The sequence below is a fragment of the Nerophis lumbriciformis genome, linkage group LG16, assembly GCF_033978685.3.
Source record: "Nerophis lumbriciformis linkage group LG16, RoL_Nlum_v2.1, whole genome shotgun sequence".
Classification (NCBI taxonomy): domain Eukaryota; kingdom Metazoa; phylum Chordata; class Actinopteri; order Syngnathiformes; family Syngnathidae; genus Nerophis; species Nerophis lumbriciformis.
This window is the reverse complement of record NC_084563.2, coordinates 35,631,894-35,776,072: the sequence shown is the minus strand read 5'-3', so window position 1 is coordinate 35,776,072 and position 144,179 is coordinate 35,631,894.

Below are 144,179 nucleotides of genomic sequence, written 5' to 3'. Positions count from 1 at the left end.
GGACCAATAGTCAACATGATCCACAACATCCTCTATCCATCCATCCATTTTCTACCGCTTATTCCCTTTGGGGTCGCAGGGGGAGCTGGAGCTATATATATATATATATATATATATATATATATATATATATAAATATATATATATATATATATATATATGTATATATATGAAAGACTTAATATGTATTTATATATATATATATAAGAAAAACCCAGACACCATCTTTGTAGTCATTATTCTCCTGCGTGGACTTCCATCTTCCTTTACAATGAGTGAAGCTGCACGAAACCTTGTGTCTGCAATTGTAAATAATTTAGTTTTTAAGTTTTGTGTTTCTTGTAGAATCCATATAAAGTAATATACATTAGCCTATTGCTAAAATAATGAAAAAAACCATCATTAAATATTTTTGTTTTATTGTATTGTTACATTAATAGCTGTTGTATTGTTATAGGATGGCTTGTTAAACATTTCATAGGATTTTCAGAGGGAAGAAAAACCAAGACATTTAATATAAAATGTAAAATGAATAAATACATAAAAAGAAAAAAAATGGTTAAAAGCCATGGTCCCGGAGACCATTTAATTTTGTCCCGTGCATTTTTTTTACCGTCCCCGGGACGACGGGACTACGTTAATCTCAAGCCCTGGAAGTTACATTTTGTTGTTTGCATTATTTGTTCCAGCATTGAAATTTGAAGATGGTCCCTCAGCTCTTTGACAGCTTTGGCTCTTTTTCAGATCAGCAGACGGACTCTAAGTCTTTCTTATTTACAGTATATATAAACGTTTGTCATTGCTATTCAGACTTCCATATATATTTAATTTCCTTAACGACTTGCCATAATATATATATATAAATATATTATATATAAGCCAAATCATCCCTATCCAGATAGTACTTTAATTCAAGTAATTAAGTAATATTTCCAGGGCTTGAATTTACAATCGTTTTAGTCACATATGTGCCCAAAATGTAATCTGTGCAACTTCAAAATATTTGGGAACAAACAATTATTGTATTGTGAGTGAAAGTCGTGGCATTAGCCTCTATGTTTTGAATGAATAACATAGAGGCTAATGCCATGACTTTCATTGTGTTTCAGTGTATCTTGAAGGATCATGCAAGTCATTGTTTCTTGTTGATGCTGTAAACCCATGTTTGTTGTTGTACCGAACACAGATTGAAAATAAACCGACTGAAATAATAATAATAACAATGAATAACTTCTAAAACTTTGTTAGCCGTTTGTGAGGTTTTACGTTCGCTCGCATCCTGTGCATCTCCTGGGGGCTAAGCCCCCCCTGTCTTTAAAAGCTAGTGACGCCCCTGTAACTGTCATACTAAATGTAAAAGTTATATAAACATAACTCCAAAAATGAACATGCATTATGTCTACAAAAGCCTAAAATATTGTATCAATGTGAGTTTTATCAGAATCAGGTACTTTGGTAAGGTTTACAAATACAAAATTAGGTTTTACTCATACTGACATTATAACTGCTACATTCAATTTGACTGTTATTTAAACATAACTTCCTAACCACACATGCAAAAAGGCTAATAAAGCCTAAAACAATGCATCCTTGTGAGTTTTACTCAAAACATATGCTTTTTTAAGGCTTGCAAACACAAAATGTAGTTTTTTACTCAATATGACAGTAATATTCTTAAAATCTTGAGGTAATGCGAAATAAGCAATAAAAATGTTTTTCAACATAATTCCTAAACCAAACATGCAACATGTCTATATGGAGACATGTATCTTTGTTAGTTTTACTCGAAAAAAATATAATTTGTAAGTTTTACAACGACGCAAGTTAGTTTTTTAAATTCAATATGACAGTATAACCGTCATACTAAATATGAAAGTTATATCTACATAACTCCAAAACTGGCCATGCATTAACTTTCATATTTAGTATGACAGTTATACAATCATATTGAGTAAAAAAAATAAATAATTTCTGTCTTTACAAACCTTACAAAATATTTGTTTCCAGTAAATCTCACAAAATATACACTTCCCCAGACATTATTAGCCATTTAGCATGTTTGGTTTAGGAGTTATGTTTAAATAACTGTTATTTTGAATATGGCAGTTATACTGTCATTAAGAGTAAAACCTAATTTTTGTATTTGTAAACCTTACCAAAATACTTGATTCTAGTAAAACTCACATAGATTCAATATTACAGGCATTTTTAGACATAATGCATGTTTGGTTTTGGAGTTATCTTTATAATTGTTTTACATTTAGTATGACAGTTATACCATCATATTGAGTAAAAAAAAAAAAAGTTGTGTCTTTACAAACCTTACAAAATATTTGTTTTCCAGTAAAACTTAAAAAGATACATTTCTCCAGGCATAATTAGCCATTTTGCATGTGTTGTTTAGGAGTTATGTTTAAATAACTGTTATATTGAGTGTGGCAGTTATACTGTCTTTATGAGTAAAACCTAATTTTTGTATTTGGTAAAACCCACATCGATACAATATTACAGGAATTTTTAGACAAAAAGCATGTTTGGTTTTGGAGTTATGTTTATATAACTTTAATATTTAGTATGAAAGTTATACCATCATATTGAGTAAAAAAAAAACTAATTTGTATCTTTACAAACCTTACAAAATATTGTTTTCCAGTAAAATTCACAAATATACCTTTCTCTAGGCATTATTAGTCATTTTGCATTTGTGTTTTAGGAGTTTTGTTTAATTAACTGTCATATTGAGTGTGGCAGTTATACTGTCACTATGAGTAAAACCTAATTTTTGTATTTGTAAACCTTACCAAAATACCGGATTGCAAGTTTGGTTTTGGAGTTATGTTTATTTAACTTTCATATTTAGTACGACAGTTATACAGTCATATTGAGTAAAAAAAAACTAACTTGTGTCTTTACAAACCTTACAAACAATTTTTTTCCCAGTAAAACTCACAAAGATACATTTCTCCAGGCATTATTAGCCATTTTGCATGTGTGGTTTAGGAGTTATGTTTAAATAACTGTCAGATTGAATGTGACAGTATACTGTCATAGTGAGTAAAACCAAAATTTAGTATTTGCAAACCTTACAAAAACAACTAATTCTAGTAAAACTCAAATGGATACAATATTACTGGCATTTTTAGACGGATTGCATGTTTGGTTTAGGAGTTATGTTTGTATAACTTTTACATTTAGTATGACAGATACTGTCATATTGAGTAAAAAAAACTAACTTGTGTCTTTACAAACCTTACAATATATATTTTTTTCCCAGTTAAACTCACAAAGATACCTTTCTCCAGGCAGTATTAGCCATTTAGCATGTTTAGTTTAGGAGTTATGTTTAAATAACTGTAATTTTGAATGTGACAGTTATACTGTCATTATGAGTAAAACCTACTTTTTGTATTTGTAATCCTTACCAAAACACCTGATTCTGGTCAAACTCACATAGATTTAATATTACAGGCATTTTTAGAAATAATGCATGTTTGGTTTTGGAGTTAAGTTTAAATAACTGTAATTTTGAATGTGACAGTTATACTGTCATTATGAGTAAAACCTACTTTTTGTATTTGTAAACCTTACCAAAACACCTGATTCTGGTAAAACCCACATAGATACAATATTACAGGAATTTTTAGGCACAAAGTATGTTTGGTTTTGGAGTTATGTTTGTATAACTTTCGTATTTAGTATGACAGTTATACCATCATTTTGAGAAAAAAAAACACTTATTTGTATCCTTACAAACCATACAAAATATTGTTTTCCAGTAAAATTCACAAATATACATTTCTCTAGGCATTATTAGTCATTTTGCATTTGTGTTTTAGGAGTTAAGTTTAAATAACTGTCATATTGAGTGTGGCAGTTATACTGTCACTATGAGTAAAACCTACTTTTTTGATTTTTAACCTTACCAAAATACCTGATTCTGATAAAACTTACATATAATAAATATTACAGACATTTTTAGACGGATTGCATGTTTGGTTTTAGAGTTATGTTTATAAAACTTTCATATATAGTATGACAGCTATACTGTTCAATTGAGTACAAAAAACTAACTTGTGTCTTTCAAACCTTTCAAAATATTTTTTCCAGTAAAATTCACAAAGATACATTCCTCCAGGCATTATTAGCCATTTTGTCGGTTTGATTGTGTGTATTTGTAAACCTTACAAAAACAACTGATTCTAGTAAAACTCACGTGGATACAAAATTATAGGCATTTATGGACATAATGCATGTTTGGTTTTGGAGTTATGTTTAAATAATTGTCATATTGAATGTGGCAGTATACTGTCATTATGAGTAAAACCTAATGTTTGTATTTGTCAACCTTACCAAAATACCTGATTCTGGTAAAACTCACATAGATACAATATTACAGGCATTTTTAGACAAAATGCATTTTGGTTTTGGATTTATGTTTGTATAACTTTCATATTAAATAAAACAAAAAAACGTGTGTCTTTATAAACCTTACCAATTATTTGTTTCTAGTAAAATTCACAAAGATACATTTCTCCAGGCATTATTAGTCATTTATCATGTTTGGTTTAGGAGTCATGTTTAAAAAACTGTCATATCAAACGTTGCAGTTATACTGTCATAATGAGTAAAACCCAAGTTTTGTATTTGTAAACCTTACCAAAATACCTGAATCTGGTAAAACTCACATAGATTCAATATTACAGGCAGTTTAAGACAGACTGCAAGTTTGGTTTAGGGGTTTGGTTTTGGAATTATGTTTATATAACTTTCATATTTAGTATGACAGTTATACCATCATATTGAGTAAAAAAAACAACTAACTTTTGTCTTTAAAAAACCTTACAAAATATATTTTTTAGAGTAAAATTCACAAAGATTCAATTCTCCAGGCATTATTAGCCATTTAGCATATTTGGTTTAGGATAATAAATGATAAATGGGTTGTACTTGTATAGCGCTTTTCTACCTTCAAGGTACTCAAAGCGCTTTGACACTACTTCCACATTTACCCATTCACACACACATTCACACACTAATGGAGGGAGCTGCCATGCAAGGCGCTAACCAGCACCCATCAGGAGCAAGGGTGAAGTGTCTTGCTCAGGACACAACGGACATGACGAGGTTGGTACTAGGAGGGGATTGAACCAGGGACCCTCGGGTCGCGCACGGCCATTCTTCCACTGCGCCACGCCGTTAGGAGGAGTTATGTTTAAATAACTGTTATTTTGAATATGGCAGTTATACTGTAATTATGAGTAAAACCAAATTTATGTATTTGTAAACCTTTCCAAAATAACTGATTCTGGTAAAACTCACATATATTCAATATTACAGGCATTTTTAGACGGATTGCAAGTTTGGTTTTGGTTTTATATTTATTCAACTTTCATATTTAGTATGTCAGTTATACTGTCATATTGAGTTAAAAAAAAGCTAACTTGTTTCTTTACAAACCTTACAAACTATTTTTTTCCAGTAAAACTTACAAAGATATATTTCTCCAGACATTATTTGACATTTTGCTTGCATGGTTTAGGAGTTATGTTTAAATAACAGTCAGATTGAATGTGACGTATGATGTCATAGTAGTTTTTTACTCAATATGCCAGTAATGTTCTTAAAATCCTGAGATAATGCGAAAAAAGCAATACAAATGTTTTTCAACATAATTCCTACACCAAACATGCAACATGTCTAATAATGCCTGAAGACATGTATCTTTGTTAGTTTTACTAGAAAATGTATCTTTTGTAAGTTTTGCAACGACGCAAGTTAGTTTTTTTTATTCAATATGACAGTATAACTGTCAAACTAAATGTAAAAGTTATATAAACATAACTCCAAAAATGAACATGCATTATATCTAAAAATGCCTAAAATATTGTATCTATGTGAGTTTTACCAGAATCGGGTAATTTGGTAAGGTTTACAAATACAAAAATTGGGTTTTTCTCATAATGACAGTATAACTGCTATATTCAATTTGACAGTTATTTAAACATAACTTCCTAACCACACATGCAAATAGGCTAATAAAGCCTAAAACAATGCATCCTTGTGAGTTTTACTCGAAACATATGCTATTTTAAGGCTTGCAAACTCAAAAAGTAGATTTTTACTCATTATGACAGTAATGTTTTTAAAATCCTGAGATAATGCGAAATAAGCAATAAAAATGTTTTTCATCATAATTCCTACATCAAACATGCAACATGTCTAATAATGCCTGGATACATGTATCGTTGTTAGTTATACTAGAAAAAATATATTTTGTAAGTTTTACAAAGACAAAAGTTAGTTTTTTTTTTTTCAATATGACAGTATAACTGGCATACCAAATATGAAAGTTATATAAACATAACTCCAAAACTGAACATGCATTATGTCTAAAAATGCCTGTAATATTGTATCTGTGTGCGTTTTACCAGAATCAGGTAATTTGGTAAGGTTTACAAATACAAAAATTGTTTTTTTTTCATAATGACAGTATATCTGCTACATTCAATTTGACTGTTATTTAAACATAACTTCCTAACCTCACATGCAAATAGGTAATAAAGCCTAAAACAATGCATCCTTGTGAGTTTTACTCGAAACATTTGCTATTTTAAGGCTTGCAAACACAAAAAGTAGTTTTTTACTCATTATGACAGTAATGTTCTTAAAATCCTGAGATAATGCGAAATAAGCAATACAAATGTTTTTCAACATAATTCCTACACCAAACATGCAACATGTCTAATAATGCCTGAAGACATGTATCTTTGTTGGTTTTACTAGAAACATTTTATTTTGTAAATTTTGCAACGATGCAAGTTAGTTTTTTTAATTCAATATGACAGTATAACTGTCATACCAAATATAAAAGTTATATAAACATAACTCCAAAACTGAACATGCATTATGTCTCAAAATGCCTGTAATATTGTATCAATGTGAGTTTTACCAGAATCAGGTAATTTGGTAAGGTTTACAAATACAAAAATTAGGTTTTTCTCATAATGACAGTATAACTGCTACATTCAATCAGACAGTTATTTAAACATAACTTCCAACCACTAATGCAAAAAGGCTAATAAAGCCTAAAACAATGCATCCTTGTGAGTTTTACTTTAAACATATGCTTTTTTATGGCTTGAAAACAATAAAAGTAGTTTTTTACTCAATATAACAGTAATGTTCTTAAAAACCCGAGATAATGCAAAAAAAGCAATACAAATGTTTTTCAACATAATTCCTACACCAAACATGCAACATGTCTAATAATGCCTGGAGACATGTATCTTTGTTAGTTGCACTAGAAAAATTATCTTTTGTAAGTTTTGCCATGACGCAATTTAGTTTTTTTTAATTCAATATGACAGTATAACTGTCATACTAAATGTAAAAGTTATATAAACATAACTCCAAAAGTAACGATCTATTATGTCTAAAAATGCCTGTACTATTGTATCTATGTGAGTTTTACCAGAATCAGGTAATTTGGTAAGGTTTACCATTACAAAAATTAGGTTTTTCTCATAAATACAGTTTAACCGCTACATTCAATTTGACAGTTATTTAAACATAACTTCCTAACCACACATGCAAAAAGGCTAAAAAAAGCCTAAAACAATGCATCCTTATGAGTTTTACTCGAAACATATGCTTTTTTTAAGGCTTGCAAACACTAAAAGTAGTTTTATCCTCAATATGACAGTTATGTTCTTAAAATCCTGAGATAATGCGAAAAAAGCAATAAAAATGTTTTTAAACATAATTCCTACACCAAACATGCAACATTTCTAAAAATGCCTGGAGACTTGTATATTTATTAGTTTTACTAGAATACTTATCTTTTGTAAGTTTTGCAAAGACGCGAGTTAGTTTTTTTAATTCAATATGACAGTATAACTGTCATACCAAATATGAAAGTTATATGAACAACACTCCAAAACTGAACATGCATTATATCTAAGAATGCCTGTAATATTGTATCCATGTGAGTTTTACCAGAATCAAGTATTTTGGTAAGGTTTACAAATACAGAAATGAGGTTTTATTCATAATGACAGTATCACTGCCACACTCAATATGACAGTTATTTAAACATAACTCCTAAACCAAACATGCTAAATGGCTAATAATGCCTGGGGAAATGTATCTTTGTGAGTTTTACAGGAAACAAATATTTTGTAAGGTTTGTAAAGACACAAATTATTTTTTTTACTCAATATGATTGTATAACTGTCATACTAAATATGAAAGTTATATGAACATAACACCAAAACCAAACATGCCTTATGTCTAAAAATGCCTGTAATATTGAATCTATGTGAGTTTTACCTGAATCAGGTATTTTGGTAAGGTTTACAAATCAAAAAAATTAGGTTTTACTCATAATGACAGTATAACTGCCACATTCAAAATGACAATTAATTAAACATAACTCCTAAACCAGACATGTTAAACAGCTAATAATGCCTGGAGAAATGCATCTTTGTGAGTTTTACTGGAAAACAATTTTTTGGTAAGGTTTGAAAAGACACAAATTAGTTGTTTTTTACTCCATATAACAGTATAACTGTCATACTAAATGTAAAATGTATATAAACATAACTCCAAAACCAAACATGCATTATGTCTAAAAAATACCTGTAACATTGTATCCATGTGAGTTTTACTGGAATGAGTTGTTTTTGTAAGGTTTGCATATACAAAATATTGGTTTTACTCACTATGACAGTATATCTGCCACATTCAATATGACAGTTATTTAAACATAACTCCTAAACCACAAATAAAAAATTACTAATAATGCCTGGAGAAATGTATCTTTGTGAGTTTTACTGGAAAAAAATATTTTGTAAGGTTTGTATAGACACAAATTAGGTTATTTTACTCAATATGACATACTGTCATACTAAATGTAAAAGTTATATAATAGTAACTCCAAAACCAAACATGCATTATGTTTAAAAATGCATGTATTATTGTTTCTATGTGAGTTTTACCAGAATCAGGTATTTTGGTAAGGTTTACAAATGCAAAAATGTGGTTTTACTCATGATGACAGTATATCTGCCACATTCAATATGACAGTTATTTAAACATAACTCTTAAACCACACATGTAAAATGACTAATAATGCCTGGAGAAATGTAACTAAATATTTTGTAAGGTTTGTAACTACACAAATTAGTTTTTTTTACTCAATATGACAGTATAACTTTTATACTAAATGTAAAAATGATATGCACATAACTCCAAAATCAAACTTGCAATCCGTCTAAAAATGCCTGTAATATTGAAATCTATGTGAGTTATACCAGAATCAGGTATTTTGGTAAGGTTGACAAATACAAACATTTGTTTTTACTCATATTGACAGTATAACTGTCATTATGAGTATGTCAATATGACAGTTATGTTAACATAACTCCTAAACCGCACATGCAAAATGGCTAATAGCCTGGAGAAATGTATCTTTGTGAGTTTTACTGGAAAAGAAAATTTAATGTTTGTAAAAACACAAGGTAGTTTTTTACTCAATTTAACAGTATAGCTTTCATACTATATATGAAAGTTATATAAACATAACTCCAAAACCAAACATGCAATCCGTCTAAAAATGCCTGTAATTTTGAATATATGTGAGTTTTATCAGAATCAGGTATATTGGTAAGGTTTATAAATACAAAAATTAGGTTTTACTCACTATGACAGTAAAACTGCCACACTCAATATGACAGTTTTTTAAACATACATTCTAAACCACAGATGCAAAATGGCTAATACTAACTGGAGAAATGTATTTTTGTGAGTTTTACTGGAAAAACAAATATTTTGTAAGGTTTGTATAGACACACGTTGGGTTTTTTTACTCAATATAATGGAAACATGCTTTATGTCTAAAAAATCCTGTAATATTTTATCTATGTCAGTTTTATCAGAATCAGTTATTTTGGTAATTTTACAAATACTGCCACACTCAATATGACAGTTATTTATACATAACTCTAAACCAAACATGATTAATGGCTAATAATGCCTGGAGAACTGTATCTTTGTGAGTTTTACTGGAAAACAATCATTTTTAAGGTTTATAAAGACACAAGTTAGTTTTTTTTACTCAATATGACAGTATAACTGTAATACTAAATGTAAAAAATATATAAACATAACTCCAAAACCAAACATGCATTATGTTTAAAAATACCTGTAATTTTGTATCCATGCGAGTTTTACTAAAATCAATTGTTGTAGTAAGGTTTGCAAATACAAAATATTGGTCTTACTCACTATGATAGTATACTGTCACATTCAATTTGACAGTTATTTAATCATAACTACCAAACCACGCATGCAAAATGGTGATAATGCCTGGATAAATGTATCTTTGTGAGATTACTGGAAAAAAATATTTTGTAAGGTTTGTAAAGAAACAATTTTTTTTTACTTAATATGATGAGGTGGTGACTTTTCCAGGGTGTACCCCGCCTTCCGCCCGATTGTAGCTGAGATAGGCTCCAGCGCCCCCCGCAACCCCGAAGGGAATAAGCGGTAGAAATTTTTACTGGTTGGATGGACAGTATAACTGTCATACTAAATGTAAAAGTAGTATAAACATAACTCCAAAACAAAACATGCATTATGTCTAAAAATGCCTGTAATATTGTATCCGTGTGAGTTTTACTAGAATCAGTAGTTTTTGTAAGTTTTGCAAATACAAAATATTGGTTTTACTCACTATGACAGTATACTGTCACATTCAATCTGACAGCTATTTAAACATAACTCCTAAACCACACATTCAAAATGACTAATAATGCCTGGAGAAATGTATCTCTGTGAATTTTTCTGGAAAAAATTATTTTGTAATGTTTGTTATAACACAAGTTAGGTTTTTTTTTACTCAATATGACAGCAGTATACTGTCATAGTGAGTAAAACCAATATTTTGTATTTGCAAACCTTACAAAAAACGACTGATTGTAGTAAAACTCACATGGATACAATATTACAGTTATTTTTAGATATAATGCATGTTTGGTTTTGGAGTTATGTTTATGTAACTTTTACATTTAGTATGACAGTTATAATGTCATATTGAGTTAAAAAAATAACTTGTCTTTACAAACCTTACAATTTTTTCCAAGCATTATTAGCCATTTTGCATGTGTGGTTTAGGAGTTATATTCAAATAACTGTCATATTGAGTGTGGCAGTTATACTGTCATTATAAGTGGCCTACCTACTCAGTGGCCTAGTGGTTAGAGTGTCCGCCCTGAGATCGGTAGGTTGTGGGTTCAAACCCCGGCCGAGTCATACCAAAGACTATAAAAATGGGACCCATTACCTCCCTGCTTGGCACTCAGTATCAAGGGTTGGAATTGGGGGTTAAATCACCAAAAATGATTCCCGGGCGCGGCCACCGCTGCTGCCCACTGCTCCCCTCACCTCCCAGGGGGTGATCAAGGGTGATGGGTCAAATGCAGAGAATAATTTCGCCACACCTAGTGTGTGTGTGACAATCATTGGTACTTTAACTTTAACTTTAACTTTAAAACCTTATTTTTGTATTTGTAAACCTTACCAAAATACCTGATTGTAGTAAAACTCACATAGATACAATATTACAGGCATTTTTAGACATAATGCATGTTTGGTTTTGGAGTAATAGTTATATAACTTTCATATTTAGTATGACAGTTATACTGTCATATTAAGTAAAAAAAAAACTAACTTGTGTCTTTACAAACCTTACAAAATATATATATTTTTTTTCAGTAAAACTCACAAAGATACATCCAGGCATTATTAGTCATTTTGTATGTGTGGTTTAGGAGTTATGTTTAAATGACTGTCAGATTGAATGTGACAGCATACTGTCAAAGTGAGTAAATTCAATATTTTCTATTTTCAAACCTTAAAAAAACAACTGATTCTAGTAAAACTCACATGGATACAATGTTACAGGCATTTTTAGACATAATGCATGTTTGGTTTTGGAGTTTTGTTTATATACATTTTACATTTAGTATGACAGTTATACTGTCATATGGAGTAAAAAACAACTAACTTGTGTCTTTACAAACCTTACAAAAATGTTTTTTTTTTCAGTAAAACTCACAAAGATGCATTTCTCCAGTCATAATTAGCCATTTAGCATGTTTGGTTTAGGAGTTATGTTTAAATAACTGTCATTTTGAACGTTGCAGTTATACTGTCATTATGAATAAAATTTAATTTTTGTATTTGTAAACCTTACCAAAATACCTGTTTCTGGTAAAACTCACATAGATTCAATATTACAGGCATTTTTAGATGGATTGCATGTTTGGTTTTGAAGTTATGTTTATATAACTTTCAAATTTAGTAAGACAGTTATACCATCATATTGAGTAAAAAATACTAACTTGTGTCCAAGCAAACCTTACAAAATATTTTTTTTCCAGTAAAACTCACAAAAATACATTTCTCCAGGCATTATTAGCCATTTTGCATCTGTGGTTTAGAATTTATGTTTAAATAACAGTCAGATTGAATGTGACAGTATACTGTCATAGTGAGTAAAACCAAAATGTTGTATTTGCAAACCTTCCAAAAACAAACTACTGTACTAAAACTCACTTGGATACAATATTATAGGCATTTTAAGACATAATACATGTTTGGTTTAGGAATTATGTTGAAAAACTATTTTATTGCTCTTTTCGCATTATATCAGGATTTTAAAAACATCACTGTCATATTGAGAAAAAAAACTACTTATTGTAATTGCAAGCCTTAAAAAAGCATATGTTTTGAGTAAAACTCACAAGAATGCATTGTTTTAGGCTTTATTAGCCTTTTTGCATGTGTGGTTAGGAAGTTATGTTTAAATAATTGTCAAATTAATTAGAGAAGTTATACTGTCATTATGAGTAAAACCTAATTTTTGTATTTGTAAACCTTACCAAATTACCTGATTCTGGTAAAACTCACATAGATACAATATTTTAGGCATTTTTAAACATGGTGCATGTTTAGTTTTGGAATGATGTGACTTTCATATTTAGTATGAAAGTTATACAGTCATGTTGAATTAAGAAAACTAATTTGCAACTTTGCAAACCTTACAAAATATATTATTATTATTATATATTGCCTAGTAAAACTAACAAAGACACATGTCTACAGGCTTTATTAGAAATTTTGCATGTTTGGTTTAGGAATTATGTTGAAAAACATTTTTATTGCTTTTTCCGCATTATTCAAGGATTTGAAGAACAATTCTGTCATATTAAGTAAAAAAATACTTTTTGTAATTGCAAGTCTTAAAAAAGCATATGTTCGAGTAAAACTCACAAGGATGCATTGTTTTAGGCATTATTAGCATTTTTGCATGTGTGGTTTACGAGTTATGTTTAAATAACTGTCATTTTGGGTGTGGCAGTTATACTGTCATTATGAGTAAAACTTAATTTTTGTATTTGTATTTCTGCATTATTAGTCATTTTGTATGTGTGGTTTAGGAGTTATGTTTAAATAATTTTCAGATTGAATGTGACAGTATACTGTCATAGTGAGTAAAACCAATATTTTGTATTTGCAAACCTTACAAAAACAACGTATTCTAGTAAAACTCACATGGATACAATATTACAGGCATTTTTAGACATAATGCATGTTTGGTTTTGGAGTTATGTTTATATAAATTTTACATTTAGTATGAGAGTTATACTGTCATATGGAGTAAAAAACAACTAACTAGGGGCTTTACAAACCTTACAAAAAAATGTTTTTTCCAGTAAAACTCACAAAAATGCATTTCGCCAGTCATAATTAGCCATTTAACATGTTTGGTTTAGGAGTTATGTTTAAATAACTGTCATTTTGAACATGGCAGTTGGAGTTATGTTTATATAACTTTCATATTTAGTATGACTGTTATACTGTCATATTGAGTAAAAAAAACTAACTTGTGTTTTTATAAACCTTACAAAATATTTTTTTTCCAGTAATATTTACTGAGATACATTTTTCCAGGCATTATTAGTCTTTTTGCATGTGTGGTTTAGGAGTTATGTTTAAATAACTGTCAGATTGAATGTAACAGTATACTGTCATAGTGAGTAAAACCAATATTTTGTATTTGAAAACCTTACAAAAACAACTGATTCTACTAAAACTCACATGGATACAATATTACAGGCATTTTTAGACATAATGCATGTTTGGTTTTGGAGTTGTAATTATATAACTTTTACATTTAGTATGACAGTTATACTGTCATATTGAGTAAAAAAAAAAAAAACTTATAAAATTTTTTTTTTTTTCCAGTAAAACTCACAAAGATACATTTTTCCAGGCATTATTAGCCATTTTGCATGTGAGGTTTAGGAGTTAAATTTAAATAACTGTCATAATGCGTGTGGCAGTTATACTGTCATTATGAGTAAAACCTAATTGTTGTATTTGTAAACCTTACCAAAATACCTGATTGTAGTAAAACTCACATAGATACAATATTACAGGCATTTTTAGACGGATTTAATGTTTGGTTTTAGAGTTATGTTTATATAACTTTCATATTTAGTATGACAGTTATACTGTCATATTGAGTAAAAGAAGCTAACTTGTGTCTATACAAACCTTACAAAATATTTTTTTCCAGTAACAGGTATTTTGGTAAGGTTTACAAATACAAAAATTAGGTTTTACTCATAATGACAGTATAACTGCCACATTCAAAATGACAAATATTTAAACATAACTCCTAAACCAAACATGCTATATGGCTAATAATGCATGGAGAAAGGTATATTTGTGAGTTTTTCTGGAAAAACAATATTTTGTATGGTTTGTAAAGACACAAGTTAGTTTTGTTTTACTCATTATGACAGTATAACTGTCATACTTAATGCAAAAGTTGTATAAACATAACTACAAAACCAAACATGCATTATATCTAAAATTGCCTGTAATGATGTATCCATGTGAGTTTTACTAGAATCAGTTGTTTTTGTAAGTTTTGCAAATACAAACTATTTTTACTCACTATGACAGTATACTGTCACATTCAATCTGACAGTTATTTAAACATAACTCCTAAACCACACATTCAAAGTGACTAATAATGCCTGGAGAAATGTATCTCTGTGGAAAAAAAATAATTTTTAAATTTTGTAAAAACACAAGTTAGTTTTTTTTACTCAATATGACAGTTTAACTGTCATACTAAATATGAAAGTTAAATAGACATAACTCCAAAACCAAACATGCCGTCCGTCTAAAAATGCATGAAATATTGAATCTATAAGAGTTTTACCAGAATCAGGTATTTTGGTAAGGTTTACAAATACAAAAATTATGTTTTACTCATAATGACAGTATAACTGCCACGTTCAAAATGACAGTTATTTAAACATAACTCCAAAACCAAACATGCTAAATGGCTAATAATGCCTAGAGAAAGGAATCTTTGTGACTTACTGAAAAAAAAGAATTTGTAAGGTTTATAAAGACACAAGTTAGTTTTTTTTACTCAATATGATGGTATAACTGTCATACTAAATATAAAAGTTATATAAACATAACTACAAAACCAAAGATGCATTTTGTCTGAAAATTATTGTTGTATTGTATCTATGTGAGTTTAACCAGAATCAGGTATTTTGGTAAGGTTTACATATACAACAATTAGGTTTTACTCATAATGACAGTATAACTGCCTCATTCAAAATGACAGTTATGTAAACATAACTCCTAAACCACTCATGCAAAATGGTTAATAATGCCTGAAAAAATAATTTTTTGTTACTCAAAATGACAGTAATACAGTCATACTAATTGTGAAAGTTATATAAATATAACTCCAAAACTAAACATGCATTATGTCTAAAATGCCTGTAATAATGTATCCATGTGAGTATTACTAGAATAAGTTGTTTTTGTAAGTTTTGCAAAAACAAAATACTGGTTTTACTCACTATGACAGTATACTGTCACATTCAATCTGACAGTTATTTAAACATAACTCCTAAACCACACATGCAAATTGGTTAATAATGCCTGGAGAAATGTATCTTTGTGAATTTTACTGGGGAAAAAAATATTTTGTAAGGTTTGTAAAAACAAAAGTTAGTTCTTTTTTACTTAATATGACAATATAAATGTCATACTAAAAATAAAGTTATATAAACATAACTCCAAAACCAAACATGCAATCCGTCTAAAAATGCTTGTCATATTGAATCTATGTGAGTTTTATTAGAATCAGGTATTTTGGTAAGGTTTACAAATACAAAAATTAGGTTTTACTCATAATGACGGATAACTGCCACATTCAAAATGACAGTTATTTAAACAAAACTTCCTAACCACACATGCAAAAATGCTAATAATGCCTAAAACAATGCATCCTTGTGAGTTTTACTCGAAACATAAGCTTTTTTAAGGCTTTCAATTACAAAAAGTTGTTGTTTACTCAATATGACAGCAATGTTCTTAAAATCCTCTAATAATGCGGACAAAGCAATACAAATGTTTTTCAACATAATTACTAAACCAAACATGCAAAATTTCTAATAAAGCCTGTAGACATGTGTCTTTGTTAGTTTTACTAGGAAAAATATATTTTGTAAGGTTTGCAAAGTTGCAAGTTAGTTTTTTTAATTCAATATGACTGTATAACTTTCATACTAAATATGAAATTATGTTATTATGTTTAAAAATGCCTAAAATATTGTATCTATGTGAGTTTTTCCAGAATCAGGTAATTTGGTAAGGTTTACAAATACAAAAATTTGGTTTTACTCATAATGACAGTATAACTTATCTAATCAATTTGACATTTATTTAAACATAACTTCCTAACCACAAATGCAAAAAGGCTAATAAAGCCTAAAACAATGCATCCTTGTGAGTTTTACTTGAAACATATGCTTTTTTAAGGCTTGCAATTACAAAAAGTAGTTTGTTTGCTCAATATGACAGTGATGTTTTTAAAATCCTGATATAATGCGAAAAAAGCAATAAAAGAGTTTTTCGACATAATTCCTAAACCAAAAATGCATTATGTCTTAAAATGCCTATAACATTGTATCCAAGTGAGTTTTAGTAGAATCATTTGTTATTGTAAGGTTTGCAAATACAACAATTTGGTTTTACTCACGATGACAGTATACTGTCACATTCAATCTGACAGTTATTTAAACATAGATTCTAAACCACAGATGCAAAATGGCTAATAATGCCTGGAGAAATGCATCTTTGTGAGTTTTACTGAAAAAAAAAAAAAAAAAATGTTGTAAGGTTTGTGAAGACACAAGTTAGTTTTTTTTTTACTCAATATGACAGTATAACTGTCATACTAAATATGAAAATTATTTAAACATAACTCCAAAACCAAACATGCATTATGTCTAAAAATACCTGTAATATTGTATCTATGTGAGTTTTACTACAATCAGGTATTTTGGTAAGGTTTACAAATACAAAAATAAGGTTTTACTCATAATGACAGTATAACTGCCACACTCAATATGGCAGTTATTTAAATATAACTCCTAAACCACACATGCAACATGGCTAATAATGCTTGGAGAAATGTATATTTGTGAGTTTTACTGGGAAAAAAAATCTAAGGTTTGTAAAGACAAAAGTAATTTTTTTTACTCAATATGACATTATAACTGTCATACTAAATGTAAAAGTTATATAAACATAACTCCAAAACCAAACATGCATTACATCTAAAAATGCCTGTAATTTTGTATCCATGTGAGTTTTACTAGAATCAGTTGTTTTTGTAAGGTTTGCAAATACAAAATATTGGTTTTACTCACTATGACAGTATACTGCTGTCATATTGAGTAAAAAAAAAAAAAACTTGTGTGATAACAAACCTTACAAAATATACAGATACATTTCTCCAGGCATTATTAGTCATTTTGAATGTGTGGTTTAGGAGTTATGTTTAAATAACTGTCAGATTGAATGTGACAGTATACTGTCATAGTGAGTAAAACCAATATTTTGTATTTGCAAAACTTACAAAAACAACTGATTCTAGTAAAACTCACATGGATACATCATTTCAGGCATTTTTAGATAAAATGCATGTTTGGTTTTGGAGTTATTTTATATAACTTTTCCATTTAGTATGACAGTTATACTGTCTTTTTGAGTTAAAAAAAAACTAACTTGTGTCTTTACAAACCTTACAATTTTTTTTCCCCAGTAAAACTCACAAAGATACATTTCTCCAGGCATTATTAGCCATTTAGCATGTTTTGTTTAGGAGTTATGTCATTTCGAATGTGGCAGTTATCCGTCATTATGAGTAAAACCTAATTTTTTTATTTGTAATCCTTACCAAAATACCTGATTCTGGTAAAAATCACATATATTCAATATTACAGACATTTTTAGACAGATTGCAAGTTTGGTTTTGGAGTTATGTTTATATAACTTTCAAATTTAGTAAGACAGTTATACTATCATATTGAGTAAAAAAAAACTTATGTCTATACAAACCTTACAAAATATTTTTTTCCGGTAAAATTCACAGAGATACTTTTTTCCAGGCATTATTAGTCATTTTGCATGTCTGGTTTAGGAGTTATGTTTAAATAGCTGTCAGATTGAATGTGACAGTATATTGTCATAGTGAGTAAAACCAATATTTTGTATTTGCAAAACTTACAAAAACAACTGATTCTAGTAAAACTCACATGGATACAATATTACAGGCATTTTTAGACATAATGCATGTTTGCTGTTAGAGTTATGTTTATAGTACTTTTACATTTAGTATGACAGTTATACTGTCCATCCATCCATCCATTTTCTACCGCTTATTCCCTTCAGGGTCACAGGGGGTGCTGGAACCTATCTCAGCTATAATCGGGCGGAAGGCAGTGTACACCCTGGAAAAGTCGCCACCTCATCATATTAAGTAAAAAAAAAACTAAATTGTTTCTTTACAAACCTTACAAAATATTTTTTTCCAGTAATCTCACAAAGATACATTTCTCCAGGCATTATAGTCATTTTGCATGTCTGGTTTAGGAGTTATGTTTAAATAACTGTCAAATTGAATGTGACAGTATACTATCATGGTGAGTAAAACCAATATTTTGTATTTGCAAACCTTACTACAACAATTGATTTTAGTAAAACTCGCATGGATACAAATTACAGGCATTTTTAAACATAGTGCATGTTTGGTTTTGGAGTTATTTAGTATTACAGTTATACTGTCACATTGAGTAAAAAAAAACTAACTTGTGTCTTTATAAACCTTAAAAATTATTTTTTTCCAGTAAAACTTACAAAGATACATTTCTCCAGGCATTATTAGCCATTAATCATGTTTGGTTTAGAGTTATGTTTAAATAACTGTCATATTGAGTGTGGCAGTATTTGTAAAATTACCAAAATAACTGATTCTGATAAAACTCACATAGATAAAATATTACAGGATTTTTTTTTAGACATAAAGCATGTTTCCATCATATTGAGTAAAAACTTGTGTCTACATACAAACCTTACAAAATATATTTTTTTACAGTAAAACTCACAAAAATACATTTCTCCAGTTAATATTAGCCATTTTGCATCTGTGGTTTAGAATGTATGTTTAAATAACAGTCAGACTGAATGTGACAGTATACTGTCATAGTGAGTAAAACCTAATTTTTTATTTGTAAACCTTAACAAAATACCTAATTCTAGTAAAACTCACATAGATTCAATATTACAGGCATTTTTAGACGGATTGCATGTTTGGTATTGGAGTTATGTTTATATAACTTTTACATTTATTATGACAGTTATAACTTGTGTCTTTACAAACTTTACAAAAAAATGTTTTCCTGTAAAACTCACAAAGATACATTTCTCCATGTGTGGTTTAGGAGTTATGTTTACATAACCGTCATATTGAGGGTGGCAGTTATACTGTCATTATGAGTAAAACCTAATTTTTGTATTTATAAACCTTACCAAAATACCTGATTCTGGTAAAACTCACATAGATACAATATTACAGGCATTTTTAGACATAATGCATGTTTGGTTTTGGAGTTATGTTTATATACATTTTTCCAGGCATTATTAGCGATTTATCATGTTTGATTTAGGAGTTATGTTTAAATAACTGTCGTATCAAATAATGCAGTTATGCTGTCATTATCAGTAAAACCCAAGTTTTGTATTTGTAAACCTTACCAAAATACCGGATTCTGGTAAAACTCATATAGATTCAATATTTAGGGGCGGCATGGCGAAGTGGGTAGAGCAACTGTGCCAGAAACCTGAGGGTTGCAGGTTCGCTCCCCGCCTCTTACCATCCAAAAATCGCTGCCGGTGTGTCCTTGGGCGGGACACTTCACCCTTTGCCCCGGGTGCCACTCACACCGGTTAATTGAATGATGAATGATAGGTGGTGGTCGGAGGGGCCGTTGGCGCAAATTGCAGCCACGCTTCCGTCAGTCTACCCGAGGGCAGCTGTGGCTATGAAAGTAGCTTACCACCATCAGGTGTGATTGATTGATGGGTTCTACATGTAAAGCGACTTTGGGTACTTAGAAAAGCGCTATATAAATCCCAGTTATTATTATTAATATTACAGGCAGTTTAAGACGGATTGCAAGTTTGGTTTAGGAGTTTGTTTTTGGAATTATGTTTATATTAATTGTATATTTAGTTTGACAGTTATACCATCATATTCAGTAAAAAAAAATAACTTTTGTCTTTACAAACCTTACAAAATATTTCTTTCTAGTAAAATTCACAAAAATACATTTCTCCAGTCATTATTAGCCATTTAGCATGTTTGGTTTAGGAGTTATGTTTAAATAACTGTTATTTTGAATATGGCAGTTATACTGTCTTTATTGAGTAAAACCCAATTTTTGTATTTGTAAACCTTACCTAAATACCTGATTCTGGTAAAACTCACATAGATTCAATATTACATGCATTTTTAGACGTTTTGCAAGTTTGGTTTTGGAGTTATGTTTATTTAACTTTCATATTAAGTATGACAGTTATACTGTCATATTAAGTAAAAAAAAATAACTTGTGTCTTTATAAACCTTATAAAATATTTTTTTTCAAGGAAAACTCATTTCTCCAGGCATTATTAGCCATTTTGTATTTGTGGTTTAGGAGTTACAGTATGTTTAAATAACTGTCAGATAGAATCCAACAGTATACTGTCATAGTGAGTAAAACCTAATTTTTGTATTTGTAAACCTTACCAAAAATACCTGATTCTGGTAAAAATCACATAGATACAATATTGCAGGCATTTGAAGACATAATGCATGTTCGGTTTTGGAGTTATGTTTAAATAACTTTCATATTTAGTATGACAGTTATACCATCATATTGAATAAAAAAAAAAAAAAACTTGTGTCTTTATAAACCTTACAATTTTTGTTCCCCCAGTGAAACTCACAAAGATACATTTCTCCAGGCATTATTAGCCATTTAGCATGTTTTGTTTAGGAGTTATGTTTAAAAAAACGTGGCGGTTATCCGTCAATATGAGTAAAACCTAATTTTTGTATTTGTAATCCTTACCAAAATACCTGATTCTGGTAAAAATCACATATATTCAATATTACAGCCGTTTTTTTACGAATTGCAAGTTTGGTTTTGGAGTTATGTTTATAAAACTTTCATATTTAGTATGACAGTTATACCATCATATTGAGTTAAAAAAAGAAAACAGTATCTTTACAAACCTTACAAAATAATTTTTTCCAGTAAAAATCACAAAGATACATTTTTCCACGTATTATTAGTCATTTTGCATGTGTGTTTTAACTGTCATATTGAGTGTGGCAGTTATACTGTCATTATGAGTAAAACCTAATTTTGGTATTGTAAAAAACCTTACCAAAATACCTGATTCTGATAAAACTCACATATATTTAATATTACAGGCATTTTTAAATGGATTGCATGTTTGGTTTTTGAGTTTAGTTTTGGAGTTATGTTTCTATAACTTTTGTATTTAGTTTGACAGTAATACCGTCATATTGAGTAAAAAAAACTTGTGTCTTTGTAAACCTTACAAAAGATCATTACTCTAGTAAAACTAACAAAAATACATTCCTCCAGGTTTAATAGCCATTTCTATGTGTCGTTTATGACTTATGTTTAAATAACTGTCATATTGAGTGTGGCACTTATGTCACTATCAGTAAAACCTATTTTTTTTATTTGTCAACCTTACCAAAATACCTCATTTTGGTAAAACTCACATAGATTCAATACTACAGACATTTTTAGACGGATTGCAAGTTTGGTTTTGGAGTCATATTTATATATTTTCTGCATGTAGTATGACAGTTATACTGTCATATTGAGTAAAAAAAACTAACGTGTGTCTTTACAAACCTTACAAATAATTGTTCCTAGTAAAACTCACAAAGATACATTTCTCCAGGCATTATTAGTCATTTTGCATGTGTGGTTTAGGAGTTATGTTTACATAACTGTCAGATTGAATGTGACAATATACTGTCATAGTGAGTAAAACCTAATTTTTGTATTTGTAAACCTTACCAAAATACCTGATTCTGGTAAAACTCACATAGATACAATATTACAGGTATTTTTAGACAAAATTCATGTTTGTTTTTGGAGTTATGTTTATATAACTTTCATATTTAGTATGACGGTTATACCATCATATTGAGTAAAAAAAAAACTACCTTGTTTCTTTATAAACCTTACAAATTATTGTTTTCCTGTAAAACTCACAAAGATACATTTCTCCAGGCATTATTAGCCATTTATTATGTTTGGTTTAGGAATTATGTTTAAATACCTGTCATGTTAAATGTGGCAGTTATATTGTCATTATGAGTAAAACCTATTTTTTGTATTTGTAAACCTTACCAAAATACCTGATTCTGGTAAAACTCACATAGATACAATATTACAGGAATTTTTAGACATAAAACATGTTTGGTTTTGGAGTTATGTTTATATAACTTTCATATTTAGTATGACAGGTATACCATCATATTGAGTAAAACAAACTAATTTATGTCTTTACAAACCTTACAAAACATTTTTTTTTCATTAAAATTCACAAAGATACATTTTTCCAGGCATTATTAGTCATTTTGCATTTGTTTTTTAGGAGTTATGTTTAAAAAACTGTCATATTGAGTGTCGCAGTTATACTGTCATTATGAGTAAAACTTAATTTTTGTATTTGTAAACCTTCCCAAAATACCTGATTTTGGTAAAACTCACATAGATTCAATATTACAGGCATTTTTAGACGGATTGCAAGTTTGTTTTAGAGTTATGTGTATATAACTTTCATATTTAGTATGACAGTTATACTGTGAAATTGAGTAAAAAATAACAAACTTGTAATTTTAAAAACCTTACAAAATATTTTTTTCACCATTAAAATTCACAGAGACACATTTTTCTCGGCATTATTAGTCATTTTGCATGTGTGGTTTAGGATTTATGTTTAAATAGCTGTCAGATTGAATGTGACAGTATACTGTCATAGTGAGTAAAACCAATATTTTGTATTTGCAAACCTTACAAAAACAACTTATTCGAGTAAAACTCACATGGATACAATATTACAGGCATTTTTAGACATAAAGCATGTTTGGTTTTGGAGTTATGTTTATATAAATTTTACATTTAGTATGAGAGTTACACTGTCATATGGAGTAAAAAACAACTAACTTGTGTCTTTACAAACCTTACAAAAAAAATTTTTTTCCAGTAAAACTCACAAAAATGCATTTCGCCAGTCATAATTAGCCATTTAGCGTGTTTGGTTTAGGAGTTATGTTTACTGTTATATTGTTATACTGTTATACTGTCATAGTGAGTAAAACCAATATTTTATATTTGCAAAACTTACAAAAACAACTGATTCTAGTAAAACTCACATTGATACAATATTACAGGCATTTTTAGACATAATGCATGTTTGGTTTTGGAGTTATGTTTATACTACTTTTACATTTAGTGTGACAGTTATACTGTCCATCCATCCATCCATTTTCTACCGCATATTCCCTTCGGGGTCGCGGGGGGCGCTGGAGCCTATCTCAGCTACAATCGGGCGGAAGGCGGTGTACACCCTGGAAAAGTCGCCACCTCATCATATTAAGTAAAAAAAACTAAATTGTTTCTTTACAAACCTTACAAAATATGTTTTTCCAGTAATCTCACAAAGATACATTTCTCCAGGCATTATAGCCATTTTGCATGTGTGGTTTGGTAGTTATGTTTAAATAACTGTCAAATTGAATGTGACAGTATACTATCATGGTGAGTAAAACAAATATTTTGTAATTGCAAACCTTACTACAACAATTGATTTTAGTAAAACTCGCATGGATACAAAATTACAGGCATTTTAAACATAATGCATGTTATGTTTTGGAGTTATGTTTATATATTTTTTACATTTAGTATTACAGTTATACTGTCATATTGAGTAAAAAAACTAACTTGTGTCTTTATAAACCTTAAAAAATATTTTTTTCCAGTAAAACTCACAAAGATACATTTCTCCAGGCATTAATAGCCATTAACCATGATTGGTTTAGAGTTATGTTTAAATAACTGTCATATTGAGTGTGGCAGATATACTGTCATTATGAGTAAAACCTATTTTTTGTATTTGTAAAATTACCAAAATAACTGATTCTGATAAAACTCACATGGATAAAATATTACAGGATTTTTTAGACTTAAGGCATGTTTCCATCATATTGAGTAAAAAAAACTAACTTGTGTCTATACAAACCTGACAAAATATTTTTTTTCCAGTAAAACTCACAAAAATACATTTCTCCAGTTATTATTAGCCATTTTGCATCTGTGGTTTAGAATTTGTGTTTAAATAACAGTCAGATTGAATGTGACAGTATACTGTCATAGTGAGTAAAACCTAATTTTTGTATTTGTAAACCTTAACAAAATACCTGATTCTAGTAAAACTCACATAGATTCAATATTACAGGCATTTTTAGACGGATTGCTTGTTTGGTATTGGTGTTATGTTTATATAACTTTTACATATATTACGATAGTTGTACAAACATATTGAATTAAAAAAACCATTTTGTGTCTTATCAAACCTTACAAAATATTTTTCTTACTGTAAAACTCACAAAGATACATTTCTCCAGGCATTATTAGCCATTTTGCATGTGTGGTTTAGGAGTTATGTTAACATAACCGTCATATTGAGGGTGGCAGTTATACTGTCATCATAAGTAAAACCTAATTTTTGTATTTATAAACCTTACCAAATACCTGATTATGGTAAAACTCACATAGATACAATATTACAGGCATTTTTAGACATAATGCATGTTTGGTTTTGGAGTTATGTTTATACACATTTGTCCAGGCATTATTAGCTATTTATCATGTTTGGTTTAGGAGTTATGTTTAAATAACTGTCATATCAAATAATGCAGTTATACTTTCATTATGAGTAAAACTCAAGTTTTGTATTTGTAAACCTTACCAAAATACCTGATTCTGGTAAAACTCATATAGATTCAATATTACAGGCAGTTTAAGACGGATTGCAAGTTTGGTTTAGGAGTTTGGTTTTGGAATGATGTTTATATTACTTTTATATTTAGTTTGACAGTTATACCATCAAATTGAGTAAAAAAAAAAAAAATAATTTGTCTTTACAAACCTTACAAAATATTTTGTTCTAGTAAAACTCACAAAGATACATTTCTCCAGGCATTATTAGCCATTTAGCATGTTTGATTTAGGAGTTATGTTTAAATAACTGTTATTTTGAATATGGCAGTTATACTGTCATTATGAGTAAAACCCAATTTTTGTATTTGTAAACCTTACCAAAATACTTGATTTTGGTAAAACTCACATAGATTCAATATTACAGGCATTTTTAGACGTATTGCAAGTTTGGTTTTGGAGTTATGTTTATTTAACTTTCATATTTAGTATGACAGTTTTACTGTCATATTAAGTAAAAAAACTAACTTGTGTCTTTACAAACCTTATAAATTTTTTTTTTTTTTCCAGGATAACTCACAAAGATACATTTCTCCAGGCATTATTAGCCATTTTTTATGTGTGGTCTAGGAGTTATGTTTACATAACTGTCAGATTGAATGTGACAGTATACTGTCATAGTGTGTAAAATCTAATTTTTGTATTTGTAAACCTTACCAAAATACCTGATTGTGGTAAAACTCACATAGATACAATATTACAGGTATTTTTAGACAAAATTCATGTTTGTTTTTGGAGTTATGTTTATATAACTTTCATATTTAGTATGACAGTTATACCGTCTTATTGAGTAAAAAAAAATAACGTGTGTCTTTATAAACCTTACAATTTTTTTTCCCCAGTAAAACTCACAAAGATACATTTCTCCAGGCATAATTAGTTATTTATCATGTTTGGTTTAGGAGTAATGTTTAAATAACTGTCATATTGAGTGTGGCAGTTATACTGTCATTATGAGTAAAACCTATTTTTTTGTATTTTTAAACCTTACCAAAATACCTTATTCTGGTAAAACCCACATCGATACAATATTACAGGAATTTTTAGACATAAAGCATGTTTGGTTTTGGAGTTATGTTTATATAACTTTCCTATTTAGTATGACAGTTATACCATCATATTGAGTAAAAAAAAAACTAATTTGTATCTTTACAAACCTTATAAAATATTGTTTTCCAGTAAAATTCACAAATATACATTTCTCTAGGCATTAGTAGTCATTTTGCATTTGTGTTTTAGGAGTTATGTTTAATTAAATGTCATATTGAGTGTGGCAGTTATAGTGTCACTGTGAGTAAAACCTAATTTTTGTATTCGTAAACCTTACCAAAATACCTGATTCTGATAAAACTCACATATATTCAATATTACAGGCATTTTTAGACGGATTGCATATTTGGTTTTGGAATTTTGTTTATATAACTTTCATATTTAGTATGACAGCTATACTGTTAAATTGTGTAAAAAAAAACAACTAACTTGTGTCTTTACAAACCTTACAAAATATGTTTTCCAGTAAAACTCACAAAGATACATTCCTCAAGGCATTATTAGCCATTTTGTCAGATTAAATGTGACAGTATACTGTCATTATGAGTAAAACTAATATTTTGTATTTGTAAACCTTACATACATACTTACTCACATAGATACAATACTAAAGGCATTTTTAGACATAATGCATTTTTGGTTTTGGAGTCATTTTGCATTTGTGTTTTAGGAGTTATGTTTAATTAACTGTCATATTGAGTGTGGCAGTTATACTGTCACTATGAGTAAAACCTAATTTTTGTTTTTGTAAACCTTACCAAAATACCTGATTCTGATCAAACTCACATGTATTCAATATTACAGGCATTTTTAAACGGATTGCATATTTGGTTTTGGAGTTGTGTTTATATAACTTTCATATATAGTATGTGAGCTATACTGTTAAAATGTGTGAACAAAACCAACTAAATCGTATCTTTAGTAACCTTACAAAATATTTTTTCCAGCAAAATTCACAAAGATACATTCCTCAAGGCATTATTAGCCATTTTGTCTGATTAAATGTGACAGTATACTGTCATTATGAGTAAAACTAATAGGTTGTATTTGTAAACCTTACAAAAACAACTGATTCTAGTAAAACTCACATGGATACAAAATTATAGGCATTTTTAGACATCATGCATGTTTTGTGGCAGTCAATGTGGCAGTTATACTGTCATTATGAGTAAAACCTAATTTTTGTATATTTCAACTTTACCAAAATACCTGATTCTGGTAAAACTCACATAGATACAATACTAAAGGCATTTTTAGACATAATGCATGTTTGGTTTTGGAGTTATGTTTGTATACATTTCTCCAGGCATTAATAGCCATTTAGCATGTTTGGTTCAGGAGTTATGTTTAAATAACTGTTATTTTGAATATGGCAGTTATACTGTCACTATGAGTAAAACCTAAATTTTGTATCTATAAACCTTACCAAAATACCTGATTCTGGTAAAACTCACATAGATACAATATTACAGGCATTTTTAGACATAATGCATGTTTGATTTTGGAGTTATGTTTATATACATTTTTCCAGGCATTATTAGCCATTTATCATGTTTGGTTTAGGAGTTATGTTTAAATAACTGTCATATCAAATAATGCAGTTATACTGTCATTATGAGTAAAACCCAAGTTTTGTATTTGTAAACCTTACCAAAATACCTGATTGTGGTAAAACTCATATAGATTCAATATTACAGGCAGTTTAAGACGGATTGCAAGTTTGGTTTAGGAGTTTGGTTTTGGTATGATGTTTATATTACTTTTATATTTAGTTTGACAGTTATACCATCATATTGAGTAAAAAAAAAAAAAAACTTTTGTCTTTACAAACCTTATAAAATATTTTGTTCTAGTAAAACTCACAAAGATACATTTCTCCAGGCATTATTAGCCATTTAGCATGTTTGATTTAGGAGTTATGTTTAAATAACTGTTATTTTGAATATGGCAGTTATACTGTCATTATGAGTAAAACCCAATTTTTGTATTTGTAAACCTTACCAAAATACTTGATTTTGGTAAAACTCACATAGATTCAATATTACAGGCATTTTTAGACGTATTGCAAGTTTGGTTTTGGAGTTATGTTTATTTAACTTTCATATTTAGTATGACAGTTTTACTGTCATATTAAGTAAAAAAACTAAATTGTGTCTTTACAAACCTTATAAAAAAAATTTTTTTTCCAGGATAACTCACAAAGATACATTTCTCCAGGCATTATTAGCCATTTTGTATGTGTGGTCTAGGAGTTATGTTTACATAACTGTCAGATTGAATGTGACAGTATACTGTCATAGTGTGTAAAACCTAATTTTTGTATTTGTAAACCTTACCAAAATACCTGATTGTGGTAAAACTCACATAGATACAATATTACAGGTATTTTTAGACAAAATTCATGTTTGTTTTTGGAGTTATGTTTATATAACTTTCATATTTAGTATGACAGTTATACCGTCTTATTGAGTAAAAAAAAATAACGTGTGTCTTTATAAACCTTACAATTTTTTTTCCCCAGTAAAACTCACAAAGATACATTTCTCCAGGCATAATTAGTTATTTATCATTTTTGGTTTAGGAGTAATGTTTAAATAACTGTCATATTGAGTGTGGCAGTTGTACTGTCATTATGAGTAAAACCTATTTTTTTGTATTTTTAAACCTTACCAAAATACCTTATTCTGGTAAAACCCACATCGATACAATATTACAGGAATTTTTAGACATAAATCATGTTTGGTTTTGGAGTTATGTTTATATAACTTTCATATTTAGTATGACAGTTATACCATCATATTGAGTAAAAAAAAAACTAATTTGTATCTTTACAAACCTTATAAAATATTGTTTTCCAGTAAAATACACAAATATACATTTCTCTAGGCAATAGTAGTCATTTTGCATTTGTGTTTTAGGAGTTATGTTTAATTAAATGTCATATTGAGTGTGGCAGTTATAGTGTCACTGTGAGTAAAACCTAATTTTTGTATTCGTAAACCTTACCAAAATACCTGATTCTGATAAAACCCACATATATTCAATATTACAGGCATTTTTAGACGGATTGCATATTTGGTTTTGGAATTTTGTTTATATAACTTTCATATTTAGTATGACAGCTATACTGTTAAATTGTGTAAAAAAAAAACAACTAACTTGTGTCTTTACAAACCTTACAAAATATGTTTTCCAGTAAAACTCACAAAGATACATTCCTCAAGGCATTATTAGCCATTTTGTCAGATTAAATGTGACAGTATACTGTCATTATGAGTAAAACTAATATTTTGTATTTGTAAACCTTACATACATACTTACTCACATAGATACAATACTAAAGGCATTTTTAGACATAATGCATGTTTGGTTTTGGAGTCATTTTGCATTTGTGTTTTAGGAGTTATGTTTAATTAACTGTCATATTGAGTGTGGCAGTTATACTGTCACTATGAGTAATACCTAATTTTTGTTTTTGTAAACCTTACCAAAATACCTGATTCTGATCAAACTCACATGTATTCAATATTACAGGCATTTTAGACGGATTGCATATTTGGTTTTGGAGTTGTGTTTATATAACTTTCATATATAGTATGACAGCTATACTGTTAAAATGTGTGAAAAAACCCAACTAAATCGTATCTTTAGTAACCTTACAAAATATTTTTTCCAGTAAAATTCACAAGGATACATTCCTCAAGGCATTATTAGCCATTTTGTCAGATTAAATGTGACAGTATACTGTCATTATGAGTAAAACTAATATTTTCTATTTGTAAACCTTACAAAAACAACTGATTCTAGTAAAACTCACATGGACACAAAATTATAGGCATTTTTAGACATCATGCATGTTTGGTGGCAGTCAATGTGGCAGTTATACTGTCATTATGAGTAAAACCTAATTTTTGTATATTTCAACTTTACCAAAATACCTGATTCTGGTAAAACTCACATAGATACAATACTAAAGGCATTTTTAGACATAATGCATGTTTGGTTTTGGAGTTATGTTTGTATACATTTCTCCAGGCATTAATAGCCATTTAGCATGTTTGGTTCAGGAGTTATGTTTAAATAACTGTTATTTTGAATATGGCAGTTATACTGTCACTATGAGTAAAACCTAAATTTTGTATCTATAAACCTTACCAAAATACCTGATTCTGGTAAAACTCACATAGATACAATATTACAGGCATTTTTAGACATAATGCATGTTTGGTTTTGGAGTTATGTTTATATACATTTTTCCAGGCATTATTAGCCATTTATCATGTTTGGTTTAGGAGTTATGTTTAAATAACTGTTATATCAAATAATGCAGTTATACTGTCATTATGAGTAAAACCCAAGTTTTGTATTCGTAAACCTTACCAAAATACCTGATTCTGGTAAAACTCATATAGATTCAATATTACAGGCAGTTTAAGACGGATTGCAAGTTTGGTTTAGGAGTTTGGTTTCGGAATTATGTTTATATTACTTTTATATTTAGTTTGACAGTTATACCATCATATTGAGTAAAAAAAAAAAACTTTTTTCTTCACAAACCTTACAAAATATTTTTTTTCTAGTAAAATTCACAAAGATACATTTTTCCAGGCATTGTTAGCCATTTTGTAATTGTGGTTTAGGAGTTACAGTATGTTTAAATAACTGTCAGATTGAATGTGACAGTATACTGTCATAGTGAGTAAAACCTAATTTTTGTATTTGTAAACCTTACCAAAAATACCTGATTCTGATAAAAATTACATAGATACAATATTGCAGGCATTTTTAGACATAATGCATGTTTGGTTTTGGAGTTATGTTTATACAACTTTTACATTTAGTATGACAGTTATACCATCATATTGAGTAAAAAAAAAAAAACTTGTGTCTTTATAAACCTTACAAAAAAAAAATGTCCCAGTAAAACTCACAAAGATACATTTCTCCAGGCATAATTAGCCATTTATCATGTTTGGTTTAGGAGTTATGTTTAAACAACTGTCATATTGAGTGTGGCAGTTACACTGTCATTATGAGTAAAACCTATTTTTTGTATTTGTAAACCTTACCAAAATACCTGTTCCTGGTAAAACTCACATAGATTCAATATTACAGGCATTTTTAGACGGATTGCATGTTTGGTTTTGAAGTTATGTTTATATAACTTTCAAATTTAGTAAGACAGTTATACCTTCATATTGAGTAAAAAAAAAACTAACTTGTGTCCAAACAAACCTTACAAAATATTTTTTTTCCAGTAAAACTCACCAAAATACATTTCTCCAGGCATTATTAGCCATTTTGTATCTGTGGTTTAGAATTTATGTTTAAATAACAGTCAGATTGAATGTGACAGTATACTGTCATAGTGAGTAAAACCAAAATGTTGTATTTGCAAACCTTACAAAAACAAATTATTCTACTAAAACTCACTTGGATACAATATTATAGGCATTTTAAGACATAATGCATGTTTGGTTTAGGAATTATTTTGAAAAACAATTGTATTGCTTTTTTTTGCATTATATCAGGATTTTAAAAACATCACTGTCATATTGAGAAAAAAACTACTTATTGTAATTGCAAGCCTTAAAAAAGCATATGTTCGAGTAAAACTCACAAGGATGCATTGTTTTAGGCATTATTAGCCATTTAGCATGTTTGGTTTAGGAGTTATGTTTAAATAACTGTCATTTTGAATGTGGCAGTTATACTGTCATTATGAGTAAAACCTAATTTTTGTATTTGTAAACCTTACCAAAATACCTGATTCTGGTAAAACTCACAGAGATTCAATATTACAAGCATTTTTAGACGGATTGCAAGTTTGGTTTTGGAGTTATGTTTATATGACTTTCATATTTAGTATGACATTTATATTGTCATATTGAGTAAAAAAAACTAACTTGTGTTTTTACAAACCTTACAAAATATTTTTTTTTTCCAGTAAAATTCACTGAGATACATTTTTCCAGGCATTATTAGTCATTTTGCATGTGTGGTTTAGGAGTTATGTTTAAATAACTGTCAGATTGAATGTAACAGTATACTGTCATAGTGAGTAAAACCAATATTTTGTATTTGCAAAACCTTACAAAAACAACTGATTCTACTAAAACTCACATGGATACAATATTACAGGCATTTTTAGACATAATGCATGTTTGGTTTTGGAGTTATAATTATATACATTTTATATTTAGTTAGTTTAGTTTAGTTAGTTTAGTTAGACTTCTACGACAATATCAATTACAACTGCATTTCAAATGAGTTTGGCAGTGACATAGATCCCGATTGTAATCTTTACAATAATATTACCAGAAACTGTGAGTACTACACAGACGAACAATTTAAATGTGTGAAGGTGGACAAATCATTTACTGTAATACATTTTAATAGCCGAAGTTTGTATAAAAATGTTGACAATATTAGAGAATATCTGAGCCAGTTCAATAAATTTAGTATTGTTGCAGTCTCAGAGACTTGGCTTGATGAGAACAAGTGTTGTGAAATAAGATTGGATGGTTATGAATTATTCACCACAAACAGAGTTGGAAAAAGGGGAGGAGGAGTAGCACTTTTTGTAAATCAAGATTTAAAATGTTGGAAGATTGACAGCAAATCAACTGATATAGCTGGAGTTTTTGAATGCATAACAGTAGAAATTGAAGTAAAAAAATCCAAAAAAATAAATGTCAGTTGTGTTTATAGAACACCTGGATCATGTCTAGATACATTCAATCAAAAATTGTATTATTTGTTTAGTAAATCAAACAAGATCCATATTGTGTGCGGTGATTTTAATATTAGCCTTCTGAACCCCATGGACAGTACCAAAACAACCGATTTTATAACAGGACTGTACAGCAATAATTTATTTCCCCTTATTACAAAACCAACCAGAATCACAGTAGACTTTGCCACACTGATAGATAACATTTTCACCAATCAACCGGAGAATCAAATAACAGCAGGACTACTACTCAATGACGTAAGTGATCATCTACCTGTATTCAGTATTTTCCACGATTTCTTTGATGAGAGAAGGGCCAAAAAAGCAGTTCAATATAGATTTGTTAGACACCAAACACCAGAAACTATGGCAGCATTTAAGTCTGAGTTATGTGCTCAAGACTGGGGGGAGGTTTATACCTCCACAGACCCGAATGAGGCATATGAAACCTTTCTCAACATTTTCATAACACTGTATGATAAGCACTGTCCAATGAAAAAACATGACATTAAGGACAGCACTGTCAAGGCCAAACCGTGGATCAAAAAAGGATTATTGAAGTCCTGCAAAAAGAAAAATTATCTTTACAGAAGACATTTAAAGCACAGAACCAAAGAAACTGAACACAAATATAAAACGTACAAAAATAAGTTAACACAAATAATAAAGCACAGCAAAAGAACACATTACTGTAACCTATTAGAACAACATAAAAATAGCATCCAGGGTACGTGGAAAGTTTTAAATGGTATCATTAAAAAAAACATGACAAATAAGGAACATCCAAGCTATTTCATAGAAAATAATCAAACTATAAATGACCCTAAGGAAATAACGGATGCTTTTAACACCTTCTTTGTGAACGGTGGACCTACTTTAGCAAATGAAATTGTACAACCTGAAAACAGTGTCAAATTTAATGAACAAACCATTAAAAGCAACTTAGAATCGTTTTTTATTTCCCCCGTTTATGAAAGTGAAATCACAGAAATGGTAAATTCTCAGAAAAACAAGAAGTCAACAGACTGCTGTGACTTGGACTTTTCTCTGATTAAAGAAATTGTTGATTGTATAGCTGTTCCCTTCACTTATATATGTAATATTTCTTTTATAAAAGGAGTTTTCCCAAAGAAAATGAAAACGGCAAAAGTTATTCCCATCTTCAAAAGTGGAGATAAGCATCAGTTCACCAACTATAGGCCTATTTCTCTACTCTCACAATTTTCAAAAGTCCTTGAAAAATTATTTGTGTCAAGATTAGACAGTTTTATTGATAAGCATCACTTGCTAAGTGAACACCAATACGGTTTTCGACCAAACAGGTCCACTTCCATGGAAGTGATGGAACTAGTTGAGGAGGTAACCACTGCTATTGAGAAGAGGGAGTTTGTTGTTGGCGTTTTTATTGACCTGAGCAAGGCCTTTGACACCATCGATCACACATTACTTTTAAACAAAATGCAGAGGTATGGTTTTAGAGGTCTTGCTCATGATTGGTTGAAAAGTTATCTTGGTGGTAGAGAACAGTATGTGCATATGAACAATGTAGATTCAGATAAAACGATTATAACACATGGAGTGCCCCAAGGTTCTGTACTGGGACCAAAATTGTTTTTATTGTATATTAATGATATCTGCAAAATCTGTAAAAAACTCAATTGTATTCTCTTTGCTGACGATACAAGTCTGTACTGTTCTGGGCAAGACCTTGGCCAACTCTTAGAGACTGTAGAGAGCGAACTCCACATACTAAAGCAATGGTTTGATGCCAATAAACTGTCAATCAACCTAAATAAAACAAAATATATAATTTTTGGAAATAGGAAAAATAACATACAGTGTCATATAAGAATTGATGATATGGAGATAGAAAGGGTGTATTCAACAAAATTTTGGGGAATCTATATACTGTAGATGATAAATTAAATTGGAAACTGTACATAAATATACTTAAGACAAAGATGGCAAAAAATATTGCTATGTTACATAAAATCAAAAACTCCGTAATTCAAAAGGCTCTTAATATGTTATATAATTCTTTCGTACTCCCTTATCTTAATTATTGTGTTGAAATCTGGGGTAACAATTACAAAACAAACATCAACTCTATATTCTTACTTCAAAAGAAAGCGATTAGAATAGTAAATTATGCAGATTATCATGACCATACCAATGCTCTGTATATTAAATTAAAAACATTAAAACTGCATGATCTTGTTGACCTCAACACTGCTATTGTGACGTACAAAGCTCATAACCACATGCTGCCTCAGTGTCTACAGGAGAGGTTCATACCCAGAGATAATCCCTATAACCTCAGAGGTTCAGCTGTCTTCCAGAAAGCTAAGATAAGAACAAGCTTAAAAAGTAGATGTGTTTCTGTCAGGGGGGTTCAACTGTGGAACAGCTTGGATGATTCCTTAAAATGTTCCAGTTCCATTCACACATTTAAAAAACACTTTAAGACCAATGTCTTGGAAAAATATATCACTCTTGAATCAACACAGTAGTTAAAACTATGATCAATGTTAATTAAAATACTAAATGTGGGATATAAATAATAACGGAAGTATAATTGTTTGTATATAGTATATAAAATGGTACAAAGGTTTAACACGTGTATAAGGATATTTCACATGCCTTTACTGTGTATATAATTGAACAGTGTTCATATTGTGTATAATGTGTATTTATAATATGTTGTACAAAAGACATTTCATAATTTTCGGAAGTTCATCTTGTACTTGACATTGTTTATAGGGTTAGGCGCTATAAGTGTTCAACTTCAGCCTAAACCCTTTCGGTCTGCAACATTTTCATTTTCAATCTATGAATGTACAACTGTTTGTTTATTTTGTTGACCAATGACCGAAGAATAAACTTTACTTACTTACTTACTTACAGTTATACCATCATATTGAGTAAAAAAAAAAAAACTTTTGTCTCTACAAACCTTACAAAATATTTTTTTCTAGTAAAACTCACAAAGATACATTTCTCCAGGCATTATAAGCCATTTAGCATGTTCGGTTTAGGAGTTATGTTTAAATAACTGTTATTTCGAATATGGCAGTTATACTGTCATTATGAGTAAAACCCAATTTTTGTATTTGTAAACCTTACCAAAATACCTGATTCTGGTAAAACTCACATAGATTCAATATAACAGGCATTTTTAGACGTATTGCAAGTTTGGTTTTGGAGTTATGTTTATTTAACTTTCATATTTAGTATGACAGTTATACTGTCATATTAAGTAAAAAAAACTAACTTGTTTCTTTACAAACCTTATAAAAAAAAAAAAATGTCCAGGAAAACTCACAAAGATACATTTTTCCAGGCATTATTAGCCATTTTGTAATTGTGGTTTAGGAGTTACAGTATGTTTAAATAACTGTCAGATTGAATGTGACAGTATACTTCATAGTGAGTAAAACCTAATTTTTGTATTTGTAAACCTTACCAAAAATACCTGATTCTGGTAAAAATCACATAGATACAATATTGCAGGCATTTTAGACATAATGCATGTTTGGTTTTGGAGTTATGTTTATACAACTTTCATATTTAGTATGACAGTTATACCATCATATTGAGTAAAAAAAAAAAAAAACTTGTGTTTTTATAAACCTTACAAATTTTTTTTCCCCAAAACTCACAAAGATACATTTCTCCAGGCATAATTAGCCATTTATCATGTTTGGTTTAGGATTTATGTTTAAATAACTGTCATATTGAGTGTGGCAGTTATTGTATTGTGTGTCATTATAAATAAAAACCTATTTTTTGTATTTGTAAACCTTACCAAAATACCTGATTCTGGTAAAACCCACACCGATACAATATTACAGGAATTTTTAGACATAAAGCATGTTTGGTTTTGGAGTTATGTTTATATAACTTTCATATTTAGTATGACAGTTATACCATCATATTGAGTTAAAAAAAAGTTGTATCTTTACAAATCTTACAAAATATTGTTTTCCAGTAAAATTCACAAATATACATTTCTCTAGGCATTATTAGTCATTTTGCATTTGTGTTTTAGGAGTTATGTTTAGTTAACTGTCATATTGAGTGTGGCAGTTATATTGTCACTATGAGTAAAACCTAATTTTTGTATTCGTAAACCTTACCAAAATACCTGAATCTGATAAAACTCACATATATTCAATATTACAGGCATTTTTAGACGGATTGCATATATATTTATTATAATAAATATAATTTTTTTTTAAATTATTTTATTAATACAGGATTTTTTAGACATAAAGCATGTTTCCATCATATTGAGTAAAAAAAAACTAACTTGTGTCCATACAAACCTTACAAAATATTTTTTTTTCCAGTAAAACTCACAAAAATACATTTCTCCAGTTATTATTAGCCATTTTGCATCTGTGGTTTAGAATTTGTGTTTAAATAACAGTCAGATTGAATGTGACAGTATACTGTCATAGTGAGTAAAACCTAATTTTTGTATTTGTAAACCTTAACAAAATACCTGATTCTAGTAAAACTCACATAGATACAATATTACAGGCATTTTTAGACATGATGCATGATATTATTTACAAATACAAAAATTAGGTTTTACTCATAATGACCAGAGGTGGGTAGAGTAGCCAGAAATTGTACTCAAGTAAGAGTACTGTTACTTTAGAGATTTATTACTCAAGTAAAAGTAAGGAGTAGTCACCCAAATATTTACTTGAGTAAAAGTAAAAAGTATGTTGTGAAAAAACTACTCAAGTACTAAGTAACTGATGAGTAACATACACACTCATATATATATATATATATATATATATATATATATATATATATATATATATATATATATATATATATATATATATATATATATATATATATATATATACATTTATATGTATTTATTTTGCTGTTTTTGTTTACATGTTAAAGGTATTTTAATGAATATACATGCATGTTTAACATATAGATTCCTTTCTTTCATGAAGACTAGAATATAAGTTGGTGTATTACCTGATTCTGATGACTTGCGTTGATTGTAATCAGACAGTAGTGATGATAACGTCCACGTTTTCAAATGGAGGAGAAGAAAAGTTCCTCCTTTCTGTCTAATACCACATGAAAGTGGTGGGTTTTTGGCATCTTATTTGTCCAGCTTCCATATTCCTTTTTATACACTTTACAAGAAATATATTAGCGTCAAACTCCGTAACTTGCTAGCTTGTTTGCGCTGGCTTTCGGAGACTCTTATTTTGAAAGTGCAGGCGCGATGGAGCGGCACTTTTATTGTGAAGACAGGAACGTCCTCATGTGCGATCAGTCTTTAGGCTTTTGACAGGATGCACGGTTAAAATAAATAAGTATATTTTTTCCTTCACACTTTTGATTGATTGATTGGAACTTTTATTATTAGATTGCACAGTACAGTACACATTCCGTACAATCGACCACTAAATGGTAACACCCCAATAAGTTTTTCAACTTGTTTAAGTCAGGTCATATGACCGCCTGGCTCAGTTTGATTGGTCCAACGTCACCAGTAAGGCAGGCACTTTGAAGGTCTGTCTGACAGACCAAAACAAACAAAGCGTGCATTAACAGATCGATAAAAATTAGTAGCGAGTAGCGAGCTGAATGTAGATAAAAGTAGCGGAGTAAAAGTAGCGTTGCTTCTCTATAAATATACTTAAGTAAAAGTAAAAGTATGTTGCATTAAAACTACTCTTAGAAGTACAATTTATCCCAAAAGTTACTCAAGTAGATGTAACGGAGTAAATGTAGCGCGTTACTACCCACCTCTGATAATGACAGTATAACTGCCACATTCAAAATGACAGTTATTTAAACATAACTCCTAAACCAAACATGCTAAATGGCTAATTATGACTGGCGAAATGCATTTTTGTGAGTTTTACTGGAAAAAACATTTTTTTGTAAGGTTTGTAAAGACACAAGTTAGTTTTTTTTACTCCATATGACAGTATAACTCTCTTACTAAATGTAAAATTTATATAGACATAACTCGAAAACCAAACATGCTTTATGTCTAAAAATGCCTGTAATATTGTATCCATGTGAGTTTTACTAGAATAAGTTGTTTTTGTAAGGTTTGCAAATACAAAATATTGGTTTTACTCACTATGACAGTATACTGTCACATTCAATCTGACAGTTATTTAAACATAACTCCTAAACCACACATACAAAATGACTAATAATGCCTGGAGAAATGTATCTTTGTGAGTTTTACTGGGAAATACATTTTGTAAGGTTTGTAAAGACACAAGTTAGTTTTTTTTACTCAATATGACAGTATAACTGTCATACTAAATATGAAAGTTATATAAACATAATTCCAAAACCAAACATGCATTATGTCTTAAAATGCCTGTAATATTGTATCTATGTGAGTTTTACTACAATCAGGTATTTTGGTAAGGTTCACAAATACAAAAATTAAGTTTTACTCATAATGACAGTATAGCGGCCACACGCAAAATGACAGTTATTTAAAGATAACTCCTAAACCACACATGCAAAAATGCTAATAATGCCTAAAACAATGCATCCTTGTGAGTTTTACTCGAACATATGCTTTTTTAAGGCTAGCAATTAAAAAAAGTAGTTTTTTTCTCAATATGACAGTGATGTTTTTAAAATCCTGATATAATGCAAAAAAAGCAATAAAATTGTTTTTCAACATAATTCCTAAACCAAACATGCATTATGTCTTAAAATGCCTATAATATTGTATCCAAGTGAGTTTTAGTAGAATCATTTGTTTTTGTAAGGTTTGCAAATACAACATTTTGGTTTTACTCACTATGACAGTATACTGTCACATTCAATATGACTGTTATTTAAACATAATGTCTAAACCACAGATGCAAAATGGCTAATAATGCCTGGAGAAATGCATCTTTGTGAGTTTTACTGAAAAAAAAAAACATTTTTGTAAGGTATGTAAAGACACAAGTTAGTTGTTTTTTACTCCATATGACAGTATAACTGTCATACTAAATGTAAAATGTATACAAAAAAACCTCCAAAACTAAACATGCATTATGTCTAAAAATGCCTGTAACATTGTATCCATGTGAGTTTTACTAGAATCAGTTTTTTTTTTAAGGTTTGCAAATACAAAATATTGGTTTTACTCACTATGACAGTATGCTGTCACATTCAATCTGACAGTTATTTAAACATAGCTCCTAAACCACACATACAAAATGACTAATAATGCCTGGAGAAATGTATCTTTGTGAGTTTTACTGAAAAAAAATAAATATATTTTGTAAGGTTTGTAAAGACACAAGTTAGTTTTTTTTTACTTAATATGACAGATAACTGTCATACTAAATATGAAAGTTATATAAACATAACTCCAAAACCAAACATGCATTATGTCTAAAAATGCCTGTAATATTGTATCTATGTGAGTTTTACTACAATCAGGTATTTTGGTAAGGTTTACAAATACAAAAATAAGGTTTTACTCATAATGACAGTATAATTTCCACACTCAATATGACAGTTATTTAAATATAACTCCTAAACCACACATGCAAAATGGCTAATAATGCTTGGAAAAAATTGTTATTTTGTAAAGACAAGTTATTTTTTTTACTCAATATGACATTATAACTGTCATACTAAATGTAAAAGTTTTTTAAACATAACTCCAAAACCAAACATGCATATTATCTAAAAATAACTGTAATATTGTATCCATGTGAGTTTTACTAGAATCAGTTGTTTTTGTAAGGTTTGCAAATACAAAATATTGGTTTTACTCACTATGACAGTATACTGCTGTCATATTGAGTAAAAAAAACTTGTGTTATAACAAACCTTACAAAATATTTTTTTCCAGAAAAATTCACAGAGATACATTTCTCCAGGCATTATTAGTCATTTTGAATGTGTGGTTTAGGAGTTATGTTTAAATAACTGTCAGATCGAATGTGACAGTATACTGTCATAGTGAGTAAAACCAATATTCTGTATTTGCAAAACTTACAAAAACAACATATTCTAGTATAACTCACATGGATACATCATTTCATGCATTTTTAGACATAATGCATGTTTGGTTTTGGAGTTATGTTTATATAACTTTTCTATTTAGTATGACAGTTATACTGTCTTTTTGAGTTAGAAAAAACTAACTTGTGTCTTTACGAACCTTACATTTTTTTTTTTTTTTTTTCCAGTAAAACTCACAAAGATACATTTCTCCAGGCATAATTAGCCATTTATCATGTTTGGTTTAGGAGTTATGTTTAAATAACTGTCATATTGAGTGTGGCAGTTTGGCATTTTTTGTATTTGTAAACCTTACCAAAATACCTGATTCTGGTAAAACTCACATAGATACAATATTACAGGCATTTTTAGACGTATTGCAAGTTTGGTTTTGGAGTTATGTTTATTTAACTTTTATATTTAGTATGCCAGTTATACTGTCATATTAAGTAAAAAACTAACTTGTGTCTTTACAAACCTTACAATTTTTTTTTTTTTTTTTCCAGGAAAACTCACAAAGATACGTTTCCCCAGGCATTATTAGCCATTTAACATGTTTGGTTTAGGAGTTATGTTTAAATAACTGTCATATTGAGTGTGGCAGTTATACTGTCATTATGAGTAAAACCTATTTTTTGTATTTGTAAAACTTACCAAAATATCTGATTCTGGTAAAACCCACATACATACAATATTACAGGAATTTTTAGACATAAAGTATGTTTGGTTTTGGAGTTATGTTTATATAACTTTCATATTTAGTATGAAAGTTATACCATCATATTGAGTAATAAAACACTAATTTGTATCTTTACAAACCTTACAAAATATTGTTTTCCAGTAAAATTCACAAATATACATTTCTCTCGGCATTATTAGTCATTTTAAATTTGTGTTTTAGGAGTTATGTTTAAATAACTGTCATATTGAGTGTGGCAGTTATACTGTCACTATGAGAAAAAACTAATTTTTTGATTTGTAAACCTTACCAAAATACCTGATTCTGATAAAACTTACATATAATAAATATTACAGACATTTTTAGACGGATTGCATGTTTGGTTTTGGAGTTATGTTTATAAAACTTTCATATATAGTATGACAGCTATACTGTAAAATTAAGTAAAAAAAACTAACGTGTGTCTTTACAAACCTTACAAAATATTTGTTCCAGTAAAATTCACAAAGATACATTCCTCCAGGCATTATTAGCCATTTAGTCAGATTGATTGTGACAGTATACTCTCATTATGAGTAAAACTAATATTTTGTATTTGTAAACCTTACAAAAACAACTGATTCTAGTAAAACTCACGTAGATACAAAATTATAGGAATTTTAAGACAGAATGCATGTTTGGTTTTGGAGTTATGTTTAAATAATTGTCATATTGAATGTGGCAGTATACTGTCATTATGAGTAAAACCTATTGTTTGTATTTTTCAACCTTACCAAAATACCTGATTCTGGTAAAACTCAAAAAGATACAATATTACAGGCATTTTTAGACAAAATGCATTTTGGTTTTGGAGTTATGTTTATATAACTTTCATATTTAGTATGACAGTTATACCATCATATTAAATTAAAAAAAATAACTTGTGTCTTTATAAACCTTACACAATATTTGTTTCCAGTAAATTTCACAAAGATACATTTCTCCAGGCATTATTAGTCATTTATAATGTTTAGTTTAGGAGTCATGTTTAAATAACTGTCATATCAAATGTTGCAGTTATACTGTCATTAAGAGTAAAACCCAAGTTTTGTATTTGTAAACCTTACCAAAATACCTGATTCTGGCAAAAATCACATAGATTCAATATTACAGGCAGTTTAAGACAGAGAGTTTGGTTTTGGAATTATGTTTATCTAACTTTCATATTTAGTATGACAGTTATACCATCATATTGAGTAAAAAAAAACAACTAACTTTTGTCTTTACAAACCTTACAAAATATTTTTTATCTAGTAAAACTCACAAAGATTCATTTCTCCAGGCATTATTAGCCATTTAGCATATTTGGTTTAGGAGTTATGTTTAAATAGCTGTTATTTTGATTATCGCAGTTATACTGTCATTATGAGTAAAACCCAATTTTTGTATTTGTAAACCTTACCAAAATAACTGATTCTGATAAAACTCACATATATTCAATAATACAGGCATTTTTAGACGGATTGCAAATTTGGTTTTGGTGTTATATTTATTCAACTTTCATTTATAGTATGACAGTTATACTGTCATATTGAGTAAAAAAAAGCTAACTTTTGTCTTTACAAACCTTACAAACTATTTTTTTCCTGTAAAACTTACAAAGATACATTTCTCCAGGCATTATTTGACATTTTGCTTGCATGGTTTAGGAGTTATGTTTAAATAACAGTCAGATTGAATGTGACAGTATACTGTCATAGTAGTTTTTTACTCAATATGCCAGTAATGTTCTTAAAATCCTGAGATAATGCGAAAAAAGCAATAAAAATGTTTTTCAACATAATTCCTACACCAAACATGCAACATGTCTAATGATGCCTGAAGACATGTATCTTTGTTAGTTTTACTAGAAAATGTATCTTTTGTAAAAACGCAAGTTAGTTTTTTTAATTCAATATAACAGTATTACTGTCAAACTAAATGTAAAAGTTATATAAACATAACTCCAAAAATGAACATGCATTATGTCTAAAAATGCCTAAAATATTGTATCTATGTGAGTTTTACCAGTATAAAGTAATTTGGTAAGGTTTGCAAATACAAAAATTGGGTTTTTCTCATAATGACAGTATAACTGCTATATTCACTTTGACAGTTATTTAAACATAACTTCCTAACCACACATGCAAATAGGCTAATAAAGCCTAAAACAATGCATCCTTGTGAGTTTTACTCGAAACATCTGCTATTTTAAGGCTTGCAAACACAAAAAGTAGTTTTTTACTCATTATGACAGTAATGTTCTTAAAATCCTGAGATAATGCGAAATAAGCAATAAAAATGTTTTTCATCATAATTCCTACACCTAACATGCAACATGTCTAATAATGCCTGAAGACATGTATCTTTGTTAGTTATACTAGAAAAAATTATCTTTTGTAAGTTTTACAAAGACTCAAGTTAGTTTTTTTTAATACAATATGACAGTATAACTGTCATACCAAATATGAAAGTTATATAAACATAACTCCAAAACTGAACATGCATTATGTCTAAAAATGCCTAAAATATTGTATCTATGTGAGTTTTACAAGAATCCGTTAATTTGGTAATGTGAACAATTACATAAATTAGGGGTTTACTCATAATGCCAGTAACTGCTACATTCAATTTGACTGTTATTTAAACATAACTCCCTAACCACACATGCAAAAGAGGTTAATAAAGCCTAAAACAATGCATCCTTGTGAGTTTTACTCGAAACATATGCTATTTTAAGGCTTGCAAACACAACAAGTAGTTTTTTTTACTCATTTTGACAGTACTGTTCTTAAAATCTTGAGATATGGCGAAATAAGCAATAAAAATGTTTTTCAAAATAATTCCTACACCAAACATGCAACATGTCTAATAATGCCTGAAGACATGTATCTTTGTTAGTTTTAATAGAAAAAACATCTTTTGTAAGTTTTGCAAAGAGGCAAATAAGTTTTTGTAATTCAATATGACAGTATAACTGTCATACCAAATATGAAAGTTATATAAACATAACTCCAAAACTGAACATGCATTATGTCTAAAAATGCCTAAAATATTGTATCTATGTGAGTTTCACTAGAATCAGGTAATTTGGTAAGGTTTACAAATACACATTTTTTTTTTTTTCATAATGACAGTATAACTGCTACATTCAATTTGACTGTTATTTAAACATAACTTCCTAATCACACATGCAAATAGGTTAAAAAAGCCTAAAACAATGCATCCTTGTGAGTTTTACTCGAAACATTTGCTATTTTAAGGCTTGCAAACACAAAAAGTAGTTTTTTTTTTACTCATTATGACAGTAATGTTCTTAAAATCCTGAGATAACGCGAAATAAGCAATAAAAATGTTTTTCAACATAATTCCTACACCAAACATGCAACATGTCTAATAATGCCTGAAGACATGTATCTTTGTTTTCTTTACTAGAAAATTATGTTTTGTAAGTTTTGCAAATAGGCAAGCTAGCTTTTTTTATTCAATATGAAAGTATAACTGTCATACCAAATATGAAAGTTATATAAACATAACTCCAAAACTAAACATGCATTATGTCTAAAAATGCCTAAAATATTGTATCTATGTGAGTTTTACAAGAATCAGTTAATTTGGTGAAGTATACAATTACATACATTAGGGGTTTACTCATAATGACAGATAACTGCTACATTCAATTTGACAGTTATTTAAACATAACTTCTAACCACACATGCAAAATAGGCTAATAAAGCCTAAAACAATGCATCCTTGTGAGTTTTACTCGAAACATTTGCTATTTTAAGGCTTGCAAACACAAAAAGTAGTTTTTTACTCATTTTGACAGTAATGTTCTTAAAATCCTGAGATAATGCGAAATAAGCAATAAAAATGTTTTTCAACATAATTCCTACACCAGACATGCAACATGTCTAATAATGCCTGAAGACATGTATCTTTGTTAGTTTTACTAGAAAAATTATCTTTTGTAAGTTTTGCAAAGAGGCAAATAAGTATTTTTAATTCAATATGACAGTATAACTGTCATACCAAATATGAAAGTTATATAAACATTACTCCAAAACAGAACATGCAGTATGTCTAAAATTGCCTGTAATATTGTATCTATGTGAGTTTCACCAGAATCAGGTAATTTGGTAAGGTTTACAAATACAAAAATTGTTTTTTTTCATGACAGTATAACTGCTACATTCAATTTGACTGTTATTTAAACATAACTTCCTAATCACACATTTAAATAGGTTAATAAAGCCTACAACAATGCATCCTTGTGAGTTTTACTCGAAACATTTGCTATTTTAAGGCTTGCAAACACAAAAAGTAGATTTTTACTCATTATGACAGTAATGTTCTTAAAATCCTGAGATAATGCGAAATAAGCAATAAAAATGTTTTTCAACATAATTCCTACCCCAAATATGCAACATGTCTAATAATGCGTGAAGATATGTATCTTTGTTAGTTTTACTAGAAAACTTATCTTTTGTAAGTTTTGCAAAGAGGCAAGTTAGTTTTTTTAATTCAATATGACAGTATAACTGTCATACCAAATATGACATATAAATAAAAATAACTCCAAAATTGAACATGCATTATGTCTAAAAATGCCTAAAATATTGTATCTATGTGAGTTTCACCAGAATCAGTTAATTTGGTAAGGTGTACAATTACATAAATTAGGGGTTTACTCATAATGACAGTTAACTGCTACATTCAATTTGACTGTTATTTAAACATAACTCCCTAACAACACATGCAAAATAGGTTAATAAAGCCTAAAACAATGCATCCTTGTGAGTTTTACTAGAAACATATGCTATTTTAAGGCTTGCAAACACAAAAAGTAGTTTTTTACTCATTATGGCAGTAATAAATGGGTAATTATGCCTGGAGTTTTAGTGGGCACAATTTTTTTGTAAGGTTTATAAAGACAGAAGTTATTATTTTTTTTACTCAATATGATGGTATAACTGTCATACTAAATATAAAAGTTGTATAAACATAACTCCAAAACCAAACATGCATTAAGTCTAAAAATGCCTGCAATATTATATCTATGTGATTTTTACCAGAATCAGGTATTTTTGGTAAGGTTAACAAATACAAAAATTAGGTTTTGCTCACTATGACAGTATACTGTCACATTCAATCTGACAGTTATTTAAACATACTGTAACTCCTAAACCACAATTACAAAATGGCTAACAATGCCTGAAAAAATGTATCTTTGTGAGTTTTCCTGGAAAAAAAATGTTTTTTATAAGGTTTGTAAAGTAACAAGTTAGTTTTTTTTTTTACTTAATATGACAGTATAACTGTCATACTAAATATGAAAGTTAAATAAACATAACTCCAAAACCAAACTTGCAATACGTCTAAAAATGCCTGTTATATTGAATCTATGTGAGTTTTACCAGAATCAGGTATTTTGGTAAGGTTTACAAATACAAAAATTGGGTTTTACTCATAATGACAGTATAACTGCCATATTCGAAATAACAGTTATTTAAACATAACTCCTAAACCAAACATGCTAAATGGCTAATAATGCCTGGAGAAATGTATCTTTGTGAGTTTTACTAGAAAAAAATATTTTGTAAGGTTTGTAAGACAAAAGTTTTTTTTTTTTTTACCCAATATGATGGTATAACTGTCAAACTAAATATAAAAGTAATATAAACATAATTCCAAAACCAAACTCCTAAACCAAACTTGCAATCCGTCTTAAACTGCCTGTAATATTGAATCTATATCTATATTTACCAGAATCAGGTATTTTGTTAAGGTTTACAAATACAAAACTTGGGTTTTACTCATAATGACAGTATAACTGCATTATTTGATATGACAGTTATTTAAACATAACTCCTAAACCAAACATGATAAATGGTTAATAATGCCTGGAAAAATGTATATAAACATAACTCCAAAACCAAACATGCATTATGTCTAAAAATGCCTGTAATATTGTATCTATGTGAGTTTTACCAGAATCAGGTATTTTAGGAAAGGTTTATAAATACAAAATTTAGGTTTTACTCACAATGACAGTATAACTGCCATATTAAAAATAACAGTTATTTAAACATAACTCCTGAACCAAACATGCTAAATGACTATTAATGCCTTGAGAAATGTAAACAAACATAACTCCAAAACCAAACATGCATTATGTCTAAAAATGCCTTTAGTATTGTATCTATGTGAGTTTTCCCAGAATCAGGTATTTTGGTAAGGTTGAAAAAAACACAAATTAGGTTTTACTCATAATGACAGTATAACTGCCACATTGACTGCCACCAAACATGCATGATGTCTAAAAATGCCTATAATTTTGTATCCATGTGAGTTTTACTAAAATCAGTTGTTTTTGTAAGGTTTACAAATACAAAATATTAGTTTTACTCATAATGACAGTATACTGTCACATTTAATCTGACAAAATGGCTAATAATGCCTTGAGGAATGTATCTTTGTGAGTTTTACTGGAAAACACATATTGTAAGGTTTGTAAAGACACAAGTTAGTTTTTTTTTTACACAATTTAACAGTATAGCTGTCATACTGTATATGAAAGTTATATAAACATAATTCCAAAACCAAATATGCAATCCGTCTAAAAATGCCTGTAATATTGAATATATGTGAGTTTTATCAGAATCAGGTATTTTGGTAAGGTTTACGAATACAAAAATTAGGTTTTACTCATAGTGACAGTATAGCTGCCACACTCAATATGACAGTTAATTAAAGATAACTCCTAAAACACAAATGCAAAATTACTACTAATGCCTAGAGGAATGTATATTTTTTAACTTTACTGGAAAACAATATTTTGAAGGTTTGTAAAGATACAAATTAGTTTTTTTTTACTCAATATGATGGTACAACTTTCATACTAATTATGAAAGTTATATAAACATAACTCCAAAACCAAACATGCTTTATGTCTAAAAATTCCTGTAATATTGTATCGATGTGGGTTTTACCAGAATAAGGTATTTTGGTAAGGTTTAAAAATACAAAAACTAGGTTTTACTCATAATGACAGTATAACTGCCACACTCAATATGACAGTTATTTAAACATAACTCCTAAACCAAACATGATAAATGACAAATTTTGCCTGGAGAAATGTATCTTTGTGAGTTTTACTGGGAAAAAAAATTGTAAGGTTTATAAAGACACGTTATTTTTTTTACTCAATATGATGGTATAACTGTCATACTAAATATGAAAGTTATATAAACATAACTCCAAAACCAAACATGAATTTTGTCTAAAAATACCTGTAATATTGTATCTATGTGAGTTTTACCAGAATCAGGTATTTTGGTAAGGTTTACAATTACAAAAATTAGGTTTTACTCACTATGACAGTATACTGTCACATTCAATCTGACAGTTATGTAAACATAACTCCTAAACCACACATACAAAATGGCTAATAATGCTTGGAGAAATGTATCTTTGTGAGTTTTCCTGGAAAAAAAAATAAAAAAATTTAAGGTTTGTAAAGACACAAGTTAGTTTTTTTTACTTAATATGACTGTCATACTAAATATGAAAGTTAAATAAACATAACTCCAAAACCAAACTTGCAATACGTCTAAAAATGCCTGTAATATTGAATCCATGTAAGTTTTACCAGAATCAGGTATTTTGGTAAGGTTTACAAATACGCAAATTGGGTTTTACTCATAATGACAGTATAACTGCATTATTTGATATGACAGTTATTTAAACATAACTCCTAAACCAAACATGATAAATAGCTAATAATGCTTGGAAAAATGTATATAAACATAACTCCAAAACCAAACATGCATTATGTCTAAAAATGCCTGTAATATTGTATCTATGTGAGTTTTACCAGAATCAGGTATTTGGTAAGGTTTATAAATACAAAAATTAGGTTTTACTTATAATGACAGTATAACTGCCACCCTCAATATGACGGTTATGTTAACATAACTCCTAAATCACACATGCAAAATGGCTAATAATGCCTGGAGAAATGTATCTTTGTGAGTTTTACAGGAAAACAAATATTTTGTAAGGTTTGATAAGACACAAAATAGTTTTTTTAATTCAATATGTTTGTATAACTGTCATAATAAATGTAAAAGTTGTATAAACATAACTCCAATACCAAACATGCAATCCATCTAAAAATGCCTGTAATATTGAATCTATGTGAGTTTTACTAGAAACAGGTATTTTGTTAAGGTTTACAAATTCAACAATTAGGTTTTACTCACTATGACAGTATACTGTCACATTCAATCTGACTGTTATTTAAACACAAATTCTAAACCACAGATGCAAAATGGCTAATAATAACTGGAGAAATGTATTTTTGTGAGTTTTACTGAAAAAAAACATTTTGTAAGGTTTGTATGGACACAAGTTAGTTTTTTTTTACTCAATATGATGGAAACATGCTTTATGTCTAAAAAAATCCTGTAATATTTTATCCATGTGAGTTTTATCAGAATCAGTTATTTTGGTCATTTTACAAATACAAAAAAATAGTTTTTACTCATAATGACAGTATATCTGCCACACTCAATATGACAGTTATTTAAGCATAACTCTAAACCAAACATGGTTAATGGCTAATAATGCCTGGAGAAATGTATCTTTGTGAGTTTTACTGGAAAAAAAATAATTTTTAAGGTTTATAAAGACACAAGTTAGTTTTTTTACTCAATATGACAGCATAACTGTAATACTAAATGTAAAAAATATATATACATAACTCCAAAACATAACATGCATTATGTTTAAAAATGCCTGTAATTTTGTATCCATGCGAGTTTTACTAAAATCAATTGTTGTAGTAAGGTTTGCAATTACAAAATATTGGTTTTACTCACCATGATAGTATACTGTCACATTCAATTTGACAGTTATTTAAACATAACTACCAAACCACACATGCAAAATGGCTATAATGCCTGGAGAAATGTATCTTTGTGAGATTACTGGAAAAACATATTTTGTAAGGTTTGTAAAGAAACAATTTAGTTTTTTTTACTTAATAAGATGAGGTGGCGACTTTTCCAGGGTGTAACCCGCCTTCCGTCCGATTGTAGCTGAGATAGGCTCCAGCGCCCCCCGCGACCCCGAAAGGAATAAGCGGTAGAAAATGGATGGATGGATGGACAGTATAACTGTCACACTAAATGTAAAAGTAGTATAAACATAACTCCAAAACCAAACATGCATTATGTCTAAAAATGCCTGTAATATTGTATCAATGTGAGTTTTACTAGAATCAGTTGTTTTTGTACGTTTTGCAAATACAAAATATTGGTTTTACTCACTATGACAGTATACTGTCACATTCAATCTGACAGCTATTTAAACATAACTCCTAAACCACACATGCAAAATGACTAATAATGCCGAGAAAAATGTATCTCTCTGAATTTTATTGGAAAAAAATATTTTGTGAGGTTTTTAAAATTACAAGTTTGTTATTTTTTACTCAATTTGACAGTATAACTGTCATACTAAATATGAAAGTTATATACACATAACTCTAAAACCAAACTTGCAATCCGTCTAAAAATGCCTGTAATATTGAATCTATGTGAGTTTTACCAAAATCAGGCATTTTGGTATGGTTTACAAATACAAAAATTAGGTTTTACTCATAATGACAGTATAACTGCCACACTCAATATGACAGTTTTTTAAACATAACTCCTAAAAAACAAATGCAAAATGACTATTTATGCCTGGAAAAATGTATCTTTGTGAATTTTAATGAAAAAAAAATATTTTGTAAGGTTTGTAAAGACACAAATTAGTTTTTTTTACTCAATATGATGGTATAAACATAACTCCAAAACCAAACATGTTTTATGTCTAAAAATTCCTGTAATATTGTATCTATGTGAGTTTTACCAGAATCAGGTATTTTGGTAAGGTTTACAAATACAAACATTAGGTTTTACTCATAATGACAATATAACTGCCACATTTAACTTGACAGGTATTTAAACATAATTCCTAAACCAAACATGATAGATGGCTAATAATGCCTGGAGAAATGTATCTTTGTGAGTTTATCAGGAAAAAAATAATATTTAAGGTTTATAAAGACACAAGGTAGTTTTTTTTACTCAATATGATGGTATAACCGTCATACTAAATATGAAAGTTATATAAACATAACTCCAAAAACAAACATGAATTTTGTCTAAAAATACCTGAAATATTGTATCTATGTGAGTTTTACCAGAATCAGGTATTTTGGTAAGGTTTACAAATACAAAAATTAGGTTTTACTCACTATGACAGTATACTGTCACATTCAATCTGACAGTTATGTAAACATAACTCCTAAACCACACATGATAAATGGCTAGTTATATCTGGAGACATGTATCTTTGTGAGTTTTACTGGAAAAAAAAAATGTAAGGTTTATAAAGACACAAGTTTGTTTTTTTTACTCAATATAATGGTATAACTGTCATACTAAATATGAAAGTTGTATAAACATAACTCCAAAACCAAACATGCATTATGTCTAAAAATGCCTGTAATATTGTATCTATGTGATTTTTGCAAGAATCAGGTATTTTGGTAAGGTTTACAAATACAAAATCTAAGTTTTACTCATAATGACAGTATAACTGCCACACTCAATATGACAGTTATTTAAACATAACTCCTAAACCAAACATGATAAATGGCTAATTATACCTGGAGAAATGTATCTTTGTGAGTTTTACTGGAAAAAAAAAATTAAGGTTTATAAAGACACAAGTTTTTTTTTTTTTTACTCAATATAATGGTATAACTGTCATACTAAATATAATAAATAATGATAAATGGGTTGTACTTGTATAGCGCTTTTCTACCTTCAAGGTACTCAAAGCGCTTTGACACTACTTCCACATTTACCCATTCACACACACATTCACACACTGATGGAGGGAGCTGCCATGCAAGGCGCTAACCAGCACCCATCAGGAGCAAGGGTGAAGTGTCTTGCTCAGGACACAACGGACATGACGAGGTTGGTACTAGGTGGGGATTGAACCAGGGACCCTCGGGTTGCGCACGGCTACTCTCCCACTGCGCCACGCCGTCCCTATGAAAGTTATATAAACATAACTCCAAAACCAAACATGTTTTATGTCTAAAAATTCCTGTAATATTGTATCTATGTGAGTTTTACCAGAATAAGGTATTTTTGTAAGGTTTACAAATACAAAATAGGTTTTACTCATAATGACAATATAACTGCCACATTTAACATGACAGGTATTTAAACAAAATTCCTAAACCACAAATGCAAAATGGCTAATAATGCCTGGAGCAATGTATCTTTGTGAGTTTTCCTGGGAAAAAAAAAATTGTAAGGTTTGTAAAGACACAAGTTAGTTTTTTACTTAATATGACAGTATAACTGGCATACTAAATATAAAAGTTAAATAAACATAACTCCAAAACAAAACTTGCAATACGTCTAAAAATGCCTGTAATATTGTATTTATGTGATTTTTACCAGAATCAGGTATTTTGGTAAGGTTTACATATACACAAATTTGGTTTTACTCATAATGACAGTATAACTGCCACATTTAATATGACAGTTATGTAAACATAACTCCTATACCACACATGCAAAATGGTTAATAATGCCTGGAGAAATGTATCTTTGTGAGTTTTACTGGAAAAAACGAATTTGTAAGGTTTATAAAGATACAAGTTAAATTTTTTACTCAATATGATGATATAACTGTCATACTAAATATGAAAGTTATATTAACATAACTCCAAAACCAATGAATCTATGTTCGTTTTACTAGAATCAGGTATTTTGGTAAGGTTTACAAAAACAAAAAATAGGTTTTACTCATAATTACAGTATAACTGCCACATTCAATATGACAGTTATGTAAACATAACTCCTAAACTACACATGCAAAATGGTTAATAATGCCTGGAGAAATGTATCTTTTTAAGTTTTACAGGGAAAAAAAACAATTTTGTAAGGTTTGTAAAGACTGCGATGAGGTGGCGACTTGTCCAGGGTATACCCCGCCTTGCGCCCGATTGTAGCTGAGATAGTCTCCAGCGCCCCCCGCAACCCCAAATGGAATAAGCGGTAGAAAATGGATGGATGAATGGGTTTGTAAAGACACAAGTTATTTTTTTCTTACTCAATATGACGGTAAAACTGTCATACTAAATGTAAAAAAATTATAAACATAACTCCAAAACCAAACATGCATTATGTCTAAAAATGTCTGTAATATTGTATTCATGTGAGTTTAACTAGAATCAGTTGTTTTTGTAAGGTTTGCAAATACAAAATATTGGTTTAACTCACTATGACAGTATACTGTCACATTCAATCTGACAGTTCCATCCATCCATCCATCTTCCTCCGCTTATCCGAGGTCGGGTCGCGGGGGCAGCAGCCTAAGCAGGGAAGCCCAGACTTCCCTCTCCCCAGCCACTTCGTCCAGCTCCTCCCGGGGGATCCCGAGGCGTTCCCAGGCCAGCCGGGAGACATAGTCTTCCCAACGTGTCCTGGGTCTTCCTCGTGGCCTCCTACCGGTCGGACATGCCCTAAACACCTCCTTAGGGAGGCGCTCGGGTGGCATCCTGACCAGATGCCCGAACCACCTCATCTGGCTCCTCTCGATGTGGAGGAGCAGCGGCTTTACTTTAAGCTCCCCCCGGATGACAGAGCTTCTCACCCTATCTCTAAGGGAGAGCCCCGCGACCCGGCGCAGGAAACTCATTTCGGCCGCTTGTACCCGTGATCTTGTCCTTTCGGTCATAACCCAAAGCTCATGACCATAGGTGAGGATGGGAACGTAGATCGACCGGTAAATTGAGAGCTTTGCCTTCCGGCTCAGCTCCTTCTTCACCACAACGGATCGATACAGCGTCCGCATTACTGAAGACGCCGCACCGATCCGCCTGTTGATCTCACGATCCACTCTTCCCTCACTCGTGAACAAGACTCCGAGGTACTTGAACTCCTCCACTTGGGGCAAGATCTCCTCCCCAACCCGGAGATGGCACTCCACCCTTTTCCGGGCGAGAACCATGGACTCGGACTTGGAGGTGCTGATTCTCATCCCAGTCGCGTCACACTCAGTTGCGAACCGATCCAGTGAGAGCTGAAGATCCTGGCCAGATGAAGCCATCAGGACCAAATCATCTGCAAAAAGCAGAGACCTAATCCTGCAGCCACCAAACCGGATCCCCTCAACGCCTTGACTGCGCCTAGAAATTCTGTCCATAAAAGTTATGAACAGAATCGGTGACAAAGGGCAGCCTTGGCGGAGTCCAACCCTCACCGGAAACGTGTCCGACTTACTGCCGGCAATGCGGACCAAGCTCTGACACTGATCATACAGGGAGCGGACCGCCACAATCAGACAGTCCGAAACCCCATACTCTCTGAGCACTCCCCACAGGACTTCCCGAGGGACACGGTCGAATGCCTTCTCCAAGTCCACAAAGCACATGTAGACTGGTTGGGCAAACTCCCATGCACCCTCAAGGACCCTGCCGAGAGTATAGAGCTGGTCCACAGTTCCACGACCAGGACGAAAGCCACACTGTTCCTCCTGAATCCGAGGTTCGACTATCCGGCGTAGCCTCCTCTCCAGTACACCTGAATAGACCTTACCGGGAAGGCTGAGGAGTGTGATCCCACGATAGTTAGAACACACCCTCCGGTTCCCCTTTTTAAAGAGAGGAACCACCACCCCGGTCTGCCAATCCAGAGGTACTGCCCCCGATGTCCACGCGATGCTGCAGAGTCTTGTCAACCAAGACAGCCCTACAGCATCCAGAGCCTTAAGGAACTCCGGGCGGATCTCATCCACCCCCGGGGCCTTGCCACCGAGGAGCTTTTTAACTACCTAAGCAACCTCAGCCCCAGAAATAGGAGAGCCCACCACAGATTCCCCAGGCACTGCTTCCTCATAGGAAGACGTGTTGGTGGGATTGAGGAGGTCTTCGAAGTATTCCCTCCACCGATCCACAACTTCCGCAGTCGAGGTCAGCAGAACACCATCCGCACCATACACGGTGTTGGTAGTGCACTGCTTCCCCTTCCTGAGGCGGCGGATGGTGGTCCAGAATCGCTTCGAAGCCGTCTAATCAGGTCCAATCTGACAGTTATTAAAACATAACTCCTAAACCAAACATGTTTTATGTCTAAAAATTCCTATAATATTGTATCTATATGAGTTTTACCAGAATCTGGTATTTTGGTAAGGTTTACAAATACAAAAAATAGGTTTTACTCATAATGACAATATAACTGCCACACTCAACATGACAGTTATTTAAACATAATTCCTAAACCAAACATGATACATGGCTAATAATGCCTGGAGAAATGTATCAGTGTGAGTTTTACTGGAAACAAATAATTTGTAAGGTTTATAAAGACACAAGTTATTTTTTTTTTACTCAGTATGATGGTATAACTGTCATAGTAAATATGAAAGTTGTATAAACATAACTCCAAAACCAAACATGCATTATGTCTAAAAATGCCTGCAATATTGTATCTATGTGATTTTTACCAGAATCAGGTATTTTTGTTAAAGTTTACAAATACAAAAATTAGGTTTTACTCACTATGAGAGTAACCTGTCACATTCAATCTGACAGTTATTTAAACATACTGTAACTCCTAAACCACAAATACAAAATGGCTAATAATGCCTGGAGAAATGTATCTTTGTGAGTTTTCCTGGAAAAAAAAAAATTGCCTGTAATATTGAATCTATGTGAGTTTTACCAGAATCAGGTATTTTGGTAACGTTTACAAATACAAAAATTGGGTTTTACTCATAATGACAGTATAACTGCCATATTCAAAATTACAGTTATTTAAACATAACTCTAAACCAAACATGCTAAATAGCTAATAATGCCTGGAGAAATGTATCTTTGTGAGTTTCACTAGAAAAAAATATTTTGTAAGGTTTGTAAAGACAAAAGTTTTTTTTTTTTTTACTCAATATGATGGTATAACTGTCAAACTAAATATAAAAGTAATATAAACATCATTCCAAAACCAAACTCCTAAACCAAACTTGCAATCCGTCTTAAACTGCCTGTAATATTGAATCTATATGAGTTTTACCAGAATCAGGTATTTTGGTAAGGTTTACAAATACAAAACTTGGGTTTTACTCATAATGACAGTATAACTGCATTATTTGATACAACAATTATTTAAACGTAACTCGTAAACCAAACATGATAAATAGCTAATAATGCCTGGAAAAATGTATACAAACATAGCTCCAAAACCAAACATGCATTATGTCTAAAATGCCTGTAATATTGTATCTATGTGAGTTTTACCAGAATCAGGAATTTTGGTAAGGTTTATAAATACAAAAATTAGGTTTTATTCATAATGACAGTATAATTGCCACCCTCAATATGACGGTTATGTTAACATAACTCCTAAATCACACATGTAAAATGGCTAATATTGCCTGGAGAAATGTATCTTTGTGAGTTTTACAGGGAAAAAAATATTTTGTAAGGTTTGATAAGACACAAAATAGTTTTTTTTATTCAATATGTTTGTATAACTGTCATAATAAATGTAAAAGTTATATAAACATAACTCCAATACCAAACATGCAATCCGTCTAAAATGCCTGTAATATTGAATCTATGTGAGTTTTACTAGAATCAGGTATTTTGTTAAGGTTTACAAATACAAAAATTAGGTTTTACTCACTATGACAGTAAAATGTCACATTCAATCTGACTGTTATATAAACACAAATTCTAAACCACAGATGCAAAATGGCAAATACTAACTGGAGAAATGTATTTTTGTGAGTTTTACTGGGAAAAAAATATTGTGTAAGGTTTGTATGGACACAAGTTAGTTTTTTTTACTCAATATGATGGAAACATGCTTTATGTCTAAAAAAATCCTGTAATATTTTATCCATGTGAGTTTTATCAGAATCAGTTATTTTGGTAATTTTACAAATACAAAAAATAGGTTTTACTCATAATGACAGTATATCTGCCACACTCAATATGACAGTTATTTAAACATAACTCTAAACCAAACATGGTTAATGGCTAATAATGCCTGGAGAAATGTATCTTTGTGAGTTTTACTGGAAAACATTTTTTTAAGGTTTATAAAGACACAAGTTAGTTTTTTTTACTCATTATGACAGTATAACTGTAACACTAAATGTAAAAAATATATAAACATAACTCCAAAACCAAACATGCATTATGTTTAAAAATGCCTGTAATTTTGTATCCATGCGAGTTTTACTAAAATCAATTGTTGTAGTAAGGTTTGCAATTACAAAATATTGGTTTTACTCACCATGATAGTATACTGTCACATTCAATTTGACAGTTATTTAAACATAACTACCAAACCACACATGCAAAATGGCTATAATGCCTGGAGAAATGTATCTTTGTGAGATTACTGGAAAAACATATTTTGTAAGGTTTGTAAAGAAACAATTTAGTTTTTTTTACTTAATATGATGAGGTGGCGACTTTTCCAGGGTGTACCCTGCCTTCCGCCCGATTGTAGCTGAGATAGGCTCCAGCGCCCCCCGCGACCCCGAAGAGAATAAGCGGTAGAAAATGGATGGATGGATGGACAGTATAACTGTCATACTAAATGTAAAAGTAGTATAAACATAACTCCAAAACCAAACATGCATTATGTTTAAAAATGCCTGTAATATTGTATCCATGTGAGTTTTACTAGAATCAGTTGTTTTTGTAAGTTTTGCAAATACAAAATATTGGTTTTACTAACTATGACAGTATACTGTCACATTCAATCTGAAAGCTATTTAAACATAACTCCTAAACCACACATACAAAATGACAAATAATGCCTGGAAAAATGTATCTCTGTGAATGTTACTGGAAAAAAATATTTTGTAAGGTTTGTAAAATTACAAGTTTGTTATTTTTTACTCAATTTGACAGTATAACTGTCATACTAAATATGAATGTTATATACACATAACTCTAAAACCAAACTTGCAATCCATTTAAAAATGCCTGTAATATTGAATCTACGTGACTTTTACCAAAATCAGTTATTTTGGTAAGGTTTACAAATACAAAAATTAGGTTTTACTCATAATGACAGTATAACTGCCACACTCAATATGACAGTTTTTTAAACATAACTCCTAAAAAACAAATGCAAAATGACTAATAATGCCTGGAAAAATGTAACTTTGTGAATTTTAATGAAAAAAAAATATTTTGTAAGGTTTGTAAAGACACAAATTAGTTTTTTTTACTTAATATGATGGTATAACTGTCATACTAAATATGAAAGTTATATAAACATAACTCCAAAACCAAACATGTTTTATGTCTAAAAAATCCTGTAATATTGTATCTATGTGAGTTTTACCAGAATCAGGTATTTTGGTAAGGTTTACGAATACAAAAATTAGGTTTTACTCATAGTGACAGTATATCTGCCACACTCAATATGACAGTTAATTAAACATAACTCCTAAAACACAAATGCAAAATGACTACTAATGCCTAGAGAAATGTATATTTGTGATTGTTACTGGAAAACAATAGATTTGTAAAGATACAAATTAGGTTTTTTTTATTCAATATGATGGTATAACTGTCATACTAAATATGAAAGTTATATAAACATAACTCCAAAACCAAACATGCTTTATGTCTAAAAATTCCTGTAATATTGTATCGATGTGGGTTTTACCAGAATCAGGTATTTTGGTAAGGTTTACAAATACAAAAAATAGGTTTTACTCATAATGACAGTATAACTGCCACACTCAATATGACAGTTATTTAAACATAACTCCTAAACCAAACTAGATAAATGACTAATTATGCCTGGAGAAATGTATCTTTGTGAGTTTTACTGGGAAGAAAACATTTTTGTAAGGTTTATAAAGACACAAGTTATTTTTTTTTTACTCAATATGATGGTATAACTGTCATACTAAATATAAAAGTTGTATAAACATGATTCCAAAACCAAACATGCATTATGTCTAAAAATTCCTGTAATATTGTATCTATGTGATTTTTTACCAGAATCTGGTATTTTTGGTAAAGTTTACAAATACAAAAATTTGGTTTTACTCACTATGACAGTATAACTGCCACACTCAATATGACAGTTATTTAAACATAACTCCTAAACCAAACATGATAAATGACTAATTATGACTGGAGAAATGTATCTTTGTGAGTTTTACTGGGAAGAAAAAAATTTTGTAAGGTTTATAAAGACACAAGTTTTTTTTTTTTTCTCAATATGATGGTATAACTGTCATACTAAATATGAAAGTTGTATAAACATGATTCCAAAACAAACAATCATTATGTCTAAAAATTCCTGTAATATTGTATCTATGTGATTTTTTACCAGAATCAGGTATTTTTGGTAAAGTTTACAAATACAAAAATTAAGTTTTACTCACTATGACAGTAACCTGTCACATTCAATCTGACAGTTATTTAAACATACTGTAACTCCTAAACCACAAATACAAAATGGCTAATAATGCCTGGAGAAATGTATCTTTGTGAGTTTTCCTGGAAAAAAAAAAATTGCCTGTAATATTGAATCTATGTGAGTTTTACCAGAATCAGGTATTTTGGTAAGGTTTACAAATACAAAAATTGGGTTTTACTCATAATGACAATATAACTGCCATATTCAAAATAACAGTTATTTAAACATAACTCCTAAACCAAACATGCTAAATAGCTAATAATGCATGGAGAAATGTATCTTTGTGAGTTTTACTAGAAAAAAATATTTTGTAAGGTTTGTAAAGACAAAAGTTTTTTTTCTTTTACTCAATATGATGGTATAACTGTCAAACTAAATATAAAAGTAATATAAACATCATTCCAAAACCAAACTCCTAAACCAAACTTGCAATCCGTCTTAAACTGCCTGTAATATTGAATATTTTGGTAAGGTTTACAAATACAAAACTTGGGTTTTACTCATAATGACAGTATAACTGCATTATTTGATACAACAGTTATGTAAAAGTAACTCCTAAACCAAACATGATAAATAGCTAATAATGCCTGGAAAAATGTATACAAACCTAACTCCAAAACCGAACAGGCATTATGTCTAAAAATGCCTGTAATATGGTATCTATGTGAGTTTTACCAGAATCAGGAATTTTAGTAAGGTTTATAAATACAAAAATTAGGTTTTACTCATAATGACAGTATAATTGCCACCCTCAATATAACGGTTATGTTAACATAACTCCTAAACCACACATGCAAAATGGCTAATAATGCCTGGAGAAATGTATCTTTGTGAGTTTTACAGGAAAAAAAAATATTTTGTAAGGTTTGACAAGACACAAAATAGTTTTTTTTTCTTCAATATGTTTGTATAACTGTCATAATAAATGTAAAAGTTATATAAACATAACTCCAATACCAAACATGCAATCCGTCTAAAATGCCTGTAATATTGAATCTATGTGAGTTTTACTAGAATCAGGTATTTTGTTAAGGTTTACAAATACAAAAATTAGGTTTTACTCACTATGACAGTATACTGTCACATTCAATCTGACTGTTATATAAACACAAATTCTAAACCACAGATGCAAAATGGCAAATAATAACTGGAGAAATGTATTTTTGTGAGTTTTACTGGAAAAAAAATATTTTGTAAGGTTTGTATAGACACAAGTTAGTTTTTTTTACTCAATATGATGGAAACATGCTTTATGTCTAAAAAATCCTGTAATATTTTATCCATGTGAGTTTTATCAGAATCAGTTATTTTGGTAATTTTACAAATACAAAAAATAGGTTTTACTCATAATGACAGTATATCTGCCACACTCAATATGACAGTTATTTAAACATAACTCTAAACCAAACATGGTTAATGGCTAATAATGCCTGGAGAAATGCATCTTTGTGAGTTTTACTGGAAAACATTTTTTTAAGGTTTATAAAGACACAAGTTAGTTTTTTTTACTCAATATGACAGTATAACTGTAACACTAAATGTAAAAAATATATAAACATAACTCCAAAACCAAACATGCATTATGTTTAAAAATGCCTGTAATTTTGTATCCATGCGAGTTTTACTAAAATCAATTGTTGTAGTAAGGTTTGCAATTACAAAATATTGGTTTTACTCACCATGATAGTATACTGTCACATTCAATTTGACAGTTATTTAAACATAACTACCAAACCACACATGCAAAATGGCTATAATGCCTGGAGAAATGTATCTTTGTGAGATTACTGGAAAAACATATTTTGTAAGGTTTGTAAAGAAACTATTTAGTTTTTTTACTTAATATGATGAGGTGGCGACTTTTCCAGGGTGTACGCCGCCTTCCGCCCGACTGTAGCTGAGATAGGCTCCAGCGCCCCCCGCGACCCCGAAGGGAATAAGCGGTAGAAAATGGATGGATGGATGGACAGTATAACTGTCATACTAAATGTAAAAGTAGTATAAACATAACTCCAAAACCAAACATGCATTATGTCTAAAAATGCCTGTAATATTGTATCCATGTGAGTTTTACTAGAATCAGTTGTTTTTGTAAGTTTTGCAAATACAAAATAATGGTTTAAATCACTATGACAGTATACTGTCACATTCAATCTGACAGCTATTTAAACATAACTCCTAAACCACACATACAAAATGACAAATAATGCCTGGAAAAATGTATCTCTGTGAATTTTACTGGAAAAAAAATATTTTGTAAGGTTTGTAAAATTACAAGTTTGTTATTTTTTACTCAATTTGACAGTATAACTGTCATACTAAATATGAAAGTTATATACACATAACTCTAAAACCAAACTTGCAATCCGTTTAAAAATGCCTGTAATATTGAATCTATGTGAGTTTTACCAAAATCAGGTATTTTGGTAAGGTTTACAAATACAACAATTAGGTTTTACTCATAATGACAGTATAACTGCCACACTCAATATGACAGTTTTTTAAACATAACTCCTAAAAAACAAATGCAAAATGACTTATAATGCCTGGAAAAATGTATCTTTGTGAATTTTAAGGAAAAAAAAAATATTTTGTAAGGTTTGTAACGACACAAATTATTGTTTTTTTACTTAATATGATGGTATAACTGTCACACTAAATATGAAAGTTATATAAACATAACTCCAAAACCAAACATGTTTTATGTCTAAAAAATCCTGTAATATTGTATCTATGTGAGTTTTACCAGAATCAGGTATTTTGGTAAGGTTTACAAATACAAAAAATAGGTTTTACTCATAATGACAATATAACTGCCACATTTAACATGACAGGTATTTAAACATAATTCCTGAACCAAACATGATAAATGGCTAATAATGCCTGGAGTAATGTATCCTTGTGAGTTTTACAGGAAAAAAATAATTTGTAAGGTTTATAAAGACACAAGGTAGTTTTTTTTTTACTCAATATGATGGTATTATCGTCATACTAAATATGAAAGTTATATAAACATAACTCCAAAAACAAACATGGATTTTGTCTAGAAATACCTGTAATTTTGTATCTATGTGAGTTTTACCAGAATCAGGTATTTTGGTAAGGTTTACAAATACAAAAATTAGGTTTTACTCACTATGACAGTATACTGTCACATTCAATCTGACAGTTATGTAAACATAACTCCTGAACCACACATGCAAAATAGCTAATAATGCCTGGAGAAATGTATCTTTGTGAGTTTTACTAGGACAAATATTTTGTAAGGTTTGTAAAGACACACGTTAGTTTTTTTTACTCAATATGACAGTTTAACTGTCATACTACATGCAAAATATATATAAACATGACTCCAAAACCAAACTTGCAATCCGTCTAAAAATGTATGTAATATTGAATCTATGTGAGTTTTACCAAAATGAGGTATTTTGGTAAGGTTGACAAATAAAAAAAATAGGTTTTACTGATAGTGACATTATAAGTGCCACACTCAATATGACAGTTATTTAAACATAACTCATAAACGACACATGAAAATGGCTATTAAACCTGGAGAAATTTATCTTTGTTAGTTTTACTAGAGTAATGATCTTTTGTAAGGTTTGCAAAGACACAAGTTTTTTTTACTCAATATGTTGGTATAACTGTCAAACTAAGTTATAGAAACATAACTCCAAAACCAAACTCAAAAACCAAACATGCAATCCGTTTAAAAATGCCTGTAATATTAAATATATGTGAGTTTTATCAGAATCAGGTATCTTGGTAAGGTTTAAAATACCAAAATTAGGTTTTACTCATAATGACAGTATAACTGCCACGCTCAATAAGACAGTTATTTAAACATAACTCCTAAAACACACATGCAAAATGACTAATAATGCGTGGAAAAATGTATCTTTGTGATTTTTACTGGAAACAAATATTTTGTAAGGTTTGTAAAGATACTGTTTTTTTTTTTTTTAACTCAATATGATGGTATAACTGTCATACTGAATATGAACGTTTTATAAACATAACTCCAAAACCAAACTTGCAATTCGTAAAAAAATGGCTGTAATATTGAATATATGTGATTTTTACCAGAATCAGGTATTTTGGTAAGGATTACAAATACAAAAATTAGGTTTTACTCATAATGACAGATAACCGCCACATTTTTTTGAACATAACTCCTAAACAAAACATGCTAAATGGCTAATAATACCTGGAGAAATGTATCTTTGTGAGTTTTACTGGAAAAAAAAAATTTAAGGTTTGTAAAGACACAAGTTAGTTTTTTCTAACTCAAAAAGTCAGTATAACTGTCATAATAAATGGAAAAGTTATATAAACATAACTCCAAAACCAAACATGCATTATGTCTAAAAATGCCTGAAATGATGTATCCATGTGAGTTTTACTAGAATCAGTTGTTTTTGTAAGTTTTGCAATTACAAAATATTGGTTTTACTCACTATGACAGTATACTGTCACATTCGATCCGACAGTTATTTAAACATAACTCCTAAACCACACATTCAAAATGACTAAAAATGCCTGGAGAAATGTATCTCTGTGAATTTTTCTGGAAAAAATAATTTGTAAGGTTTGTTATAACACAAGTTAGGGTTTTTTTTACTCAATATGACAGCAGTATACTGTCATAGTGAGTAAAACCAATATTTTGTATTTGCAAACCTTACAAAAACAACTGATTCTAGTAAAACTCACATGGATACAATATTACAGTTATTTTTAGATATAATGCATGGTTTTGGAGTTATGTTTATATAACTTTTACATTTAGTATGACAGTTATAATGTCATATTGAGTAAAAAAAATAACTTGTCTTTAAAAACCTTACATTTTTTTCCAAGCATTATTAGCCATTTTGCATGTGTGGTTTAGGAGTTATATTTAAATAACTGTCATATTGAGTGTGGCAGTTATACTGTCATTATGATTAAAACCTTATTTTTGTATTTGTAAACCTTACCAAAATACCTGATTGTAGTAAAACTCACATAGATACAATATTACAGGCATTTTTAGACATAATGCATGTTTGGGTTTGGATTTATGTTTATATAACTTTCATATTTAGTATGACAGTTATACTGTCATATTAAGTAAAAAAAAACTAACTTGTGTCTTTACAAACCTTACAATTTTTTTGTAATTTTTTTTCAGTAAAACTCACAAAGATACATCCAGGCATTATTAGTCATTTTGTATGTGTGGTTTAGGAGTTATGTTTAAATAACTGTCAGATTGAATGTGACAGCATACTGTCATAGTGAGTAAATTCAATATTTTCTATTTTCAAATCTTAAAAAAACAACTGATTCTAGTAAAACTCACATGGATACAATGTTACAGGCATTTTTAGACATAATGCATGTTTGGTTTTGGAGTTTTGTTTATATACATTTTACATTTAGTATGACAGTTATACTGTGTCCCACTGGGGTGAGTTTTTCCTTGCCCTTATGTGGGCTCTGTACCGAGGATGTCGTTGTGGCTTGTGCAGCCCTTTGAGACACTTGTGATTTAGGGCTATATAAATAAACATTGATTGATTGATTGATTGATATGGAGTAAAAAACAACTAACTTGTGTCTTTACAAACCTTACAAAAATTTTGTTTTTTTTCCAGTAAAACTCACAAAGATGCATTTCTCCAGTCATTATTAGCCATTTAGCATGTTTGGTTTAGGAGTTATGTTTAAATAACTGTCATTTTGAACGTTGCATTATGTCATTATGAGTAAAACCTAATTTTTGTATTTGTAAACCTTACCAAAATACCTGTTTCTGGTAAAACTCACATAGATTCAATATTACAGGCATTTTTAGACGGACTGCAAGTTTGGTTTTGGAGTTATGTCTATTTAACCCTTGTATTATGTTAAGGGTCAATTTGACCCATTTCAGTTTTTGGGGTGATCAAAGTAGTGAAGTGAAGTGAAGTGAATTATATTTATATAGCGCTTTTTCTCTAGTGACTCAAAGCGCTTTAATTACTGGTTATCCTTTCTTTTTCTTGCTGAAATTTGGTGACTTTTCCTCATCTAGGGTCATGAACTGGTGTGTAAAATCTGGACACGTTGATGTGTAGTGGAATGTCTGTCTAGAGTTGTATACAAAGATGATGTTGCGGGTCATTTTGACCCAGACGCTTTGATGTGTGTAAACAGCTGTTCAGATCCAAAATAAACATGTCTCTATGATGTACTTTTTACTTTGATGTACAATTGTTAGTAGTTTGATTGCCTCTGAGACCTACAGCCAGGTGTGCTAAGAGAGGGAACCTTCTCACACTTGTCCTTGTCACTGTTCTCATGTCATCTCTTTGACAAACTCACCAAAAATGAGCTCCAGAATGATGACATCTGAGGAGGCTTTATCACTGATTTTTAACTGGGATAGTGATGTAGAGGAAGAGATTTCAGAAACAGAGGATTTTTCAGAGACAGAGGACAATGTTATTGCTGATCCAGATTGTCAATTTTCCTACGATGACAAGGATTCAGAGGACGAGTCTGCCGTTGTTCCTCCAACAGATGAAAACCAAGGAATGCAGCAATCATCATCCACAGAGGGGACATGGGCATCTAAGGACGGTAATATAAAATGGTCAACATCACCACACCCAAGCCGAGGCAGACTATCATCTTCCAATGTGATCAAAATGACTCCCGGTCCTACAAGATTTGCTGTCACACAAGTTGATGAGATTCAATCAGCATTTCAGCTCTTCATATCCCCACCAATAGAGAGGATTATACTGGAAATGACCAACTTGGAGGGGAGACGTGTGTTTCAAGAGAAATGGAAGCCACTGGATCAGACTGACTTGCATGCTTACATTGGAGTTCTGTTATTAGCTGGAGTGTACAGGTCAAAGGGAGAAGCCACTGCAAGTCTATGGAATGAAGAGAATGGAAGGCCAATATTTCGTGCAACAATGTCTCTGGAGACTTTCCACATGATATCTTGTGTGATCCGCTTTGACAACCACGACACCAGAGCTGGTCGACGTGAAAGAGACAAACTAGCTGCGATCAGAGATGTGTGGGATAAATGGGTTGAAAATGTACCTTTGTTGTACAATCCTGGTCCCCATGTTACTGTAGATGAGCGCCTTGTTACATTTAGGGGGCGCTGTCCTTTCCGACAGTACATGCCCAACAAGCCTGCCAAGTATGGCATCAAAATATGGGCAGCCTGTGATGCAAAATCCAGCTATGCATGGAATATGCAAGTATACACTGGAAAGCTACCTGGAGGAACATCTGAGAAGAATCAGGGGATGCATGTGGTGCTGGAAATGAGTGAAGGGCTGCAAGGTCATAACATCACATGTGACAATTTCTTTACATCCTACCGCCTTGGAGATGAACTTCAGAAGAGAAAGCTGACCATGTTGGGAACAGTCAGAAGAAATAAGCCAGAACTTCCCACCAAAATTCTGAAGATGCAGGGCAGACCTCTGCTATCCTCAATATTTGCTTTCACTGAGAAAGCAACAGTTGTTTCATACTGCCCAAAGAGAAACAAGAATGTTCTTGTAATGAGTACAATGCACACAGATGCATCTCTGAGCACAAGAGAAGACATGAAGCCCCAAATAATCCTGGATTATAACTCCACCAAAGGAGGAGTTGACAATCTGGACAAATTAGTCACAGCAACATACAGCTGCCAGCGCAAGACAGCCCGTTGGCCTTTGGTGATTTTCTACAACATTGTGGACGTGTCTGCTTACAATGCCTATGTCCTGTGAACTGCAATCGACCAGAAATGGAATGCCGGCAAATTGTACAGACATCGGCTTTTCCTGGAAGCACTTGTCACTCCCAAGATCCAGACGCGAGCCAGGCCAGCTCGATCCCCAGCAGCTGCAGCTGTCATTGAAAAGGTCAAACTCAGGTCACCCAACCCAACATCCAGTGGACACAGGTGGAAAGAGAAGGAAAAGATGCCAGGTATGTCCCTCCCGAGAGGACAGTAAAACAAGTACCTCTTGTTTGAAATGCAAGAATTACACAGTAACATTCTGTCCATCATGTGGAGAACATTGAAAATGTTGAAGAAAATTTGGAGAACATTGAAAATGTTGAAGTTCGCTGGGATGAAGTTAAAGTTGAAGTTAAAGTATTTCTTAAATATAGTGTTGGAATTAAAAATGTATTGTATGTCACTTTTCTAAATGTTTATATAACCTAAAATAAAGCTGTTATTGGTTTAATCTGTTTTCTTGACTGTTTTGAGTGCATTTACACAGTACGGGTCAAAATGACCCGCAACATAATCAATGTCATTTTTTTTCAAAATAATACAAGGGTTAACTTTCATATTTAGTATGACCTCCTCTCTGAGCTGCCACCTTAACGTGGTAGAGGAGTTTGCGTGTCCCAATGATCCTAGGAGCTATGTTGTCCGGGGGCTTTATGCCCCCTGGTAGGGTCTCCCAAGACAAACTGGTCCTAGGTGAGGGACCAGACAAAGAGCAGCTCGAAGATCTCCATGAAAGATAAAAACAAAGGACCCAGATTTCCCTCGCCCGGACGCGGGTCACCGGGGCCCCCCTCTGGAGCCGGGCCCGGAGGTGGGGCACGATGGCGAGCGCCTGGTGGCCGGGCCTGTCCCCATGGGGCCCGGCCGGGCACAGCCCGAAGAGGCAACGTGGGTCCCCCCTCCAATGGGCTCACCACCCATAGCAGGGGTCATAGAGGTCGGGTGCGATGTGAGCTGGGCGGCAGCCGAAGGCAGGGCACTTGGCGGTCCGATCCTCGGCTACAGAAGCTAGCTCTTGGGACGTGGAACGTCACCTCGCTGGGGGGGAAGGAGCCTGAGCTAGTGCGCGAGGTGGATAAGTTCCGGCTAGATATAGTCGGACTCACTTCGACGCACAGCAAGGGCTCTGGAACCAGTTCTCTCGAGAGGGGCTGGACTCTATTCCACTCTGGCGTTGCCGGCAGTGAGAGGCGACGGGCTGGGGTGGCAATTCTTGTTTCCCCCCGGCTCAGAGCCTGTACATTGGAGTTCAACCCGGTGGACGAGAGGGTAGCTTCCCTCCGCCTTCGGGTGGGGGAACGGGTCCTGACTGTGGTTTGCGCTTACGCGCCAAACCGCAGCTCAGAGTACCTACCCTTTTTGGATTCACTCGAGGGAGTACTTGAGAGTGCTCCCCCGGGTGATTCCCTCGTTCTACTGGGGGACTTCAATGCTCATGTTGGCAGCGACAGTGAAACCTGGAGAGGCGTGATTGGGAAGAATGGCTGCCCGGATCTGAACCCGAGCGGTGTTTTGTTATTGGACTTTTGTGCCCGTCACAGATTGTCCATAACGAACACCATGTTCAAACATAAGGGTGTCCATATGTGCACTTGGCACCAGGACACCCTAGGCCGCAGTTCCATGATCGACTTTGTAGTTGTGTCATCGGATTTGCGGCCTCATGTTTTGGACACTCGGGTGAAGAGAGGGGCGGAGCTTTCTACCAATCACCACCTGGTGGTGAGTTGGCTGCGATGGTGGGGGAGGATGCCGGACAGACCTGGCAGGCCCAAACGCATTGTGAGGGTTTGCTGGGAACGTCTGGCAGAGTCTCCTGTCAGAGAGAGTTTCAATTCCCACCTCCGGAAGAACTTTGAACATGTCACGAGGGAGGTGCTGGACATTGAGTCCGAATGGACCATGTTCCGCGCCTCTATTGTCCAGGCGGCTGATTGGAGCTGTGGCCGCAAGGTAGTTGGTGCTTGTCGTGGCGGTAATCCTAGAACCCGTTGGTGGACACCGGCGGCGAGGGATGCCGTCAAGCTGAAGAAGGAGTCCTATCGGGTTCTTTTGGCTCATAGGACTCCTGAGGCAGCGGACAGGTGCCGACAGGCCAAGCGGTGTGCGGCTTCAGCGGTCGCAGAGGCAAAAACTCGGACATGGGAGGAGTTCGGGGAAGCCATGGAAAACGACTTCCGGACGGCTTCGAAGCAATTCTGGACCACCATCCGCCGCCTCAGGAAGGGGAAGCAGTGCACTATCAACACCGTGTATGGCGGGGATGGTGTTCTGCTGACCTCGACTGCGGATGTTGTGGATCGGTGGAGGGAATATTTCGAAGACCTCCTCAATCCCACCAACACGTCTTCCTATGAGGAAGCAGTGCCTGGGGAGTCTGTGGTGGGCTCTCCTATTTCTGGGGCTGAGGTTGCTAAGGTAGTTAAAAAGCTCCTCGGTGGCAAGGCCCCAGGGGTAGATGAGATCCGCCCGGAGTTCCTTAAGGCTCTGGATGCTGTGGGGCTGTCTTGGTTGACAAGACTCTGCAGCATCGCGTGGACATCGGGGGCGGTACCTCTGGATTGGCAGACCGGGGTGATGGTTCCTCTCTTTAAGAAGGGGAACCGGAGGGTGTGTTCTAACTATCGTGGGATCACACTCCTCAGCCTTCCCGGTAAGGTCTATTCAGGTGTACTGGAGAGGAGGCTACGCCGGATAGTCGAACCTCGGATTCAGGAGGAACAGTGTGGTTTTCGTCCTGGTCGTGGAACTGTAGACCAGCTCTATACTCTCGGCAGGGTCCTTGAGGGTGCATGGGAGTTTGCCCAACCAGTCTACATGTGTTTTGTGGACTTGGAGAAGGCATTCGACCGTGTCCCTCAGGAAGTCCTGTGGGGAGTGCTCAGAGAGTTTGGGGTAACGGACTGTCTGATTGTGGCGGTCCGCTCCCTGTATGCTCGGTGCCAGAGCTTGGTCCGCATTGCCGGCAGTAAGTCGGACACTTTTCCAGTGAGGGTTGGACTCCGCCAAGTGTGCCCTTTGTCACCGATTCTGTTCATAACTTTTATGGACAGAATTCTAGGCGCAGTCAAGGCGTTGAGGGGATCTGGTTTGGTGGCTGCTGGATTAGGTCTCTGCTTTTTGCAGATGATGTGGTCCTGATGGCTTCATCTGGCCAGGATCTTCAGCTCTCACTGGATCGGTTCGCAGCCGAGTGTGAAGCGACTGGGATGAGAATCAGCACCTCCAAGTCCGAGTCCATGGTTCTCGCCCGGAAAAGGGTGGAGTGCCATCTCCGGGTTGGGGAGGAGATCTTGCCCCAAGTGGAGGAGTTCAAGTACCTCGGAGTCTTGTTCACGAGTGAGGGAAGAGTGGATCGTGAGATCGACAGGCGGATCGGTGCGGCGTCTTCAGTAATGCGGACGCTGTATCGATCCGTTGTGGTGAAGAAGGAGCTGAGCCGGAAGGCAAAGCTCTCAATTTACCGGTCGATCTACGTTCCCATCCTCACCTATGGTCATGAGCTTTGGGTTATGACCGAAAGGACAAGATCACGGGTACAAGCGGCCGAAATGAGTTTCCTCCGCCGGGTGGCGGGGCTCTCCCTTAGAGATAGGGTGAGAAGCTCTGCCATCCGGGGGGAGCTCAAAGTAAAGCCGCTGCTCCTCCACATCGAGAGGAGCCAGATGAGGTGGTTCGGGCATCTGGTCAGGATGCCACCCGAACGCCTCCCTAGGGAGGTGTTTAGGGCACGTCCGACCGGTAGGAGGCCGCGGGGAAGACCCAGGACACGTTGGGAAGACTATGTCTCCCGGCTGGCCTGGGAACGCCTCGGGGTTCCACAGGAAGAGCTGGACGAAGTGGCTGGGGAGAGGGAAGTCTGGGCTTCCCTGCTTAGGTTGCTGCCCCCGCGACCCGACCTCGGATAAGCGGAAGAAGATGGATGGATCGATGGATTTAGTATGACAGTTAAACTGTCATATTGAGTAAAAAAAACTAACTTGTGTTTTACAAAATTTAAAAAATGTTTTTTTTCCAGAAAAATTCACAGAGATACATTTCTCCAGGCATTATTACTCACTTTAAATGTGTGGTTTAGGAGTTATGTTTAAATAACTGTCAGATTGAATGTGACAGTATGCTGTCATAGTGATTAAAACCAATATTTTGTATTTCCAAAACTTACAAAAACAACTGATTCTAGTAAAACTCACATGGATACATCAATACAGGCAATTTTAGATATAATGCATGTTTGGTTTGTAGTTATGTTTATACAACTTTTACATTAGGTATGACAGTTATACTGTCATATTGAGTAAAACAAAACTAACTTGTGTCTTTACAAACCATACAAAATAATGTTTTTCCAGTAAAACTCACAAAGACACCTTTCTCCAGGCATTATTAGCCATATAGCATGTTTGGTTTAGGAGTTATGTTTAAATATTTGTCATTTTGAACGTGGCAGTTATACTGTCATTATGAGTAAAACCAATTTTTTTTATTTGTAAACCTTACCTTACAGGTATTTACCTGTTACTGGAAAAAAATATTTTGTAAGGTTTGTATAGACACAAATTAGTTTATTTTACTCAATATGAAAGCATAACTGTCAAACTAAATATGAAAGTTATATAAACATAACTCTAAAACCAAACATGCAATCCGTCTAAAAATGCCTGTAATATTGTATCTATGTGAGTTTTACTACAATCAGGTATTTTGATAAGGTTTACAAATACAACAATTAGGTTTTACTCATAATGACAGTATAACTGCCACACGCAATATGACAGTTATTTAAATATAACTCCTAAACCTCACATGCAAAATGGCTAATAATGCCTTGAAAAATGTATCTTTGTGAGTTTTACTGGGAAAAAAATATATATTTTGTAAGGTTTTTAAAGACACAAGTTTTTTTTTTTTTTTACTCAATATGACAGTATAACTCTCATACTAAATGTAAAGGTTATATAATTATAACTCCAAAACCAAACATGCATTATGTCTAAAAATGCCTGTAATATTGTATCCATGTGAGTTTTACTAGAATCAGTTGTTTTTGTAAGGTTTTCAAATACAAAATATTGGTTTTACTCACTATGACAGTATACTGTCACATTCAATCTGACAGTTATTTAAACATAACTCCTAAACCACACATACAAAATGACTAATAATGCCTGGAGAAAAGTATATGTGTGAGTTTTACTGGGAAATAAATTTTGTAAGGTTTGTAAAGACACAAGTTAGTTTTTTTTGTTCTCAATATGACAGTATAACTGTCATACTAAATATGAAAGTTATATAAACATAATTCCAAAACCAAACATGCATTATGTCTTAAAATGCCTGTAATATTGTATCTATGTGAGTTTTACTACAATCAGGTATGTTGGTAAGGTTCACAAATACAAAAATTAAGTTTTACTCATAATGACAGTATAACTGCCACATGCAAAATGACAGTTATTTAAACAAACTCCTAAACCACACATGCAAAAATGCTAATAATGCCTAAAACAATGCATCCTTGTGAGTTTTACTCAAACATATGCTTTTTTAAGGCTTGCAATTACAAAATAGTTTTTTACTCAATATGACAGAATTGTTCTTAAAATCCTTGAATAATGCGGAAAAAGCAATAAAAATGTTTTTCAACATAATTCCTAAACCAAATAATGCAACATTTCTAATAAAGCCTGTAGACATGTGTCTTTGTTGGTTTTACTAGGAAACATATATTTTGCAAGGTTTGCAAAGTTGCAAGTTAGTTTTTTTAATTCAACATGACTGTATAACTTTCATACTAAATATGAAAGTCACATCATTCCAAAACTAAACATGCACCATGTTTAAAAAAGCCTAAAATATTGTATCTATGTGAGTTTTACCAGAATCAGGTAATTTGGTAAGGTTTACAAATACAACAATTAGGTTTTACTCATAATGACAGTATAACTTCTCTAATCAATTTGACAGTTATTTAAACATAACTTCCTAACCACACATGCAAAAAAGCTAATAAAGCCTAAAACAATGCATCCTTGTGAGTTTTACTCGAACATATGCTTTTTTAAGGCTTGCAATTACAAAATAGTTTTTTATTTAATATGACAGAATTTTCTTAAAATCCTTGAATAATGCGGAAAAAGCAATAAAAATGTTTTTCAACATAATTCCTAAACCAAATAATGCAAAATTTCTAATAAAGCCTGTAGACATGTGTCTTTGTTTGTTTTACTAGGAAAAATATATTTTGCAAGGTTTGCAAAGTTGCAAGTTCGTTTTTTTAATTCAACATGACTGTATAACTTTCATACTAAATATGAAAGTCACATCATTCCAAAACTAAACATGCACCATGTTTAAAAAAGCCTAAAATATTGTATCTATGTGAGTTTTACCAGAATCAGGTAATTTGGTAAGGTTTACAAATACAAAAATTAGGTTTTACTCATAATGACAGTATAACTTCTCTAATCAATTTGACAGTTATTTAAACATAACTTCCTAACCACACATGCAAAAAAGCTAATAAAGCCTAAAACAATGCATCCTTGTGAGTTTTACTCAAAACATATGCTTTTTTAAGGATTGCAATTACAAAAATTAGTTTTTTTTCTCAATATGACAGTGATGTTTTTAAAATCCTGATATAATGCGAAAAAAACAATAAAATAGTTTTTCAACATAATTCCTAAACCAAACATGCATTATGTCTTAAAATGCCTATACTATTGTATCCAAGTGAGTTTTAGTAGGATCATTTGTTTTTGTAAGGTTTGCAAATACAACATTTTGGTTTTACTCACTATGACAGTATACTGTCACATTCAATCTGACTGTTATTTAAACATAAAATCCAAACCACGGATGCAAAATGGCTAATAATGCCTGGAGAAATGTATTTTTGTGAGTTTTACTGGGAAAAAAAACATTTTGTAAGGTTTGTTTGGACACAAGTTAGTTTTTTTTACTCAATATGATGGTATAACTGTCTTACTAAATTTGAAAGTTTTATAAACATAACTTCAAAACCAAACATGCAATCCGTCTAAAAATGCCTGTAATATTGAATCTATGTGAGTTTTACCACCAACAGGTATTTTGTTAAGGTTCAAAAATACAACAATTAGGTTTTACTCATAATGACAGTATAACTGCCACACGCAATATGACAGTTATTTAAATATAACTCCTAAACCTCACATGCAAAATGGCTAATAATGCCTGGAAAAATTTATCTTTGTGAGTTTTACTGGGGAAAAAAAAATATTTTGTAAGGTTTTTAAAGACACAAGTTATTTTTTTTTTACTCAATATGACAGTATAACTGTCATACTAAATGTAAAAGTTATATAATTATAACTCCAAAAAAAAACATGCATTATGTCTAAAAATGCCTGTAATATTGTATCCATGTGAGTTTTAGTAGAATCAGTTGTTTTTGTAAGGTTTTCAAATACAAAATATTGGTTTTACTCACTATGACAGTATACTGTCACATTCAATCTGACAGTTATTTAAACATAACTCCTAAACCACACATACAAAATGACTAATAATGCCTGGAGAAAAGTATATGTGTGAGTTTTACTGGGAAATAAATTTTGTAAGGTTTGTAAAGACACAAGTTAGTTTTTTTTGTTCTCAATATGACAGTATAACTGTCATACTAAATATGAAAGTTATATAAACATAATTCCAAAACCAAACATGCATTATGTCTTAAAATGCCTGTAATATTGTATCTATGTGAGTTTTACTACAATCAGGTATGTTGGTAAGGTTCACAAATACAAAAATTAAGTTTTACTCATAATGACAGTATAACTGCCACATGCAAAATGACAGTTATTTAAACAAACTCCTAAACCACACGTGCAAAAATGCTAATAATGCCTAAAACAATGCATCCTTGTGAGTTTTACTCAAACATATGCTTTTTTAAGGCTTGCAATTACAAAATAGTTTTTTACTCAATATGACAGAATTGTTCTTAAAATCCTTGAATAATGCGGAAAAAGCAATAAAAATGTTTTTCAACATAATTCCTAAACCAAATAATGCAACATTTCTAATAAAGCCTGTAGACATGTGTCTTTGTTGGTTTTACTAGGAAACATATATTTTGCAAGGTTTGCAAAGTTGCAAGTTAGTTTTTTTAATTCAACATGACTGTATAACTTTCATACTAAATATGAAAGTCACATCATTCCAAAACTAAACATGCACCATGTTTAAAAAAGCCTAAAATATTGTATCTATGTGAGTTTTACCAGAATCAGGTAATTTGGTAAGGTTTACAAATACAACAATTAGGTTTTACTCATAATGACAGTATAACTTCTCTAATCAATTTGACAGTTATTTAAACATAACTTCCTAACCACACATGCAAAAAAGCTAATAAAGCCTAAAACAATGCATCCTTGTGAGTTTTACTCGAACATATGCTTTTTTAAGGCTTGCAATTACAAAATAGTTTTTTATTTAATATGACAGAATTTTCTTAAAATCCTTGAATAATGCGGAAAAAGCAATAAAAATGTTTTTCAACATAATTCCTAAACCAAATAATGCAAAATTTCTAATAAAGCCTGTAGACATGTGTCTTTGTTTGTTTTACTAGGAAAAATATATTTTGCAAGGTTTGCAAAGTTGCAAGTTCGTTTTTTTAATTCAACATGACTGTATAACTTTCATACTAAATATGAAAGTCACATCATTCCAAAACTAAACATGCACCATGTTTAAAAAAGCCTAAAATATTGTATCTATGTGAGTTTTACCAGAATCAGGTAATTTGGTAAGGTTTACAAATACAAAAATTAGGTTTTACTCATAATGACAGTATAACTTCTCTAATCAATTTGACAGTTATTTAAACATAACTTCCTAACCACACATGCAAAAAAGCTAATAAAGCCTAAAACAATGCATCCTTGTGAGTTTTACTCAAAACATATGCTTTTTTAAGGATTGCAATTACAAAAATTAGTTTTTTTTCTCAATATGACAGTGATGTTTTTAAAATCCTGATATAATGCGAAAAAAACAATAAAATAGTTTTTCAACATAATTCCTAAACCAAACATGCATTATGTCTTAAAATGCCTATAATATTGTATCCAAGTGAGTTTTAGTAGGATCATTTGTTTTTGTAAGGTTTGCAAATACAACATTTTGGTTTTACTCACTATGACAGTATACTGTCACATTCAATCTGACTGTTATTTAAACATAAAATCCAAACCACGGATGCAAAATGGCTAATAATGCCTGGAGAAATGTATTTTTGTGAGTTTTACTGGGAAAAAAAACATTTTGTAAGGTTTGTTTGGACACAAGTTAGTTTTTTTTACTCAATATGATGGTATAACTGTCTTACTAAATTTGAAAGTTTTATAAACATAACTTCAAAACCAAACATGCAATCCGTCTAAAAATGCCTGTAATATTGAATCTATGTGAGTTTTACCACCAACAGGTATTTTGGTAAGGTTCAAAAATACAACAATTAGGTTTTACTCATAATGACAGTATAACTGCCACACGCAATATGACAGTTATTTAAATATAACTCCTAAACCTCACATGCAAAATGGCTAATAATGCCTGGAAAAATTTATCTTTGTGAGTTTTACTGGGGAAAAAAAAATATTTTGTAAGGTTTTTAAAGACACAAGTTATTTTTTTTTTTACTCAATATGACAGTATAACTGTCATACTAAATGTAAAAGTTATATAATTATAACTCCAAAAAAAAACATGCATTATGTCTAAAAATGCCTGTAATATTGTATCCATGTGAGTTTTAGTAGAATCAGTTGTTTTTGTAAGGTTTTCAAATACAAAATATTGGTTTTACTCACTATGACAGTATACTGTCACATTCAATCTGACAGTTATTTAAACATAACTCCTAAACCACACATACAAAATGACTAATAATGCCTGGAGAAAAGTATATGTGTGAGTTTTACTGGGAAATAAATTTTGTAAGGTTTGTAAAGACACAAGTTAGTTTTTTTTGTTCTCAATATGACAGTATAACTGTCATACTAAATATGAAAGTTATATAAACATAATTCCAAAACCAAACATACATTATGTCTTAAAATGCCTGTAATATTGTATCTATGTGAGTTTTACTACAATCAGGTATGTTGGTAAGGTTCACAAATACAAAAATTAAGTTTTACTCATAATGACAGTATAACTGCCACATGCAAAATGACAGTTATTTAAACAAACTCCTAAACCACACATGCAAAAATGCTAATAATGCCTAAAACAATGCATCCTTGTGAGTTTTACTCAAACATATGCTTTTTTAAGGCTTGCAATTACAAAATAGTTTTTTACTCAATATGACAGAATTGTTCTTAAAATCCTTGAATATTGCGGAAAAAGCAATAAAAATGTTTTTCAACATAATTCCTAAACCAAATAATGCAACATTTCTAATAAAGCCTGTAGACATGTGTCTTTGTTGGTTTTACTAGGAAACATATATTTTGCAAGGTTTGCAAAGTTGCAAGTTAGTTTTTTTAATTCAACATGACTGTATAACTTTCATACTAAATATGAAAGTCACATCATTCCAAAACTAAACATGCACCATGTTTAAAAAAGCCTAAAATATTGTATCTATGTGAGTTTTACCAGAATCAGGTAATTTGGTAAGGTTTACAAATACAACAATTAGGTTTTACTCATAATGACAGTATAACTTCTCTAATCAATTTGACAGTTATTTAAACATAACTTCCTAACCACACATGCAAAAAAGCTAATAAAGCCTAAAACAATGCATCCTTGTGAGTTTTACTCGAACATATGCTTTTTTAAGGCTTGCAATTACAAAATAGTTTTTTATTTAATATGACAGAATTTTCTTAAAATCCTTGAATAATGCGGAAAAAGCAATAAAAATGTTTTTCAACATAATTCCTAAACCAAATAATGCAAAATTTCTAATAAAGCCTGTAGACATGTGTCTTTGTTTGTTTTACTAGGAAAAATATATTTTGCAAGGTTTGCAAAGTTGCAAGTTCGTTTTTTTAATTCAACATGACTGTATAACTTTCATACTAAATATGAAAGTCACATCATTCCAAAACTAAACATGCACCATGTTTAAAAAAGCCTAAAATATTGTATCTATGTGAGTTTTACCAGAATCAGGTAATTTGGTAAGGTTTACAAATACAAAAATTAGGTTTTACTCATAATGACAGTATAACTTCTCTAATCAATTTGACAGTTATTTAAACATAACTTCCTAACCACACATGCAAAAAAGCTAATAAAGCCTAAAACAATGCATCCTTGTGAGTTTTACTCAAAACATATGCTTTTTTAAGGCTTGCAATTACAAAAATTAGTTTTTTTTTCTCAATATGACAGTGATGTTTTTAAAATCCTGATATAATGCGAAAAAAACAATAAAATAGTTTTTCAACATAATTCCTAAACCAAACATGCATTATGTCTTAAAATGCCTATAATATTGTATCCAAGTGAGTTTTAGTAGGATCATTTGTTTTTGTAAGGTTTGCAAATGCAACATTTTGGTTTTACTCACTATGACAGTATACTGTCACATTCAATCTGACTGTTATTTAAACATAAAATCTAAACCACGGATGCAAAATGGCTAATAATGCCTGGAGAAATGTATTTTTGTGAGTTTTACTGGGAAAAAAAACATTTTGTAAGGTTTGTTTGGACACAAGTTAGTTTTTTTTACTCAATATGATGGTATAACTGTCTTACTAAATTTGAAAGTTTTATAAACATAACTTCAAAACCAAACATGCAATCCGTCTAAAAATGCCTGTAATATTGAATCTATGTGAGTTTTACCACCAACAGGTATTTTGGTAAGGTTCAAAAATACAACAATTAGGTTTTACTCATAATGACAGTATAACTGCCACACGCAATATGACAGTTATTTAAATATAACTCCTAAACCTCACATGCAAAATGGCTAATAATGCCTGGAAAAATTTATCTTTGTGAGTTTTACTGGGGAAAAAAAAATATTTTGTAAGGTTTTTAAAGACACAAGTTATTTTTTTTTTTACTCAATATGACAGTATAACTGTCATACTAAATGTAAAAGTTATATAATTATAACTCCAAAAAAAAACATGCATTATGTCTAAAAATGCCTGTAATATTGTATCCATGTGAGTTTTAGTAGAATCAGTTGTTTTTGTAAGGTTTTCAAATACAAAATATTGGTTTTACTCACTATGACAGTATACTGTTACATTCAATCTGACAGTTATTTAAACATAACTCCTAAACCACACATGCAAAATGACTAATAATGCCTGGAAAAATGTATCTCAGTGACTATTACTGGAAAAAAAATATTTTGTAAGGTTTGCAAAAACACAAGTTTTTTTTTTTTTTACTCAATATGACAGTATAACTGTCATACTAAATATGAAAGTTATATAAACATAACTCCAAAACCAAACTTGCAATCCGTCTAAAAATGCCTGTAATATTGAAAATCTGTGAGAATATTCAGGTTTACAAATATAAAAATTAGGTTTTACTCATAATGACAGTATAACTGCCACACGCAAAATGACAGTTATTTAAACATAACTCCTAAACCACACATGCAAAAATGCTAATAATGCCTAAAACAATGCATCCTTGTGAGTTTTACTCGAACATATGCTTTTTTAAGGCTTGCAATTACAAAATGTAGTTTTTTACTCAATATGACGGAATTGTTCTTAAAATCCTTGAATAATGCGGAAAAAGCAATACAAATGTTTTTCAACATAATTCCTAAACCAAACATGCAACAATTCTAATAAAGCCTGTAGACATGTGTCTTTGTTAGTTTTACTAGGAAACATATATTTTGTAAGGTTTGCAAAGTTGCAAGTTAGTTTTTTTAATTCAACATGACTATATAACCTTCATACTAAATATGAAAGTCACATCATTCCGAAACTAAACATGCACCATGTTTAAAAACGCCTAAAATATTGTATCTATGTGAGTTTTACCAGAATCAGGTAATTTGGTATGGTTTACAAACACAAAAATTTGGTTTTACTCATAATAATAAATAAATGATAAATGGGTTGTACTTGTATAGCGCTTTTCTACCTTCAAGGTACTCAAAGCGCTTTGACACTACTTCCACATTTACCCATTCACACACACATTCACACACTGATGGAGGGAGCTGCCATGCAAGGCGCTAACCAGCACCCATCAGGAGCAAGGGTGAAGTGTCTTGCTCAGGACACAACGGACATGACGAGGTTGGTACTAGGTGGGGATTGAACCAGGGACCCTCGGGTCGCGCACGGCCATTCTTCCACTGCGCCACGCCGTCCCAAGTATAACTTCTCTAATCAATTTGACAGTTATTTAAACATAACTTCCTAACCACACATGCAAAAAGGCTAATAAAGCCTAAAACAATGCATCCTTGTGAGTTTTACTCAAAACATATGCTTTTTTAAGGCTTGCAATTACAAAAATTAGTTTTTTTTCTCAATATGACAGTGATGTTTTTAAAATCCTGATATAATGCGAAAAAAACAATAAAATAGTTTTTCAACATAATTCCTAAACCAAACATGCATTATGTCTTAAAATGCCTATAATATTGTATCCAAGTGAGTTTTAGTAGGATCATTTGTTTTTGTAAGGTTTGCAAATACAACATTTTGGTTTTACTCACTATGACAGTATACTGTCACATTCAATCTGACTGTTATTTAAACATAAAATCTAAACCACGGATGCAAAATGGCTAATAATGCCTGGAGAAATGTATTTTTGTGAGTTTTACTGGGGAAAAAAACATTTTGTAAGGTTTGTTTGGACACAAGTTAGTTTTTTTTACTCAATATGATGGTATAACTGTCTTACTAAATTTGAAAGTTTTATAAACATAACTTCAAAACCAAACATGCAATCCGTCTAAAAATGCCTGTAATATTGAATCTATGTGAGTTTTACCACCAACAGGTATTTTGGTAAGGTTCAAAAATACAACAATTAGGTTTTACTCATAATGACAGTATAACTGCCACACGCAATATGACAGTTATTTAAATATAACTCCTAAACCTCACATGCAAAATGGCTAATAATGCCTGGAAAAATTTATCTTTGTGAGTTTTACTGGGGAAAAAAAAATATTTTGTAAGGTTTTTAAAGACACAAGTTATTTTTTTTTTTACTCAATATGACAGTATAACTGTCATACTAAATGTAAAAGTTATATAATTATAACTCCAAAAAAAAACATGCATTATGTCTAAAAATGCCTGTAATATTGTATCCATGTGAGTTTTAGTAGAATCAGTTGTTTTTGTAAGGTTTTCAAATACAAAATATTGGTTTTACTCACTATGACAGTATACTGTTACATTCAATCTGACAGTTATTTAAACATAACTCCTAAACCACACATGCAAAATGACTAATAATGCCTGGAAAAATGTATCTCAGTGACTATTACTGGAAAAAAAATATTTTGTAAGGTTTGCAAAAACACAAGTTTTTTTTTTTTTACTCAATATGACAGTATAACTGTCATACTAAATATGAAAGTTATATAAACATAACTCCAAAACCAAACTTGCAATCCGTCTAAAAATGCCTGTAATATTGAAAATCTGTGAGAATATTCAGGTTTACAAATACAAAAATTAGGTTTTACTCATAATGACAGTATAACTGCCACACGCAAAATGACAGTTATTTAAACATAACTCCTAAACCACACATGCAAAAATGCTAATAATGCCTAAAACAATGCATCCTTGTGAGTTTTACTCGAACATATGCTTTTTTAAGGCTTGCAATTACAACATGTAGTTTTTTACTCAATATGACGGAATTGTTCTTAAAATCCTTGAATAATGCGGAAAAAGCAATACAAATGTTTTTCAACATAATTCCTAAACCAAACATGCAACAATTCTAATAAAGCCTGTAGACATGTGTCTTTGTTAGTTTTACTAGGAAACATATATTTTGTAAGGTTTGCAAAGTTGCAAGTTAGTTTTTTTAATTCAACATGACTATATAACTTTCATACTAAATATGAAAGTCACATCATTCCAAAACTAAACATGCACCATGTTTAAAAACGCCTAAAATATTGTATCTATGTGAGTTTTACCAGAATCAGGTAATTTGGTATGGTTTACAAATACAAAAATTTGGTTTTACTCATAATGACAGTATAACTTCTCTAATCAATTTGACAGTTATTTAAACATAACTTCCTAACCACACATGCAAAAAGGCTAATAAAGCCTAAAACAATGCATCCTTGTGAGTTTTACTCAAAACATATGCTTTTTTAGCTTGCAATTACAAAACGTACTTTTTTTTCTCAATATGACAGTGATGTTTTTAAAATCCTGATATAATGCGAAAAAAGCAATAAAATAGTTTTTCAACATAATTCCTAAACAAAACATGCATTATGTCTTAAAATGCCTATAATATTGTATCCAAGTGAGTTTTAGTAGGATAATTTGTTTTTGTAAGGTTTGCAAATACAACATTTTGGTTTTACTCACGATGACAGTATACTGTCACATTCAATCTGACTGTTATTTAAACATAAAATCTAAACCACGGATGCAAAATGGCTAATAATGCCTGGAGAAATGTATTTTTGTGAGTTTTACTGGAAAAAAAATATTTTGTAAGGTTTGTTTGGACACAAGTTAGTTTTTTTTACTCAATATGATGGTATAACTGTCTTACTAAATTTTAAAGCTATATAAACAAAACTTCAAAACCAAACATGCAATCCGTCTAAAAATGCCTGTAATATTGAATCTATGTGAGTTTTACCACAAACAGGTATTTTGGTAAGGTTTACAAATACAAAAATTAGGTTTTACTCATAATGACAGTATAACTGCAACGTTCAAAATGACAGTTATTTAAACATAACTCCTAAACCAAACATGCTAAATGGCTAATAATGACTGGAGAAATGCATCTTTGTGAGTTTTACTGAAAAAAACAACATTTTAGTAAAGTTTGTAAAGACACAAGTTAGTTGTTTTTTACTCCATATGACAGTATAACTGTCATACTAAATGTAAAATGTATATAAACAAAACTCCAAAACTAAACATGCATTATGTCTAAAAATGCCTGTAACATTGTATCCATGTGAATTTTACTAGAATCAGTTGTTTTTTTAAGGTTTGAAAATAGAAAATATTGAATTTACTCACTATGACAGTATGCTGTCACATTCAATCTGACAGTTATTTAAACATAACTCCTAAACCACACATACAAAATGACTAATAATGCCTTTGTGAGTTTTACTGAAAAAAATATATATATATCTTGTAAGGTTTGTAAAGACACAAGTTAGTTTTTTGTTTTTTTTACTTATTATGACAGTATAACTGTCATACTAAATATGAAAGTTATATAAACATAACTCCAAAACCAAACATGCATTATGTCTAAAAATGCCTGTAATATTGTATCTATGTGAGTTTTACTACAATCAAGTATTTTGGTAAGGTTTACAAATACAAAAATAAGGTTTTACTCATAATGACAGTATAACTGCCACACTCAATATGACAGTTATTTAAATATAACTCCTAAACCACACATGCAACATGGCTAATAATGCTTGGAAAAAATTGTATGGTTTGTAAAGACAAGTTATTTTTTTTACTCAATATGACATTATAACTGTCATACTAAATGTAAAAGTTATATAAACATAACTCCAAAACCAAACATGCATTATATCTAAAAATCACTGTATTATTGTATCCATGTGAGTTTTACTAGAATCAGTTGTTTTTGTAAGGTTTGCAAATACAAAATATTGGTTTTACTCATTATGACAGTATACTGCTGTCATATTGAGTAAAAAAAAATGGTGTTATAAAAAACCTTACAAAATATTTTTTTCCAGAAAAATTCACAGAGATACATTTCTCCAGGCATTATTAGTCATTTTGAATATGTGGTTTAGGAGTTATGTTTAAATAACTGTCAGATCGAATGTGACAGTATACTGTCATAGTGAGTAAAACCAATATTTTGTATTTGCAAAACTTACAAAAACAACTGATATATATATATAACTCACATGGATACATCATTTCAGGCATTTTTAGACATAATGCATGTTTGGTTTTGGATTTATGTTTATATAACTTTTCCATTTAGTATGACAGTTATACTGTCTTTTTGAGTTAGAAAAAACTAACTTGTGTCTTTACAAACCTTACAATTTTTATTTATTTTTTTCCAGTAAAACTCGCAAAGATACTTTTCTCCAGGCATTATTAGCCATTTAGCATGTTTTGTTTAGGAGTTATGTTTAAAAAAATTTGGCGGTTATCCGTCAATATGAGTAAAACCTAATTTTTGTATTTGTAAAATTACAAAAATAACTGATTCTGATAAAACTCACATGGATAAAATATTACAGGATTTTTTTAGACATAAAACGTGTTTCCATCATATTGAGTAAAAAAAACTAACTTGTGTTTATACAAACCTTACAAAATATTTTTTTTCCAGTAAAACTCACAAAAATACATTTCTCCAGTTATTATTTGCCATTTTGCATCTGTGGTTTAGATTTTGTGTTTATATAACAGTCAGATTGAATGTGACAGTATACTGTCATAGTGAGTAAAACCTAATTTTTGTATTTGTAAACCTTAACAAAATACCTGATTCTAGTTAAACTCACATAGATTCAATATTACAGGCATTTTAGACGGATTGCATGTTTGGTATTGGAGTTATGTTTATATAACTTTTACATTTATTATGACAGTTATACAAACATATTGAATAAAAAAAAACTATTTTGTGTCTTATCAAACCTTACAAAATATTTTTTTTCCTGTAAAACTCACAAAGATACATTTTTCCAGGCATTATTAGCCATTTAGCATGTTTGGTTTTGGAGTTATGTTTATATAACTTCCATATTTAGTATGACAGTTATACCATCATATTAAGTAAAAAAAACAAATTTGTGTCTTTACAAAACTTACAAAATATTGTTTTTTTCATTAAAATTCACAAAGATACATTTTTCCAGGCATTATTAGTCATTTTGCATTTGTTTTTTAGGAGTTATGTTTAAAAAAAACTCATATTGAGTGTGGCAGTTATACTGTCATTATGAGTAAAACCTAATTTTTGTATTTGTAAACCTTTCCAAAATACCTGATTTTGGTAAAACTCACGTAGATTCAATATTACAGGCATTTTTAAACGGATTGCAAGTTTGGTTTTAGAGTTATGTGTATATAACTTTCATATTTAGTATGACAGTTATACTGTCAAATTGAGTAAAAAATAACAAACTTGTAATTTTACAAACCTTACAAAATATTTTTTTCCAGTAAAATTCACAGAGATACATTTTTCCAGGCATTATTTGTATTTTTTGTATGTGTGGTTTAGGAGTTATGTTTAAATAGCTGTCAGATTGAATGTGACAGTATACTGTCATAGTGAGTAAAACCAATATTTTGTATTTGCAAAACTTACAAAAACAACTGATTCTAGTAAAACTCACATGGATACAATATTACAGGCATTTTTAGACATAATGCATGTTTGGTTTTGGAGTTATGTTTATACTACTTTTACATTTAGTATGACAGTTATACTGTCCATCCATCCATCCATTTTCTACCGCTTATTCCCTTCGGGGTCGCGGCGGGCGCTGGAGATTATCTCAGCTACAATCGGGCGGAAGGCGGGGTACACCCTGGAAAAGTCGCCATCTCATCATATTAAGTAAAAAAAACTAAATTGTTTCTTTACAAACCTTACAAAATATGTTTTTCCAGTAATCTCACAAAGATACATTTCTCCAGGCATTATAGCCATTTTGCATGTGTGGTTTGGTAGTTATGTTTAAATAACTGTCAAATTCAATGTGACAGTATACTATTATGGTGAGTAAAACCAATATTTTGTAATTGCAAACCTTACTACAAAAATGTATTTTAGTAAAACTCGCATGGATACAAAATTACAGGCATTTTTAAACATAATGCATGTTTGGTTTTGGAGTTATGTTTATATATTTTTTACATTTAGTGTTACAGTTATACTGTCATATTGAGTAAAAAAAACTAACTTGTGTCTTTATAAACCTTAAAAAAATGTTTTCCAGTAAAACTCACAAAGATGCATTTCTCCAGGCATTATTAGCCATTAACCATGTTTGGTTTAGAGTTATGTTTAAATAACTGTCATATTGAGTGTGGCAGATATACTGTCATTATGAGTAAAACCTATTTTTTGTATTTGTAAAATTACAAAAATAACTGATTCTGATAAAACTCACATTGATAAAATATTACAGGATTTTTTTAGACATAAAGCATGTTTCCATCATATTGAGTAAAAAAAACTAACTTGTGTTAATACAAACCTTACAAAATATTTTCTTTCCTGTAAAACTCACAAAAATACATTTCTCCAGTTATTATTTGCCATTTTGCATCTGTGGTTTAGATTTTGTGTTTATATAACAGTCAGATTGAATGTGACAGTATACTGTCATAGTGAGTAAAACCTAATTTGTGTATATGTAAACCTTAACAAAATACCTGATTCTAGTTAAACTCACATAGATTCAATATTACAGGCATTTTAGACGGATTGCATGTTTGGTATTGGAGTTATGTTTATATAACTTTTACATTTATTATGACAGTTATACAAACATATTGAATAAAAAAAACTATTTTGTGTCTTATCAAACCTTACAAAATATTTTTTTCCTGTAAAACTCACAAAGATACATTTTTCCAGGCATTATTAGCCATTTAGCATGTTTGGTTTAGGAGTTATGTTTAAATAACTGTTATTTTGAATATGGCAGTTATACTGTCATTATGAGTAAAACCCAATTTTTGTATTTGTAAACCTTACCGAAATACCTGATTCTGGTAAAACTCACATAGATTCAATATTACAGGCATTTTTAGACGTATTGCAAGTTTTGTTTTGGAGTTATGTTTATTTAACTTTCATATTTAGTATGACAGTTATACTGTCATATTAAGTAAAAAAACTAACTTGTTTCTTTACAAACCTTATAAAAAAAAAAATTTCCAGAAAAACTCACAAAGATACATTTTTCCAGGCATTATTAGCCATTTTGTAATCGTGGTTTAGGAGTTACAGTATGTTTAAATAACTGTCAGATTGAATGTGACAGTATACAATCATAGTGAGTAAAACCTAATGTTTGTATTTGTAAACCTTACCAAAAATACTTGATTCTGGTAAAAATCACATAGATTCAAAATTACAGGTATTTTTAGACAAAGTTGATGTTTGTTTTTGGAGTTATGTTTATATAACTTTCATATTTAGTATGACGATAATACCATCATATTAAATAAAAAAAAAAAACTACCTTGTGTCTTTATAAACCTTACAAATTATTGTTTTCCTGTAAAACTCACAAAGATACATTGCTCCAGGCATTATTAGCCATTTATCATGTTTGGTTTAGGAATTATGTTTAAATACCTGTCATGTTAAATGTGGCAGTTATATTGTCATTATGAGTAAAACCTATTTTTTGTATTTGTAAACCTTACCAAAATACCTGATTCTGGTAAAACTCACATAGATACAATATTACAGGAATTTTTAGACATAAAACATGTTTGGTTTTGGAGTTATGTTTATATAACTTTCATATTTAGTATGAAAGTTATACCATCATATTAAGTAAAAAAAACAAATTTGTGTCTTTACAAAACTTACAAAATATTGTTTTTTTCATTAAAATTCACAAAGATACATTTTTCCAGGCATTATTAGTCATTTTGCATTTGTTTTTTAGGAGTTATGTTTAAAAAAACTGTCATATTGAGTGTGGCAGTTATACTGTCATTATGAGTAAAACCTAATTTTTGTATTTGTAAACCTTACCAAAATACCTGATTTTGGTAAAACTCACGTAGATTCAATATTACAGGCATTTTTAAACGGATTGCAAGTTTGGTTTTAGAGTTATTTGTATATAACTTTCATATTTAGTATGACAGTTATACTGTCAAATTGAGTAAAAAATAACAAACTTGTAATTTTACAAACCTTACAAAATATTTTTTTTCCAGTAAAATTCACAGAGATACATTTTTCCAGGCATTATTTGTCATTTTGTATGTGTGGTTTAGGAGTTATGTTTAAATAGCTGTCAGATTGAATGTGACAGTATACTGTCATAGTGAGTAAAACCAATATTTTGTATTTGCAAAACTTACAAAAACAACTGCTTCTAGTAAAACTCACATGGATACAATATTACAGGCATTTTTAGACATAATGCATGTTTGGTTTTGGAGTTATGTTTATACTACTTTTACATTTAGTATGACAGTTATACTGTCCATCCATCCATCCATTTTCTACCGCTTATTCCCTTCGGGGTCGCGGGGGGCGCTGGAGCCTATCTCAGCTACAATCGGGCGGAAGGCGGGGTACACCCTGGAAAAGTCGCCACCTCATCATATTAAGTAAAAAAAACTAAATTGTTTCTTTACAAACCTTACAAAATATGTTTTTCCAGTAATCTCACAAAGATACATTTCTCCAGGCATTATAGCCATTTTGCATGTGTGGTTTGGTAGTTATGTTTAAATAACTGTCAAATTGAATGTGACAGTATACTATTATGGTGAGTAAAACCAATATTTTGTAATTGCAAACCTTTCTACAACAATTGATTTTAGTAAAACTCGCATGGATACAAAATTACAGGCATTTTTAAACATAATGCATGTTTGGTTTTGGAGTTATGTTTATATATTTTTTACATTTAGTGTTACAGTTATACTGTCATATTGAGTAAAACAACTAACTTGTGTCTTTATAAACCTTAAAAAAATGTTTTCCAGTAAAACTCACAAAGATGCATTTCTCCAGGCATTATTAGCCATTAACCATGTTTGGTTTAGAGTTATGTTTAAATAACTGTCATATTGAGTGTGGCAGATATACTGTCATTATGAGTAAAACCTATCTTTTGTATTTGTAAAATTACAAAAATAACTGATTCTGATAAAACTCACATGGATAAAATATTACAGGATTTTATTAGACATAAAGCATGTTTCCATCATATTGAGTAAAAAAAACTAACTTGTGTTTATACAAACCTTACAAAAAAATGTTTTCCAGTAAAACTCACAAAAATACATTTCTCCAGTTATTATTTGCCATTTTGCATCTGTGGTTTAGATGTTGTGTTTATATAACAGTCAGATTGAATGTGACAGTATACTGTCATAGTGAGTAAAACCTAATTTTTGTATTTGTAAACCTTAACAAAATACCTGATTCTAGTTAAACTCACATAGATTCAATATTACAGGCATTTTAGACGGATTGCATGTTTGGTATTGGAGTTATGTTTATATAACTTTTACATTTATTATGACAGTTATACAAACATATTGAATAAAAAAAACGATTTTGTGTCTTATCAAACCTTACAAAATATTTTTTTTCCTGTAAAACTCACAGAGATACATTTTTCCAGGCATTATTAGCCATTTAGCATGTTTGGTTTAGGAGTTATGTTTAAATAACTGTTATTTTGAATATGGCAGTTATACTGTCATTATGAGTAAAACCCAATTTTTGTATTTGTAAACCTTACCAAAAATACTTGATTCTGGTAAAAATCACATAGATACGATATTGCAGGCATTTTTAGACATAATGCATGTTTGGTTTTGGAGTTACGTTTATACAGCTTTTATATTTAGTATGACAGTTATACCATCCTATTGAGTAAAAAAAATAATAACTTGTGTCTTTATAAACCTTACAAAAAAAAAATGTTCCCAGTAAAACTCACAAAGATACATTTCTCCAGGCATAATTAGCCATTTATCATGTTTGGTTTAGGAGGTATGTTTAAACAACTGTCATATTGAGTGTGGCAGTTATACTGTCATTATGAGTAAAACCTATTTTTTGTATTTGTAAACTTTACCAAAATACCTGATTCTGGTAAAACCCACACCGATACAATATTACAGGAATTTTTAGACATAAAGCATGTTTGGTTTTGGAGTTATGTTTATATAACTTTCATATTTAGTATGAAAGTTATACCATCATATTGAGTAAAAAACAAAAAATAATTTGTATCTTTACAAACCTTACAAAATATTGTTTTCCAGTAAGATTCACAAATATACCTTTCTCTAGGCATTATTAGTCATTTTGCATGTTTGGTTTAGGAGTTATGTTTAAATAACTGTTATTTTGAATATGGCAGTTATACTGTCATTATGAGTAAAACCCAATTTTTGTATTTGTAAACCTTACCGAAATACCTGATTCTGGTAAAACTCACATAGATTCAATATTACAGGCATTTTTAGACGTATTGCAAGTTTTGTTTTGGAGTTATGTTTATTTAACTTGCATATTTAGTATGACAGTTATACTGTCATATTAAGTAAAAAAACTAACTTGTTTCTTTACAAAACTTATAAAAAAAAATTTTTCCAGAAAAACTCACAAAGATACATTTTTCCAGGCATTATTAGCCATTTTGTAATCGTGGTTTAGGAGTTACAGTATGTTTAAATAACTGTCAGATTGAATGTGACAGTATACAACCATAGTGAGTAAAACCTATTTTTTGTATTCGTATACCTTACCAAAAATACTTGATTCTGGTAAAAATCACATAGATACAATATTGCAGGCATTTTTAGACATAATGCATGTTTGGTTTTGGAGTTACGTTTATACAACTTTTATATTTAGTATGACAGTTATACCATCCTATTGAGTAAAAAAAATAATAACTTGTGTCTTTATAAACCTTACAAAAAAATTTTTTTCCCAGTAAAACTCACAAAGATACATTTCTCCAGGCATAATTAGCCATTTATCATGTTTGGTTTAGGAGTTATGTTTAAACAACTGTCATATTGAGTGTGGCAGTTATACTGTCATTATGAGTAAAACCTATTTTTTGTATTTGTAAACTTTACCAAAATACCTGATTCTGGTAAAACCCACATCGATACAATATTACAGGAATTTTTAGACATAAAGCATGTTTGGTTTTTGGAGTTATGTTTATATAACTTTCATATTTAGTATGAAAGTTATACCATCATATTGAGTAAAAAACAAAAAATAATTTGTATCTTTACAAACCTTACAAAATATTGTTTTCCAGTAAAATTCACAAATATACCTTTCTCTAGGCATTATTAGTCATTTTGCATTTGTGTTTTAGGAGTTATGTTTAATTAACTGTCATATTGAGTGTGGCAGTTATACTGTCACTATGAGTAAAACCTAATTTTTGTTTTTGTAAACCTTACCTAAATACCTGATTCTGATAAAACTCACATGTATTCATAGTACAGGCATTTTTAGATGGATTGCATATTTGGTTTTGGAGTTGTGTTTATATTACTTTCATATATAGTATGACAGCTATACTGTTAAATTGTGTAAAAAACAACAACTAAATCGTTTCTTTACAAACCTTACAAAATATGTTTTCCAGTAAAATTCACAAAGATACATTCCTCAAGGCATTATTAGCCATTTTGTCTGATTAAATGTGACAGTATACTGTCATTATGAGTAAAACTAATATTTTGTATTTGTAAACCTTACAGAAACAACTGATTCTAATAAAACTCACATGGATACAAAATTATAGGCATTTTTAGACATCATGCATGTTTGGTGGCAGTCAATGTGGCAGTTAAAGTTAAAGTTAAAGTTAAAGTACCAATGATTGTCACACACACACTAGGTGTGGCGAAATTATTCTCTGCATTTGACCCATCACCCTTGATCACCCCCTGGGAGGTGAGGGGAGCAGTGGGCAGCAGCGGTGACAGCGCCCGGGAATCATTTTTGGTGATTTAACCCCCAATTCCAACCCTTGATGCTGAGTGCCAATCAGGGAGGTAATGGGTCCCATTTTTATAGTCTTTGGTATGACTCGGCCGGGGTTTGAACTCACAACCTACCGATCTCAGGGCGGACACTCTAACCACTAGGCCACTGAGTAGGTATATACGGTTATACTGTCATTATGAGTAAAACCTAATTTTTGTTTTTTTCAACCTTACCAAAATAACTGATTCTGGTAAAACTCACATAGATACAATACTAAAGGCATTGTTAGACTTAATGCATGTTTGGTTTTGGAGTTATGTTTGTATACATTTATCCAGGCATTAATAGCCGATTAGCATGTTTGGTTCAGGAGTTCTATTTAAATAATTGTTATTTTGAATATGGCAGTTATACTGTCATAATGAGTAAAACCTAAATTTTGTATTTATAAACCTTACCAAAATACCTGATTCTGGTAAAACTCACATAGATACAATATTACAGGCATTTTTAGACATAATGCATGTTTGGTTTTGGAGTTAGTTTTATATACATTTTTCCAGGCATTATTAGCCATTTATCATGTTTGGTTTAGGAGTTATGTTTAAATAACTGTCATATCAAATAATGCAGTTATACTGTCATAATGAGTAAAACCCAAGTTTTGTATTTGTAAACCTTACCAAAATACCTGATTCTGGTAAAACTCAGATAGATTCAATATTACAGGCATTTTTAGACGTATTGCAAGTTTTGTTTTGGAGTTATGTTTATTTAACTTTTATATTTAGTATGACAGTTATACTGTCATATTAAGTAAAAAAACAAACTTGTTTCTTTACAAACCTTATAAAAAAAAAATATTTCCAGAAAAACTCAGAAAGATACATTTTTCCAGGCATTATTAGCCATTTTGTAATTGTGGTTTAGGAGTTACAGTATGTTTAAATAACTGTCAGATTGAATGTGACAGTATACTGTCATAGTGAGTAAAACCTAATTTTTTACCAAAAATACCTGATTCTGGTAAAAATCACATAGATACAATATTGCAGGCATTTTTAGACATAATGCATGTTTGGTTTTGGAGTTATGTTTATACAACTTTTATATTTAGTATGACAGTTATACCATCCTATTGAGTAAAAAAAATAAAATAACGTGTCTTTATAAACCTTACAAAAAAAATGTTTCCAGTAAAACTCACAAAGATACATTTCTCCAGGCATAATTAGCCATTTATCATGTTTGGTTTAGAAGTTATGTTTAAACAACTGTCATATTGAGTGTGGCAGTTATACTGTCATTATGAGTAAAACCTATTTTTTGTATTTGTAAACTTTACCAAAATACCTGATTCTGGTAAAACCCACATCGATACAATATTACAGGAAATTTTAGACATAAAGCATGTTTGGTTTTGGAGTTATGTTTATATAACTTTCATATTTAGTATGAAAGTTATACCATCATATTGAGTAAAAAACAAAAAATAATTTGTATCTTTACAAACCTTACAAAATATTGTTTTCCAGTAAAATTCACAAATATACCTTTCTCTAGGCATTATTAGTCATTTTGCATTTGTGTTTTAGGAGTTATGTTTAATTAACTGTCATATTGAGTGTGGCAGTTATACTGTCACTATGAGTAAAACCTAATTTTTGTTTTTGTAAACCTTACCTAAATACCTGATTCTGATAAAACTCACATGTATTCATAGTACAGGCATTTTTAGATGGATTGCATATTTGGTTTTGGAGTTGTGTTTATATTACTTTCATATTTAGTATGACAGCTATACTGTTAAATTGTGTAAAAAACAACAACTAAATCGTTTCTTTACAAACCTTACAAAATATGTTTTCCAGTAAAATTCACAAAGATACATTCCTCAAGGCATTATTAGCCATTTTGTCTGATTAAATGTGACAGTATACTGTCATTATGAGTAAAACTAATATTTTGTATTTGTAAACCTTACAGAAACAACTGATTCTAATAAAACTCACATGGATACAAAATTATAGGCATTTTTAGACATCATGCATGTTTGGTGGCAGTCAATGTGGCAGTTAAAGTTAAAGTTAAAGTTAAAGTACCAATGATTGTCACACACACACTAGGTGTGGCGAAATTATTCTCTGCATTTGACCCATCACCCTTGATCACCCCCTGGGAGGTGAGGGGAGCAGTGGGCAGCAGCGGTGACAGCGCCCGGGAATCATTTTTGGTGATTTAACCCCCAATTCCAACCCTTGATGCTGAGTGCCAATCAGGGAGGTAATGGGTCCCATTTTTATAGTCTTTGGTATGACTCGGCCGGGGTTTGAACTCACAACCTACCGATCTCAGGGCGGACACTCTAACCACTAGGCCACTGAGTAGGTATATACGGTTATACTGTCATTATGAGTAAAACCTAATTTTTGTTTTTTTCAACCTTACCAAAATAACTGATTCTGGTAAAACTCACATAGATACAATACTAAAGGCATTGTTAGACTTAATGCATGTTTGGTTTTGGAGTTATGTTTGTATACATTTATCCAGGCATTAATAGCCGATTAGCATGTTTGGTTCAGGAGTTCTATTTAAATAATTGTTATTTTGAATATGGCAGTTATACTGTCATTATGAGTAAAACCTAAATTTTGTATTTATAAACCTTACCAAAATACCTGATTCTGGTAAAACTCACATAGATACAATATTACAGGCATTTTTAGACATAATGCATGTTTGGTTTTGGAGTTAGTTTTATATACATTTTTCCAGGCATTATTAGCCATTTATCATGTTTGGTTTAGGAGTTATGTTTAAATAACTGTCATATCAAATAATGCAGTTATACTGTCATAATGAGTAAAACCCAAGTTTTGTATTTGTAAACCTTACCAAAATACCTGATTCTGGTAAAACTCAGATAGATTCAATATTACAGGCATTTTTAGACGTATTGCAAGTTTTGTTTTGGAGTTATGTTTATTTAACTTTCATATTTAGTATGACAGTTATACTGTCATATTAAGTAAAAAAACAAACTTGTTTCTTTACAAACCTTATAAAAAAAAAATATTTCCAGAAAAACTCAGAAAGATACATTTTTCCAGGCATTATTAGCCATTTTGTAATTGTGGTTTAGGAGTTACAGTATGTTTAAATAACTGTCAGATTGAATGTGACAGTATACTGTCATAGTGAGTAAAACCTAATTTTTTACCAAAAATACCTGATTCTGGTAAAAATCACATAGATACAATATTGCAGGCATTTTTAGACATAATGCATGTTTGGTTTTGGAGTTATGTTTATACAACTTTTATATTTAGTATGACAGTTATACCATCCTATTGAGTAAAAAAAATAAAATAACGTGTCTTTATAAACCTTACAAAAAAAAATGTTTCCAGTAAAACTCACAAAGATACATTTCTCCAGGCATAATTAGCCATTTATCATGTTTGGTTTAGAAGTTATGTTTAAACAACTGTCATATTGAGTGTGGCAGTTATACTGTCACTATGAGTAAAACCTAATTTTTGTTTTTGTAAACCTTACCTAAATACCTGATTCTGATAAAACTCACATGTATTCATAGTACAGGCATTTTTAGATGGATTGCATATTTGGTTTTGGAGTTGTGTTTATATTACTTTCATATATAGTATGACAGCTATACTGTTAAATTGTGTAAAAAACAACAACTAAATCGTTTCTTTACAAACCTTACAAAATATGTTTTCCAGTAAAATTCACAAAGATACATTCCTCAAGGCATTATTAGCCATTTTGTCTGATTAAATGTGACAGTATACTGTCATTATGAGTAAAACTAATATTTTGTATTTGTAAACCTTACAGAAACAACTGATTCTAATAAAACTCACATGGATACAAAATTATAGGCATTTTTAGACATCATGCATGTTTGGTGGCAGTCAATGTGGCAGTTAAAGTTAAAGTTAAAGTTAAAGTACCAATGATTGTCACACACACACTAGGTGTGGCGAAATTATTCTCTGCATTTGACCCATCACCCTTGATCACCCCCTGGGAGGTGAGGGGAGCAGTGGGCAGCAGCGGTGACAGCGCCCGGGAATCATTTTTGGTGATTTAACCCCCAATTCCAACCCTTGATGCTGAGTGCCAATCAGGGAGGTAATGGGTCCCATTTTTATAGTCTTTGGTATGACTCGGCCGGGGTTTGAACTCACAACCTACCGATCTCAGGGCGGACACTCTAACCACTAGGCCACTGAGTAGGTATATACGGTTATACTGTCATTATGAGTAAAACCTAATTTTTGTTTTTTTCAACCTTACCAAAATAACTGATTCTGGTAAAACTCACATAGATACAATACTAAAGGCATTGTTAGACTTAATGCATGTTTGGTTTTGGAGTTATGTTTGTATACATTTATCCAGGCATTAATAGCCGATTAGCATGTTTGGTTCAGGAGTTCTATTTAAATAATTGTTATTTTGAATATGGCAGTTATACTGTCATTATGAGTAAAACCTAAATTTTGTATTTATAAACCTTACCAAAATACCTGATTCTGGTAAAACTCACATAGATACAATATTACAGGCATTTTTAGACATAATGCATGTTTGGTTTTGGAGTTAGTTTTATATACATTTTTCCAGGCATTATTAGCCATTTATCATGTTTGGTTTAGGAGTTATGTTTAAATAACTGTCATATCAAATAATGCAGTTATACTGTCATAATGAGTAAAACCCAAGTTTTGTATTTGTAAACCTTACCAAAATACCTGATTCTGGTAAAACTCAGATAGATTCAATATTACAGGCATTTTTAGACGTATTGCAAGTTTTGTTTTGGAGTTATGTTTATTTAACTTTCATATTTAGTATGACAGTTATACTGTCATATTAAGTAAAAAAACAAACTTGTTTCTTTACAAACCTTATAAAAAAAAAATATTTCCAGAAAAACTCAGAAAGATACATTTTTCCAGGCATTATTAGCCATTTTGTAATTGTGGTTTAGGAGTTACAGTATGTTTAAATAACTGTCAGATTGAATGTGACAGTATACTGTCATAGTGAGTAAAACCTAATTTTTTACCAAAAATACCTGATTCTGGTAAAAATCACATAGATACAATATTGCAGGCATTTTTAGACATAATGCATGTTTGGTTTTGGAGTTATGTTTATACAACTTTTATATTTAGTATGACAGTTATACCATCCTATTGAGTAAAAAAAATAAAATAACGTGTCTTTATAAACCTTACAAAAAAAAATGTTTCCAGTAAAACTCACAAAGATACATTTCTCCAGGCATAATTAGCCATTTATCATGTTTGGTTTAGAAGTTATGTTTAAACAACTGTCATATTGAGTGTGGCAGTTATACTGTCATTATGAGTAAAACCTATTTTTTGTATTTGTAAACTTTACCAAAATACCTGATTCTGGTAAAACCCACATCGATACAATATTACAGGAAATTTTAGACATAAAGCATGTTTGGTTTTGGAGTTATGTTTATATAACTTTCATATTTAGTATGAAAGTTATACCATCATATTGAGTAAAAAACAAAAAATAATTTGTATCTTTACAAACCTTACAAAATATTGTTTTCCAGTAAAATTCACAAATATACCTTTCTCTAGGCATTATTAGTCATTTTGCATTTGTGTTTTAGGAGTTATGTTTAATTAACTGTCATATTGAGTGTGGCAGTTATACTGTCACTATGAGTAAAACCTAATTTTTGTTTTTGTAAACCTTACCAAAATACCTGATTCTGATAAAACTCACATGTATTCAATATTACAGGCATTTTTAGACGGATTGCATATTTGGTTTTGGAGTTGTGTTTATATAACTTTCATATATAGTATGAGAGCTATACTGTTAAATTGTGTAAAAAAAAAAAAAAACTAAATCGTGTCTTTACAAACCTTACAAAATATTTTTTTCAGTAAAATTCACAAAGATACATTCCTCAAGGCATTATTAGCCATTTTGTCAGATTAAATGTGACAGTATACTGTCATTATGAGTAAAACTAATATTTTGTATTTGTAAACCTTACAAAAACATCTGATTCTAGTAAAACTCACATGGATACAAAATTATAGGCATTTTTAGACATCATGCATTTTTGGTGGCACTCAATGTGGCAGTTAAAGTTAAAGTTAAAGTTAAAGAGAGGAACCACCACCCCGGTCTCCCAATCCAGAAGTACCGCCCCCGATGTCCACGCGATGTTGCAGAGTCTTGTCAACCAAGACAGCCCCACAGCATCCAGAGCCTTAATAAACTCCGGACGGATCTCATCCACCCCCAGGGCGTTGCCATTGAGGAGCTTTTTAACTACCTTGGCATCCTCAGCCCCAGAAATAGGAGAGCCCACCACAGACTCCCCAGGCACTGCTTCCTCATAGGAAGACATGTTGGTGGGATTAAGGAGGTCTTCGAAGTATTCCCTCCACCGATCAATAACAGCTGCAGTAGAGGTCAGCAGCGCACCATCCTCACCATACACGGTGTTACAGTGCACTGCTGCCCCCCCCTTGAGCCGGCGGATGGTGGTCCAGAATCACTTCGAAGCCGTCTGGAAGTCGTTTTCCATGGCTTCTCCAAACTCCTCCCATGTCCGAGTTTTTGCCTCTGCGACCGCTGAAGCCGCACTTCGCTTGGCCTGTCGGCTGCCTCTGGAGTCCCATGAGCCAAAAGGACCCGATAGGCTCTTTCTTCAGCTTGACGGCATCCCTCACTGCTGGTGTCCACCAGCGGGTTCTAGGATTACCGCCACGACAGGCACCAAACTCCTTGCGGCCACAGCTCCAATCAGCCGGCTCGACAAGAGAGGCATGGATCATGGTCCACTCAGACTCAATGTCCAGCGCCTCCCTCGTGACATGTTCAAAGTTCTTCCGGAGGCGTTCCCAGCAAACCCTCACAATGCGTTTGGGCCTGCCAGGTCTGTCAGGCATCCTCCCCCACCATCGCAGCCAACTCACCACCAGGTGGTGATCGGTAGAAAGCTCCGCCCCTCTCTTCACCCGAGTGTCCAAAACATGAGACCGCAAATCCGATGACACAACTACAAAATCTATCATGGAACTGCGGCCTAGGGTGTCCTGGTGCCAAGTGCACATATGGACACCCTTATGTTTGAACTTGGTGTTTGTTATTGACAATCTGTGACGAGCACAAAAGTCCAATAACAAAACACCACTCGGGTTCAGATCCGGGCGGCCATTCTTCCCAATCACGCCTCTCCAGGTTTCACTGTTGTTGCCAAGATGAGCGTTGAAGACCCCCAGTAGAACGAGGGAATCACCCGGTGGAGCACTTTCCAGTACTCCCTCGAGTGAATCCAAAAAGGGTGGGTACTCTGAGCTGCCGTTTGGCGCTTAAAGGCCAAACAACAGTCAGGACCCGTCCCCCCACCCGAAGGCGGAGGAAAGCTACCCACTGGTCCACTGGGTTGAAATCCAACGTGCAGGCTTTGAGCCGGGGGGCAACAAGAATTGCCACCCGAGCCCGTCGCCTCTCAACGCAAGCATTATAACTCCAAAACAACAAATGCTAATAATGCTTGGAAAAATGTATCTTTGTTAATTTTACTAGAATAATAATCTTTTGTAAGGTTTGCAGACACAAGTTTTTTTATTTTTACTCAATATGACAGTATAAGTGTCATACTAAATATGAAAGTTGTATAAACATATCTCCAAAACCAAACATGCAATCCATCTAAAGATGCCTGTAATATTGAATCTATGAAAAATAGTTTTTTTACTCAATATGACAGTATAACTGTCATACTAAATCCATCCATTTTCTTCCGCTTATCCGAGGTCGGGTTGCGGGGGCAGCAGCCTAAGCAGAGAAGCCCCAGCCACTTTGTCCAGCTCTTCTCGGGGGATCCCGAGGCATTCCCAGGCCAGCCTGAGACATAGTCTTCCCAATGTGTCCTGGGTCTTCCCCGTGGCCTCCTGCCGATCGGACTTGCCCTAACGAAAAAAGCAATAAAAATGTATTCAAACATGTGAAATGTCTAAAAATGCCTGTAATATTGAATCTATGTGAGTTTTACTAGAATCAGTTGTTTTTGTAAGGTTTGCAAATACAAAAATTTGGTTTTACACATAATAACAGTATAACTGCCACATTCAATATGACAGTTATTTAAACATATTTCCTAAACCACACATGAAAAATGTCTAATAATGCTTGGAAAACATTATTTTTGTGAGTTTTACTGGAAAAACATAGTTTGTATTGTTTGTAAAGACACAAGTTAGTTTTACTCAAGATGACAGTATAACTGTCATAATACATATGAAAGTTATATAAACATAATTCCAAAACCAAACATGCATTGTGTCTAAAAATACCTGGAAAATTGTATCCATGTGAGTTTTACTAGAATCATTTTTTGTTGTCGTTACTAAATCCATCCATTTTCTTCCGCTTAACTGAGGTCGGGTTGCGGGGGCAGCAGCCTAAACAGAGAAGCCCGGACTTCCCTCTCCCCAGCCACTTCTTCCAGCTCTTCTCGGGGGATCCTGAGGCGTTCCCAGGCCAGCCGGGAGACATAATCTCCCCAATGTGTCCTGGGTCTTCCCCGTGGCCTCCTGCCGGTCGGACTTGCCCTAAACACCTCCCTCGGGAGGCGTTCGGGTGGCATCCTGAGCAGATGCCCGAACCACCTCATCTGGCTCCTCTCAATGTGGAGGAGCAGCGCTTTACTCTGAGTTCCTCCCGGATGACAGAGCTTCTTATCCTATCTCTAAGGGAGAGACCCGCCACCCGGCGGAGGAAACTCAATTTGGCCGCTTGTACCGGGATCTTGTCTTTTCGGTCATAACCATGACCATGGGTGCAGGATGGGAATGTAGATCGACCGGTAAATTTAGAGTTTTTAATTCTGGTTCAGCTCCTTCTTCACCACAATGGATCGATATAGCGTCCTCATTACTGAAGACGCCGCACCGATCCGCCTGTGGATCTCATGATCCACTCTTCCCTCACTCGTGAACAAGACTCCTAGGTACTTGAACTCCTCCACTTGGGGCCATCTAGTATGTGCCATCGCCTCCTCAACCTGGAAATGGCACCCCACCCTTTACCGGGCGAGAACCATGGACTCGGACTTGGAGGTGCTGATTCTCATCCCAGTCGCTTCATACTCAGCCATCCAATGAGAGCTGGAGATCCTGGCCAGTTGAAGCCATCAGGACCACATCAACTGCAAAAAGCAGAGACCTAATCCTGCAACCACCAAACCGGATCCCCTCAACGCCATGACTGCAATTCTGTTCATAAAAGTTAACAACAGAATCGGTGACACTGATCATACAGGGAGCGACCCGCCACAATCAGACAGTCCGATACCCCATACTCTTGTCTTTGAGCCGGGGGGACAACAAGAATTGCCACCCCAGCCTCTCATTGCTTGCAACGCCATAGTGGAAGACTGTCCAGCCCCTCTCGAGGGAACAGGTTCCTGTGCGTCGAAGTGAGTCCAACTATATCTAGCCGGAACTTCTCCACCTCGCACACTAGCTCAGGCTCCTTCCCTCCCAGCGAGGTGACATTTCACGTCAGAAGAGCTAGCTTATGTAGCCGATGATCGGACCGCCAAGTGCCCTGCCTTCGGCTGCCGCTCAGCTCACACTGCACCCGACCTTTACCTACTCAGTGGCCTAGTGGTTAGAGTGTCCGCCCTGAGATTGGTAGGTTGTGAGTTCAAACCCCGGCCGAGTCATACCTAAGACTATAAAAATGGGACCCATTACCTCCCTGTTTGACACTCAGCATCAAGGGTTGGAATTGGGGGTTAAATCACCAAAAAATGATTCCCGGGCGCGGCCACCGCTGCTGCTCACTGCTCCCCTCATCTCCCAGGGGGTGATCAAGGGTGATGGGTCAAATGCAGGGAATAATTTCGCCACACCTAGTGTGTGTGTGACAATCATTGGTACTTTAACTTTAACTTTTTAACTTTAACCTCTATAACCCAGCCCATGAGTGGTGAGCCCATTGGAGGAGGGAACCACGTTGCTTCATTGAGCTGAGCCAGCCAACAGGCGCTCGCCATCGTGCCCCACCTCTGGGCCTGGCTCCATAGGGGAGCCACGGTGACCCGCGTCCGGGCGAGGAAAAATCTAGGACCTCGATTTGTACTTTTCATAAAGGTCTTTGAGCTGCTCTTTGTCTGATCCCTCACCTAGGACCTATTTGTCTTGGGAGAGCCTACGAGGGGGCATAGAAGCCCACAGACAGCATAGCTCCTAGGATCAGTGGGACACGCAAACTCCTCTACCACGATAAGGTGGCGGCTCAGAAAGGAGGTTATATAAACATAACTCCAAAACCAAACATGCATTATGTCTAAAAATGCCTAAAATATTGTATCTGTGTGACTTTTACTAGAATTAGTTGTTTTTGTAAGGTTTGTAAATACAAACATTTGGTTTTACTCACTATGGTAAATGGGTTTTACTTGTATAGCGCTTTTCTACCTTCAAGGTACACAAAGCGCTTTGACACTATTTTTCCATTCATCCATTCACACAAACACACTGATGGCGGGAGCTGGCATGCAAGGCCCTAACCACAACCCATCAGGAGCAAGGGTAAAGTGTCTCCCTCAAGGACACAACGGACGTGACGAGGTTGGTAGAAGGTGGGGATCGAACCAAGAACCCTCAGGTTGCTGGAACGGCCACTCTCCCAACTGCGCCACGCCTTCCCCATGTATTCTCTGTCTCTGTATCTGACAGTTATTTAAAAACCACACATGCAAAATGGCTAATAAGAGAAATGTATCTTTGTGAGTTTTACTGGAAAAAAATATTTTGTAAGGTTTGCAAAGACACAAGTCTTTTTTTTTTTTTTTACTTAATATGACAGTATAACTGTCATACTAAATATGAAAAGTTATAAACCTAACTCCAAAACCAAACCTGCATTATGTCTAAAAATGCCTGTAATATCTTGTTGTATCTTTGTGAATTTTACTAAAATCAGGAGGTTTATAAGGTTTAAAAATACAAAAATTTACTCATAATGACAGTAAAACTGTCACACGCAATATGACAGTTATTTAAAAGCTCCTAATCCACACAAGCAAAATGGCTATTGATGCCTGAAATAATGATTCCTTGGGAGTTTTACTCAAAACATATGCTTTTTTAAATCTTTCAAACACAAAAAGTAGTTTTTTACTCAATATGACATTAATGTTCTTAAAATCCTGAGATAATACGAAAAAAGCACAACAAAAATGTATTCCATTATAATTCCTAAACCAAACATGCAAAATGTGTAAAAATGCCTGTAATATTGAATCAATGTGAGTTTTACTATAGATTAGGTTGTGTTTGAAATTTTTGCAAAATTTTTTCACCATGACGATGTACACTCAATATGACTGTAAATTTAACATAACTCCTAAACTACACTTAAAAATGAGCTAATATTGCCTGAAATAATGGATCCTTGGGAGTTTTACTCGAAACATATGCTTTTTTAAAGGCTTGCAAACACAAAAAGTAGTTTTTACTCAATATGACAGTAATATTCTTAAAATTCTGAGATAATGCGAAAAAAGCAATAAAAATGTATTCCAACATAATTCCTAAACCAACATTGCAAAATGTCTAAAAATGCCTGTAATATTAAATCCATGTGAGTTTTACTAGAATCAGTTGTTTTAGTAAGGTTTGCAAAAACAAAAATTTGGTTTTACTCTTTATGAAAGTAAACTGTCACACTCAATATGACAATTTTTTAATCATAACTCCTAAACTACTCAGGCAAAATGGCTAATAATGTTTGAAATAATGGATCCTTGGGAGTTTTCCTTGAAACATATGCTTTCTTAAGGCTTGCAAACACAAAAAGTTTTTTTTTACTCAATATGACAGTAATGTTCTTAAAATTCTGAGATAATGCGAAAAAAGAAAAAAAAATGTATTCAATCATAATTTCTAAACCAAACATGCAAAATGTGTAAAAATGCCTGTATTATTGAATCCATGTGAGTTTTACTAGAATCAGTTGTTTCAGTAAAGTTTTCAAAAACAAAAATGAGGTTTTACTCTTTATGAAAGTAAACTGTCACACTCAATATGACAGTTTTTTAATCATAACTCCTAAACTACTCATGCAAAATGGCTAATAATGTTTGAAATAATGGATCCTTGGGAGTTTTCCTTGAAACATATGCTTTCTTAAGGCTTGCAAACCGAAAAAGTTTTTTTTTACTCAATATGACAGTAATGTTCTTAAAATTCTGAGATAATGCAAAAAAAAGCAATAAAAATGTATTCCAACATAATTCCTAAACCAACAATGCAAAATGTCTAAAAATGCCAGTAATATTAAATCCATGTGAGTTGCACTAGAATCAGTTGTTTTAGTAAGGTTTGCAAAAGCAAAAATTAGGTTTTAGTCTTTATGAAAGTAAACTGTCACACTCAATATGACAATTTTTTAATCATAACTCCTAAACCACTCATGCAAAATGGCTAATAATGTTTGAAATAATGGATCCTTGGGAGTTTTCCTCGAAACATATGCTTTCTTAAGGCTTGCAAACACAAAGAGTATTTTTTTACTCAATATGACAGTAATGTTCTTAAAATCCTGAGATAATGCGAAAAAAGCAATAAAAATGTATTCCAACATAATTCCTAAACTAAACATGCAAAATGTGTAAAAATGCCTGTATTATTGAATCCATGTGAGTTTTACTAGAATCAGCTGTTTTAGTAAAGTTTGCAAAAACAAAAATTAGGTTTTACTCTTTATGAAAGTAAACTGTCACACTCAATATGACAGTTTTTTAATCATAACTCCTAAACTACTCATGAAAAATGGCTAATAATGTTTGAAATAATGGATTCTTGGGAGTTTTCCTCGAAACATATGCTTTCTTAAGGCTTGCAAACACAAAAAGTATTTGTTTTACTCAATATGACAGTAATGTTCTTAAAATCCTGAGATAATGCGAAAAAAGCAATAAAATGTATTCAATCATAATTTCTAAACTAAAATGCAAAATGTGTAAAAATGCCTGTATTATTGAATCCATGTGAGTTTAACTAGAATCAGTTGTTTTAGTAAGGTTTGCAAAAACAAAAATTAGGTTTTACTCTTTATGAAAGTAAACTGTCACACTCAATATGACATTTATTTAATCATAACTCCTAAACTACACATGCAAAATGTCTAATGATGCCTCAAATAATGCATTCTACGGAGTTTTACTCGAAACATATGCTTTTTCAAATCTTGCAAACAAAAAGTAGCTTTTTACTCAATATTCCTAAAATACTGAGATAATGCAAAAAAAAGCAATGAAAATGTATTGCAACATAATAACTAAATCAAACATGCAAAATGTGTAAAAATGCCTCTGATATTGAATCCGTGTGAGTTTTACTAGATTAGGTTGTTTGAAATTTTTGCCAATACAAAAATTAGGTTTTTTTCACCATGACTCAATATGACAGTAAATTAAACATAACTCCTAAACTACACTTAAAAATAAGCTAATATTGCCTGAAATAATGCATTCTTGTGAGCTTTACTCGAAACATATGCTTTTTTAAGGATTGCAAACACAAAAAGTAGTTTTTATTCAATATGACAGTAATGTTCTTAAAATTCTGAGATAATGCGAAAAAAGCAATTAAAATGTATTCCAACATAATTCCTAAACCAACAATGCAAAATGTCTAAAAATGCCTGTAAAATTAAATCCATGTGAGTTTTACTAGAATCAGTTGTTTTAGTAAGGTTTGTAAAAACAAAAATTTGGTTTTACTCTTTATGAAAGTAAACTGTCACACTCAATATGACAATTTTTTAATCATAACTCCTAAACTACTCAGGCAAAATGGCTAATAATGTTTGAAATAATGGATCCTTGGGAGTTTTCCTTGAAACATATGCTTTCTTAAGGCTTGCAAACACAAAAAGTTTTTTTTTACTCAATATGACAGTAATGTTCTTAAAATTCTGAGATAATGCGAAAAAAGAAAAAAAAATGTATTCAATCATAATTTCTAAACCAAACATGCAAAATGTGTAAAAATGCCTGTATTATTGAATCCATGTGAGTTTTACTAGAATCAGTTGTTTCAGTAAAGTTTTCAAAAACAAAAATGAGGTTTTACTCTTTATGAAAGTAAACTGTCACACTCAATATGACAGTTTTTTAATCATAACTCCTAAACTACTCATGCAAAATGGCTAATAATGTTCTGAAATAATGGATCCTTGGGAGTTTTCCTAGAAACATATGTTTTGTTAAGGCTTGCAAACACAAAAAGTATTTTTTACTCAATATGACAGTAATGTTCTTAGAATCCTGAGATAATGCAAAAAAAGCAATAAAAATGTATTCAATCATAATTTCTACCTTAACCATGCAAAATGTGTAAAAATGCCTGTATTATTGAATCCATGTGAGTTTTACTAGAATCAGTTGTTTTAGTAAGGTTTGCAAAAACAAAAATTAGGTTTTATTCTTTATGAAAGTAAACTGTCACACTCAATATGACAGTTTTGTAATCATAACTCCTAAACTACTCATGCAAAATGGCTAATATTGTTTGAAATATTGGATCCTTGAGAGTTTTCCTCGAAACATATGCTTTCTTAAGGCTTGCAAACACAAAAGTATTTTTTTTTACTCAATATGACAGTAATGTTCTTAAAATCCTGAGATAATGCGAAAAAAGCAAAAAAATGTATTCAATCATAATTTCTAAACTAAACATGCAAAATTTGTAAAAATGCCTGTAATATTGAATCCATGTGAGTTTTACTAGAACCGGTTGTGTTTGAAATTTTTGCAAATAATAAAATTGGGTTTTTTTCACCATGAAAAGTACACTCAATATAACAGTAAATAAACATAACTCCTAAACTACACATAAAAATGAGCTAATATTGCCTGAAATAATGCATTATTGTGAGTTTTACTCGAAACATATGCTTTTTTAAGGCTTGCAAACACAAAAAGTAGTTTTTTACTCAATATGACAGTAATGTTCTTAAAATCCTGAGATAATGCGAAAAAAGCAATAAAAATGTATTCCAACATAATCCCTAAACCAACAATGCAAAATGTCTAAAAATGCCTGTAATATTAAATCCATGTGAGTTTTACTAGAATCAGTTGTTTTTATAAGGTTTGCAAATACAAAAATTAAGTTTTACTCACTATGACAGTATACTGTCACACTCATTATGACAGTTATTTAAAAATAACTCCTAACTAAATGGCTAATGTTGCCTCAAATAATGCATTCCACGGAGTTTTACTCTAAACATATGCTTTTTTAAATCTTGCAAACACAAAAAGTAGTTTTTTACTCATTATGACAGTTATATCCCTAAAATCCTGAGATAATGCGAAAAAAGCATTACACTTGTATTCAATCATATTTCCTAAGTCAAACATGCAATATGTGTAAAAATGCCTGTGATATTGAATCCATGTGAGTTTTACTAGAGTAGGTTGTGTTTGAAATTTTTGCAAATACAAAAATTAGGTTTTTTTCACCATGACTCAATATACAGTAAATTAAACATAACTCCTAAACTACACTTAAAAATAAGCTAATATTGCCTGAAATAATGCATTCTTGTGAGTTTTACTCGAAACATAAGCTTTTTTAAGGATTGCAAACACAAAAAGTAGTTTTTATTCAATATGACAGTAATGATCTTAAAATTCTGAGATAATGCGAAAAAAGCAATAAAAATGTATTCCAACATAATTCCTAAACCAACAATGCAAAATGTCTAAAAATGCCTGTAATATTAAATCCATGTGAGTTTTACTAGAATCAGTTGTTTTAGTAAGGTTTGCAAAAACAAAAATTAGGTTTTACTCTTTATGAAAGTAAACTGTCACACTCAATATGACATTTATTTAATCATAACATAATCATAACACCTAAACTACACATGCAAAATGTCTAATGATACCTCAAATAATGCTTTTTCAAATCTTGCAAACTCAAAAAGTAGTTTTTTACTCAATATGACAGTCATATTCCTAAAATCCTGAGATAATGCGAAAAAAGCAATGAAAATATATTCAATCATATTTCCTAAATCAAACATGCAAAATGTGTAAAAAAGCCTGTAATATTGAATCCATGTGAGTTTTACTAGATTAGGTTGTGTTTGAAATTTTTGCAAATACAAAAATTAGTTTTTTTTCACCATGACAATGTACACTCAATTCTACAGTAAATTAAACATAACTCCTAAACTACACTTAAAAATTAGCTAATATTGCCTGAAATAATGGATCCTTGGGAGTTTTACTCGAAACATATGCTTTTTTTGAGGCTTGCAAACACAAAAAGTATTTTTTTTACTCAATATGACAGTAATGTTCTTAAAATTCTGAGCTAATGCGAAAAAAGCAATAAAAATGTATTCCTACATAATTCCTAAACCAACAATGAAAAATGTCAAAAAATGCCAGTAATATTAAATCCATGTGAGTTTCACTAGAATCAGTTGTTTTAGTAAGGTTTGCAAAAGCAAAAATTAGGTTTTACTCTTTATGAAAGTAAACTGTCACACTCAATATGACAATTTTTTAATCATTACTCCTAAACCACTCATGCAAATTGGCTAAAAATGTTTGAAATAATGGATCCTTGGGAGTTTTCCTCGAAACATATGCTTTCTTAAGGCTTGCAAACACAAAAAGTATTTTTTTTACTATATGACAGTAATGTTCTTAAAATCCTGAGATAATGCGAAAAAAGCAATGAAAATATATTCAATCATATTTCCTAAATCAAACATGCAAAATGTGTAAAAATGCCTGTAATATTGAATCCATGTGAGTTTTACTAGATTAGGTTGTGTTTGAAATTTTTGCAAATACAAAAATTACTTTTTTTTTCACCATGACAATGTACACTCAATATGACAGTAAACTAAACTACACTTAAAAATGAGCTAATATTGCCCGAAATAATGCATTCTTGTGAGTTTTACTCGAAACATATGCTTTTTTAAGGCTTGCAAACACAAAAAGTAGTTTTTATTCAATATGACAGTAATGTTCTAAAAAATTCTGAGATAATGCGAAAAAAGCAATAAAAATATATTCCAACATAATTCCTAAACCAACAATGCAAAATGTCTAAAAATGCCTGTAATATTAAATCCATGTGAGTTGTACTAGAATCAGTTGTTTTAGTAAGGTTTGCAAAAACAAAAATTAGGTTTTACTCTTTATGAAAGTAAACTGTCACAATCAATATGACAGTTTTGTAATCATAACTCCTAACTACACATGCAAAATGGCTAATGATGCCTCAAATAATGCATTCTACGGAGTTTTACTCTGAACATATGCTTTTTAAAATCTTGCAAACACAAAAAGGAGTTTTTTTACTCAATATGACAGTTATATCCCTAAAATCCTGAGATAATGCGAAAAAAGCAATAAAAATGTATTCAATCATAATTAATAAACTAAACATGCAAAATTTGTAAAAATGCCTGTAATATTGAATCCATGTGAGTTTTCCTAGAATCGGTTGTGTTTGAAATTTTTGCAAATAAAAAAAATAGGTTTTTTTCACCATGACAAGGACACTCAATATGACAGTAAATAAACATAACTCCTAAACTACACATAAAAATGAGCCAATATTGCCTGAACTAATGCATTATTGTGAGTTTTACTCGAAACATATGCTTTTTTACGGCTTGCAAACACAAAAAGTAGATTTTTACTCAATATGACAGTAATATTCCTAAAATCCTGAGATAATGCGAAAAAAGCAATAAAAATGTATTCCATCATAATTTCTAAACCAAACAAGCAAAATGTCTAAAAATAACTGTAATATTGAATTCATTTGAGTTTTACTAGAATCAGTTGTTTTTGTAAGGTTTGCAAATACAAAAATTAGGTTTTACTCTATATGAGAGTATACTGTTACATTTAATATGACAGTTATTTAAACATAACTCCTAAACTACAAATGCTAAATGGCTAATGATGCCTGAAATAATGCATCCTTGGAGTTTTACGCGAAAAATATGCTTTTTTTAATCCTTGCAAACACAGAAAGTAGTTTTTACTCAATGTGACACTAATATTCTTAAAATCCTGAGATAATGCGAAAAAAGCAATAAAAATGTGTTCCATCATAATTTCTAAACCAAACATGCAAAATGTGTAAAAATGCCTGTAATATTGAATCCATATGAGTTTTACTAGAATCAGTTGTTTTTGTAAGGTTTTCAAATACAAAAAATAGGTTTTACTTACTATGACAGTTATTTAAACTCTATGTATCTTTGTGAGTTTTACTAGAAAAAATATATTTTGAATGTTTACAAAAACAAAAGTTAGTTTTTTTTTACTCAATATGATAGTATAACTGTCATACTAAATCCATCCATTTTCTTCCGCTCATCCGAGGTCGTGTTGCGGGGGCTGCAGCCTAAGCAGAGAAGCCCAGACTTCCCTATCCCCAGCTACTTCGTCCAGCTCTTCTCGGGGGATCCCGAGGCGTTCCCAGGCCAGCCAGCTGATATCATCTTCCCAATGTGTCCTGTGTCTTCCCCGTGGCCTCCTGCCGTTTGGACTTGCCTTAACGAAAAAAGCAATACTAATGTATTCAAACACAACTCCTAAAAAAAACATGTAAAATGTCTAAAATGCCTTTAATATTGAATCTATATGAGTTTTACAAGAATCAGTTGTTTTTGTAAGGTTTGCATATACAAAAATTAGGTTTTACACTTAACTTTATAACTCAATATGTGTGGCAGTTATACTACCACACTCAAAATTACAGTTATTTAAACATAACTCCTAAACTACACATGACCATTTTCTAATAATGCATGAAGAAATGTATCTTTGTGAGTTTTACTAGTAACATTTTCTTTTGTAAGGTTTGCAAAGACACGAGTTAGTTTTTTTTTACTCACTTTGACAGTATACTGTCACACTCAATTTCAGTTATTTAAACATAACTCCTAAACCACACATACAAAATGGCTAATAATGCCTGTAGAAATGTATCTTTGTGAGTTTTACTGGGAAACAATATTTTGTAAGGTTTGTAAAGACACAAGTTAGTTTTTTTTACTCAATATAACAGTATAACTGTCATACTATATATGAAAGTTATATAAACATAACTTCAAAACTACACATGAACATTTTCTAATAATGCATGAAGAAATGTATCTTTGTGAGTTTTACAAAAATGTTCTTTTGTAAGGTTTGCAAAGACACAAGTTAGTTTTTTTTACTCAATATGATAGTATCACTGTCATACTAAATAAGAAAGTTGTATAAACATAATTTCAAAACTACACATGCAATCCGTCTAAAAATGCCTGTAATATTGAATCTATGTGAGTTTTACCATAATCAGGTATTTTGGTAAGGTTTACAATTACAAAATTTAGGTTTTACTTATAATGACAGTATAAATGCCACATTCAATATGGCAGTTATTTAAACATAACCCCTAAACCACATGTAAAATGGCTTATAATGTCTGGAGATGTATCTTTGTGAGTTTTACTAGAAAACATATAATTTATAAGGTTTTTAAAGACACAAGTTAGTTTTGTTTACTCAATATAATAGTATAACTGTCATACTAAATCTATCCATTTTCTTCCGCTTATCCGAGGTTCGGGTTGCGGGGGCAGCAGCCTAAGCAGAGAAGCCTCTCCCCAGCCACTTCGTCCAGCTCTTCTCGGAAGATCCCGAAGCGTTCCCAGGCCAGCCGGCTGACATAGTCTTCCCAATGTGTCCTGGGGCTTCCCCGTGGCCTCCTGCCCTAACGAAAAAAGCTATTAAAATGTATTCAAACACAACTCCTAAACCAAACATGTGAAATGTCTAAAATGCCTGCAATATTGAATCTATGTGAGTTTTACTAGAATCAGTTGTTTTTGTAAGGTTGGCAAATACAAAAATTAGGTTTAACACTTAATGACAGTATAACTGCCACACTCAATTTGACAGTTATTAAAACATAACTCCTAAACTACACATGAACATTTTCTAATAATGCATGAAAAATGTATCTTTTGTGAGTTTTACTAGTAACATTTTCTTTTGTAAGCATTGCAAAGACACAAGTTAGTTTGTTTTACTCACTATGACTTTACTGTCACACTCAATATGACAGTTATTTAAACATAAATCCTAAACCGCACATGCAAAATGGCTAATAATGCCTGTAGAAATGTATCTTTGAGTTTTACTGGGAAAAATATTTTGTAAGGTTTGGAAAAGACACAAGTTGTTTCTCAATATGACAGTATTACTGTAATACTAAATATGAAAGTTATATAAACACAACTCCAAAACCAAACATGCATTATGTCTAAAAATGCCTGTGATATTGTATCTGAGTTTTACTAGAATCAGTTGTTTTTGTAAGGTTTGCAAATACAAAATTTAGGTTTTACTCACTATGACAGTTATTTAAACATAAATCCTAAACAACAAATGCAAATAGCTAATAATGCTTGGAGAACTGTATCTTTGTTATAGAGAGCCTGCTGACCAACAGCATCTCTGTCTGGACTGGAGCCTGCAGTGCCTCAGACTGGAAGTCTCTCCAGAGAGTGGTGAGGACGGCGGAAAAGATCGTCAGGAATCCTCTTCCTCCTATCCAGGAGATCGCAAAAAGCGCTGCCTGACCAGGGCTCAGAAAATTTGCAAAGACTCCTCCCACCCCCACCAAGGACTGTTTTCACTGCTGGACTCTAGAAAGAGGTTCCGCAGCCTCCGAAGCCTCCGAAGCAGAACCTCCAGCTTCTTCCCTCAGGCCGTAAGACTCTTGAACGCATTATAATTAAATTATCCCCTCAACTCCCCTCAAAATGGATTAACTCGCTGGAATAAACAAAAAACAATATAACATACACCCATAAACGTGGGCGCATGTGGAAAAAGTGCAATATATTTATCTGCACAGTAATCTTTTTATTTATTTATATATATTTAAGTTTATTTATTTTATATATATATTTATATATTTATATTTATTTATTTATATATGCACCTTATTGCTTTTTTATCCTGCACTACCATGAGCTTATGTAACGAAATTGCGTTATCTATGCTGTAAAGTTCAAATTTGAATGACAATAAAAAGAAAGTCTAAGTCTTTACCAGAATAATGATCTTTTGTAAGGTTTGCAAAGACGCAAGTTAGTTGTTTTTTTTACTCAATATGACAGTATAACTGTCATACTAAATATGAAAGTTGTAAAAACATAACTCCAAAACCAAACAAGCAATCCGTCTAAAAATGCATGTAATATTCAATCTATGTGAGTTTTACCAGAATCAGGTATTTTGGTAAGGTTTACAATTACAAAAATTAGGTTTTACTCATGACAGTATACCTGCCACATTCAATTTGACATTTATTTAAACATAACTCCTAAACCACACATGCACAATGGCTAATAATACCTGGGGAAATGTCTCTTTGTGAGTTTTACTAGAAAAAATATATTGTGTAAGGTTTGTAAAGATACAAGTTAGTTTTTTTTTACTCAATATAACAGTATAGCTGTCATACTATATATAAATAAATAAATAAATAAATGGGTTGTACTTGTATAGCGCTTTTCTACCTTCAAGGTACTCAAAGCGCTTTGACACTACTTCCACATTTACCCATTCACACACTGATGGAGGGAGCTGCCATGCAAGGCGCTAACCAGCACCCATCAGGAGCAAGGGTGAAGTGTCTTGCTCAGGACACAACGGACATGACGAGGTTGGTACTAGGTGGGGATTGAACCAGGGACCCTCGGGTCGCGCACGACCATTCTTCCACTGCGCCAAACTTTACTCCAAAACCAAACATGTATTATGTCTAAAAATGCCTGTAATATTGTATCTGTGTGAGTTTTACTAGAATCAGTTGTTTTTGTAAGGTTTTCAAATACCAAAATTAGGTTTTATTTACTTTGACAGTTATTTAAACATAACTCCTAAACAACAAATGCAAAATAGCTAATAATGCTTGGAGAGATGTATCGTTGTTATAGCGAGCCTGCTGACCAACAGCATCTCTGTCTGGACTGGAGCCTGCAGTGCCTCAGACTGGAAGTATCTCCAGAGAGTGGTGAGGACGGCCGAAAAGATCATCAGGACTCCTCTTCCTCCTATCCAGGAGATCGCAAAAAGTGCTGCCTGACCAGGGCTCAGAAAATTTGCAAAGACTCCTCCCACCCCCACCAAGGACAGTTTTCACTGCTGGACTCTAGAAAGAGGTTCTGCAGCCTCCGAAGCTTCTGTAGCAGCTTCTTCCCTCAGGCCGTAAGACTCTTGAACGCATCATAATTAAATTATCTCCTCAACTCCCCTCAAAATGAATTAACTCGCTGGAATGAAAGAAACAATATAACATACACCCATAAACGTGGGCGCATGTGGAAAAAGTGCAATATATTTATCTGCACAGTAATCTATTTATCTATTTATATATATTTCTATATATTTATTTATTATATATATACATATATATATGTATATATATATATATATATATATATATATATATATAGTATTTATATATTATTTATATATATTTATGTATCGAAATATGCACCTTATTGCTTTTTTATCCTGCACTACGACATTTCGTTCTTATCTGTGCTGTAAAGTTCAAATTTGAATGACAATAAAAAGAAAGTCTAAGTCTAAGTCTTTACTAGAATAACGATCTTTTGTAAGGTTTGCAAAGACACAAGTTAGGTTTTTTTTTTACTCTATGGTAATATACAGTATAACTGTCATACTAAATATGAAAGTTGTATAATCAAAACTCCAAAACCAAACATGCAATCCGTCTAAAAATGCATGTAATATTGAATCTATGTGAGTTTTACCAGAATCAGGTATTTTGGTAAGGTTTACAATTACAAAAATTAGGTTTCACTCATAATGACAGTATAACTGCCACATTCAATTTGACATCTATTTAAACATAACTCCTAAATCACACATGCACAATGGCTATTAATGCCTGGAGAAATGTCTCTTTGTGAGTTTTACTGGAAAAAAAATATTTCGTAATGTTTGTACCGACACAAGTTAGTTTTTTTTACTCAATATGACAGTGTTACTGTCATACTAAATATGAAAGTTATATAAACATAACTCCAAAACCAAACATGCATTATCTCTAAAAATGCCTGTAATTTTGTATCCATGTGAGTTTTACTAGAATCAGTTGTTTTTGTAAGGTTTGCAAATACAAAATATGGGTTTTACTCACAGTATATACTGTCACACTCAATCTGACAGTTATTTAAACATAACTCCTAAACCACACATGCCAAATGGCTAATAATGCCTGGAGAAATGTCTCTTTGTGAGTTTTGCAGGAAAAAAAATATTTTGTAAGGTTTGTAAAGACACAAGTTAGTTTTTATTACTCAATATGACAGTATTACTGTAATACTAAATATGAAAGTTATATAAACACAACTCCAAAATCAAACATGCATCATGTCTAAAAATGCCTGCAATATTGCATCCATGTGAGTTTTACTAGAATCAGTTGTTTTTGTAAGGTTTTTGCAAATACAAAAATTAGGTTTTACTCACTATGACAGTTATTTAAACATAACTCCTAAACAACAAATGCAAAATGGAGAAATGTATCTTTGTTAGATTTACTAGAAAAAATATATTTTGTAAGTTAGTTTATTTTACTTAATATGACAGTATAACTAAAACCATCCATTTTCTTCCGCTTATCCGAGGTCCGGTTGCAGGGGCAGCAGCCTAAGCAGAGAAGCCCGGACTTCCCTATCCCCAACCACTTCGTCCAGCTCTTCTCGGGGGATCCCGAGGCGTTCGACAGCCCAGCCGGGAGACATAGTCTTCCCAATGTGTCCTGGGTCTTCCCCGCGGCCTCCTGCCCGTCGGACATGCCCTAATAAAAAAAGCAATACAAATGTATTCAAACACAACTCTAAACCAAACATGTCAAATGTCTAAAAATGCCTGTAATATTGAATCTATGTGAGTTTTACCAGAATCAGGTATTGTGGTAAGATTAACATTTACAAAAATTTGGTTTTACTCATAATAACAGTACAACTGCCACATTCAATTTGACATTTATTTAAACATAACTCCTAAACCACATGTGCACAATGGCTAATAATGCCTGGAGAAATGTCTCTTTGTGAGTTTTACTGGAAAAAAAAATATTTTTTAAGGTTTGTACAGATACAAGTTAGTTTTTTTTATTCAATATGACAGTATTACTGTCATACAAAATATGAAAGTTATATAAACATTACTCCAAAACCAAACATGCATTATGTCTAAAAATGCCTGTAATATTGTATCCATGTGAGTTTTAGTAGAATCATTTGTTTTCATAAGGTTTGCAATTACAAAATATGGGTTTTACTCACTATGACAGTATACTGTCACACTCAATCTGACGATTATTTAAACATAAGTCCTAAACCACACATGCAAAATGGCTAATAATGCCTTGAGTTATGAATCTTTGTGAGTTTTACTAGAAAAAATATATTTTGTAATGTTTGCAAAGACACAAGTTAGTTTTTTACTTAATATGACAGTATAACTGTCATACTAAATCCATCCATTTTCTTCCTGCTTATCCGAGGTCAGGTTGCGGGGGCAGCAGCCTAAGCAGAGAAGCCCAGACTTTCCTCTCCCCAGCCACTTTGTCCAGCTCTTCTCGGGGGATCCCGAGGCATTTACAGGCCAGCCAGGAGACATAAATAGATAGATAGATAGATAGATAGATAGATAGTACTTTATTGATTCCTTCAGGGGAGTTCCCTCAGGAAAATTTAAATTCCAGCAGTAGTGTACAAAATTGTAAAAAGTGAAAAGTAAATAATGGGGGTATATATTGAAACAAAATAGAAACATATTACAATAGAATAAAAATAAAAAGCAACAATGAGAATAAAAATATAACAGTAAAATAAGAATATAACAAGAGAAACTAGGCAGTAGTGACCATGTTTTGAAAAAATATTGCACTCTTATTGATTTGCATCCCCTGTCATCCTAGTAGCCCCCCTCCCCCCAGAGACGAGTTGTACAGTCTAATGGCGTGTGGGACAAAGGACAGCCGCCTCAGGAAGTACAGCTCTGTCCTTTCCTGTACAAGTGGTCTGTGTTAACAGTCCAGTCAAGCTTATTGTCCACCCACACCCCAAGGTACTTGAATGATAGTCTTCCCAATGTGTCCTGGGTCTTCCCCGTGGCCTCCTGCCGGTCGGACTTGCCCAAACGAAAATAGCAATAAAAAATGTATTCAAACACAACTCCTAAACCAAACATGTAAAATGTCTAAAAATGCCTGTAAAATTGAATCTATGTTTTACTAGAATCAGTTGTTTTTATAAGGTTTGCAAATACAAAATTAGGTTTTACACATAATGACAGTATAACTGCCACACTCAATATGACAGTTATTTAAACATAACTCCTAAACCACACATGAAAAATGTCTAATAATGCGTGAAGAAATGTATCTTTGTGATTTTTATAAGAAACGTTTTCTTTTGTGAGGTTTGCAAAGACACAAGTTAGTTTTTTTTTTTACTCAATATGACAGTGTAACTGCCACACTCACTATGACAGTTATTTAAACATAACTCCTAAACTCATACTTGCCAACATTGAGACCTCCGATTTCAGGAGGTGGGGGTGGGGAAGGCATGGTCGGGGGTGGGGTGGGGGCGTGGTTGGGGGTGTGGTTAAGAGGGGAGGAGTATATTTAGAGCTAGAATTCACCAAGTCAAGTATTTCATATATATATATATATATATATATATATATATATATATATATATATATATACACACATATATAAAAAAAACTTGACTTTCAGTGAATTCTAGCTATATATATATATATATATATATATATATATATATATATATATATATATATATATATATATATATATATATATATATATGTATGTGTGGGGAAAAAAATCACAAGACTACTTCATCTCTTCAGGCCTGTTTCATGAGGGGTTCCCTCAATCATCAGGAGATATAAGACATATATATATATATATATATATATATATATATATATATATATATATATATATATATATATATATATATATATATATATAAATATATATATATATATATATACATATATATATATATATATATATATATATAAATATATATATATATATATATATATATATATATATATATATATATATATATATATATATATATAAAATAAATACTTGAATTTCATTTATTTACACATATACACACACATAACACTCATCTACTCATTGTTGAGTTAAAGGTTGAATTGTCCATCCTTGTTCTATTCTCTGTCACTATTTTTATAACCATGCTGAACACCCTCTCTGACGATACATTGCTGTGTGGCACGCACAAAAGTGCTTTCATCAAATGCACGAGAGTCTGGAATTTTCCATCCCTCCCGAGCATGGCCAAAAACCGGTCAATCTTTGCTTCCTGAGGAAGATCTTCACTGCGAAGCACTTGGTATTCCACTACTTCTTCCCGGAGGCTATCCAGGTCCAATCGCAGCTGCGGCTTGGAACTTATAAGCGTGTTTCTTCATCTTACTCGTCGTCGGCGTCGCCATGGCTGTATCTTCCGCGTTCTTCTGCTTCGTCTCCTTGTTGTGTGCGCAGTTGTGCACTGCACTCTCTAAAAGCCCTGGATGTTATTGTCACATATGCATGTACAGTAGATGGCAGTATTGCCCTGTTTAAAGAGTGTCACAAAATTGCCGTTTACGGCAGACAAACTGCTTTACGGTAGACGAAAACGTGACTGCTGTTGTTTTGTGTTGTTACCGCGCTGGGAGGACGTGAATGAAACTACCTAACAATAAACCCACATAAGAAGCCAAGAACTCGCCCTCGATCATGCTACAGTTATAACGTGATTTGGCAGGCATGCTGTTTATATCGTGGGAAAGCAGACGTGAATACAGGCTGTCCTCACTCAGATCAGCCTGAATTTCGGGAGATTTTCGGGAGAAAATTTGTCCCGGGAGGTTTTCGGGAGAGGCGCTGAATTTCGGGAGTCTCCTGGAAAATCCAGGAGGCTTGGCAAGTATGCCTAAACTACACATAAAAAATGGCTAATAATGCCTGAAATAAGGCATTCTTGTGAGTTTTACTCGAAACATATGCTTTTTTAAGGCTTGCAAACACAAAAAGTATTTGTTTTCCTCAATATGACAGTAAAGTTCTTAAAATCCTGAGATAATGCGAAATAAGCAAAAACAATGTATTCCATCGTAATTCCTACACCAAATAAGCAAAATATCTAAAAATGCCTGTAATATTGAATATGTGTGAGTTTTACTAAAATCAGTTGTTTTGGTAAGGTTTACAAATACAAAAATGAGGTTTTACTCTTTATGACAGTTATTTAAACATAACTCCATCCATCCAGCCATCCATTTTCTTCCGCTTATCCGAGGTCGGGTCGCGGGGGCTGCAGCCTAAGCAGGGAAGCCCAGACTTTCCTCTCCCCAGCCACTTCGTCCAGCTCCTCCCGGGGGATCCTGGGGCGTTCCCAGGCCAGCCGGGAGAGATAAGCTTCCCGTTTCCTGGGTCTTCCTGGGCCTCCTACCGGTCGGACGTGCCCGAAACACCTCCCTAGGGAGGCATTCGGGTGGCATCCTGACCAGATGCCCGAACCACCTCATCTGGCTCCTCTCAAAATGGAGGAGCAATGGCTTTACTTTGAGCTCCTCCCGGATGACAGAGCTTCTCACCCTATCTCTAAGGGAGAGCCCCGCCACCCGGCAGAGGAAACTCATTTCGGCCGCTTGTACCCGTGATTTTGTCCTTTCGGCCATGACACAAAACTCATGACCATAGGTGAGGATGGGAACGTAGATCGACCAAACTCCTTGCGGCCACAGCTCCAATCAGCCGGCTCGACAAGAGAGGCACGGAACATGGTCCACTCAGACTCAATGTCCAGCGCCTCCCTCGTGACATGTTCAAAGTTCTTCCGGAGGCGTTCCCAGCAAACCCTCACAATGCGTTTGAGCCTGCCAGGTCTGTCTGGCATCCTCCCCCACCATCGCAGCCAACTCACCACCAGGTGGTGATCGGTAGAAAGCTCCGCCCTCTCTTCACCCGAGTGTCCAAAACATGAGACCGCAAATCCGATGACACAACTACAAAATCGATCATGGAACTGCGGCCTGGGGTGTCCTGGTGCCAAGTGCACATATGGACACCCTTATGTTTGAACTTGGTGTTTGTTATTGACAATCTGTGACGAGCACAAAAGTCCAATAACAAAACACCACTCGGGTTCAGATCCGGGCGGCCATTCTTCCCAATCACGCCTCTCCAGGTTTCACTGTTGTTGCCAAGATGAGCGTTGAAGGCCCCCAGTAGAACGAGGGAATCACCCGGTGGAGCACTTTCCAGTACTCCCTCGAGTGAATCCAAAAAGGGTAGGTACTCTGAGCTGCCGTTTGGCGCGTAAAGCCAAACAACAGTCAGGACCCGTCCCCCCACCCGAAGGCGGAGGAAAGCTACCCACTGGTCCACTGGGTTGAACTCCAACGTGCAGGCTTTGAGCCGGGGGGCAACAAGAATTGCCACCCGAGCCCGTCGCCTCTCAACGCAACCATTATAACTCCAAAACAACAAATGCTAATAATGCTTGGAAAAATTTATCTTTGTTAGTTTTACTAGAATAATAATCTTTTGTAAGGTTTGCAGACACAAGTTGTTGTTTTTTTACTCAATATGACAGTATAACTGTCATACTAAATATGAAAGTTGTATAAACATATCTCCAAAACCAAACATGCAATCCATCTAAAGATGCCTGTAATATTGAATCTATGAAAAATAGTTTTTTTACTCAATATGACAGTATAACTGTCATACTAAATCCATCCATTTTTCTTCCGCTTATCCGAGGTCGGGTTGCGGGGGCAGCAGCCTAAGCAGAGAAGCCCCAGCCACTTTGTCCAGCTCTTCTCGGGGGATCCCGAGGCGTTCCCAGGCCAGCCTGAGACATAGTCTTCCCAATGTGTCCTGGGTCTTCCCCGTGGCCTCCTGCCGATCGGACTTGCCCTAACGAAAAAAGCAATACAAATGTATTCAAACATGTGAAATGTCTAAAAATGCCTGTAATATTGAATCTATGTGAGTTTTACTAGAATCAGTTGTTTTTGTAAGGTTTGCAAATACGAAAATTTGGTTTTACACATAACAGTATAACTGCCACATTCAATATGACAGTTATTTAAACATATTTCCTAAACCACACATGAAAAATGTCTAATAATGCCTGGAAAACATTATTTTTGTGAGTTTTACTGGAAAAAACATAGTTTGTAATGTTTGTAAAGACACAAGTTAGTTTTACTCAAGATGACGGTATAACTGTCATAATACATATGAAAGTTATATAAACATAATTCCAAAACCAAACATGCATTATGTCTAAAAATACCTGTAAAATTGTATCAATGTGAGTTTTACTAGAATCATTTTTTGCGATGAGATGGCGACTTGTCCGGGGTGTACCCCGCCTTCCGCCCGATTGAAGCTGAGATAGGCTCCAGCGCCCCCTGCCACCCCAAAAGGGAATAAGCGGTAGAAAATGGATGGATGGGCATTTTTTGTTGTCGTTACTAAATCCATCCATTTTCTTCGGCTTAACCGAGGTCGGGTTGCAGGGGCAGCAGCCTAAACAGAGAAGCCCAGACTTCCCTCTCCCCAGCCACTTCTTCCAGCTCTTCTCGGGGGATCCTGAGGCGTTCCCAGGCCAGCCGGGAGACATAATCTTCCCAATGTGTCCTGGGTCTTCCCCGTGGCCTCCTGCCGGTCGGACTTGCCCTAAACACCTCCCTCGGGAGGCGTTCGGGTGGCATCCTGAGCAGATGCCCGAACCACCTCATCTGGCTCCTCTCAATGTGGAGGAGCAGCGCTTTACTCTGAGTTCCTCCCGGATGACAGAGCTTCTTATCCTATCTCTAAGGGAGAGACCCGCCACCCGGCGGAGGAAACTCAATTTGGCCGCTTGTCTTTTCGGTCATAACCATGACCATGGGTGCAGGATGGGAATGTAGATCGACCGGTAAATTTAGAGCTTTTAATTCTGGCTCAGCTCCTTCTTCACCACAATGGATCGATATAGCGTCCTCATTACTGAAGACGCCGCACCGATCCGCCTGTGGATCTCATGATCCACTCTTCCCTCACTCGTGAACAAGACTCCTAGGTACTTGAACTCCTCCACTTGGGGCCATCTAGTATGTGCCATCGCCTCCTCAAACTGGAAATGGCACCCCACCCTTTACCGGGCGAGAACCATGGACTCGGACTTGGAGGTGCTGATTCTCATCCCAGTCGCTTCATACTCGGCCATCCAATGAGAGCTGGAGATCCTGGCCAGTTGAAGCCATCAGGACCACATCAACTGCAAAAAGCAGAGACCTAATCCTGCAACCACCAAACCGGATCCCCTCAACGCCATGACTGCAATTCTGTCCATAAAAGTTAACAACAGAATCGGTGACAAAGGGCAGCCTTGGCGGACCAAGGCTGCCCTACACTGATCATACAGGGAGCGAAGCGCCACAATCAGACGGTCCGATACCCCATACTCTTGTCTTTGAGCCGGGGGGACAACAAGAATTGCCACCCCAGCCTCTCATTGCTTGCAACGCCATAGTGGAAGACTGTCCAGCCCCTCTCGAGAGAACAGGTTCCTGTGCGTCGAAGTGAGTCCAACTATATCTAGCCGGAACTTCTCCACCTCGCACACCAGCTCAGGCTCCTTCCCTCCCAGCGAGGTGACATTTCACGTCAGAAGAGCTAGCTTATGTAGCCGATAATCGGACCGCCAAGTGCCCTGCCTTCGGCTGCCGCTCAGCTCACACTGCACCCGACCTCTATAACCCAGCCCATGAGTGGTGAGCCCATTGGAGGAGGGAACCACGTTGCTTCATTGAGCTGAGCCAGCTAACAGGCGCTCGCCATCGTGCCCCACCTCTGGGCCTGGCTCCACAGGGGAGCCACGGTGACCCGCGTCCGGGCGAGGAAAAATCTAGGACCTCGATTTGTACTTTTCATAAAGGTCTTTGAGCTGCTCTTTGTCTGATCCCTCACCTAGGACCTATTTGTCTTGGGAGAGCCTACGAGGGGGCATAGAAGCCCACAGACAGCATAGCTCCTAGCATCAGTGGGCCCCGCAAACTCCTCTACCACGATAAGGTGGCGGCTCAGAAAGGAGGTTATATAAACATAACTCCAAAACCAAACATGCATTATGTCTAAAAATGCCTAAAATATTGTTTCTGTGTGACTTTTACTAGAATGGGTTGTTTTTGTAAGGTTTGTAAATACAAACATTTGGTTTTACTCACTATGGTAAATGGGCTATACTTGTATAGCGCTTTTCTACCTTCAAGGTACACAAAGCGCTTTGACACTATTTTTCCATTCATCCATTCACACACACATTCACACACTGATGGCGGAAGCTGGCATGCAAGGCCCTAACCACAACCCATCAGGAGCAAGGGTAAAGTGTCTCCCTCAAGGACACAACGGACGTGACGAGGTTGGTAGAAGGTGGGGATCGAACCAAGAACCCTCAGGATGCTGGAACGGCCACTCTCCCAACTGCGCCACGCCTTCCCCATGTACACTGTCTCTGTCTCTGTATCTGACAGTTATTTAAACATAATTCCGAAACCACACATGCAAAATGGCTAATAAGAGAAATGTATCTTTGTGAGTTTTACTGGAAAAAAATATTTTGTAAGGTTTGCAAAGACACAAGTCTTTTTTTTTTTTACTTAATATGACAGTATAACTGTCATACTAAATATGAAAAGTTATAAACCTAACTCCAAAACCAAACCTGCATTATGTCTAAAAATGCCTGTAATATTGTATCTTTGTGAATTTTACTAGAATCAGGAGGTTTTAAGGTTTAAAAATACAAAAATTAGGTTTTACTCATAATGAAAGTATAACTGCCACACGCAATATGACAGTTATTTAAAAACTCCTAATCCACACAAGCAAAATGGCTATTGATGACTGAAATAATGCATCCTTAGACGTTTTCCTCGAAACATATGCTTTTTTAAATCTTGCAAACACAAAAAGTAGTTTTTTACTCAATATGACAGTAATGTTCTTAAAATCCTGAGATAATACGAAAAAAGCAAAAAAAAATGTATTCCATTATAATTCCTAAACCAAACATGCAAAATGTGTAAAAATGCCTGTAATATTGATGTTTTACTAGAATCAGTTGTGTTTGAAAGGTTTGCAATTAGAAAAATTAGGTTTTTTTCACCATGACAATGTACACTCAATATGACAGTAAATTAAAAATAACTCCTAAACTACACATAAAAATGAGCTAATATTGCCTGAAATAATGCATTCTTGTGAGTTTTACTCGAAACATATGCTTTTTTAAGGCTTGCAAACACGAAAAGTAGTTTTTTACTCAATATGACAGTAATGTTCTTAAAATTCTGAGATAATGCGAAAAAAGCAATAAATGTATTCCAACATAATTCCTAAACCAACAATGCGAAATGTCTAAAAATGTCTGTAATATTATATCCATGTGAGTTTTCTAGAATCAGTTGTTTTGGAAAAACAAAAATTAGGTTTTACTCTTTGGGAAAGTAAACTGTCACACTCAATATGACAGTTTTTTAATCATAACTCCTAAACTATTAATGCAAAATGGCTAATAATGTTTGAAATAATGGATCCTTGGGAGTTTTCCTCGAAACATGTGCTTTTTTTAAGGCTTGCAAACACAAAAAGTATTTTTTTTACTCAATATGACAGTAATGTTCTTAAAATCCTAAATAATGCGAAAAAAGCAATAAAAATGTATTCAATCATAATTTCTAAACTAAACATGCAAAATGTGTAAAAATGCCTGTAATATTGAATCCATGTGAGTTTTACTAAAATCAGTAAGGTTTGCAAAAACAAAAATTAGGTTTTACTCTTTAAGAAAGTAAACTGTCACACTCAATATGACATTTATTTAATCATAACACCTAAACTACAAATGCAAAATGTCTAATGATGCCTCAAATAATGCATTCTACGGAGTTTTACTCGAAACATATGCTTTTTCAAATCTTGCAAACACAAAAAGTAGTTTTTTACTCAATATGACGGTAATATTCCTAAAATCCTGAGATAATGCGAAAAAAGCAATGAAAATATATTCAATCATATTTCCTAAATCAAACATGCAAAATGTGTAAAAATGCCTGTAATATTAAATCCATGTTAGTTTTACTAGAATCAGTTGTTTTAGTAAGGTTTGCAAAAACAAAAATTTGGTTTTACTCCTTATGAAAGTAAACTGTCACACTCAATATGACAATTTTTTTAATCATAACTCCTACATTACTCATGCAAAATGGCTAATAATGTTTGAAATAATGGGTCCTTGGGAGTTTTCCTCGAAACATATGCTTTCTTAAGGCTTGCAAACACAAGAAGTATTTTTTTTACTCAATATGACAGTAATGTTCTTAAAATCCTGAGATAATGCGAAAAAAGCAATAAAAATTTATTCAATCATAATTTCTAAACTAAACATGCAAAATGTGTAAAAATGCCTGTATTATTGAATCCGTGTGAGTTTTACTAGAATCAGTTGTTTTAGTAAAGTTTGCAAAAGCAAAAATTAAGTTTTACTCTTTATGAAAGTAAACTGTCACACTCAATATGACAATTTTTTAATCATAACTCCTAAACCACTCATGCAAAATGGCTAATAATGTTTGAAATAATGGATCCTTGGGAGTTTTTCTCGAAACATATGCTTTCTTAAGGCTTGCAAACAAAAAAAGTATTTTTTTACTCAATATGACAGTAATGTTCTTAAAATCCTGAGATAATGCAAAAAAAGCAATAAAAATGTATTCAATCATAATTTCTAAACTAAACATGCAAAATGTGTAAAAATGCCTGTAATATTGAATCCATGTGAGTTTTACTAAAATCAGTAAGGTTTGCAAAAACAAAAATTAGGTTTTACTCTTTATGAAAGTAAACTGTCACACTCAATATGACATTTATTTAATCATAACTCCTAAACTACACATGCAAAATGTCTAATGATGCCTCAAATAATGCATTCTACGGAGTTTTACTCGAAACATATGCTTTTTCAAATCTTGCAAACAAAAAGTAGCTTTTTACTCAATATGACAGTAATATTCCTAAAATAATGAGATATTGCGAAAAAAGCAATGAAAATATATTCAATCATATTTCCTAAATCAAACATGCAAAATGTGTAAAAATGCCTGTAATAATGAATCCATGTGAGTTTTACTATATTAGGTTGTGTTTGAAATTTTTGCAAATACAAAAATTAGGTTTTTTTCACCATGACAAGTAACACTCAATATGACAGTAAATTAAACATAACTCCTAAACTACACTTAAAAATGAGCTAATGTTGCCTGAAATAATGCATTCTTGTGAGTTTTACTCGAAACATATGCTTTTTTAAGGCTTGCAAACACAAAAAGTAGTTTTTATTCAATATGACAGTAATGTTCTTAAAATTCTGAGATAATGCGAAAAAAGCAATAAAAATGTATTCCAACATAAATCCTAAACCAACAATGCAAAATGTCTTAAAAATGCCTGTAATATTAAATCCATGTGAGTTTTACTAGAATCAGTTGTTTTAGTAAGGTTTGCAAAAACAAAAATTAGGTTTTACTCTTTATGAAAGTAAACTGTCACACTCAATATGACAATTTTTTAATCATAACTCCTAAACTACTCATGCAAAATGGCTAATAATGTTTGAAAAAATGGATCCTTGGGAGTTTTCCTCGAAACATGATTGGCAACACTAAATTGGCCCTAGTTCGTGGATGTGAGTGTGAATGTTGTCTGTCTATCTGTGTTGGCCCTGCGATGAGTTGGCGACTTGTCCAGGGTGTACCCCGCCTTCCGCCCGATTGTAGCTGATATAGGCTCCAGCGCCCCCCGCGACCCCAAAAGGGTATAAGCGGTAGAAAATGGATGGATGGATATGCTTTCTTAAGGCTTGCAAACACAAAAAGTATTTTTTACTCAATATGACAGTAATGTTCTATAAATCCTGAGATAATGCAAAAAAAGCAATAAAAATGTATTCAATCATAATTTCTAACTTAAACATGCAAAATGTGTAAAAATGCCTGTATTATTGAATCCATGTGAGTTTTACTAGAATCAATTGTTTTAGTAAGGTTTGCAAAAACAAAAATTAGGTTTTACTCTTTATGAAAGTAAACTGTCACACTCAATATGACCGTTTTGTAATCATAACTCCTAAACTACTCATGCAAAATGGCTAATATTGTTTGAAATATTGGATCCTTGGGAGTTTTCCTCGAAACATATGCTTTCTTAAGGCTTGCAAACACAAAAAGTATTTTTTTTACTCAATATGACAGTAATGTTCTTAAAATCCTGAGATAATGCGAAAAAAGCAATAAAAATGTATTCAATCACAATTTCTAAACTAAACATGCAAAATTTGTAAAAATGCCTGTAATATTGAATCCATGTGACTTTTACTAGAATCGGTTGTGTTTGAAATTTTTGCAAATAAAAAAATTAGTTTTTTTTCACCATGACAAGTACACTCAATATAACAGTAAATAAACATAACTCCTAAACTACACATAAAAATGAGCTAATATTGCCTGAAATAATGCAATATTGTGAGTTTTACTCGAAACATATGCTTTTTTAAGGCTTGCAAACACAAAAAGTAGTTTTTTACTCAATATGACAGTAATGTTCTTAAAATCCTGAGATAATGCGAAAGAAGCAATACAAATGTATTCCAACATAATTCCTAAACCAACAATGCAAAATGTCTAAAAATGCCTGTAATATTAAATCCATGTGAGTTTTACTAGAATCAGTTGTTTTTATAAGGTTTGCAAATACAAAATTAAGTTTTACTCACTATGACAGTATACTGTCACACTCAATATGACAGTAAATAAACATAACTCCTAAACTACACATAAAAATGAGCTAATATTGCCTGAAATAATGCATTATTGTGAGTTTTACTCGAAACATATGCTTTTTTAAGGCTTGCAAACACAAAAAGTAGTTTTTTACTCAATATGACAGTAATATTCCTAAAATCCTGAGATAATGCGAAAAAAGCAATACAAATGTATTCCATCATAATTTCTAAACCAAACAGGCAAAATGTCTAAAACTAACTGTTATATTGAATGCATGTGAGTTTTACTAGAATCAGTTGTTTTTGTAAGGTTTGCAAATACAAAAATTAGGTTTTACTCTATATGAGAGTATACCGTTACATTTAATATGACAGTTATTTAAACATAACTCCTAAACAACAAATGCAAAATGGCTAATAATGCCTGGAGATGTATCTTTGAGTTTTACTAAAATGTTCTTTTGTAAGGTTTGCAAAGACACAAGTTGTTTTTTTTTACTCAATATGATAGTATCACTGTCATACTAAATAAGAAAGTTGTATAAACATAATTTCAAAACTACACATGCAATCCGTCTAAAAATGCCTGTAATATTGAATCTATGTGAGTTTTACCAGAATCAGGTATTTTGGTAAGGTTTACAATTACAAAAATTAGGTTTTACTCATGACAGTATAACTGCCACATTCAATATGGCAGTTATTTAAACATAACCCCTAAACCACATGCAAAATGGCTTATAATGCCTGGAGATGTATCTTTGTGAGTTTTACTAGAAAACATATAATTTGTAAGGTTTTTTAAAGACACAAGTTAGTTTTTTTTACTCAATATAATAGTATAACTGTCATACTAAATGTATCCATTTTCTTCCGCTTATCCGAGGTCGGGTTGCGGGGGCAGCAGCCTAAGCAGAGAAGCCCAGACTTCCCTCTCCCCAACCACTTCGTCCAGCTCTTTTCGGGGGATCCCGAAGCGTTCCCAGGCCAGCCGGCTGACATAGTCTTCCCAATGTGTCCTGGGGCTTCCCCGTGGCCTCCTGCCGGTCGGACTTGCCTTAACGAAAAAAAGCAATTAAAATGTATTCAAACACAACTCCTAAACCAAACATGTGAAATGTCTAAAATGCCTGCAATATTGAATCTATGTGAGTTTTACTAGAATCAGTTGTTTTTGTAAGGTTTGCAAATACAAAAATTAGGTTTAACACTTAATGACAGTATAACTGCCACACTCAATTTGACAGTTATTAAAACATAACTCCTAAACTATACATGAACATTTTCTAATAATGCATGAAGAAATGTATCTTTTGTGAGTTTTACTATTAACATTTTCTTTTGTAAGCATTGCAAAGACACAAGTTAGTTTATTTTACTCACTATGACTTTACTGTCACACTCAATATGACAGTTATTTAAACATAAATCCTAAACCGCACATGCAAAATGGCTAATAATGCCTGTAGAAATGTATCTTTGAGTTTTACTGGGAAAAATATTTTGTAAGGTTTGTAAAGACACAAGTTAGGTTTTTTTTTTTACTCAATATGACAGTATTACTGTAATACTAAATATGAAAGTTATATAAACACAACTCTGAAACCAAACATGCATTATGCCTGTGATATTGTATCTGAGTTTTACTAGAATCAATTGTTTTTGTAAGGTTTGCAAATACAAAATTTAGGTTTTACTCACTATGACAGTTATTTAAACATAAATCCTAAACAACAAATGCAAATAGCTAATAATGCTTGGAGAACTGTATCTTTGTTATAGAGAGCCTGCTGACCAACAGCATCTCTGTCTGGACTGGAGCCTGCTGTGCCTCAGACTGGAAGTCTCTCCAGAGAGTGGTGAGGACGGCGGAAAAGATCTTCAGGAATCCTATTCCTCCTATCCAGGAGATCGCAAAAAGCGCTGCCTGACCAGGGCTCAGAAAATTTGCAAAGACTCCTCCCACCCCCACCAAGGACTGTTTTCACTTCTGGACTCTAGAAAGAGGTTCCGCAGCCTCCGAAGCAGAACCTCCAGCTTCTTCCCTCAGGCCGTAAGACTCTTGAACGCATTATAATTACATTATCCCCTCAACTCCCCTCCAAATGGATTAACTCGCTGGAATTAAAAAAAAACAATATTACATACACCCATAAACGTGGGCGCATGTGGAAAAAGTGCAATATATTTATCTGCACAGTAATCTTTTTATTTATTTATATATATTTAAGTATATTTATTTATTTTATATGTATATTTATATATTATTTATATTTATTTATTTATATATGCACCTTATTGCTTTTTTATCCTGCACTAACATGAGCTTATGTAACGAAATTGTGTTATCTATGCTGTAAAGTTCAAATTTGAATGACAATAAAAAGAAAGTCTAAGTCTTTACCAGAATAATGATCTTTTGTAAGGTTTGCAAAGACGCAAGTTAGTTGTTTTTTTTACTCAATATAACTGTCATACTAAATATGAAAGTTGTAAAAACATAACTCCAAAACCAAACAAGCAATCCGTCTAAAAATGCATGTATTATTCAGTCTATGTGAGTTTTACCAGAATCAGGTATTTTGGTAAGGTTTACGATTACAAAAATTAGGTTTTACTCATGACAGTATACCTGCCACATTCAATTTGACATTTATTTAAACATAACTCCTAAACCACACATGCACAATGGCTAATAATACCTGGGGAAATGTCTCTTTGTGAGTTTTACTAGAAAAAAATATATTGTGTAAGTTTTGTAAAGACACAAGTTAGTTTTTTTTACTCAATATAACAGTATAGCTGTCATACTATATATAAATAAATAAATGGGTTGTACTTGTATAGCGCTTTTCTACCTTCAAGGTACTCAAAGCGCTTTGACACTACTTCCACATTTACCCATTCACACACTGATGGAGGGAGCTGCCATGCAAGGTGCTAACCAGCACCCGTCAAGAGCAAGGGTGAAGTGTCTTGCTCAGGACACAACGGACATGACGAGGTTGGGGATTGAACCAGGGACCCTCGGGTCGCGCACGGCCATTCTTCCACTGTGCCAAACATTACTCCAAAACCAAACATCTATTATGTCTAAAAATGCCTGTAATATTGTATCTGTGTGAGTTTTACTAGAATCAGTTGTTTTTGTAAGGTTTTCAAATACCAAAATTAGGTTTTATTTACATTGACAGTTATTTAAACATAACTCCTAAACAACAAATGCAAAATAGCTAATAATGCTTGGAGAGATGTATCGTTGTTATAGCGAGCCTGCTGACCAACAGCATCTCTGTCTGGACTGGAGCCTGCGGTGCCCCAGACTGGAAGTATCTCCAGAGAGTGGTGAGGACGGCCGAAAAGATCATCAGGACTCCTCTTCCTCCTATCCAGGAGATCGCAAAAAGTGCTGCCTGATCAGGGCTCAGAAAATTTGCAAAGACTCCTCCCACCCCCACCAAGGACAGTTTTCACTGCTGGACTCTAGTTTTACCAGAATCAGGTATTTTGGTAAGGTTTACAATTACAAAAATTAGGTTTCACTCATAATGACAGTATTAACTGCCACATTCAATTTGACATCTTTTTAAACATAACTCCTAAACCACACATGCACAATGGCTATTAATGCCTGGAGAAATGTCTCTTTCTGAGTTTTACTGGGGAAAAAAATATTTCGTAATGTTTGTACCGACACAAGTTAGTTTTTATTACTCAATATGACAGTATTACTGTAATACTAAATATGAAAGTTATATAAACACAACTCCAAAATCAAACATGCATCATGTCTAAAAATGCCTGCAATATTGCATCCATGTGAGTTTTACTAGAATCAGTTGTTTTTGTAAGGTTTTTGCAAATACAAAAATTAGGTTTTACTCACTATGACAGTTATTTAAACATAACTCCTAAACAACAAATGCAAAATGACTAATAATGCTTGGAGAAATGTATCTTTGTTAGATTTACTAGAAAAAATATATTTTGTAAGTTAGTTTTTTTTACTTAATATGACAGTATAACTGTCATACTAAATCCATCCATTTTCTTCCGCTTATCCGAGGTCCGGTTGCAGGGGCAGCAGCCTAAGCAGAGAAGCCCGGACTTCCCTATCCCCAACCACTTCGTCCAGTTCTTCTCGGGGGATCCCGAGGCGTTCGACAGCCCAGCCGGGAGACATAGTCTTCCCAATGTGTCCTGGGTCTTCCCCGCGGCCTCCTGCCCGTCAGACTTGCCCTAATGAAAAAAGCAATACAAATGTATTCAAACACAACTCCAAACCAAACATGTCAAATGTCTAAAAATGCCTGTAATATTGAATCTATGTGAGTTTTACCAGAATCAGGTATTGTGGTAAGGTTAACATTTACAAAAATTAAGTTTTACTCATAATAACAGTATAACTGCCACATTCAATTTGACATTTATTTAAACACAACTCATAAACCACATGTGCACAATGGCAAATAATGCCTGGAGAAATGTCTCTTTGTGAGTTTTACTGGAAAAAAAATATTTTTTAAGGTTTGTACAGATACAAGTTAGTTTTTTTTATTCAATATGACAGTATTACTGTCATACAAAATATGAAAGTTATATAAACATTACTCCAAAACCAAACATGCATTATGTCTAAAAATGCCTGTAATATTGTATCCATGTGAGTTTTAGTAGAATCATTTGTTTTCATAAGGTTTGCAATTACAAAATATGGGTTTTACTCACTATGACAGTATACTGTCACACTCAATCTGACTCAATCTAAACATAAGTCCTAAACCACACATGCAAAATGGCTAATAATGCCTTGAGTTATGAATCTTTGTGAGTTTTACTAGAAAAAATATATTTTGTAATGTTTGCAAAGACACAAGTTAGTTTTTTACTTAATATGACAGTATAACTGTCATACTAAATCCCTCCATTTTCTTCCTGCTTATCCGAGGTCAGGTTGCGGGGGCAGCAGCCTAAGCAGAGAAGCCCAGACTTTCCTCTCCCTAGCCACTTTGTCCAGCTCTTCTCGGGGGATCCCGAGGCATTTACAGGCCAGCCAGGAGACATAAATAGATAGATAGATAGATAGATAGATAGATAGAGAGATAGATAGATAGATAGATAGATAGTACTTTATTGATTCCTTCAGGAGAGTTCCCTCAGGAAAATTTAAATTCCAGCAGTAGTGTACAAAATTGTAAAAAGTGAAAAGTAAATAATGGGGGTATAAATTGAAACAAAATAGAAACATATTACAATAGAATACAAATAAAAAGCAACAATGAGAATAAAAATATAACAGTAAAATAAGAATATAACAAGAGAAACTAGGCAGTAGTGACCATGTTTTGAAAAAATATTGCACTCTTATTGATTTGCATCCCCTGTCATCCTAGTAGCCCCCCTCCCCCCAGAGAAGAGTTGTACAGTCTAATGGCGTGTGGGACAAAGGACAGCCGCCTCAGGAAGTACAGCTCTGTCCTTTCCTGTACAAGTGGTCTGTGTTAACAGTCCAGTCAAGCTTATTGTCCACCCACACCCCAAGGTACTTGAATGATAGTCTTCCCAATGTGTCCTGGGTCTTCCCCGTGGCCTCCTGCCGGTCGGCCTTGCCCTAACGAAAATAGCAATAAAAAATGTATTCAAACACAACTCCTAAACCAAACATGTAAAATGTCTAAAAATGCCTGTAAAATTGAATCTATGTTTTACTAGAATCAGTTGTTTTTATAAGGTTTGCAAATACAAAATTAGGTTTTACACATAATGACAGTATAACTGCCACACTCAATATGACAGTTATTTAAACATAACTCCTAAACCACACATGAAAAATGTCTAATAATGCGTGAAGAAATGTATCTTTGTGATTTTTATTAGAAACGTTTTCTTTTGTGAGGTTTGCAAAGACACAAGTTAGCTTTTTTTACTCAATATGACAGTGTAACTGCCACACTCACTATGACAGTTATTTAAACATAACTCCTAAACTCATACTTGCCAACATTGAGACCTCCGATTTCAGGAGGTGGGGGTGGGGAAGGCATAGTCGGGGGGAGGGTGGGGGAATGGTTGGGGGTGTGGTTAAGAGGGGAGGAGTATATTTAGAGCTAGAATTCACCAAGTCAAGTATTTCATATATATATATATATATATATATATATATATATGTATATATATATATATATATATATATATATATATATATATATATATATATATATATATATATATATATATGTATATATATATATATATATATATATATATATATATACATATATATATATATATACACACACACACATATATAAAAAAAATCTTGACTTTCAGTGAATTCTAGCTATATATATATATATATATATATATATATATATATATACATATATATATATATATATATATATATATGTATGTGTGGGGAAAAAAATCACAAGACTACTTCATCTCTACAGGCCTGTTTCATGAGGGGTTCCCTCAATCATCAGGAGATATAAGACATATATATATATATATATATATATATATATATATATATATATATATAAATATATATATATATATATATATATATATATATATATATATATATATATATATGTATATACATATATATATATATATATATATATATATATATATATATATATATATATATATATATATATATATATATATATATATATATAAAATAAATACTTGAATTTCAGTTTTCATTTATTTACACATATACACACACATAACACTCATCTACTCATTGTTGAGTTAAGGGTTGAATTGTCCATCCTTGTTCTATTCTCTGTCACTATTTTTATAACCATGCTGAACACCCTCTCTGATGATGCATTGCTGTGTGGCACGCACAAAAGTGCTTTCATCAAATGCACGAGAGTCTGGAATTTTCCATCCCTCCCGAGCATGGCCAAAAACCGGTCAATCTTTGCTTCCTGAGGAAGATCTTCACTGCCAAGCACTTGGTATTCCACTACTTCTTCCCGGAGGCTATCCAGGTCCAATCGCAGCTGCGGCTTGGAACTTATAAGCGTGTTTCTTCATCTTACTTGTCGTCGGCTGTATCTTCCGCGTTCTTCTGCTTCGTCTCCTTGTTGTGTGCGCAGTTGTGCACTGCACTCTCTAAAAGCCCTGGATGTTATTGTCACATATGCATGTACAGTAGATGGCAGTATTGCCCTGTTTAAAGAGTGTCACAACATTGCTGTTTACGGCAGACAAACTGCTTTACGGGAGAGCCTACGAGGGGGGCATAGAAGCCCACAGACAGCATAGCTCCTAGGATCAGTGGGACACGCAAACTCCTCTACCACGATAAGGTGGCGGCTCAGAAAGGAGGTTATATAAACATAACTCCAAAACCAAACATGCATTATGTCTAAAAATGCCTAAAATATTATATCTGTGTGACTTTTACTAGAATGGGTTGTTTTTGTAAGGTTTGTAAATACAAACATTTGGTTTTACTCACTATGGTAAATGGGCTATACTTGTATAGCGCTTTTCTACCTTCAAGGTACACAAAGCGCTTTGACACTATTTTTCCATTCATCCATTCACACACACATTCACACACTGATGGCGGAAGCTGGCATGCAAGGCCCTAACCACAACCCATCAGGAGCAAGGGTAAAGTGTCTCCCTCAAGGACACAACGGACGTGACGAGGTTGGTAGAAGGTGGGGATCGAACCAAGTTCTAGTTTTACTGGAAAAAAATATTTTGTAAGGTTTGCAAAGACACAAGTCTTTTTTTTTTTTTTTTTTACTTAATATGACAGTATAACTGTCATATGAAAAGTTATAAACCTAACTCCAAAACCAAACCTGCATTATGTCTAAAAATGCCTGTAATATTGTATGTTTGTGAATTTTACTAGAATCAGGAGGTTTATAAGGTTTAAAAATACAAAAATTAGGTTTTACTCATAATGACAGTATAACTGCCACACGCAATATGACAGTTATTTAAAAACTCCTAATTCACACAAGCAAAATGGCTATTGATGCCTGAAATAATGCATCCTTGGGAGTTTTACTCAAAACATATGCTTTTTTAAATCTTGCAAACACAAAAAGTAGTTTTTTACTCAATATGACGGTAAAGTTCTTAAAATCCTGAGATAATACGAAAAAAGCAAAAACAAATGTATTCCATTATAATTCCTAAATAAAACATGCAAAATGTTTAAAAATTCCTGTAATATTGAATCCATGTGAGTTTTACTAGATTAGGTTGTGTTTGAAATTTTTGCAAATACAAAAATTAGTTTTTTTCACCATGACAATGTACACTCAATATGACAGTAAATTAAACATAACTCCTAAACTACACTTAAAAATGAGCTAATATTGCCTGAAATAATGCATTCTTGTGAGTTTTACTCGAAACATATGCTTTTATAAGGCTTGCAAACACTAAAAGTAGTTTTTACTCAATATGACAGTAATGTTCTTAAAATTCTGAGATAATGCGAAAAAAGCAATACAAATGTATTCCAACATAATTCCTAAACCAACAATGCAAAATTTCTAAAAATGCCAGTAATATTAAATCCATGTGAGTTTTACTAGAATCAGTTGTTTTAGTAAGGTTTGCAAAAACAAAAATTAGGTTTTACTCTTTATGAAAGTAAACTGTCTCACTCAATATGACAGTTTTTTAATCATAACTCCTAAACTACTCATGCAAAATGGCTAATAATGTTTGAAATAATGAATCCTTGGGAGTTTTCCTCGAAACATATGCTTTCTTAAGGCTTGCAAACACAAAACGTATTTTTTTTTACTCAATATGACAGTAATGTTTTCAAAATCCTGAGATAATGCGAAAAAAGCAATAAAAATGTATTCAATCATAATTTCTAAACTAAACATGCAAAATGTGTAAAAATGCCTGTATTATTGAATCCATGTGGTTTAACTAGAATCAGTTGTTTTAGTAAGGTTTGCAAAAACAAAAATTAGGTTTTACTCTTTATGAAAGTAAACTGTCACACTCAATATGACATTTATTTAATCATAACTCCTAAACTACACATGTAAAATGTCTAATGATGCCTCAAATAAGGCATTCTACGGAGTTTTACTCGAAACATATGCTTTTTCAAATCTTGCAAACACAAAAAGTAGTTTTTTACTCAATATGACAGTAATAATCCTAAAATACTGAGATAATGCGAAAAAAGCAATGGAAATATATTCAATCATATTTCCTAAATCAAACATACAAAATGTGTAAAAATGCCTGTATTATTGAATCCATGTGAGTTTTACTAGATTAGGTTGTGTTTGAAATTTTTGCAAATACAAAAATTAGGTTTTTTTCAACATGACAATGTACACTCAATATGACAGTAAATAAACATAACTCCTAAACTACACTTAAAAATGCTAATATTGCCTGAAATAATGCATTCTTGTGAGTTTTACTCGAAACATATGCTTTTTTAAGGCTTGCAAACACAAAAAGTAGTTTTTTACTCAATATGACGGTAATGTTCTTAAAATCCTGAGATAATGCGAAAAAAGCAACAAAAATGTATTCAATCATAATTTCTAAACTAAACATGCAAAATGTGTAAAAATGCCTGTATTATTGAACCCATGTGAGTTTTACGAGAATCAGTTGTTTTAGTAAAGTTTGCAAAAACAAAAATTAGGTTTTACTCTTTATGAAAGTAAACTGTCACACTCAATATGACAGTTTTTTAATCATAACTCCTAAACTACTCATGCAAAATGGCTAATAATGTTTGAAATAATGGATCCTTGGGAGTTTTCCTCGAAACATATGCTTTTTTAAATCTTGAAAACACAAAAAGTAGTTTTTTACTCAATATGACAGTTATACCCCTAAAATCCTGAGATAATGCGAAAAAAGCAATAAAAATGTATTTAATCATAATTAATAAACTAAACATGCAAAATGTGTAAAAAATGCCTGTAATATTGAATCCATGTGAGTTTTCCTGGAATCAGTTGTGTTTGAAATTTTTGCAAATAAAAAAAATAGGTTTTTTTCACCATGACAAGTACACTCAATACGACAGTAAATAAACATAACTCCTAAACTACACATAAAAATTAGCCAATATTGCCTGAACTAATGCATTATTGTGAGTTTTACTCGAAACATATGCTTTTTTACGGCTTGCAAACACAAAAAGTAGATTTTTACACAATATGACAGTAATATTCCTAAAATCCTGAGATAATGCGAAAAAAGCAATAAAAATGTATTCCATCATAATTTCTAAACCAAACAAGCAAAATGTCTAAAAATAACTGTAATATTGAATTCATGTGAGTTTTACTAGAATCAGTTGTTTTTGTAAGGTTTGCAAATACAAAAATTAGGTTTTACTCTATATGAGAGTATACTGTTACATTTAATATGACAGTTATTTAAACATAACTCCTAAACTACAAATGCTAAATGGCTAATGATGCCTGAAATAATGCATCCTTAGGAGTTTTACTCGAAAAATATGCTTTTTTTAATCCTTGCAAACACAGAAAGTAGTTTTTACTCAATGTGACAGTAATATTCTTAAAATCCTGAGATAATGCGAAAAAAGCAATACAAATGTGTTCCATCATAATTTCTAAACCAAACATGCAAAATGTGTAAAAATGCCTGTAATATTGAATCCATGTGAGTTTTACTAGAATCAGTTGTTTTTGTAAGGTTTTCAAATACAAAAAATAGGTTTTACTTACTATGACAATTACTTAAACTCTATGTATCTTTGTGAGTTTTACTAGAAAAAATATATTTTGAATGTTTACAAAAACAAAAGTTAGTTTTTTTTACTCAATATGATAGTATAACTGTCATACTAAATCCATCCATTTTCTTCCGCTTATCCGAGGTCGTGTTGCGGGGGCTGCAGCCTAAGCAGAGAAGCCCAGACTTCCATATCCCCAGCTACTTCGTCCAGCTCTTCTCGGGGGATCCCGAGGCGTTCCCAGGCCAGCCAGCTGATATAATCTTCCCAATGTGTCCTGTGTCTTCCCCGTGGCCTCCTGCCGTTTGGACTTGCCTTAACGAAAAAAGCAATACTAATGTATTCAAACACAACTCCTAAAAAAAACATGTAAAATGTCTAAAATGCCTTTAATATTGAATCTATGTGAGTTTTACAAGAATCAGTTGTTTTTGTAAGGTTTGCAAATACAAAAATTAGGTTTTACACTTAACTTTATAACTCAATATGTGTGGCAGTTATACTACCACACTCAAAATGACAGTTATTTAAACATAACTCCTAAACTACACATGACCATTTTCTAATAATGCATGAAGAAATGTATCTTTGTGAGTTTTACTAGTAACATTTTCTTTTGTAAGGTTTGCAAAGACACGAGTTAGTTTTTTTTTACTCACTTTGACAGTATACTGTCACACTCAATTTCAGTTATTTAAACATAACTCCTAAACCACACATACAAAATGGCTAATAATGCCTGTAGAAATGTATCTTTGTGGGTTTTACTGGGAAACAATATTTTGTAAGGTTTGTAAAGACACAAGTTAGTTTTTTTTTTACTCAATATAACAGTATAACTGTCATACTAAATAAGAAAGTTATATAAACATAACTTCAAAACTACACATGCAATCCGTCTAAAAATGCCTGTAATATTGAATCTATGTGAGTTTTACCAGAATCAGGTATTTTGGTAAGGTTTACAATTACAAAATTTAGGTTTTACTCATAATGACAGTATAAATGCCACATTCAATATGGCAGTTATTTAAACATAACCCCTAAACCACATGCAAAATGGCTTATAATGTCTGGAGATATTTCTTTTTGAGTTTTACTAGAAAACATATAATTTGTAAGGTTTTTAAAGACACAAGTTAGGTTTTTTTTACTCAATATAATAGTATAACTGTCATACTAAATCTATCCATTTTCTTCCGCTTATCCGAGGTCGGGTTGCGGGGGCAGCAGCCTAAGCAGAGAAGCCCAGACTTCCCTCTCCCCAGCCACTTCGTCCAGCTCTTCTCGGGAGATCCCGAAGCGTTCCCAGGCCAGCCGGCTGACACAGTCTTCCCAATGTGTCCTGGGGCTTCCCCGTGGCCTCCTGCCGGTCGGACTTGCCCTAACGAAAAAAGCAATTGAAATGTATTCAAACACAACTCCTAAACCAAACATGTGAAATGTCTAAAATGCCTGCAATATTGAATCTATGTGAGTTTTACTAGAATCAGTTGTTTTTGTAAGGTTTGCAAATACAAAAATTAGGTTTAACACTTAATGACAGTATAACTGCCACACTCAATTTGACAGTTATTAAAACATAACTCCTAAACTACACATGAACATTTTCTAATAATGCATGAAAAATGTATCTTTTGTGAGTTTTACTAGTAACATTTTCTTTTGTAAGCATTGCAAAGACACAAGTTAGTTTGTTTTACTCACTATGACTTTACTGTCACACTCAATATGACAGTTATTTAAACATAAATCCTAAACCGCACATGCAAAATGGCTAATAATGCCTGTAGAAATGTATCTTTGAGTTTTACTGGGAAAAATATTTTGTAAGGTTTGTAAAGACACAAGTTAGTTTTTTTTTTTTTTACTCAATATGACAGTATTACTGTAATACTAAATATGAAAGTTATATCCTTAGCAAGACACTTCACCCTTGCTCCTGATGGGTGCTGGTTAGCGCCTTGCATGGCAGCTCCCTCCATCAGTGTGTGAATGTGTGTGTGAATGGGTAAATGTGGAAGTAGTGTCAAAGCACTTTGAGTACCTTGAAGGTAGAAAAGCGCTATACAAGTACAACCCATTTATCATTTATTTATATAAACACAACTCCAAAACCAAACATGCATTATGTCTAAAAATGACTGTGATATTGTATCTGTGAGTTTTACTAGAATCAATTGTTTTTGTAAGGTTTGCAAATACAAAATTTAGGTTTTACTCACTATGACAGTTGTTTAAACATAAATCCTAAACCACAAATGCAAATAGCTAATAATGCTTGGATAACTGTATCTTTGTTATAGAGAGCCTGCTGACCAACAGCATCTCTGTCTGGACTGGAGCCTGCAGTGCCTCAGACTGGAAGTCTCTCCAGAGAGTGGTGAGGACGGCGGAAAAGATCTTCAGGAATCCTCTTGCTCCTATCCAGGAGATCGCAAAAAGTGCTGCCTGACCAGGGCTCAGAAAATTTGCAAAGACTCCTCCCACCCCCACCAAGGACTGTTTTCACTGCTGGACTCTAGAAAGAGGTTCCGCAGCCTCCGAAGCAGAACCTCCAGCTTCTTCCCTCAGGCCGTAAGACTCTTGAACGCATTATAATTAAATTATCCCCTCAACTCCCCTCAAAATGGATTAACTCGCTGGAATAAAAAAAAAACCCAATATAACATACACCCATAAACGTGGGCGCATGTGGAAAAAGTGCAATATATTTATCTGCACAGTAATCTTTTTATTTATTTATATATATTTAAGTATATTTATTTATTTTATATATATATATATATTTATTTATTATTTATATTTATTTATATATGCACCTTATGGCTTTTTTATCCTGCACTACCATGAGCTTATGTAACGAAATTGTGTTATCTGTTCCTGTAAAGTTCAAATTTGAATGACAATAAAAAGAAAGTCTAAGTCTTTACCAGAATAATGATCTTTTGTAAGGTTTGCAAAGACGCAAGTTAGTTGTTTTTTTTACTCAATATGACAGTATAACTGTCATACTAAATATGAAAGTTGTAAAAACATAACTCCAAAACCAAACAAGCAATCCGTCTAAAAATGCATGTAATATTGAATCTATGTGAGTTTTACCAGAATCAGGTATTTTGGTAAGGTTTACAATTACAAAAATTTGGTTTTACTCATGACAGTATACCTGCCACATTCAATTTGACATTTATTTAAACATAACTCCTAAACCACACATGCACAATGGCTAATAATACCTGGGGAAATGTCTCTTTGTGAGTTTTACTAGAAAAAATATATTGTGTAAGGTTTGTAAAGACACAAGTTAGTTTTTTTTTACTCAATATAACAGTATAGCTGTCTTACTATATATAAATAAATGGGTTGTACTTGTATAGCGTTTTTCTACCTTCAAGGTACTCAAAGCGCTTTGACACTACTTCCACATTTACCCATTCACACACACATTTACACACTGATGGAGGGAGCTGCCATGCAAGGCGCTAACCAGCACCCATCAGGAGCAAGGGTGAAGTGTCTTGCTCAGGACACAACAGACATGACGAGGTTGGCACTAGGTGGGGATTGAACCAGGGACCCTCGGGTCGCGCACGGCCATTCTTCCACTGCGCCAAACATTACTCCAAAACCAAACATGTATTATGTCTAAAAATGCCTGTAATATTGTATCTGTGTGAGTTTTACTAGAATAAGTTGTTTTTGTAAGGTTTTCAAATACCAAAATTAGGTTTTATTTACTTTGACAGTTATTTAAACATAACTCCTAACCAACAAATGCAAAATGGCTAATAATGCTTGGAGATATGTATCTTTGTTTGTTTTACTAGAATGATTATATTTTGTAAAGTTTGCAAAGACACAAGTTAGTTTGTTTTACTCACTATGACTTTACGGTCACACTCCATATGACAGTTATTTAAACATAACTTCTAAACCACACATATAAAATGGCTAATAATGCCTGTTGAAATGTATCTTTGTGAGTATTACTGGGAAAACAATATTTTGTAAGGTTTGTAAAGACACAAGTTAGTGTTTTTTTATTAAATATAACAGTATAGCTGTCATAC